General features: G+C 41.2%; 3 protein-coding genes across 4 annotated transcripts; 1 reads left to right on the top strand and 2 right to left on the bottom strand.

Annotated features, from left to right (window-relative positions):
• The first annotated feature begins 43,485 nt into the window (after positions 1 to 43,485).
• dnah9l (dynein, axonemal, heavy polypeptide 9 like) lies at positions 43,486 to 96,209 on the top strand. Its single transcript, XM_061693234.1, has 89 exons — positions 43,486 to 43,604; positions 43,710 to 43,908; positions 44,869 to 44,968; positions 45,094 to 45,305; positions 45,387 to 45,620; positions 45,957 to 46,124; positions 46,426 to 46,542; positions 46,732 to 46,869; positions 47,225 to 47,349; positions 47,470 to 47,665; positions 48,414 to 48,518; positions 48,610 to 48,801; positions 52,573 to 52,773; positions 53,119 to 53,454; positions 55,066 to 55,143; positions 55,225 to 55,280; positions 55,358 to 55,478; positions 55,541 to 55,710; positions 57,031 to 57,253; positions 58,995 to 59,111; positions 59,274 to 59,360; positions 59,757 to 59,915; positions 60,011 to 60,094; positions 60,172 to 60,330; positions 60,442 to 60,564; positions 61,027 to 61,149; positions 61,239 to 61,463; positions 61,548 to 61,766; positions 62,418 to 62,585; positions 62,745 to 62,870; positions 62,954 to 63,061; positions 63,135 to 63,266; positions 63,344 to 63,504; positions 64,050 to 64,206; positions 64,855 to 65,000; positions 65,071 to 65,187; positions 65,278 to 65,416; positions 65,498 to 65,590; positions 66,594 to 66,788; positions 68,777 to 68,854; positions 68,998 to 69,130; positions 69,525 to 69,652; positions 71,291 to 71,439; positions 71,526 to 71,676; positions 71,770 to 71,901; positions 71,977 to 72,150; positions 72,246 to 72,450; positions 73,255 to 73,420; positions 73,495 to 73,597; positions 73,671 to 73,808; positions 73,892 to 73,993; positions 74,076 to 74,237; positions 74,425 to 74,508; positions 74,819 to 74,928; positions 75,013 to 75,175; positions 75,756 to 75,879; positions 76,157 to 76,299; positions 77,329 to 77,490; positions 77,791 to 77,850; positions 77,932 to 78,105; positions 78,318 to 78,464; positions 78,705 to 78,818; positions 79,369 to 79,512; positions 80,609 to 80,791; positions 82,041 to 82,142; positions 82,234 to 82,368; positions 82,471 to 82,644; positions 83,720 to 83,852; positions 84,118 to 84,220; positions 84,350 to 84,472; positions 85,118 to 85,322; positions 85,480 to 85,644; positions 86,712 to 86,852; positions 86,923 to 87,093; positions 87,161 to 87,283; positions 88,410 to 88,600; positions 88,727 to 88,875; positions 88,964 to 89,091; positions 90,841 to 90,978; positions 91,772 to 91,861; positions 92,477 to 92,668; positions 92,774 to 92,893; positions 92,985 to 93,044; positions 93,986 to 94,168; positions 94,380 to 94,562; positions 94,626 to 94,741; positions 95,570 to 95,682; positions 95,756 to 95,896; positions 95,962 to 96,209. Exons 1-89 carry the CDS (start codon positions 43,501 to 43,503, stop codon positions 96,207 to 96,209), a joined length of 12,969 nt encoding a protein of 4,322 aa, XP_061549218.1. The 5' UTR covers positions 43,486 to 43,500.
• A 1,395-nt stretch (positions 96,210 to 97,604) lies between these two features.
• Positions 97,605 to 112,450, bottom strand: LOC133411730 (mitogen-activated protein kinase kinase kinase 20-like). The gene is made up of 11 exons (XM_061694392.1): positions 112,134 to 112,450; positions 110,091 to 110,178; positions 107,416 to 107,517; positions 106,507 to 106,572; positions 106,337 to 106,365; positions 106,106 to 106,243; positions 105,774 to 105,860; positions 102,018 to 102,092; positions 101,823 to 101,929; positions 99,661 to 99,841; positions 97,605 to 98,704 (listed from the first exon to the last, which is right to left on the bottom strand). Exons 1-11 carry the CDS (start codon positions 112,290 to 112,292, stop codon positions 97,880 to 97,882), a joined length of 1,857 nt encoding a protein of 618 aa, XP_061550376.1. The 5' UTR covers positions 112,293 to 112,450; the 3' UTR covers positions 97,605 to 97,879.
• Positions 112,451 to 114,946: 2,496 nt separating this feature from the next.
• Positions 114,947 to 143,884, bottom strand: LOC133411895 (rap guanine nucleotide exchange factor 4-like). Of its 2 annotated transcripts, XM_061694686.1 has the most exons (30): positions 143,752 to 143,884; positions 137,016 to 137,158; positions 136,131 to 136,219; positions 134,783 to 134,929; positions 131,184 to 131,256; positions 130,077 to 130,132; positions 128,585 to 128,691; positions 128,383 to 128,504; positions 127,289 to 127,472; positions 126,941 to 127,025; positions 125,868 to 125,928; positions 125,701 to 125,777; positions 125,263 to 125,409; positions 123,968 to 124,062; positions 123,776 to 123,861; positions 123,583 to 123,661; positions 121,698 to 121,848; positions 121,509 to 121,597; positions 121,389 to 121,416; positions 121,236 to 121,311; positions 120,400 to 120,546; positions 120,216 to 120,313; positions 119,808 to 119,933; positions 119,215 to 119,393; positions 119,030 to 119,120; positions 118,901 to 118,951; positions 118,735 to 118,822; positions 118,598 to 118,662; positions 117,460 to 117,514; positions 114,947 to 117,374 (listed from the first exon to the last, which is right to left on the bottom strand). In XM_061694686.1, the coding sequence occupies exons 1-30, from the start codon at positions 143,817 to 143,819 to the stop codon at positions 117,247 to 117,249; spliced, it is 2,991 nt and encodes a 996-aa protein (XP_061550670.1). In that variant the 5' UTR covers positions 143,820 to 143,884; the 3' UTR covers positions 114,947 to 117,246. The 2 variants fall into 2 exon arrangements, with proteins under 2 accessions (XP_061550670.1, XP_061550671.1); XM_061694687.1 differs by lacking the exons at positions 134,783 to 134,929; positions 136,131 to 136,219; positions 137,016 to 137,158; positions 143,752 to 143,884 and adding an exon at positions 131,943 to 132,086.
• Positions 143,885 to 144,179: the final 295 nt, after the last annotated feature.

Genomic DNA, 144,179 nt, shown 5'->3' with positions numbered 1-144,179 from the left:
AATACGCTCAAGACTGTAGAGATGATCGTGGACTTCAGGAGGAATCCTTCGCCACAGCTGCCCCTCACATTGTCCAGCTACCATCGAGACCTTCAAGTTCTTCAAGTTACAGTCTCTCAGGACCTGAAGTGGACGACCAACATCAACTCCGTCCTCAAAAAGGCCCAGAAGAGGATGTACTTGCTGCGGCTTCTGAGGAAGCACGGCCTGCCACAGGAGCTGCTGAGGCAGTTCTACACAGCGATCATCGAATCAGTCCTGTGTTCTTCCATTACAGTCTGGTTTGGTGCTGCTACAAAAAACGACAAACTCCGTCTCCAACGGACAATCAAAACTGCTGAAAAGATTGTCGGTACCCTTCTACCCACCCTTGAGGACTTGCACGCTGCCAGAACTAAGACAAGAGCGTGCAAAATCCTCTCAGACCCTCCACATCCTGGTCACCAGCTTTTCCAGCGCCTTCCCTCAGGTAGGCGCTACCGATCAATGCAAACTAGAACTAGCAGACATTCCAACAGCTTCTTCCCTCTTGGAATCAACTTCTTAAACACCTAACCTACAATTCCATTACAACATGCTGGCAATTTCTTTACTTGGGTTTGTTGTCACATTTCTGTGGGGCCAATTATACATTACTCGTGCACTCACTGTAGTAGTCTCGCCACACTGCACTATTTGCATATCTGTTGTTGACCAATACTGGCCACTCCTGCCAGAGTAGCATCTGCTCCATTTGCCCACCTATTGAGGAGTATCTGCAACATTTGCACAATCAACATTGTCCCAGATTATCGCACTCCTCGCTTGTCGTCGGCGTCCTTTGCACAATGGTCATTGCACCGGACTATTGCAATATCAGTCTTTTGAACTGCTTTTGAAGTGCTGGAGGACTCTGCATATTTTTGCACAATTGTCACAAAATAATAATAAATAAATAAAATCTACCAGCATTACCAGATAACAAGCAACCATTTATTGCTCAGTGACTGTTTTTTGTCAATGTCTTTATGTCTCAAAAGTGTTCTCTGTCAATTGATTGTTTGTTGTCGTACTAGAGCGGCTCCAACTACCGGAGACAAATTCTTTGTGTTTTTTGGACATACTTGGCAAATAAAGATGATTCTGATTCTGATTTGTGAAGGCACCATTAATGCTGAAAGGTACATACAGGTTTTGGAGAAACATATGCTGCCATCCAAGCAACGTCTTTTTCAAGGACGCCCCTGCTTATTTCAGCAAGCTTATTTCTAGTACCCGCATTTGGCGGTACTCTGTAAAAGAAGTACAGACTATAAGGGCCAAAGAAGAAATGAGACGATAAAGAACGTAGTGTGTGGTAGGATGCCATGTTACCTCTGTGTGTTAATTACAAAAAAAAGTCAGAAAAGAAGAAATACAAGACTGCTTCTTGAGAATAGAACTTAAAAAGAACATGACAGAACAACTCAAACCATCGCTTATTTCTCTTTACTTCACGTGCTGTGTGGATTGCCTGTCTCTCCTCCATTGCGGCTTCGTGACAGATGCACGGCTGGCTCGGCCGGAGCCAAGCCGCTCAGACTGGCGCAGGTAATGGTGCACTAAAAACTTGGTACTTGCCGAATGGTGTACCAATGCAACTCTCAGGGCGGCGGCCTCCGTAATTTGCAATTGCGGTATATCGGTGTCTTATATCGGAGCATTTTTTCAAGCATGTGTATCGACGTATACTATCGGCACCAATATCAGCGATGCAATTCTATTATTTTGTGTCCACATGTCCAGAAAAATTATTTATTATGCCATGTTTATAATGACTGTCTCAATGCACTTCCAGAACCATCCTTAAAAAAATAAAAAAATTACTTCCTCACCACACTCGCACAATTTCACTTAAAACAATTGACAAATTACATGACAAAAATACTACAAAATCTCTAAGCCTCTAGGCTACTAAGCAGATATCCGTGTTTTGTTTCTAAATACGATGTCACGGTGGGCGACTGATTAGCACATCTGCCTCACAGTTCTGAGGACCAGGGTTCAATCCCCGGCCCCGCCTGTGTGGAGTTTGCATGTTCTCCCCGTGTCTGCGTGGGTTTTCTCCGGGCACTCTGGTTTCCTCCCACATTCCAAAAACATGCATGAATTGGAGACTCTAAATTGCCCGTAGGTGTGAATGTGTGTGCGAACGGTTGTTTGTTTGTATGTGCCCTGCGATTGGCTGGCAACCAGTTTAAGGTGTACCCCGCCTTCTGCCCGATGATAGCTGGGATAGGCTCCAGCACGCCCGCGACCCTTATGAGGAGAAGCGGCTCAGAAAATGGATGGATGGATGAATGTAAATGAGAGTGCGAATGGTTGTTTGTTTATATGTGCCCTGTGATTGGCTGGCAGCCACTTCAGGGTGGACCCAAAGATAACTGGGATAGGCTCCAGCACGCCCGCAACCCAAGTGAGGATAAGCAGTATGGAAAATGGATGGATGGATGTTTCTAAATAAATTAAATATGTATGAAGATAAGTGCTGAAAACATGCAAAGACATTACAATATCGTGCTGAATTGTTGAGATATAGCTTACGCATCTTTTTCATTGTTTGAATTTTCCTGATTTTGTGGGCGGGGCTAAAACAGTCCCGGGGGCGTACACTTTCTTTCCCCCACTATATAAGGACAAAGTGACATAATTTCATTTGGCTGCTTAGCTGTGAGTTAGCTGTGCTTAGCATCCATAACAAGGCCCATTTACAAATCCAGCTAGCAGTTAGCAAGCTAACGATGGCTATACCCAGAAAGTGTGTCTTCGGTGGTTGCCTCAATATACAGAAAAGCTTGGTGACGTTTTTTTAAGCTACCAAAAATTGAGGAAATAAAAAAGCGATGAATTGACTTTTTAAAGACACGCAGATGGCGTGATTAAAATCAACACCACCAGCCGACTCTGCTGTGTGCATTTTACGAAGGATAGTTTTGTAAACCTTCACCAGAGACAACATGGCTTCGTGGATAACTTGATACTAGTGAAGGGGGCAGTGCTGAATGTCTAACTACCTGGGCTTCGTCCTACTGTCCCGCTGTCATGTTCGGCTGTGACATTATGTCACCAACAACGACGGTAAGATGACTTGTGTGCTTATTTTTATGAGCATAGTCCACAATAACCATTCAATTTTAAAGTTAAGCCTCCTAATATGATTTTACATCGTATAAGCTATCATCCCCTCAATATGTTTGATTAATTTTGGCACATCCAATCGACACACCCACAGCGTCTGAGATTATTATTATTCAAGTTTTGAAACCTGATTTTATATACTTAAAAGATTTTTTTTTTTAATTCATTCAAATTTGGCAAGCTTGTTAACATTACTCTTTTCTGTGGTGTGTCGAATTTACATGCCACTTTTTTGGGCCTGCTTAGTGCCGCTTTTTGCATGGGTTAAGTACATTGTAAACGCAGTTTATTCAATACAGCTCAGGTATTGCATCATGCATTGCATTGCGCAAGTGTCCCTAATGATGTGTCTGATGAGTTTATAACCTTATAAAGAAATACGTTTTGTAATTCATATTGTTTGTTGCTGTTCTCCAAATGTCCCTTTCCCTAATAGCATTTGAGAAACACAGTCGAAAATAAAATGAATGGCACTGGATCTCTCTGGAGCCTCTTCAGCAGGCATCTTTAGAGATTCCTCCTCTGGCATAGCACTCACAGAAGGAGGGGAAACTTACATTACCATAGCATTAATAAAACTAACGGTAATCAAGAACAATAGCAAAAACAAAAGGCTGCATCTGTGTTTCCCCCAGGAAGAGTGTGTGCATCTGCAAGTCAGAAACACACATGCACAGTGGAATTCAACCAAGCTTGTAATGGTATTGTTGGTGAGAAAAGGTTAAGTCATCCCAGTTCAGTCTGGTGTGGTGGGGAGAAGCCACAAAACAGAGGGGAGGTAAAAGAGAAATAAAAGGAGCCACAGAGTGTAAACCTTTGTTAGGGAAATCTTGGAAAAGGGCGCTTTTAAATAAAAAAAATAAAAAAGATCACAATGGAAGGTTATAGGATGTTCCTATACTGAGAAAACGACTGATTTGGACAAAATCAAGTTCCAATTTAAGCAAGCAATTCCCTTCATCCTTTTCATTAAAAACAGTAGCAAATACACCCAAGTATGCAATCACTCCAAATACAAACAAAATGAAAATGGTGTGGCATTTACTTCACTAACTTGGCTGGTATTTGCATTTATCACACAGGGGATTGTTGGATGGTGAGGCAGATGGTGCATCTAATTGTGGGAGCTGGCTTCCATTTCTCTGCCATGTCTGACTGACTTTGGCACATGTAACAGTCATAAGTAGGTTTTTCGACAAAATAGGCATTTGACAGGGAAGAAAAGCCATTGCAACAACATCCTTAGTCACATTGTAGCCAGCATCCATGCGTTTGTCTACTGCTTTCGAATGGAAATGTACGAAGGCAGTACAAACAAATGATCCCACAGCAATCAGCAGAGCTTCCAATTTTTCCTCTCTATTTAGCACCGCATAAGTGTGTCTGTTTGTGAGAAGTTCATCAGCGGTAACTGGCTCTCGATCAGTTAATTCCAACCTTTATGGAGTTAAGGCAAATATTTTACAATTGAAAAATCTCACGTCACACCAACAAACAAAAATGTCACAAAAAGTGGATACATTAATTACTGTATGTACTTCCTCCCATTCATTAGAAGAGCATTTATTTGTTGTGTCTGTCACTATGCCTCACTGACATAAATAGATGAACAAAGATACATTATTTCTTGTAAATACATAATTTTTTGAGCAATTACGTGAAATTTTATAATTTCCCACGGCATACCTGAAGAGCGCTCACGGCCGGCACACTAATGTGCCCTGGCACACTGGTTGAGAATTACTGCCCTCGATAAAGGCCCAATATGGTGTAGAAAGAAAAAAAACAGCTGAGAAGTAGACTACAAATTCAAACAAATGAGTGGAAAACTGGATTGTCCTTGTATTTTCACGCTAGTAACACAGAAGTGCAAATATTAGGGAAAAAAGTGGGAAAAAATGTGTTCCTCAGGTGGGTGATGGCAGAGGAGAGAGATCTGAGGTGGGGGGGCTGACACTTGGAATAAGGGGGAAATTAATTGAGCAGGGGAGTGAGCTGTTAGGAGGGGAGATAACAGCAGGAGGTCAGATAAATATACCCTTGATGTGGGAGTGCTTACTTGCCATGGACGCACCAAGGACCATTCAAGCACATGTAGATGTGTCGTAAACAGTCGGAAATGAAGATGATGAGGTTCTCTCTAGGAGTGACCAGGTTGGATAAAATTAGAAATTGAGCTCATCAGAGGTACGGGCAAGGTTAGATGTTTTGGAGACAAAGTTAGAGAGAGCAGACTTCGATGGTTTGGACATGTCCAGAGGAGAGAGAGTGAGCATATTGGTAGAAGGGTGATGAGGATGGAGCTGACAGGCAAGAGCACTCGAGGAAGCCAAAAGAGAAGGTTGATAGATGTAGTGAGGGAGGACATGAGGGCAGTTGGTGTTTGAGAGAAGGATGCGGGATGTAGGCTTACATGGAAAAGGATGACATGCTATGGCGACCCCTAACGGGACAAGCCCAAAGGAAAAGAAGAAGAAGCCAATTAAAGGATCAAAAAGCCCATAATTTGGATTTGTCTTAGTTAACAATTCGTCGCTTACGTTAACATTCGTCGCTTACGTGACAGAACAAAATGGCGGAGGGAGGCCAGACGCTAAAAGGTAAGGACGTTCAAAACTTTTTATAAGCGGACAACTTGATATATTTTTGATTTGAGGAACAAAAAGGGAAGCACAAACTGGACAAGTCACATGCAATATGTAAAACAAGTAGCACAAAAATTCTATTACACCACCAACTTTAGGAATCACGGTGGCAAATTCTACCCTGAGTTACTTGCCAACTACACCTGCCATGGAAAATGCAAAACCAGGTTAAACATGAGTCTTTCAGAGAAATGGAAGAAAAAAAAACGCCGGGTTTCAAAACTTGTTGAAAACGCTGAAGAGTCTGTCGTATAGTCACTTAGGTAATCCTTGGTCTTAACGATGAAACCAAAGCTAGTATAATGGCACAAATGAGCAAAGTCAAGTACCAATAACAGCAATAACTGAGTGATTGTTTTTAATTATTAATTATTATTAATTATTATGAATGAATTCATTAATTATTACAACAACAACAAAAATTGAAAACCTTGGCAAGATATGGTAGAACCAAGTAATACTGTAAATAAAATTACATAATAACCACTGTATGTTGTTGGGAGGACTGACTGGTCTTCACCCTGTTTTTCCCAGGATTCATTGGGCAACATATGACATGTGAAGAGATGCCATCTAGTTTTCCAACCATTAGCCCGTTGCATGGTGCAGTGTAATGTTCCGTCACTAATGCCTCCAACCAGTCATGTTTGCTAATGATACTGAATCGCCACAGTGGGGCGTCTGCTGCTCACTCTGGGGATGGTGGAGTTGGTGGTGATGATGGGTGCATTTAAGCAGAAATAATTTTATGGTAATGATTGCTCGGGCACAGCACTACTATTAAGGAGGTTCCACTGGTCATGGAGAACATGTTATCAAGGGTGAATACTCACAGAGAATGTACAACCTGAGAATGTACAGTGTATCTAAATCGGCCGGCCTGAACTCAAACCTGCTGAGTCTTGGCTGTAAGTGAGCACATATGCAAATATCACATGTTTGCTCCAACCTTAGAGCTAGACATAAACTAACCAAACTAAACTAAAATAAAATATGTATTGCTATAACATAACACAAGGTATAGAAACATACAACCACAATTCCAATGAAGTTGGGACGTTGTTATAAAAATAAAAACAGAATGCAATGATTTACAAATCATGTTCAACCTATATTTAATTGAATACACTACAAAGACAAGATATTTAATGTTCAAACTGATAAACTTTTATTGTTTTTAGCAAATAATCATTGAGTTAGAATTTTATGGCTGTAACACGTTCCTAAAAAGCTCTTTTACTACGAAGCACAACGTCCCAACTTCATTGGAATTGGGGTTGTACATATACAATGATAAGAACAGACAATGTATTACATTATTACAAAACCAAAATGAAATTTGACAATAAATTGTCTGTTCAATAAATAGTTTTACCTTTTTTTTTTCATTTGACAATTGGTACCCAAAACAAACTAGGTTTAAGAAACCATGATTTATTGTGTTTTACTGGTTGTATAAAACAGTTGCCTACATTGTGGGTGAATATGCCAGTAACAATGCCAGAGATTTGAATTGAGTTAAAAATGCTTAAATCATTAGATGTTCAAGAGTTTGTCAAAGACGATAGGGTATGTTACTACTGTATGATTTCAACCTGGGCTGTAGAATATTTATTTAAAGTATCCATCCATCCATCCATCCATTTTCTGTACCGCTTATCCTCACTAGGGTCGCGGGCATGCTGGAGCCTATCCCAGCTATCTTCGGGGGAGAGGCGGGGTACACCCTGAACTAGTCACCAACCAATCGCAGGGCGCCTATAAACAAACAACCATTTGCACTCACATTCACGCCAATGGGCAATTTAGAGTCTTTAATCAATGTGGGAGGAAACTGGAGTACAAGGAGAAACCCCACGCATGCACGGGGAGAACATGCAAACTCCAAAGAGGAGAGGCCGGATGTGAATCCCGGTCCTCAGGACTGTGAGGCAAATGTGCTCACTAGTCATCCACCATGCCACTTTATTTCAACTAAAGGTACTTAATTTGTCGCACGTACAATGTGCAGTAAAATTAGTCATCTGCATGTAACCCATCACTGAGGAGCAATGGGGTAACCTCCCTGCTTCCAGTCTCACATTTGTATTCCTCTTTTATAAGGAACTGTTTGGAAGGCTGGACACCCAAAGAAGAACTCAGGCAGCTTTGAAGCATTAGTGTAGGAAAGCAATCTATATTCCAAAATGCTACCACTCAAAGTCAAGACTTTCATGCTAGGTGAATGGAGGGCACCTATTAACTTGAAGGCAGTTTAACTGTCATAAAGTTATTTGTTCTTTAAATCCCCAATTCTCTTTCAAGCAGACAGAAGAAAATATATCAGGCTTTGAAGAAACTGACTTTTTAAGGGATTTCATCGGTTAAATTGTTTAAAAAAAAAATCTGCAAGCGCTACTATTGAAAGACGCACATTACTACATACAGGAGGGTGACTTTATTTGATTGGAATATTTACGACCGAAAGTTGAGGGCAGAAAGCCCTACGCAGTTTTTACTTAGATTTTTCTTATGTGGCGTTCCTCCATAACTTTCTCCATGTTTTATGGAGAAACATACATTTTTTGTTTGGAGGTTACTGTTTCTAGTAAAATGGGTTGGGCTTCCTTTCATAAGCTCAGAATCTTTATTAGTTTTTAAAAGTGGCAATTACCCTTTAAAGGTCAACCAGCCAATCAGGACAATTCCATTTACTAGCACTTTTAATGGCCTCGCTGTGACACGTTAATATCCTGGGTATCCATGAAAGGCCTGTGGGATATAACTCAATGCTGCATGCATGGAATGTTTTTGAATTCAGTGAATCCAGAATACATCATTACATTACATTATTATTCAGGATTATTTCCTGATGTAAATTGGAAAGGCATTTGTTTGCACATTCTGACACAAAATAAGGATTAAGAACTGTTGAGAACTCATAGTGAACCAGGAATAAAAACGGTAGGTGAAAACCACTCCACCACCTTTACCAAAGAGTGTTCAGTCTGGCTGCTGTTCTAAAAGACTGTCCATACAATCCTTGAAAGAATAACACCGTCTTTTGCCTCCTCTTGACCAGAGTTAGGGAAACGCATGTCTACCGCACACGGGTGCTGACCAGACCGGTAAACACACATGCAGAACCCTCAAGACTCATGTACACAGGAAGGCCATCACGCTTGAGCAAACATGGGAGGCACACAGTCAATCTAGTGCCAATCACTAGCTAGGACTGTCAAATGCAAGAAATGACAGCCCTGTAATCAGCAGGTAATGATCGGATCCATAGAGGAGAGAAGAGCAAGGCATTTAAGAGCCGAGGAGGGTTCACATGGCCCTTGAAAGCAGCTTGGGAGGTGGGGAACCTCAATTGTGAGCCTGTTGATGCCAGGTGCCAGCTGAATCCCACCCTGCGTCCTTTCGCCTCATCTCACACCACCTGGTCCATACCATTTAGCCACAGTGGGGTCTCTCCCTCTCCATTTTCCTCATCCGCCACCATGTGGAGGCTCTCCAATTTGCATGAAGTATGATGAAGACCTGTCATCGCTGAACTCACAGGGTGAATGGAGCGAGGGCCCACACTGAGCGCACTCACCGACCAATATGGATATGCAAAGCTGCCATCTACAATTATTGGCAGGAAATATCAGATGTGGCAATCATAGAACGTGAAGAGAGACGCTGCAGCTGCCTCACCACCTTCATATGAAAAAAAACATAATTGTAGGATGCTTCAATGTATGTGGATGCATCTTGTCATTTTGCAAACACTACATGAGTTTCAACATATTACCAAAACTAGTGTGGCAAACTAATGACACCAAGGTGTCATTTAATGTATTAAATGTGCTGATTAAATGAGGCCTTTTTAAAATGATGCATCTAATTCCAGTATTTCTTTTAAGAATGGGTTTGAGAAACAAACCTCTCCTTCAAAATAGTCTCGCATCAAACTATTTCTTGTTTCTTTGTGTCCTTCTGCATGTTTTTTTTTCTAATAATAACAACTGTAATTATTTGAGTGAAATGTACTTAATTTGCAGGTATAGTTGAAGAACACAAATCGTTATTTGTGCATGTGCTTGCACGTATCTGACATTGATTCCCCCTATATAGGAGGTGGGCAAGATGGCGTATGGTGGTGCCCAAGGGGCGTGACGGTGCTGAGTGAGCAATACTTCACCTCCACCAGAGACACACACAAACATCTTGCCACACACATTCACAAATACACACAACCTGACCATTAAGATTTACTCCAGTCATACAGGCCATTGATCCGAGCAGGAACAGAGAGAACCAGGCAAGAGGAAAATAAAACAACAGAGACAGACAGAGTCATTGACGTAAAGATTCACCTTGAAGCAAACAACATAAATATGGCATGGCCAAGGAGAAAGTCACCTCCAGCTTTGTCAAACTCTTTGTGTTTACCAACACAGCTTTTGTTCAGTTTTGATGGCATTACTACCAACATTCTTTGAACACTTTTTGCCTTAAAATCTATGAAGATTACCATTGCTTCAATTGTCTTATATGTACTTACGGTAACAAACAGGTTTTGAAACTCACAAAATGCACTGGTACTACTGCAAATGAGTCTTCTGAATGACAGCAGAAGGTAGAATGAACTTTAAGTCTGGAGACTTGAAGATGATCAGGCATGTACTGTATATGATAGTGTTTCCAAGTATTTTTACTTTAACTCATTTCTTTACCCAGGCTTTCCAGTCATATTGAATCAATGCTTCTTCTTTTGGTTCACCTTTTTAACAATGTTAATTTTGGAATTTAGAAGTGAAGCTGTGCCATCACAACAAGAGAAATCCTGTGAGGACAAAATATTTTTGGGGGAAAGGTCAAGCCCAGCAGCAAGTCAATGGAGACAGTTAATCCAACTCATCTTTTCACACACCATTTAGTTATTCCAGCCAAAATGCATTTAGGATTAATTTATAAACCATTAACACGCTTTGGAAGCACCGAGATGCTGGCAATATGCAGGATGCATGTGCACTTTTTGGGGCATACAAATACCAAGTATGATGTTGGACTGTAAAATTTCAGAAATTATGAAAATTTGAAATTTCCTCTGAAATTAGTCAATATTTATGGGAAATTAACAGGAATATATGGACAACCATAAGAATTAATGGGAACAAACAATGAAAAGTTTACCAGAAATGTTCCATCCCTTTGCAACCCTACTCTAGGATTTTATCACCAATATGCCAATGCTTCAAAATTTTCTCACTGATGATGGGTGTATGCTGCCTCTATCCCTGCTGCTGCCTCAGCAGGGATAGCCTCCACCTTACAGGAAAAGCAGTTGAAAATGAAGGGATGTTGTCGCTGAAGTTCTGTCCATTTGAGTGTTTAGCATTCATGCTGTTCGTTTATGAATGCCACGTCAAAATAATGCAATATATAAATCTGTTAATATTTCTGAGGTGTTCTGAGCATAATTCAATCTCTCAAACCACATCTTTGAAGCAAGCCGGGAATTGATTCTTTGGTCTGCAATGCACGTTTGATTTCTCGTTCCATTCAACTCCTCATTTGACCCAGCAAACTTAGTTTCTAGAAAACTTTTCTCAACACGACAATGTCAGGGGATTGTTTCAATGTCAGAATGATATCATGTTGCTGGAGGTGTCTCTTTCATAGAACACTTTCTAGTCAGGGAAACTGTAACTATATGGTCCCAAAAAGTACATATTTGCATTTTAGGGCATAATACTCATTTCATGAAACCTCAGGGGACCGGGTTATAAAGTGAGTGTGAAGAGAGAGTGAAAAGATTATTTCCCGCCTTATGGATTGCTTTAGAAAGCACGCACACTGACAAAAAAAAACACTCACTGCAATAATAATTACATGGAACAGAAGTATTGATAGTTATTTATGGAATGGGGCTCAGGCTTGTAAATTACTGTAATGACTAAATAGATCCCTGTTGATTGTGGCATTGAATCACTTTGGATTTGAGCTCAGCACAGCTTTTGAATATAAAATAAAGATTAGATGGTGAATCTTGACTTGTCAGATCTATTATAAGAGAGAGAAATGCCACATTGGAAGTCGAATGGCTTTTGGCACCTGACACTTGAACAGATTATGTATATGTATGATTTAAACAGAGTATTAAGTGTGTGTAGCAATGATGAGAAAAGATTGTGCAGTTGATGCAGTGAATGAGGTAAGCCACAATAATAATAATTCATTTTAGGCACATTTCAGGGCACTCAAGTTCACTATACAAACAGTTAAAAGAAATCAAGCAATACAATAAAAATAACAACATAAAACAATTAAAATGTCAAATAATATCGGAAATGTTAAAGTAAAAAGCCACCGACATTCAACTCGAGCCATGTGGTGAGTCAGAATCGCTCATGATGTGAAACCAACCCATGTTCTACTGCTAATTACTAAAGTACGGAAAAGAGTCACAAACAAACAGTCAATGCTTTCTTTTGAAAGGTTCAGTGCTTAAATTGTCACAGAACACAATATTCTTTGGGTTTTGAGAGATCAGTCAAAATGCTCTAAAGTGGCTGACAATATGGGGAACTCTGCTTTGAAAATGGCTGGCAGTGAATAACCAGCAGGGGTTAATGCTGAACACCTTAGCATGCATGCTTAAAAAAAACAAAAAAACAACCTAATTCACATCACTGTTCTCATCATTACTCATTCCACAGAAAGCAAATTCAATGCAAGTCTGTGTTGGAGGAAAAGACTCAAGTGTTGCTTTTCTTTGTTTCCCAGGAAGGCTTAACGAGCGAGCCCGATCCCCTCCAATTGTTCTCGCCAAACGCCACACAGCATGATGAACTTCAAAGCACTTAGCAACAGACAGTTATGCACGCTACAGCACGGCGGTACAAAATGCAGCTCCTCTTAGGAAACTGCTTGCATGTTGGAACGCACAGTAAATAAAAGGAGCCGACGCAGTGTGTGACGTTTCTACAAATGAATCAATATGCTGGCCATGCTTTCCAGTAAAGCTTGGGGGAAAGCATTTTAACGTGACACTCTTGATGCATATCCAAAATAAATAAAATCATTCTTCTTCTCGCAAAGGGAAATAACGAGAGAGAATGAAGCTGTGTTAATTAGGCAAATTGAAGCTCTGAGGTTGTTAATATAGGAAATTGAAAGCAAGAAAATAAAGTGAAATGACGCAACGATGAGGAAATTTCAAGGACACAAGGTCCCGGTGAACCTAGGCGAGGAGAGACAAATGGGCTAACAATGGATGCAGATGAGATGCAAAGAAGCATGACATCAGTGGCGGTAACACAGCCTGATGATGAGAAACACTAGATTTATTCATCTTTGCCAGATAGTCAATCAAACTTACTGCCATCAATCAGCAGCCATATTGACATACTTAAAATGCAAATGATCATTTTCAGTCATTGTCATTATCAAACAGAATTGTTTTAATATGTTCTCATTAACTATCATGGTTAACCTTACAGCTCATTATGTGCTTGCGATAATGTCTTCTGGTTTCTAATGGAGTGTGCAAAAAACTGTGCAGCCTTCTAATTTTCTTCCATAAACAGATTCTGTGCTTGATAACATCACATGACAAGTGTGAGACAATATGTCAGAAGATAAAGCACCACAAGAAAACGGAATAAAGACAGATATATTCCAACGTACGACCAGACTACCAACGTTTGATACTGCATGCTGTACACTTTACATAACATTTTGCCAAGCAGACCTGATGTAAAATATTATATACAACAGGTGCAAAATGTCCTGCGATTGGCTGGCAACCAGTTCAGGGTGTACCCCGCCTCCTGCCCGATGATAGCTGGGATAGGCTCCAGCACGCCCGCGACCCTAGTGAGGAGAAGCGGCTCAGAAAATGGATGGATGGATGCAAAATGTCAGTGATTACCCACACATTTCTGAACATTTATACATAATTTGCTTCAAAACCCCTCAATTTTACACGTTGTGAAGCAATAATTCACAACGAGTGTCACGTGAGAGATCACGGGGTAAAATGCAGGAAATTATCCGATTTCACTGTCCTAATTTGTCGCGAAAACATTATTTATAACAAATATATCTTTGTTCATCTATGCCAGCCACGTACAGTGAAAGGCAGAACCATTTTTAGTGCCCTTCCAGCTGTAGGTCCAATAAACCTGTGTATCCACCTGTTGCCATTCATACAACATGATAAATCCTGGCTTCCTCTGAGCATATCACATATTTTTGTTCAATCAAACACACCCAGATTCCACACTTAATCAGTACATTTGTGACTAAATTAAGATGAGATCATTATTTTGGTATTCATGCTTTTTGTTACATTTTTGTTTGGTGGTGGGTTTTTTTTTATGCAAAATGGGTGCCTTGGTGCAATAAAGGTAGGGAAACAGTTGTGAAGAGTAGAAAACTGCCTTTTTACTATAAACTATAAAGTTTATAAAGCCTTTATCTGAATAATTGCAATCTAGCATGAGTCAGTGCATTCTTCAGGTTAACCCGTGTTCGTTCCAAACCAGGAAAAGTGGAATAGAATTGCACTCAAAGTTGGAATTTCTACTTGTAAAGTCATGGCAAATCACACAAAATAAGCTGATGACCACTATATTAACATCTATTTCTCTGCACTCATTCGTTCCATTAAATATCACAATTCAACACAGAGTACTCTGTAAGCACCAAGCGTGACATTTCTGACTTTCCAGAAATCTTGAGTGTGACAATAGATGAGGCAAAGGTACAGAAAGACATCTCATTTTAAAGACAAAGAGAGAGATACTCCAACATTAAATCAGACCTAAGGTCACATTGTTTGCTGGGGGGAAAAAAGGGGACTGTCTGTCACTTATAAGGAAGATAGATGATGTTGGTGTGTGTGTCTGTGTGTGTCCGCGCGCTTGTGTGTGCGTGTGCCAAAATATCATTTTGATGTCAAACCAAGAATTGTGTGAGTTCCCTGTCCTTTCATGAAAAATATTGAGAATAAAATGGCTCTGAAAATAATTGTCATGTATTTTACTCTTTATACTTGAAGGACCCTTTTTTTCAAGGTACTAAACTACTAGGTATGGGCATTCCCATTTCCTTGATCAACTATGGGGGAAATTTTTTTATACTTTTAATAGGATGAGGAGGGCGGATATCTGTGACTGTTCTAAATGTCTGTTTTGATCCCAGTGTGGTATTGAGTTGAATAATGTTGGCTTTGTCGTACTATGGATTTACTTCAACTTTCCATCCAGCCATCCATTTTCTGTACCGCTTATCCATATCATTCTTTATTTCTTGCTTTAAAGGAGTAATATGTAAAATGTAATTTTTTATTGTTTGTATACAAATACTGTCTCTGGCGTGTCTGCGTGAAATTACACAACCAAGTAAATCTTTTAAAACCTGCATATTTCCGAAGAAGTGTCAGCGAGTGAGCCATTCAATACTTATAAAATAGTTGGGCTTATTTACTCATAATAATTCATAATAATCACCTCTACACCAAGTTTCTCAGCCAATGACTTGGCAGCTTGGTGGGGTGGAGTCTATCCCAGCTGATTTTAAGCAATAAGTATTAGGACTGATTGCAATCGTAAATGGAACATTGATCTGTACGGTAAACATGCACCAATTACATAACTCAGTTATGCAAACGTACCATTACATTTATCATTGGCTTAAAATTATTTCTGCTCGAAGTGTGATTCAACACTGCATCTTCGATACTGACTGACTGTAGAAAGTACAGTGTATTAGACTGATAGCTTTCATCATGTACTTCAAACCCATAGTACACAATCGTATTCACACTTTCACAATGCTTAGAGACGAAGACCAATTTACATCCCATGGTACGCCATCTGTCCTTGCCACTAAAACCTTATGTCCCTGGAATTGCATAATGGACTAGGCTAAAGTTAGCTTCCTGTCTCTCACAAACTTCAGCGACCCATGTTATTTGATGAGTTACTAATTTGGGCAGGCCATTATATTAAGAGGCAAGTCAGACACACGTGCGCACAACCACACACTTTTATTTAGCTCACATTAGCATTGCTGAATTACACTAATGTAGTTATTCATTGAGGGATCGTTAAGGAACTGAATGTATGAATTTGAGGAGAAAAAGAGGATGGGGAGAGGATTCAAGGTGACAGGTTGAACATTTTGCACGCATGTGTACACACCTATTTCTCGGGCAAACAAAGGAGAAATGAGCTATTTGAAGAGAAGCATGGCGACAATGTGTGGTGATTGACAGCAGGGCAAGGAGACTGGTGGGAGGATTCTCTCAGCGACTGATAACAGCTGTCTGCTTCACACACACTCAGAGAGAGAGAGAGAGAGAGAGAGAGAGAGAGAGAGAGAGAGAGAGAGAGAGAGAGAGAGAGAACCCAAATGGGAGTGACGCACACTTTAAATGGGAGGAATAAAAGACCCCTGGATAAACTTTCAAACAAACTAGCAGACCTTTTAAGATAGGAAAGGGAACCATACGAATGGCATTGTGTCCAAACAATCCATCTGATTTTAATACAGCGCAAGCCTTGGTGTGACACACAAACACACAGACAGTTGTGAGGAATTCCGCAGGGTGACTGTGGGGGATAATGAACGTGAGTCAACAATGAATTATGGATCATCTTCTAATGACTGATTTACCTTACTCATTACAAGCATGCTAATGTGATTGGGAAACACGGGATTATCAGCCTTATTGAAGGAGACGGGCCCAAGAGGGCAAGCTCTTGTCGTCCCCACTAAAACACCCCCGTGTATTTTACACAAGAGAAAACATGGAACAGTGAAAATGTGAAAGCTTTTTATATTCACTACTTTACTTCCAAAACTGTAGAAAAAACACCAGGCTATTTTCTATTCAGTTGCTAAAATACCAATGCCAGATATGGAGACACTTGCGCCAGGGCGCCGTTGTCCTTGCATCGTCCTGCGTCCTACCCTGCGGCGAAAGCCACGGAAACCAAGCACAGGATGATAAGGGCAAAAAAGGCTCCAACTCACCGCTTCCTTAACGAGGACAAATGCTCCAGAAAATTATGGAATTTGGTGATAACTTCCCTAAATCTGCAAAATCCTAATCCTCATTTAAAATGACACTTTTTTTCTGTTAGAAATTGAGAAATATTATCTAAGTATTATGAAGAAATGGAGGAAAATCGCAAAATCAAGGATTTTTTATATATTAAACACATTGATGTTTAAAAAGTTAATTATGTATTAAACAGAAGTCTCCTTCCTGCAACAGAGATTACAAAATGTATTTCTTAACACTATGTCAACAGTAATCTGCATAGGCCTACATCTCCCAACTGATGTAATACACAGGAGTGCATGTAAACACACTCTCTGGCATTCATCACAGTGAACGGTTAAGGTGGAGACATCTCATGCAATCCATCTCTCATCTCATTGGCACTGAAAGACTTTGCCTTTGTCCTAAGCCTACAGATTTATGAGCGACTAAAGGCGCATGTAGGTGCTTGTGTGTGCATGTCAATGAGCGCGGATACATACATTAGCAGCATATGCACGCCTGGCAGTGAGAGGGATCAGGCTGATGTGCTTATTGACACCTCTACTCCCGCTCACTTGTGGCATAGCCTCCACATGTCAGTCTCTCCCCCCATCCATCTAGCCCCCAATCCAACACATTTCTCTAAAAGCCTGTTAGGAAAGCCAATATCATTCATTAGCACAAAAAGATTAGCTTTTTAGCAGGGTGTGTGGTCAGGAGTGAGCAAGGGACAAATAATCAAAGAAGCCTGTACCAGATAGCCACTTAGTTAACCTCAGAAGTAAGAGCATGTTTGAATCTAGGAGATGTTATTCACTTTAAAACACTGATACCAGGGGACCAATAGCAATGTAAACACGTTAATCCCGAAACAAAAAATGTACCATTATTTTATGGATCACCACTTAGACCACCTTTAAGGATTCATACAATGGAAAACTGACTTTTCAATATTTTTTAATGTTACAAAGAGTTGGGTCTCTGGAGTGCCTGCTCGGCCATCAAGTGTGAAATTAAACAGCAAAGCAAATCTTTTGTTATCTGCCTATTTCTGAAAAAGTGAGCATGTGTGAGCATGTCACGCTGCGTTTCCACCCCATTGTTAAGAAACATGTTGGTTAAGTACCATGATAACCACACTGAGCTTTTCCACCAATGATATTATCAGTCAGGTGACGTTCCAGAGTGAGAGAACCACTTTGGATAAAGCGCTATCATGTCAAAGCCAAAAAGGTAAGCAGAGCTGCAGTGTTAGTATAGATCAGTGTTAGCTAACAGTGCTATCAGCATTAGCATCTGATAATAATGTTATAACATTATGCCTTCACTAGTGACAATGCACTGGAATCTCTATGGGCGCTTATTTCAAGTGCGTGTGAAGAGAGGATATAGTTAAATTAGCGTTACAGTGGACCCCCACATATTCGCGGTTCAACACCTGCAGATTCACCTATTCGCTGATGGGTTTTTTTTCTTTTCATTTTGTTTAAGGCGGGGAGGAACCACCTTGTGAAAATGCTTATTGGTGATATATACCCACATATGCAATAACATTTTGGGGCTATAATTCTTTTGTTATAATGCAAATACAATGGACAGCAATTATTTGCTTATTTTCGCTATTCACAGTCGGGCCTGCACCCGAGGGTCCATTGGCATTAAAAAATTCTTACTCGTTTACCACGCTCTGGGCTGTGCTCCTGCTGATACAGTGATTCTCAAAGTGTGGTACGGGTACTACTAGTGGTATTTGAAAGATCACTGTACCGGTACAAAAAATAATACCGGTACAAATGAAATAAAATACATTTAAAACATGAAATACAGTCAAACATAAAATAGTATGAATGAAAAGGGAAATGAAGTAAGATACAAATAAAAGATAAACGCTTTGCCGTGTTTTTGTTAAACACTTGGGCTTACCATGCCACTGCATTATAATGTTGGTCATTATGGTGCTATTTGAAGCGAGAAGTATTTTTGGTTTGAGAAACATTGTGCAAGTAGAAGCAAGCAGCCCCGTCGCCTTGAACCTTCGTCGCTGAGCAAGCTGTAAGAGGAGAGGGCCAAACACCGGCAGGAACGTGTTGATGAGATCTAGTGAACTGGTTGTCATTTACATTGGCCCAGCAGTCAGCTAAAACAAAACTGTAAATTTTTTTATATGAGGTATGTCAGAGATGTTTCAGGACCGGGGTCACAAAAGATACAGCTCAAATCCAAACTATAAACTATAGGTTTTCCCCTTCCAAGTAATCCCCCTGGAGTCTGGAATGTACTTTGCCAGCCTTTCCCAGTCATGGCTTCATGAATTCTTCCGGCATCCTCTGCAGTTCCGACGTCACGGCCATCTTGATGTCATCTACTTTTTCGGTGCATACCCTTCAAAAATAAAAGACTACGAGCTTAAAACAGGAAGTCAAGTTAAAACTTCCACATATAAACGTTGACGTGATAAAACAGTCGCAAATAACTATTTTAACAATGCTATATTTAACTTTTAGCTGAAACATTAATTCATGAATGTTAAGGAAATTGGGTTAGTTCCACACACATTGCCTTTTAGTTCATAGGTTTGATATTGATACTGGTTATAAAGATCCCAGAGTCAAATGTTCATTTTAGTTTATGCTATGGGCTGCTAAGAAAAGGGATGTTCATAATTTGAACACCCTTTATTTAAATCATGCAAACCTTTTTGACCCACCCCCCTAAAAGAATTGGAATCAAGAATTGTTTGGAACCGGAATATGGACCAGAATTGCTCAAATTCAAACAATGCCCAACCCTATTGTATATAATTGATCTCTTTTGACTAGAGCGTGCCACAGACATGGCATTAAAACAACTGGTAACTGTTTTAAATTGTGAAAAAACAAACCATATGTTTCCTTTAAAGCAACTGTAGTGGAAATAAAACCACATGCCACGTTTTATCCTACTGTGCAGTTGGGAAACTAATCACATTACCACAACCATAAAAAAAAAATATAAATAAATAAATAAATAAATATTTCCACCACCCTTAATAATTCACTATATCTGGCTGTCTATTATATACTACACTACACTACATTCATGAGTAAAGGTAAAAATGACTTCAGTGATGCATTGTCACTGGCAGTCAGCAGCTACATGAACACATCACATTTAAGAGTGATTAAAATTACTGCTCATCTGAATCTGCATACAGCATCATTTACAACATGACGCATTGAGAAGATTTAATTAAACTGCGTCACTGTCAACATCTTAAACTTTAGTAGTTACAGAAATACAACCAAAGCAGCTCATTTTCTCACTATTTATGGCCTGTAGGTGGCTAATAGTAATGGCAGTTTGTTAAGTAAACACAAACCTTCTCACTTATGTCATTTTTATACACCAGACAACCATCACCGCCGCAACAAAATTTAAATTGAACTTTCTCTTTGTGTAGTAAAATGAAATCCCCATTGGTTTTCTGCTGTTTTTTATTGTCTATCGTTGTTCAGTACATGTGGATGGTGGTGTGGCTTTCACCGACTCTTGGTAAGTCTGTTTGTTAGATAATTTTGACAATACGTATGTTATTGAACATGTATCATGCATATTTGTGACGTTTTTCCAAAGTACCAATTTCAAAAGCATGTAGCAGGACTTCAATCACTCACCATTTGTTTCTTCAGGTGCAGTAAGAATGGTTATACCTGGTAGATGAGTTGATGATATACAAACTATACTGATCGTTCAAAGTTCAAAATAATGCAACAAATGTCAAAATAATGCGCTGAAAAACCTTATCTTGCCAGTAGGCCTGCTTCCATGTTCTTTCTATTGTTTGCCCTCACACACACCTGATTTGAGGCAGCCACGTTACAGTAGCTATACCTGGTCAGTGGGTGGCATTCTAAAAATAAATAAATAAACATACTACGATATGGGCTTCAACAGTAGTTTTTACCTTTTTTGACCCTTAGAACTTTTTTGGGCCCTTTCACCACTGTTGGAGTAGAGAAAGATACTCCTTGAGCCATCCAAAACAGATCAACGATGTACTATACTTTCCTCCAACGGCGATTGACATACAAGTCATTTAGTTTTCATTTATTTTACCTAGTGCAAGTGGACCATTCCACCAAACCAGTGTTATTTACTTGTCTCAAGTCTCTCAAAATAAACTTAAATTTAAGTTTTTATTAAAACTTTAACTCTGATAATAGAGAAATAGAACTACTCAAAAAGTGTAGTGCCCCTTGTCAGGCAACTTTAATTTTTTTTTTTTATGTGATTGTTTTATTATCCTTGCGCAGTGCCAGTTTTTAATAAGGGCGACCCAGGGCAACCCACCCCAACCCTTTGACGAATGTATTTTGTACATAAAGATGTAACCCACCGTTGCTGTCCCACGGCACCGTTCAAGCCAGCACCTCTACTCACTGCACTGAAACTCCTTATTTGAGTAACAGGACTGGAAGTAACAGGAGTGAGTTTTTAGCATAGAATTAGCAAACACATGAACTATAGCCATATCCCATTCATGCTATTACCATGTTGACACTATACAGTGATTCAACAAAAAAATTACAAAATCAAACTAAAATTAAATTTTATCAGTACTGAGCTGAACTTTAAATCCCCCAGTCATGGTAGTTGAAATACCATCAAATAATTGGATGAACTTACTGTCAGCCTTTCCGTGGCCTACAGAGGATCTGAGTGATGCAACTGCTGTTGGACCATGTGACTTGTGGAATATTCATACATTTTCAGAGGGGGTGATATGTGTTAGGGTAACAAGTGTGAATTTTATTTATTTTTGTTTATTTAAGAACTATAATTCTCAAGTATTTAAATTTCAGGGTACAGGAAGTCCTCAATTTAAGAACGAGTTCCGTTCCTACGCTGGCGACGTAGCACGAATTTCCGCATAAGTCGGATTTCACCGTTAAAGTCGAAATTTACGGCGAAATACTTCTGTTACGGGTTTTGTCCCATGTGATTGTGACAGGAAGCTCAGTGTGTGTGGGCATCTGCGTCGATGAGTGAGTGAGACGGGACTGCGCAGGCGTCGTCCGGTGGGACTGTGAAGGAGGAAGGAGTGCGCGCAGGTGCGAGTGTGTACAGTGGCAAGTGTAGTGACGGCGACCGGGGAAGAGTAGCGATTAGCGGAGGACCCGTTGACGAATGCGCAGAGGAGCTAATAAAGCCAGCAAATTGGAGCTTTGTGCCTTTATTGTTGCCGCCACCCAGCTCAGCTGTGCAACGAGAGAAGGGAGTTAAACCCTGCGTCTCCCAACCACGGTCAGGTGACCGTAGCAGGAAAGGTTAACACTTCGTATAAAGAAACTAAAATACATTAAAATAAAACAACAAGATGCTGTACTTACCATTACTGCTGACAGTGTAAAAAAAAGAGGGCGAAAAAGGCAAAGATACTCCCGGCGCACAAACAAGACAAGCACTATGCACTAGCTAAGCAGAAACACTATGGTGCTGGGACAAAACGGTGGACGAGGTACAGACGTTATAAAGTCGAAACGTCGTAACTCGAGGACTTCCTGAAAAGTCAAAATTTAGGAGGCGGGTCAGGCATAAAGTGCCATCTTTCCAGTTTTCAACAGTTAAAAAAAATTATGTATTCATTAAATATGCAATCAGATCAATCTGCAGGACAGTCTGCTTTGTTAAAATTTTATTTTACAGTTAATTTTAGTGTGGATTGATGAAAAAAAAATTCTCAGGATGCAAATGGCACTGAAACAGAATGGCCCACCAGCTTTATGTTCTATCTTGACAATATATTTTGCCTACTTTTATTAACTAACTGTGCTTTGAATACATAAAAACAATTCCTGGTTAGATTCCTCATTACAGTTATAAATGTTTTGACAATAATGACTGCTAGTTAAACTGCACAAAAAAAGTGCCTTGCATGCACAATGCATTGTAACAAATAGGCCAATGCTTCTGGCAAATTCTCCAAGGGGCAAAAGATTTAATTAAGTCAAAATGAAGTATTGGGTGCTCAAACAAGCACATTCATATAGACACACCTCATTAGAGATATTTTGAGTAATTGGGAGAGACCTGTCATTAGCTAAAACAATAAGGAATTTCTCCTGGGACCTCAATTCTATTTGTCAGAACAAACGTACCATATTTTCACGACCATAGGGCGCACCGTATTAAAAGGCGCAGTCTCCGTTACGGGGTCTATTTTTGTGTTTAACACATACATAAGACGCACCGTATTATTGGGAGCAGGCATGGTAAAACATACGCTATCTTAAAACATACGGTATCATGCATGCACACTAAAACAATGTTTTTAAAAAGGCAGCGGGAGCAAAACTGAGTTCGGTTGTACTTTATTGAAGTATTTACCAGCGCTGCCTCCTAGTCTTAGTAAATCTGTGTTCGGCATCTGTCATCCATGGCTCCCACGCCGCTCATTTCACTTTGAACGCCCTGTTTACACGGATGTCCAGCGGTTCGTCAAGCTTCCCGGAATGACGGCAAGCCCCGAGTTATTGCACTCAGTCGAATGATGACTGTACAGATCCTTCTCCCGGCTGTTTTTTGCTCATTAATCCATTGCTCGAAAGTTGGTCTTCCAACTCGGGCCACCTCGCCTTGTTTCCGCGTTTTGCTTTCCTTTTTTTACTCGGAAACTCAGCTTCTTGACTTGGCGAAGCTCGTTTTTCTGCTTCCTCCACTTGCGAACCATGGATTCGTTGATCTTTATTTCTCTTGTGGCTGCTCGATTCCCATGTTCCTCCGCGTAACTGATAGCTTGCAGTTTAAACTGTGCTTCGTAAGAGTGTCTCTTTGTAGGTGACATTTTCGGGGTTCCTTAGCCAAACCGATGTTGTTTTGCACAATGCACACCCCGGAAATGCTTCCAGTCAGTCAAGCGGTTAAAAAAAAAAAAAAAAAACACCCCGGCGCTATATACCTACTGGGGGCATGGCTTTAGCGTCCTACTTCACGCACCCTTCCCCTGTCCTCAGCCACGTCCGCTTTTCTTCTGTGTAAGCAACGTGTCGGCAGGAAATGCTAAAAAAAATAATTTATAAATAAAAGTCAAGCGGAGCGCTCATCACACAACATTTATAGATGTTGGAACTCGGCACACACATAAGGCACGCTGCATTATAAGGCGCCCCGTCCATTTTGGAGAAAATGTAAGACTTTTAAGTGCGCCTTATGGTCGTGAAAAAAGAGACACATAAAAACAAACATGAGCAGTTATTTAACCGTATACATCCCCGGGGATTGGGTCTTTAACAGGAACAAAGCAGCGCCCAATCAGTTATATTCTATTCCCTAATGTCTGTTCCCGCCATAGAAAACAATCTGGAGAACAAGATTACACACACACACACACAAACACACACGTATGCCTTCACCTAATACCCATCATCTTTTTGGACAGAGGAAAATCTATATTTCATCTACGAACCTGAGGTTCTGGAGCACACGCTGAGTTTGTTTGTCATTAGGCCTAATCCCTGTGGCTCACCTAATCAGGTTGCTGTGTACGTGCGTGGTTCTCTTCTCCGTGTGTACGGTACATCAGGTGAGAGAGGCCATAGCCAGAATCGTGCAAACACACACTTGAGGCTGAATTAAAAGATTGGACATGGCGTGCTCTCACACATGGATCAAAGCTTACCTTCGATCAATGGCTAATCTATCTATTTGTGGGATTTTTATGCATCTCAATTTCAATCAGTCTAAAATGCTCATACTTTGGATGTTATGTAAAGAAGCTGTTCTAAAATACAGTAAGTAGTAGGGTTGCAATGATTCATTCGTATCACGATTTGTGTTGCCGATTTGATTCAAGAACGGTATGATCCAGCTTTTTAGCCAAAAATTCATCCAGTGACTGTGAAATCAATACTTGCATTACACCCGCACTTGGACAGTGCAGGAGAAATTTCTTAGATTATTGTACTGTAGTTTCTTGTAAGGGAATCAGGTAAAACCTAATTGTCATTAAATATAAAGATTTTCCTGATGTACCGGTACTTTCCTTATACATTGCCACTTCACTTTTTCCACATTTTTCTGTTACAGACTTACTCTAAAGCTGATTGGAGTATAGTTTTTTTTTTTTACACATAAAATATCCCATAATGACAAAGTAAAAACATATTTTCAGACAGTTGAAAATGTAAAGATAATAATAGGTACATAAGTACTCACACCCTTGACTTAATATTTTGTTGAAGCATCTTTGGCAGCAATCACAGCCTCAAGTCTTGGGTATGTTTCTATGAGCTTCGCACCTGCTTTGAGGCATTTTCTCCCATTCTTCTCTGCAGATCCTCAAGGTCAGTCAGGTTGGAGGGGCAGCATCGGTGGACAGCCATTTTTAGGTCTTTCCAGAGATGTTCGATTGGATTCAAATCCAGGATCTGGCTGGGCCACTGAAGGACATTCACAGGCTGCTCTTGAAGCCATTCTTTGCTCTCTTGGCTGTGTGCTTTGAGTCATTGTCATGTTAGAAGGCGAATCGACGCACTGGCCTGAGTTCCAGAGCACTCTTGAAGAATTTCTCTATGTTTGGCAGCTGTCATCTTACCCTCTATGAGGACTCGTCGCCCAGTTTCTGCAGCAGAAATACAGCCCCACAGCATGATGCTGCCACTTCCATGCTTTACAGTAGGGATTGTGTTACCCAATGTGATGAGCAGTGCCTCTTCTGCTCCAGATATGAGTCTTGCAATTCAGGTCAAATGGTTCTATTTTGGTTTCATCAAACCAGAGAATCCTTAAGGTGCCTTGTGGCAAACTCCAAGCAGGTTGCCATGTGCCTTTTTGTGAGAAGTGGCTTCCATCTGGCCACTCTACCATAAAGGCCTGATTGGTGGCGTGCGTTAGCAATGGTTGACCTTCTGGATGGTTCTCCTATCTCCGGAAGGGAACACTGGAGTTGCGCCTTAGTGACCATTGGGTTCTTGTTCACCTCTCTGAACAAGACCCTTCTTACTCAGCTTGGTTGGACAGCCCTAGGAAGGGTCCTGGTGTGTCCAAACGTCTTTCATTTCCGAGTAATCAAGACCACAGTGCTTTTCAGCACCATCAATGGTGCTGAAATTCTTTTGTATCCTTCCCCAGATTTGTGCCTTGACACAATCCGGTCTCAGAGGTCTGCAGACAATTCCTTAAACTTCATTGCTTGGTTTCTACTCTGACATGCACTGCCAACTATGGGACCTTATATAGACAGGTGTGTGCCATTCCAAATGATGTTCAATCAACTGAATTTACCACAGGTGGACTCCATTCAAGTTGAAGAAGCACCTTAAGTATGATCAGTGGAAATCAGATGCACCTGAGTTTAAGTTTGAGTGTCATAACAAAGGATGTGAATACTTATGTACCTATTATATTGGAATGTTTAAATTTTTTTACTAAATGTACATAAATGTCTGAAAATATGTTTTTACTTTGTCATTATGGGATATTTTATGTAGATTTTTTTTAAAGAAAGCTATACTCAAATCAGCTTTAGAATAAGTCTGTAACATAGCTAAATGTGGAAAACCTGAAGGGGTGTGAATACTTTCTGGTGGCACTGTATGTCTTATTGTGTACTATACTGTATGTGTCTGCTTAATAAAAGTTGATCGATCGACTGCATTGCTTTGCAATAAAACATCGGGGAAAACAGCAACTTATTATTTATATTATTTCAGCTATGATTTGTATTTGTTGGGCCACTTTCTTCCTTGAAAGGAGATGTTTAATTGGATTGTGGGGGGGTCCTTGGAAAAATTTCTCCACTGTAAGGAGTCCCTAGCTGGACCCAGTTTGAGAATCCCTGTTCAAAACAGTTAAATTCTAGTGGCTAAAACGAAAGGTTGACGTTTTCATGAGGAAAATATTTTAGGAACAGTGTTATTAATACATAGAGAGCTAAATAAATTAACAAACCTGTTCTTTGTAGCACAAACGTGAGGCTCAAACAGCGTCCTGTATTCCACATTGTCGCTGGTTCTTCTCTTCGCCCGACTCTTCCATCCTCGTACTCTGCTATAGTTGTTAGCGGCGAGGGCAAGCGAGCTAAACTAAGCTAACCAGCTTTAAAGGCTTCAAAAAAGTCAAATACACGCATTCTTAATGATAATTTCTCGCTAGCCTCCTTCATCTGTTATCCACCAGACAGACCGACATCTGAAAGGTCAATAAAAATGCTTAAAAAACAACACATTCATACTGTGATGTCTCGTCCAACCACTAGGGGCACTGCGCAATTGAGTGACAAAGTGTGCGGCGTAGATTAGGACACGAGGAAGAAAGTACTATCTGCGCTAACTGCCGTGTGCTAACTGAAAAATCAAGCCAAGTAAAAGAATTAGAAGCATTTTTCTTGGAAATACAACACATTGACGCCTCCATATAAAGTCTGCCGTTCTAAAATCTAGTGCGTTATTTCCTAGTTTCCACCTTTTTAAAGGATTTAAATCGATATATTTACACCTGGAAGGCTAACCTGCCTAGCACAGATCAATCCAGTTGGATGTGGGAGTATAGATCCGTACCTCAATATAATGAATGAATCGTTGCACTACTCACGAAGTAGTGTTTAAAACCATAACAGCAGTGGTCGAGGCCTGAATAGTCAACCTGATGCCAATCAAGTGACAACCAGAATTTGCCTTAAATACGAAGTTACGGACAGCTATGTCCCAAATCTGTCCATTGGCCTGACCAGAGGGTATGTTTTTGATCGACAGCTTTTAATTGTGGCCTACACAAAAGATTTAATAAAAGTCTATAAGTTTCTTGATGCATAGAAGTGTCAATCATTCAATTGTTTATTGGAAAATGTTCAGGCGGAGCAAACGTCTCCATACGTGATGTGCATTTGCATATTATAAGCCTTATAGCCATTTGTAATTTGTATACGACAGTAGGCCTACTTAAGTAGAATATCACCAGAAGTAACAGAGACATCAAGTATTTTAGAGTGAGATGCAAGTTATTAGCTAATGTAAGCTTTATATTTTGTTTGTTTGTGCAAAATATCATTAAATATGAACAATGTGATATCTAATATCGTAATATTATATTACAAAACAAGTTATTATAAAGTTAAAGTGTCTTACCATCACTATATAAAGTGCTGAAAGCAAACATGGTCGGTCAGTATGGTTCCTTGTGTCATGTAATGTGGCTGCACGTAAACTTTCAGTGAGCTTCATGTGTCTAGGATGCCGTAAAAGCTCTAAGAATCCTTTGTTGATAATCTGTACGTACAGCCCATAACGCAACACTGCTATTTATTAATTAGTGCTGAAAGCAAACATGGTCGGTCAGTATGGTTCCTTGTGTCATGTAATGTGGCTGCACGTAAGCTTTCAGTGAGTTTCATGTGTCTAGGATGCCGTAAAAGCTCTAAGAATCCTTTGTTGATAATCTGTACGTTTTTATTCATCAGAGTGAAACCTTATGCCTGTAGTCTATCTTTTCCCCTCTGTCTACCTTTATTGGCAACTCTTGTACATGTAATGAACAAGCTGTGTGACAGCCAATCAAAGCCAAACAAACGGGTGCTGTCCATTTCTTGTGATCATCCTTAAAATGGTTCTACACCTTCATTGGAGTCCAGCTGTGTTTGATTATACTGTTGGGACTTGATTAGGAAAGCCACGCACCTTTCTATATAAGACCTTACAGCTCACAGTGCAAGTCAGAGCAAATGAGAATCATGAGGTCAAAGGAACTGCCTGAAGAGCTCAGAGACAGAATTGTGGCAAGGCACAGATCTGGCCAATGTTACAAAAACATGTCTGCTGCACTTAAGGTCCCTAAGAACACAGTGGCCTCCATAATCCTGAAATGGAAGACGTTTGGGACGATCAGAACCCTTCCGAGAGCTGGCCGTTCGGCCAAACTGAGCAATTGGGGGAGAATAGCCTTGGTGAGAGAGGTAAAGAAGAACCCTAAGATCACTGTGGCTGAGCTCCAGAGATGCAGCCGGGAGAAGGAAGAAAGTTCTAGAAAGTCAACCATCATTGCAGCTCTCCACCAGTTGGGGCTTTATGGCAGAGTGGCCCAACGGAAGCCTCTCCACAGTGCAAGACACATGAAAGTCCACCTGAAGGACTCCAAAATGGTGAGAAATAAGATTCTCTGGTCTAATGAGACCAAGATATAACTTTTTGGCCTTAATTCTAAGCGGTATGTGTGGAGAAAAGCAGGCACTGCTCATCACCTGTCCAATACAGTACCAACAGTGAAGCATGGTGGTGGCAGCATCATGCTGTCGTGGTGTTTTTCAGCTGCAGGGACAGGACGTCCCGTTGCAATCGAAGGAAAGAATAATGTGGCCAAGTAGGGGGATATCCTCATATCATCCGAAAACCTTCTCCAGAGCGCTCAGGACCTCAGACTGGGCCGAAGGTTCACCTTCCAACAAGACAATGACCCTAAGCACACAGCTTAAATAATGAAGGAGTGGCTTCAGAACAGACCTGGAGAGGAATGGGGATGGTGGGTGGTGGTCTGGTACCCTTGTCCCTCAATTTGGGACTGGTTGGGGCGCTTCGGTTGGGCTGGGGAACGGCCCTTGGTCCTGAGGAGTGGGGCGCATCTCCCTGGCTGGGTCACCCGCAGGATGGGCTCAATGTGCCGGCTCAGCAACTCCTTACACCAGTTCCCTAACATGCATGTGATATGGGGTTCATTAACTAATAAGTTCCATAGATACGCTATAGGCTTTATTTGCTTGTGCTGAGACCACTATTAATAACACAGGTTGTATTAAGATATAAACTCACAGGTTCTTACAGGTGTTTAGAAACTATAAAAGCATCTCCCACCGCACCACTCATTCGTAGCACTGCCTTGCTCATTTCCAAAATCCTGCCCTGTCCTTCCCTTTTCTGTCCTCTTGCATCTTGTCCTATTGGTTAGTTGTTGCATGTACTCACTGGGTGTTCCCACCATCCACAAATAACAACACGATTTGACTTTTGTAACATTACTTGTGGTCAAATATCTAGACGAACTATTGTTCTGCTGTGGACCGCACCCCTATTCTCCTTGTCCATTCTGTCCCTCTGTCTGTCCCCTAAAACCTTTTTCTGTGCAGCTCCATTTTCAATAAACATCAGAATAATTAACAAATTCAAAAAAAGCAGAGGGAGTATTTCAAACTCCCCTGTTGCACAGTAAAATTGTTCCAGCACAAAAGTCATACAGATCCACCACTCTGCATGACCATGCAGCTGCACAGGACAGGTTACAAAATAAAACAAAATAATAATAATAATAATCTTTTTTTTAAATGAAATTCAAATATCTTGCCTCGCTTGGTTTGTGAGCACTAATAGAATGAATTCTATTGTGTTAACTCTATACCTGCAGTGCTGTTGTGCCAAATCCATCCCAGCCATAGAAGAGGAGACTGCATGATGCACAACTCCCCTGAGCTCATACCCACAATCAAAATCAGAGTGAGGCATCGGAGCAACTTTCTATTGGCTCAGCCAAACAGTATGTGTAGCTTGGTAGATAAATAGCGTCATCTACAGGATATAGTAAATCATGGCTGGATGGCGACCAGTTCAGGGTGTACCCCCTGGCTCTCGCCCGCAGTTCGCTAAAATAGGCTCCAGCACACCCGCGACCCTAGTGAGGAAAACCAGTACAGAAAATGGATGGATGGAAGTTTTTTGTTTGTTTGTTTGTTTGTTTTTGTCCTGCTCGGCTGTTAGGTCAAGCAAAATTGTGGCTCTGTATCCCTTTTATGCCGGAACAGTTTTACTTTGTCACAGTTTTTAAGCTGCCGCTGTGGTTTCTTAGTATTATAATGGATATTTATTGAGAATCAGAATCGATCAGTCGAACAGAACAAAGTTTATAGAGGGGAGTGAGGAAAGAAGACAAAAGACAAAGCACTAATTATAAACAAGATGAGAAAAGTAATATTGGGTCTAAATATCTTAGTTCAGCTTTAATAGGATAATAAAAGCACACACTCTGTCTGACTGCCATATTTCATATACAGTATAAAGAAATATGACTGAATTCAGTTAGTGGTCCCATGTGATTCTTAGATACAATAACCTTAAAAACAGACATTGCTTGGAATACACACAGGGAGTCAATTCCCAAGCCCACACATGGAGAGTGGTCACATCCTCTATCTACTTCCTGTAGATATCAGTGGGTCCAGCCAGTGGAAAGGGACTTTTGCAGTACAAAGGAGCAGTCTGATAAGGACCACCTTGCTTCGAGCCTTCACATGTGCTTGTCTCTGGTGGTTAGTCTGAATTGTGCCTATCTCTTGACTTGCTCTGTGTGTGGAGAAAGCCATTAAAGACACTGGAAAGGGGCATGTAATGGCACTTGCAGACAGATGAGTTGGCATGTGAAGACAGAGGGTGAGATTGAAAACTTAGTGGAATCACCCTGACAAGGAAGGTCCCAATTCAATACAATGATTTGCAAATCATGTTCAACCTATATTTAATTGAATACACTACAGAGACAAGATATTTAACGTACAAACTGATAAACTTTATTATTTTTAGCAAATAATCATTAACTTTGGCTGCAACACGTTCCAAAAAAAGCTGGGACAGGGTCATGTTTACCACTGTGTTACATCACCTTTTCTTTTAACACCATTCAATAAACGTTTGGTAACTGAGGACACTAATTGTTGAAGCTTTGTAGGTGGAATTCTTTCCCATTCTAGCTTGATGTACAGCCTCAGCTGTTCAACTGTCCGGGGTCTCCGTTGTCGTATTTTACGCTTCATAATGCGCCACAGATTTTCAATGGGAGACAAGTCTGGACTGCAGGCAGGCCAGTCTAGTACCCGCACTCTTTTACTACGAAGCCACGCTGTTGTAACACGTGCTATTGCAATATTAGTCATTTGAACTGCTCTAAGTGCTAGAGGACTCTACATCTTTTGCACAATTGTCAAAAAAATAATAATTTACCGGCATTACCAGACAACTAGCAACCCTTTATTGCTCAGTGACTGTTTTTTTTTTGTGTGTCAATGTCTTTATGTCTCAAAAGTATTCTCTGTCAATTGACTGTCTGTTGTCGTACTAGAGCGGCTCCAACTACTGGAGACAAATTCCTTGTGTGTTTTTTTGGACATACTTGGCAAATAAAGACGATTCTGATTCTGATTCTGAGAATGTGGTTTGGCATTGTCTTGCTGAAATAAGCAGGGGCGTCCATGAAAAAGACGTTGCTTGGATGCCAGCATATGTTTCTCCAAAACCTGTATGTACCTTTCAGAATTAATGGTGCCTTCACAGATGTGAAAGTTACTCATGCTATTGGCACTAACACAGCCCCATACCGTCACAGATGCCGGCTTTTGAACTTTGCGTCCATAAGAGTCCTGATGGTTCTTTTCCTCTTTGGCCCGGAGGACACGACGTCCAAAATTTCCAAAAACAATTTGAAATGCGGACCCGTCGGACCACGGAACACTTTTCCACTTTGCATCAGTCCAACTTAGATGAGCTCGGGCCCAGAGAAGCCGGCGGCGTTTCTGGGTGTTGTTGATAAATGGCTTTTCCTTTGCATAGTAGAGTTTCAAGTTGCACTTATGGATGTAGCGCCGAACTGTATTTATGTTGGATTTATCTTGCCCAACATTATAAAAAATAGACACAAAAGGAATGAAGACGCTGGTTTCTTTTTCTCATGAGGAGGGCGGATGGGAGATTGTTCAGATTACAGCCTCTCAACACGCTCTAAACAATCTCTCCTGTCGCTCCTGCATTTATTTGAAAATAGGGAGGTTTCTAAGTTTACAAGACACAACACACTAAGGGGAGGGTTTCAAGGTGAAAACATGGCACCAACACCTGCCACGTCCCGGCCACGTCCTTCTCTCTGATGATTCCTGCTGAGTCATCTTCTTGAAGGCGAGACATCTTTCTTTCTAAAAATTGTCCATAATACTAATGCAAGCTAAGCAAATAAATGATAACTTCTACAATATATCCAACAATTTACTGTATTATTTATTGGTTTTCTGAAGTGTTCCTGAGCCCATGTGGTGATATCCTTTACACATTGATCTATTTTCTCACGCACTTGTTCACAAAGAGGCGAACCTGGCCCCATCTTTGCTTGTGAATGACTGAGCAAGCTCCTTTTATACCCAATCATGGCACCCACCTGTTCCCAAATAGCCTGTTCACCTGTGGGATATTCCAAACAGGTGTTTGATGAGCATTCCTCAACTTTCTCAATCTTTTTTGCCACCAGTCCCAGCTTTTTTTGGAACGTGTTCAAGCCATAAAATTCTAAGTTAATGATTATTTGCTAAAAACAATAAAGTTTATCAGTTTGAACATTAAATACCTTGTCTTTATAGTGTATTCAATTAAATATAGGTTGAACATGATTTGCAAATCATTGCATTCTGTTTTTATTTATGTTTAACACAACGTCCCAACTTCATTGGAATTGGGGTTGTAATTAACACATACAATAAGACATTTGAGAAAAAAATCCAGCTCTTTATTTGCAGTTTCTGAACAGGTCCAGAATTATGTATTTTGTGCATGTATGTTTGTGTAAAAGTTGGCAGCCATGTTGACCCATGAGACAGACGTGTGCATTGGTCATTACTGTAATCGCTCCATTTACTTCATCTACCCTGGGAGAAATGGCTGGTCAACACCATCTGGACTCATGCACAAGCACATACATGGCAATCACCAGACATGGTCGTCTGCATGGCTTGCCTAACACTAACCTCCTATGAGACTGTGATGGTAAGAATTAGCCTGCTGGGCCACCAGTTCCTCTCCTTTTATTCTTTAGGAATTGGGTTCTTCTGTTTTTTTTTTTTTTTTTGGCTGTGTGCAAATCTTCCTGTCTACTTGCAGTATTATACAGTTGATATAGAAAGTCTACACACCCCTGTTCAAATGCCAGGTAGTTGTGAAATTTAAAAAATTAGATAATGATAAATCATTTAACAGCCTTTTCTACAATTAATGTGACCCTTAACCTGTACAACTCAATATTTTCTTTGTTTTTTTTAAAGCTTTATTTCAATCGACAATTGGACCATAACAAACTCTTCCAAACACATGTCGGCAAGTGTGTTATGGTCTGATTACACCAATGTTGAACTTTTTGGCAACAGTAGTTTGGAGCAATCACAACATTGCTCATCACTAAAAGAATACCATGCCTAAAGTGAAACATGGTTTTGGATGCGCCATGTTTTGGGGTAGTTTTTATTCAGCTGGAACTGGTGTCTTAGTGAATGTGGATGGAATTACAAACAGTTCGATATACAGTAGCAGTCAGTGTTAGCACAAAAACTTCAGACTTAAGCTAGCAGGCAAAAATGTCAGGAAAAGCCTACTAGAAATTAATTAGGGGTTAATAAAAGACACTTTAAATGGTCGCAGGTGTGTGCTGATTCCCATTTAATATTATATTGAAAGTGATTGGTTAATTCTGAACATAGCCACATCACTAGTTAAAAGATCGTATGCACATTATTTCAGTTTTTTTATTTTTACTTCAGCCCTCACAAAAAGATTTAAAAATAAATAAATAATACATTTTCCAGGTTACATAAATGGTGGAAAAAGTTTTTAAATGATTTATTTTGATCTCATTTTTTTTATATCATAAAAAATTGGCATTTGAACAGGGGTGTGTCGACTGTTTCTATCCACTGTATATCAAAAGCACCTGTATTTTTTTAAATTATGAATTATTCTCAATGTGTTCCACTTTTCACACTGTTTTGGTGAGAATCTGCACATTGATTACATAAAAAAACATGAAACAAGTTTAAAAATTAAGAATGGCCTCTCACTGTTTATCTAAAATTAAATACAAACAAAATGAAAGCCAAATTTAGACCGATTGGAAGCAGTTTACGTATGTATCTGTGGGGCCAAATGCTGTAATATCAAATTGACACTGAAAATGAACTTGAAAAATCCCATTTAACATGTTTAGATCCTTATATCACGATCAAATTCTATCATTTTTTTTCAGAACCATATACAACCAGAAGCTGTAGGGGTTTAGTTCTGTCTGGATCTCATCCAGATTGTGCATTTGGCAGCAATGTATGTTTAACTTGGAAAATCCCATGTATGTAATATACATGTGCATAAATTACTGTCAAATCTGTGATGTCTGTCAGATGCTTATATAGGCTCCTATTATATTGTGTTCCCTTTGAGCTGGATGAAAGGTTGCCTAATTTTAGCTTTAAAAAAAAAGAAGTATCGTATAGTGACTCACTCATTGACGTGACAAGTGACAAACGTTTAAACCTTGGGAGGTCTGCACTCCATCAATGCTCATATTTCCTTCTATCTGTCCTTCCCTGTGTCTTCTCTTCATCCATTTCTTATCAGACGTTTCAATCACACACAAATCTATTGTTTTCCCTGAAAGCTACAAGGTAAAAATGAAGAAAAGACAATGGTGGGAAGCACCTAAATGACGTTGAGATGGTCCTCACGATGCATGTGGGACTGTGAAGGGCTGCGTGATAGACACCTACATTTAAGAGAGGAAAAGGGTGATGACAAATCAGATGGGGAAAAGGGAAAAGAAGAGTGAACTGGGATCAAAGCAATAAGGACTCAAGAGCTGTGGTTGTCAAGCCATATACGTGTAGTCATGGCAACGGCAAAATGTACAGAGCAAAGAGGAGAAGAGAAGGAAAGAAATAGGACGCTTCAGGTTTAAGGGGAAAAAATTACACCGCTGAAAGAGTCAAAAGAGTTTAGCATATGCTTTGCTATGCCACACTGGAGCACAATATTACATTCTCGTTTGGGTGATATTTCAGTTACAGTCAAGTGCTGCAAGTTTAAACATCACCTGAAGACACACTTTTCACATTTGCGCTCTTCCCGTTTACATTACTCAGCAATGACCCTGTGGACAAAGTATCTACATTTATTCTACTAGTGCCCATGCTGCACCTTCATCACCCTTCACTCATTTGTATTCTCGTGTGCTCGCAGCCCCTCCTCTCTTCCATCTCAGCTTACAGCCGGTCTTTTTTTCCTCTTTTGTCTCACCATTGGCTTCCTTTCATGCTTCTCTTGTCCTCCATGTTCTTCAACAATCTCTTTTCTGGCCCCCATTCCTCCATCCCCACGGAGCAGAGCTGACATTGGACTTGAGGTCAAAGAGATGGGCAGTCATGCTCCTACTGTCACTTGGCTCAAACGGGCTTAGATACAGACTAGAGACTCCCAAGGGATGCCCCCCCCCCACCCCCCCCACCACCACCACTGGCCTTGGGCTCGACACAGATATACATTCAGCCATACACTTTTAATAGAAATGTACTTAAATTTATAGAAACTGAACAAAACAAGGACATAGATGCATGCCATAAAAAGGCATTTACTAGCCAGCTTTACGTTACCCATGCAAGAGTATAGAAGCATGGAACTACAGATTTTTGTAATCAAATTCTCTCGAGAACTGCTGCCGATTATAGCTTGTACAGTATTGTGCACAATTTAATTATTCACGATGGAGGAATACTGAACACTCGCGTTTAAATATAAGCCTACAAAGGTCATATACACCCATTAACATAGCCACATTTGTCAAGAAAGATAAACGCTTTTAGCAATTGTGTCCAATATGTTTTGGGGAGAAACAAAACCACTGATATAGGATATTTCTGTTGGTGTGGATGCAATATATCTGTGACTTTTAACGTGAAATCAATCAATGTTTATGGACATTAATTTAAAGAACATAAAGGCAAAATTATATCAACATGCAGGGCTTTAGTATAACATAATGCTCACAATAGTGTATCCTCAAATGCCAAAAGATCTTATCTATCTTATGCATTTAGCTCATTTTATATTATATTAGTATTTATTTCTTCCATAAATTAGGCTTAAACTAAAAAGGGTAATCATTTATGTTGTTTGTACTGTAAAATGGCAGGACACGTGCAGTAATGGGATGTCATGGCTGGAGTCACGATAGTTTCAGACATGGTTTTTGGTACATTGTGCCACACTGTCACCATGTGGTCACTATATGTGCTGCAGAGTTTAATGAAGAAAAACTGCATTTGTTATAATATTTTAAAAAATAATATCTATTCCAATAATAAATTATATTTATTGTATGTATTTATTTTAATTTTATATTTATGCCCTGTGATTGACTGCTGGTACCCTGAACAGTAGAAACAGTGTACAAAATTGATGTATTGATGAATTTAATACTCTACAATTTTTACAGTGTCCATCAAAGACATACTGTACATCAATTATTTTGTCACCGTTGTTAAGAATGTGCTTGTAACATACATATACAGCCATATGTACTGTAATATATTTCCTGTCCTGGTGTGTTGTGCTTTTGGTGTGGACCTATTGAAGGCTCTGGTTACAGGATAGGGTTACATAGAAAGACACCAGTCTTTATGCAGTTGCATCACTTTAGTTGCAGATTCCCTAGCTACACACCATAATAAGAACAAATGAATAGTGTATTTGAGGAAATTTGATTACGTTTTTTTGCATTACCATCTTCTTTTTCACTTTGAGATATTGTTAGTCTTCCTTCATGGCTGAAGCTTTAAGCAACATCAGCATGGGTAACCCTTCACCAAGTGGAAGGGCTTCAGGCCTGTGGGGCCCCCAGGAGACAGCTCTCAAAGGTGGGGTGGCGCTGTCAGATGAGAGGGTGGACTTCCTCAGAGAACAGGTCATTTGTGTGCTCTGTGTTAAGATGGATAAATGGAACCGCTTCATCAGCGCAGAGGAGAATCAGCATATCATTTTGGACTTCCTGGACCATATTTGGACCCACAGACTGCTGTTCTTCACCGGACCTGGAGGGACACTGCTTGCAGGGGATGCTCAAGTAAGATAGACACAATAATTGTTACACCCTTAAAACAACAATTTTATTATTACTTGAAGTATCCATCTAAAAATGTACATTTTAGTACAACAATGTCAAGACTTGTTCTAATTAAACTGGAGAACATAGAACAGAACAATTTTTTTGTGGGCCAACAGAATTATTACAATGAATAGTTTTTACAGTTTTCTTTGTATGCTTTATTTTTGTTTTGTTTGTAAACATAGACCTAATCCATCCATCCATCCATCCATTTTCTGAGCCGCTTCTCCTCACTAGGGTCGTGGGGGTGCTGGAGCCTATCCCAGCTGTCATCGGGCAGGAGGCAGGGTACACCCTGAACTGGTTGCCAGCCAATCGCAGCATAGACCTAATGTTTCAAGTAATTTCAGTGACCATGGTGGGATTTTCTTTCCCCTTTACGGAAGGGTACCAGCGATTTTGTCTGTGATGTGTACAAAGAAAATAACACTGTACCGACTGTGAAACATGGAGGCTGCTCGCTTATATTTTGGGTCTGCTTAGCCACATCTGGCACCGGGTGTCTCGAATATGTGCAGGGTACAATGAAATCTCAAAACTAGCAGTGAAAATGTATTGGCCATTGTCTGCAATCTTGCTGTCTGCCACACTGGTCAGGAATCCTCCAACAGGATCTTTTTATTTTCCCTTCAGCTTGTCCTGTTAGGGGTCGCCACAACATGTCATCCTTTTCCATGTAAGTCTACCTCCTGTATCCTCCTCTCTAACACCAACTGCCCTCATGTCTTCCCCCACTACATCCATCAATCTTCTCTTTGGTCTTCCTCTAGCTCTCTTGCCTGACAGCTCCAACCTCATCATCCTTCTACCAATATTATTCACTATCTCTCCTCTGGATGTGTCCATACCATTGAAGTCTGCTCTGTCTAACTTTGTCTCCAAAACATCTAACCTTAGCTGTCCCTCTGATGAGCTCATTTCTAATCCTATCCAACCTGGTCACTCCGAGAGAGAACCTCACCATCTTCATTTCCGCCACCTCCAGCTCTGCTTCCTGTTGTCTCTTCAGTGCCACTGTCTCTAATCCGTACATCATTGTTGGCCTCACCACTGTTTTATAAACTTTGCCCTTCATTCAAGCAGACTCCTCTGTCACACAACACAACTGACACCTTCCGGCACCCGTTCCAACCTGCTTGGACCCGTTTCTTCACTTCCTTACCACACTCACCATTGCTCTGGATTGTTGACCACAAATATTTAAAGTCCTCCACCCTTGCTATCTCTTCTCACCATAGCCTCACTTGTCCCCCTTCACCCCTCTCATTCATGCACATATATTCTTTCTTACTTCGGATAATATTCATTATTCCTTTCTAGTGCATGCCTCCATCTTTCTAACTGTTCCCCCACCTGCTCCCTGCTTTCACTGCAGATTACAATGTCATCTGCAAACATCATAGTCCACAGAGATTCCAGTCCAACCTAATCTGTCAGCCTATCCATCACCACTGTAAACAGGAAGGGGCTCAGGGCTTTTCCCTGATGCAGTCCTACCTTAAATTCCTCTGTCACACCTACAGCACACCTCACCACCGTTCTGATGCCCTCATACATCTCCTTTATTATTGTAACATACTTCTCTGCCAGTCCATAATTCCACATGCAGTAGCACAGTTCCTCTCTGGGAACTCTGTCATAGGCTTTCTCTAGATCTACAAAGACACAATGTAGCTCCTTCTGACCTTCTCTGTACCTTTCCGTCAACATCCTCATAGCAAATAATGCATCTGTGGTACTCTTTCTTGGCATGAAACCATACTGTACTAACATCTATCCTGAGTCTAGCCTCCACTACTCTTTCCCATAACTTCATTTTGTGGCTCATCAACTTTATTCCACTATAGTTCCAATAGCTCTGCACATCACCCTTGTTCTTAAAAATGTGCACCAGCACACTTGTCCTCCCTTCCTCAGGCATCTACTCACCCGCTAGAATTCTGTTGAACAAGCAGGTCTAAAACTCCACAGCCACTTCTCCTAGATGGTTCCATACCACCACAGGTATGTCATCAGGACCAACTGCCTTTCCAGTTTTCATCCTCTTTAATGCCTTTCTAACTTCCCCCTTACTAATCATTGCCACTTCCTGGTCCACCACACTTGCCTCTTCTACTCTTCCTTCTGTCTCATTTTCCTCATTTATCAACTCCTTCAAAGTATTCTTTTCATCTATCCAGCACAATACTGGCACCAGTCAACACATTTCCATCTCTATTCTTAATTACCTTAACTTGCTGCACATCCTTCCCATCTCTATCCTTCGGTCTGGCCTGGCTGTATAGATCTTTTTTCCTTCTTTAGTGTCCAACCTGGCAGACGTCATCATATGCCTCGTTTGGCCTTTTACACCTCTACCTTTGCCCTATGTCGCATCTCATTGTATTCCTTTCGCCTCTCCTCAGTCCTCTCAGTGTTCCATTTCTTCTTAGCTAACTTCTTGTATGATTTCCTGTACTTTGAGGTTCCACCACCAAGTCTCCTTTCCTACCAGAATATACACCAAGTACTCTCCTTCCTGTCTCTCTGATCACCTTGGCTGTAGTGGTCCAGTCTTCTGGAAGCTCCTCCTGTCCACGGAGAGCCTGTCTCACCTCTTCCTGAAAAGCTGCACAACACTCGTCCTGTCTCAGCTTCCACCACATGGTTCTCTGCTCTGCCAGTGTCTTCTTAAGCTCCTCCCCACCACCAGTCAGCTTACACACCCCCATCCTATGCTGTCTAGCTACATTATCCCCTACCACTACCTTACAGTTGGTAACCTCCTTAAGATTACATTGGCTACACAACATGTAATCCATCTGTGTGCTTCTACCGCTGCTCTTGTAGGTCACCCTATGTTCCTACCTCTTCTGGAAAAAAAGTGTTCACAACAGCCATTTCCATCCTTTTGGCAAAGTCTACCACCATCTGTCCCTCCAAGTTCCTTGACTGGATGCCAAACTTACCCATCACTTCTTCATCAGACCTGTTTCCTTTACCATCATGTCCTTTACAATCTGCATCTATCACGACGCTCTCTCTGTCTGGGATGCTCGGAACTACTTCATCTAGCTCCTGCCAGAATTTCTCTTGCACCTCTAGGTCACATCATACCTGTGGGGCATAGCCACTAATTACATTATAAATTAACACCCTCAATTTCAAGTTTCAGCCTCATCACTCAATTCGATACTCTTTTCGCTTCCAAGACATCATTAGCTAACTCTTTCTTTAAAATAACCACAACTCAATTTCTTTTCCCATCTACACCATGGTAAAATAATTTGAACCCTGCCCCTAGACTTCTAACCTTACTGCCTTTCCACCTGCTCTCCTGGACACACAATATATCAACCTTTTTCCTAATCATCATGTCAACCAACTTCCAAGATTTTCCTGTCATAGTCCAAACATTCAAAGTCCCCTAAGAACCCTCTTTCCACCAATCCTTCATCTTTGACCTACAGTAGCTGAATTTCCACCTCTTTCCGCCAATTTTCCAACCCTGCAGGTTGACGGCGCCAGTGGCGGATGTTGTTAACCCGGTCCAGGCCTGATCCGGTATGGAATTCTTTGGATGAACGCTCATATTTGTTTGACAAAGTTTTAAGCCGGATGCCCTTCCAGACGCAACCCTCTACATTTATCCAGGCTTCAGACCAACCTAGAGTTTGCACTAGCTTGTGCCCCCCATAGGGGTGCATTGGAATTCCCCTGACAGGATAAAGACCCAAAATTGAGAGCATACCGAGAATTATTCTGAGGCCACAAGTGGTATCCGGGATCCCTCTAGTGGTACATGAATGAATGCCTGCCTGAGTACAGTCGTGTTGTTTTGAACTTTTAAGTTCAATACCCTTGCATTAAATCTTTAGGAACGGTTTGTTTTTTAACACTTATTTTGGCACAATCTTTATTTAACTTTTATGTGCAAAACATTTTAATTGAATCATTGTTTTAAGTGGCAGCACGATGGACGACTGGTTATCACATCTGCCTCACAGTTCTGAGGACTGGGGTTCAAATCCCGGTTCCGTCTGTGTGGAGTTTGCATGTTCTCCCCGTGTCTGCGTGGGTTTTCTCCAGGCACTCCGGTTTCCTCCCACATCCCAAAAACATGCATGATAGGTTGATTGGAGACTCTAAATTGCCCATAGGTGTGAATGTGTGCGCGAATGGTTGTTTGTTTCTATGTGCCCTGCGATTGGCTGGCGACCAGTTCAGGGTGTACCCTGCCTCTCGCCCGAAGATAGGCTACAGCACGCCCGCGACCCTTGTGAGGATAAAGAGGTACGGAAAATGGATGGATTGTTTTAAGTACTATGTTCCTTTATTCATGTTAATGTTCAAACTGCACCAAATGTTACACTGGCTCACAATAATATTAACAATGCTTTTTAGGCATAAGATCACAGTCTCATTTGTCATGAACACTCAGGCCTATTAGTATAGAATAGACTAGAATATAAATTGTGTTGTCATTCTTCCAAATAAAGAGCGAAAAACAGTTTGGCAACTCCAGTGTTGCCGCAGCAACTATGCTACTGTATTTTATTGTTGGTCATGATGGGGGTACTTGGGGAACTAAGTACTTTTTTTAGGTGGTACTTATTGTAAAATGTGTGAGAACCACTGCTTTAGAAATTCCATTACAGTACTCAATTTTACTTTTGAACACCGATACTTTCAATATGTGTTCAAGGTATGTAATCAACTTGTAAAGAAGAAGAATATAGAAATGTTGTGACACAATGACCTTTTTGTCCACTACATCGAACATATATCTAACATACCCATTTTTTGAAATAAGTCCCAACTTATTTCTGGTGCTTTCAATGCTTTTGAAAGCATTTCTACTGTTTTTGCATCTATGAAGACATCACCGCCGTGGAAGACCAAAATATTGTGTTTACTGAAGAAGGGTGTAAAGAGAATCACTCGCCAAGGATTCCGATTGCAACTGAGGCTGGGGGAAGTACCAGGATACCCGATGGAGCACTTACCAATTGTCATCTCAGAGGTTGGCTTGCCGACATACGCTGTATGATTTCCAAATCTTCGTTTACACTTTACCAGAGGTGGCAAAAGTACTCACTTAAGTAGAAGTACAGATATTTGTGATTAAAAAGACTGGTAAAAGTAGAATTAATGATTCAACTCCTTTACTTGAGAAAAAAACTATGAAATGTACTTAAAATACAAAAGTAAAATAAATAAATAAATAACTTTTTATTAACTCAATACACTTCAATTAGGCCGTGGATAAGGAATGTCTTACCTCTCTGAATCTGTTGCCTCACCATCATCAATGAACACAGGCTCACGTTCCTCCATGTTTGTGCTGTTTCTATTTTTTTGCCCTATATGTCCCCAATATCACAAACAATTTATCAATTTATCGGTTGACTTTACCTCTCTCTGCTTATGTCATCTGCACAGGTTCAATAACATAACCTAGCTTATTTTGACAAAGTGAGGAGTAGAAACAGACACAGATATAGGCTATAGATATCTTGTTTCAAATGTAGGAGCTAAAAGTAAAAAGTAATCAGAAAAATAAATACTCAAGTACAGATAGCTGAAAAGTAATTCAGTACAATAATATTTGTATACTACTTTCCACCACTTCAGCGTGTAGTAATGTCTTCAGTTGTCCTCAAGGCAAAATGTGTGCGTCCACTGTGTGTGTAGGTGCTGGTGTGTGTGCTGTCCAACAGTCTGAACCATAAGGAGTGGCCTCAGGTGGTGTCAGAGGACATTCACCGACACCTGGAGAAAATGAGAAGCGTCATGGTCACTCTGAAAGGACGCGCTGAGGGACGAACGCTGCTGCCCCTTCCCCTTTGTGTGGAGATGGCACGACCTCACGACATTGAACTCGGGTTAGCGGGTCACAGCCCCAAAAAATAAAATGTGTTTTAGGAATAAGGATGCTATTCCAGTCTAAAGTGTCGAGGCTGATCTGGTTATTGTCGTTCTTTTTCCAGGAGCCCCAGATGTTGGCCTCTGGACAGAGGTTTGTTATACTCTATAGAAACTCTGATTGTCCAGTGGTCTGGACAAATATGGAATGTCCTGAAGAAGGACTCTGGAGCCCTGCTGCTCCAGGGAGATCACCCGGGCCCTAACGTGGAGCTCCAGTTCTGGACCTCGCAGAGAGAGAATCTTGTGGGAATCCAGTCACAGGTACAGGCCTCTACCAAGGCTTTAACATATTTTACCTAGGAGATGAGCTAGGATTTTAATAACTAAATGGCGGTACCATTTTATCTGGATCCAGATGGGTTTTTTTTCTGGATTGCAACCCATCATGAGACTTGACAGCTAGTATCGGCATCTATCCAGTCATCCATTTGCTTTACCACTTATCCTCACTAGGTTCGCGGGCTGCTTGAGCCTATACCAGCTATCTTTGGACGGGAGGCGGGGTATACCCTGCACCGGTCGCCAGCCAATTGCAGGGCACATAGAAACAATTCCAAACCATTCGCACTCACATTCACTCCTACGGGCAATTTAGTTTTCAATCAACCGACCACTCATGTTTTTGGGATGTGGGAGGAAACCGGAGTGCCCGGAGAAAACCCACCCAGGCACTGGGAGAACATGCAAACTCCACACAGGCGGGGCCGGGATTTGAACTGTGAGGCATATGTGCTAACCAGTCTTCCACCATGCCGGCAGTATTGGCATCTGGACATGGTAAATGTGATTTCCCACATGAAATTCAAAGATTGTATTGTATTTAGGTGTAACTTGGTTTGACTCTAAATCCTTTGAATGTGCATAAAATTCTGAACATTAGTTAAAATCAGATTTGACAGAGGTAGTCTTTGCAAATGATTTATTCATTGTACTAAGCTACTAGTAGTATGAATTTTTCAAAGTTTTGACATATTTTAAACATAATGTGTGAATTGGCACTAGGATTTAACTGGAAACACCTTGAAAGAATTCCTTCCAATCAAAAACATCCTTGATGGAAGCTTTTGGACTTAAAACAGCAATTTCCAACATTACCAGTTGATTTCATGATAATGACCTAATAAATGGCAGCAACTTTTATTTCTGCATGGTATGATAATTTTGACCCAAAGTCTTTCTTTAGAGCCCAGTTAATGGGACAATCATGATTGATGTTTTCAGATTCAGAGTCCCAAAGTGAAGCAGATCATGGAGATCTTGAGAAGAGTCAAAAGCAGTTACTATTCCTCCTTCCAGGACGTCTCTGTTAAAGTCAATGAAGGTTACTATGCACATCACAGCTTGAAATATAGATCATTTGGATTCTGCATTTGCCATTGCTTCTGGTTAGATTAAAGCTTTGTTAGACTCTAATTACAGTCGTACTCGTGTATATGGCTGTCACAGCGGTGGTGGAAGCCGAGGACATCGATTTGTATCTGCGCCCTTTGAGGAGGCTCATCAGCAGCCTGGTAGAGAGAAGTTTTCCTCAGGTGGACACTCTGCTACCTCCTCTCTTCCACACTCTCTCTCTCATCTGGAGTCGATCACAGTACTACTGCACTCCACAGCGCATGGCCGTTCTCCTGCAGGAGTTCTGCAACCTGATCCTGGAAAAGGTACACCGATGAATCCCGTAGAATGGAAAGTATGAAGATAGACAGGAGATGTATTATAATGACAAAGTGTTTGCTTCATAGGCCTTTGCCTACCTGATCCCTGAAGAACTGTTTAAGATGGAGCTTGAGGAAGGACAGGAGCGAGTCCAAAAAACCATCTACATCCTGCGCACCTACAAGCAGCTGTTTCACACTCACTGCCAGAAGATTATGAAGTACTTCCAACACGGCCAGACTGTCAAGCTGTGGGACTTTCCCACCTCAATTGTGTTTCGGCGCTCAAACAGCATAATGGAGAGACTGCTTATGATTGAGGTAGGATGGGAAATTGACCTTTAATCTAATCATAAAATTTCATAAACAATAACATATTTTAATAATGCTTTGTTTGTCTAACACAGTGTATTGCTAACATTATAATACTGTACTTCTCTGTTGTTTGGTGACCATTGAGCCTTTATAAGGTTCTTCTTTAAATAATAGGCCACTGCATGTTGCCTAAAAACCTTTGAACAGGGGTTTGTAGACTTTTTATATCCTTTGTATTTCATCTTGTTAGACATTGTTCCCAACATTTTCATATGATAGTGTCTCAAACCAATTTACACAGTGACTTGAGCTGAAATAGTAGATTCTCCCTTTCATGCATAGGAGCTATTTGCCTTAGCGCTGGACTTTTTGAAGCTAGAGAAGGTGGAACTCGGTGGATCCAGAGGCAAGATCCTCAGTGAAATGGTCTTCACCATGAGTGAGGAGTTTCAAGACCGCTGGCGAGCCCTCAGAGAGACCAAATATGACCCATTGGACTACACTAATAATGTAAGGCATAGTAAGATTGCTGACCTTGGCTTTGTTAGGACAACCTTTACATGCGTTAACAAGGTTTTCACAAAGGCTCTCATAAGGTACAGCCAACTAATTTTGTGAATTACAATTGTATGTTATTGTCTTTCCAAAGCACTGAAAAACAGCCACAGCAAATATTAATAATCAGTTGATCCATATTCAATTAACTACTCTCATCTGGGAAAACGTAGCGCAAAGAAAATGTGCCAAAACAGAAGAATCTAAAATATGTATTATCTATATTTTAATATAAATATGTATGTCTCATCTGCAGGATTTTATTCATCAACACAAGTGTTTTATGGAACAAAACAAAGACTTTGACCAGAGGCTTGGAACTGTCCTCAATCTTGCCTTTCAGGACTCAAGAAACCTCAAATCTACATTTAAAGTGTGTCTCTTTTGGCTTGACTCATTTGTGTGAATTGATTGAATATTTTATATTAATCTTAGGAACTTTGACTTTAATGAAACAAGGCACAACCTTGAATCACACTTTCACATGATCCAAGGCTGTATTTTAATAATGCTGTCCAAAAAAAAGACCAGTAATGAAAAGTTATTACTGCGTCCTATTCAGCTGTTGAAGATTTTTGGGAACCTGCTTGAGAGACCTGGAATCCATCAGCTCTTCAGTCCTAACTACATTGTGATATTAGACATGTTCAACAAGGAAATAAACCACTACCAGTTTCTACTTAATCAACACAGAGATGGGGTGAGAGAATGATACATTTGTTATAGACATTACAACTTTAAAATATATATTCTGATGACCAAGATAGAGTTTCATATTAAATTGGGAACTTTTACGTGCCAGTGTTCCCCCACATAGTCACAATGATTTTTCGGGGATGACAAACCTATTGTCCATTACTCACTGAAGCTCAGACCAATTTGATGTTTTTGCGCTGATTTTTGCTATCGCAGCCAGGCTCACTTGGGATCACTGTATATTTTCATATGTCCTTATTATAATTATTTTCTTCCATCATCATCTTGAGCACTGTATTTGGATTGGTGATTCATTTAATTGGATAATTAATTATGCAAATTACGCTTGTATGTTTCAGCATGCGTCAGGAAATATGTTTCTGGGAAAAAATATGCCCCCGGTGGCCGGGAGGCTGAAATGGTCTCAGCAGCTTCAATGTCGCATCTTGATCAACAGAGGCAACTTGTGCCAGCTTGCTAATACGTATGGACCACACACACACCTTTAGCTTGTAACAGCCTTGGAGCAGATCTATCATTCAATATTGAAGGAACGGCTTTTTTTGTATTGCTATCTAAAGTCTCTTCTGTCGTTTCATCCCAGGCCTCTGGTTGACACAGAGGCCGACTCTGCTCTCCTCAAGTGTGAACGTCTTCTGGAAGCTTTGGAGCAGCAGGACCAGTGGGTTTTTTCACAGTGGACTGAAGGTCTGGAGGAAATCTGTCAAACACACCTGGACGACCCCCTATTGACTCTTGACCCCAATACCGGATTGTTTCACATCAACTTCAGCCTTGCTGTAAGCACAATACTACCAGACACCCTGCACAATCATGCAAAAAAAATTTTATGGCTGCTCCTCAGGACCCAATCTTGCCAAAACATATCCTGGATTGTGATTAACAACATCAACACATACAGTACTGTGCATAGACGAGTGATAAAGAAGACATAAATTGACTACAACAAACATGAATCAAAAGGTCATGTGGCTTTTCGATAATCAATGAAACAGCATAAAGCCGCAACCTACTTTCGACTCAAAGTTTAGGAAACCCCAATTAAATGAAATCCATTACTAAAGTTGTACAAATAAATGTCTTGTACAAGGAAAATTACACACTTTATTAATTTGAACTTCAACCTCAACAATTAACGTTCAATTTAAACCTCTAATAGTCTAGTCACAACTGAGCTTTACAGTGTAGCCCTGTATATTCACAGTTTGGCATTGAACTGTGGGGAGGGGCTTTATTTAGTGAGGCCATAGCATTGTCTAATAGAAAAAAAGTGATTTTCCACCATTTAGTTGCATCTCGAGGCAAATACAAACCTTTTTGGTGGGCATCAATTAGTAATTATTTTTCTCAAGTGTTGGCAGTCCCTGCCCTCTGCGAATAGTAAAAGCAAGATATCATACTAGTGCACCCCTAGTCCCCAAATTTACCAGAACTACGGTGTCTGCGAAAGTATGCAAGAAAAGGTACATAAAATCCTACGAGAATTATTTCTATTATATTGTAAACAATACCTCACTTTACACCCAGTTGAGATTCATGCTAAAGGAGGTGAAGTATCTGGGAATGCTGAAGAGCCAGAATATTCCCAAAGCAGCTCTTCAGCTCTACTCTAAATGTGACCGACTCTGCGTGGTGAGTTTTAATCTCCACGTGACATATACTGTATTTAAAGAAACTGTAAACTGTACTGCCTGTACTCAAAATCCTGCATTCTGTTCTTCAGCAAACTCAGACACTGATCTTGGTGACCCAGTGGTACAACCAGCTGAAGAGCACCATCCTAGATGTGGAGCTGGGACTGGTAAAAGATGAAATGGACAGGACCAGGCGGCAGTTGGATCCGGCCCTGCTAGAGCTGACCTGGGCCCAGGATGATGTGTGGGACTACATTAAGAACACAAGAGACCTTGTCCAGGTTTCCATTGCTTTACTTCTTCTTTAGTTTCCTGATCAGGACTACTTTGTGGTCACGGGTGAGCTGGAACCTATCCCAGCTGACAGTGGGCAAGAGGCGAGGTACACCCTTGGCTGGTTGCCAGCCAGTCGTAAACAGTGTTGCCACAGTTACCTTGAAAAAGTAACTTAGTTGCTTTCCTGATTACTTGACCTTAAAAGTAATTTAGTTACTTTACTGATTACTTGATTTAAAAAGTAACTAAGTTAGAAAAAAGTTACTTTTTAGTTACTTTCAGTAGCTGCCAAGTGGCAGGAATATCACTTATCCACAGTACAAAAAAAGCATTGGCTTAACCGTACCCATTACTTGGTAATATACGCCACACAAATTACAGAATGATAGCATCAACATGCACCTCCTTGAGCTGTCACCTTATCGTGGTGCTGAAAAAAAGGAGTCTGATCTGGCCTTTTTGGCCTGTGGGACTCCTGAGCCAGCTGATGGGTACCGTCTGGCCAAGCGGAATGCAGCTCTGGTGGTCTCTGAGGCAATAACTTGGGCGTGGGAGGAGTTCGGTGGGGCCATGGAGAACGACTTCCAGACGGCTTCGAGGAAAATTCTGGTACACCATCCAGCGTCTCGGGAGGGGGGAGCAGTGCACCATCAACACTGTGTATTTTGGGCATGGGGTGCTACTGACCTCAACTCAGGATGCTGTGAGTCGGTGAGGAGAATACTTCAAAGACCTCCTCAATTCCACCGACACGACTTCCCGTGAGGAACCAGAGTCTGGGGTCTCTGAGGCGGGCTCTCCTAGCTCTGCGGTTGAGGTCACTGAGGTGGTTAAAAAGCTACTCGATGGCAAGGCCCCGGGGGTGGATGAGATTCGCCCGGAGTTCCCCAAGACTTTGGATGTTGTAGGGCTGTCGTGGTTGACATGCCTCTGCAACATCGCGTGGACATTGGGAACAGTGCCTCTGGACTGGCAGACTGTGGTGGTGGTCCCTCTTTTTAAGAAGGGAGACCGGAGGGTGTGTTCCAACTACAGGGGGATCACACCCCTCAGCCTCCCTGGTAAGGTCTATTCAGGCGTGCTGGAGAGGAGGGTCCGTCGGGAAGTCAAATCTCAGATTCAGGAGGAGCAATGTGGTTTTCGTCCCGGCCGTGGAACAGTGGACTAGCTCTTCACCCTGAGCAGGGTCCTCGAGGTTGCATGGGAGTTCGCCCAATCAGTCTACATGTGTTTTGTGGACTTGGAGAAGGCATTCGACCGTGTCCCTCATGTGGGGGGTGCTTTGGGAGTATGGGGTACTGAACCCCCTGATACAGGCTGTTCGGTCCCTGTATGACCAGTGTCAGAGTTTGGTCCGCATTGGCGGCAGTAAGTCGGACTTGTTTCCGGTGAGGGTTGGAAGGCTGCACTGATTCCGTTCATAACTTTTATGGACAGAATTTCTAGGCACAGCAGGGGCACAGAGGGGGTCCGGTTTGGTGGCCTCAGTATTGCATCTCCGCTTTTTGCAGATGATGAGGTTCTGTTGGCTTCATCAAGTCGTGATTTCCAACTCTCACTGGAGCGGTTTGCAGCCAAGTGTGAAGCAGCTGGGATGAAAATGACCACCTCCAAATTTGAGACCATGGTCCTCAGTCGGAAAAGGGTGGAGTGCCCTCTCCATGTCGGGGATGAGATCCTGCCCCTAGTGGAGAGGTTCAAATATCTTGGGGTCTTTTTGTTCATGAGTGAGGGAAGAATGGAACAGGAGATCGACAGGGGGATTGGTGCAACGTCTGTAGTGATACGGACTTTGTATCGGTCCGTTGTGGTGAAGAAGGAGCTAAGCCGAAAGGCGACGCTCTCTCGATCAATGTTCCTACCCTCACCTATGGTCACGAGCTGTGGGTCGTGACCAAAAGAACAAGATCCCGGATACAAGCAGCCGAAATGAGTTTCCTCCGCAGGGTGTCCGGGCTCTCTCTTAGAGATAGGGTGAGAAGCTCCACCTGGGGGGGGGTCTCAGAGTAGAGCCGCTGCTCCTCCGCATTGAGAGGAGACAGATGAGGTGGCTCGGGCATTTATTTAGGATGCCTCCTGGACGCCTTCCTGATGAGGTGTTCCGGGCACGTCCCACCGGGAGAACACCCCGGGGACGTCCCAGGACTACGTCTCTCGGCTTGCCTGGGAATGCCTCGGGATCCCCTCGCAAGAGCTGGAGGAAATGGCCGGGAAGAGGGAAGTCTGGGCTTCCCTGCTAATGCTACTACCCCCGTGACCCAACCTCAAATAAGCGGAAGAAAATGGATGGATGGCTGGCATCAACATGAAGCATCCATCCATCCATCCATCCATTTTGTGAGCCGCTCCTCACTAGGGTCGTGGCCGAGCTGGAGCCTATCCCAGCTATCATCGGGCAGGAGGCGGGGTACACCCTGAACTGGTTGCCAGCCAATCACTGGGCACGTACAAACAAACAACCATTCACACTCACATTCACACCCACGGGCAATTTAGAGTTTTCAATTATCGTGCATGTTTTTGGGATGTGGGAGGAAATCGGCGTGCCCGGAGAAAACCCACGCAGGCACGGGGAGAACATGCAAACTCCATACAGGCGGGGCCGGGGATTTAACCCCGCTCTTCAGAACTGTGAGGCTGACGCTCTAACCAGTCGGTCACCGTGCCCAACATGAAGCAATAACTTAAAATATTAGTGTAGTTGAAGCCACATTACATGAGTAACTTAGTGCAGACTTGACATGCCCAATACAGTAAGTACATAAACATGTGAACATGCACACCATTCTCAGTACACTTCTCTCAAGACTCTTAACTGATAGATAGATAGATAGATAGATAGATAGATAGATAGATAGATAGATAGATAGATAGATAGATAGATAGATAGATAGATAGATAGATAGATAGATAGATAGATAGATAGATAGATAGATAGATAGATAGATAGATAGATAGATAGATCGTTCGATAGATAGATAGAGCCATGAAGCCATAAATTAGTACTTGGCAATAACTCAAATGTAACTATTGTCGTTTTGAAGAAGTAACTGTAGTCTAACTACTTACCCGGGAAAAGTAACGCGTTACTTTGCTCGTTACTAAAAATGCCGACATTTTGGAGTGTCAGCATCACTGGTCTCAAGTCACATAAACAAACAATCGAGATAGTCAGGTCAGCTGTAGGGATGGAGCAGCTCAGAGAGGTAATGCGGTGTGAGACCATTTAGAGATTTGAAAACTAATAGCAGAATCTTACAATGAACTTTAAAGTGCACAGGTAAGTGGAGGGAGACGTTATGTGCTCCCTCTTACATGTTCCAGTAAAGAGGTGAGGGACAATTGAGGGAGGATTTGCTGACTCCAAAGTAAAGTGCATTACAGTAATCCAGCCAAAATGCGATGAAGGTATGAATTACTGTTTCAAAGTGCTGCTGTGTAAGAAAAGGCTTCACCATTGACAGCTGCCTGTGGTGAAAAAGGCTGGACTTAACTACTTTACCAATTTACCGATACAAATTAAAATCATTGTCCAACCTAAAACCAAAGTTTGATACTGTTGGCTTGATCAAGTGTGACAAGGGACAAAAGACAACAGGGGAAGGGTTGGCGGTTGTTAAAAGGGCCAATGGTTCCAAAGACCAACACTTCTAGTTTCTTTTCATTAAAATTGAAGTTCGAGCTTTGACATAATATATTCCTCAAATAGGAGCTTGCAATTGTCAACTTCAGTGCAATTGTATGGCTAACTGTCTGTCATATTTTGTCATCACTAGAGCATTTGGAGACGCGTTAAGAAGAGCAAAGTAAATGTGGAGGCCATTCAGACTCTCATGGGGAAATTCAGCCAGTGTGCATTTGTTTCAAGAAAGAGTCGTGACTCTACTCTTCTGTTGTTCTCTGACATTGACGAAAGTGTTGCCAAACAGCACGCTCTCATCAGCAGCATGGGCGAGCAGATACACACGCTTCTGCGGGTAGGTATTGTATAGTTCAAGTGATATTTAATGTTAGAGGAGCACACCTAAAATACAATTCTCACATTTTAGGATGCAATTAAAATGCACTGCTACTATAACTTTACAGGTGAACTTAATTTGACCTTCTCTAAACTTTTAAATGCACGTCCAACTGATCAATGTTTCACTGCTTTTTATTTTTTTTTTACTTTAAGTTTCTGTTCTCCCACATGAAGCTGAACGGCAAAATTCACTACAAGTGTTTAATCAATGTAATTTTAGGTGCATCCTGAAATTTCACCCGAAAGCCCAATATTCTTAACGTTCTGTGAGTAGTAATGTCTGATTTTGCTTTTCTTCAAGGAGAACCAGTCACTCTTGGATGTGTCCGACTTGAACAGCAGCGAATGGCAGGCCTACTCTGAGTACGTGGACCACATGATCCTGGCAGGCTTCTCAAGCGCCATCCGATGCTCTCTGCAGTACCTGCTAGACAACACTGATCCAGCCCATCGTGTCAGTCCGCTGTTTGAGGTCCAGTTGGTGCTGAACGGCAGTGAGATGTGTTTTGACCCCCCACTAGATTTCACCAACAGAGGCAACTTCTTCGATATTGTAGACAACATGGTTGCCAACATTCTAAACATGGCTTCGTTCATCCCCAGAGTTGCAAAGTACAAGCATCTGGATGATTACCAGGTTGATCCACACATAATAATTCATGCATTACATTCCACTTCCGGGTGGCAAGAGAACTCAGAAACAAACCCTTCCATACCATTTGGCCATGGCAGAGTGATGGTGAAAACAGGGTAAATGGCTTGAATGAAAATTTTAACCTTCTTCTCTACTGCCGTAGTTTAAATGTGATGTGTCAATAGAAAGAAATATACTATATGAGGTAAATTGCTTTAAATTCACCTGTTATTGTTTACATTTGAACAGGTGAATTGATTAAAAAATAGACATGCTGGAAATTCGGACATAGTTAACATGATCATTGAGGGCCTCACTAATTAAATGACTTCTGTTCCTCGGATTAGTGTCATAGATGTGATCTTTTGACAGTGAAATGGATGGCATTCTGTAGAGCTGAGATTAGCCAGCAGGCTAGCCTTTATGTTTTGCTAGATTACTTAAAGAAAGACAACGGTGGTGGATTTGATCAGGTCCCCTCTACACCGCAAAAAAGAAGACAGCTGGATGTTGAGAATGGTGAAGGAAGACTCCGTTAAGGCTTGCTGAATAAGAAGGACTTTATTTCTATCCACCATGTATCAAAATACTGCGGCATGAGAGCCCCCTTCCCAATTTGGTAACTGGCATGTCATGCCCCAACCATATGTTTATAAGGCCTACCCTCAGTTCCCTGTGGAACCTTACTATTGATTGATCTTTGTTATAGCCCTTTCAAGTACTGTCTCCCCTTAATGGTCCCCTCATATATGATAGTATCCATCCATTTTCTGAGCCGCTTATCCTCACAAGGGTCGCAGGAGTGCTGGAGCCTATCCCAGCCATCATCGGGCAGGAGGCGGGGTACACCCTGAACTGGTTGCCAGGCAATCGCAGGGCACATTGAAACAAACAACAATTCGCACTCACATTCACACCTACGGGCAATTTAGAGTTGACAATTAACCTAGATATGGTAGTATATATATGTATGTATTACATCAGTCCAAAAGCAGCCTCAAATGGCCTTAAAGCTATCTACTATACTGTTTGGAGGTGGTATCCTAATAACCAGAGCATACACGTATAATCCCCCTTCTCAGCTGGTAGGATAAACAAATGATGGTTTACGACCCAAAGAACGTGCCCCCCCCCCACACACTCATTCTGCCGACAGAGTGGTGTGCATATTTACAATATATGACTTACAATATTAATAAATATCATATCAACAGATACCCTACCACCCAACCAAACATTTTATACATACCTATGAGAAAATGTTTTCCACAAACACAATGATGGAGGTTTGGTTCCCAGGCTGTCCCTTTAGAAAAGGCTACTACGCTACCAAGCATTCTTGCGATCTTCTGTGTACAACTGTTTATATTCTCTTGATTTATCCTCCTCCCACAGGTTCTGCTGAATTAATTTAGAAGGAAATTGAAAAATACTTAAACTCTTTGTGGTATATCTCTGGCAAACACAACAAGTTGTCATCATTTCAGTTCTGGTCAGGGCTCGTCAACCACTTCATTGCCACCCGGAAGCATTCTGGCATCTCTTCTTGACAAACATTAAGAAGTGGTTTTTACTCATAAATCCAACTTTTCCTGTCTTTTCCTGTTCATGCAGAGTGACATAAATGGAATGAAAGATTTGTCAGAAATGTGTTATGCTTTACGCTCTCGAGCACGTGCAGTTATCGCCAAGGTATGTAGATACTTACTTGTCCAAACATGAAAGTCCATTTATGGTGCAGCTGAAGGTAACAACTCGTAAAATGTTTTTCAGCTCAGAGAATATCAAGGATCATTCAACAGCTACCACTACCTCTGGACTGATGACAGGTCAGAATGTGGTAGACATGTTAACTTTTTCTCAAGGAGATGATTTGCAGACTCTTTTTTGCTTTCGACATTCATAGGTCAGAATTTATGAGACAGTTTCTGCTCTATGGTCATGTATTAAGTTCTGAGGAAGATGAGCTGTATGCTGACTATGAACTGCAGAAGAACCCACCGACCCTGGAAAACTTCAAAGAGCAGGTTACATTATTTTTTGGGGTTATTCCTTCATGGGCAATGTGTAAAATTCCTTTTTCCGGTAGATCAGTCTGTTTGAGTCTCTGCATGAGAGAGTGAGCAAGATGGAGGATGGGAGGGTGTTCTTTGGCTGGTTACAGCTGGACATCAGACCTTTCAAACACATGCTGATGAACATCATCAAGAGATGGAGCTGGATGTTCAAGGAGCACCTGCTCAACCACGTTACCCAAAGGTCAGACACGTTTCTCAGTTTTGAAGACTTATCCGAAAATACATCAAACTTGTGCAAAAATGTTCAATGTTGACCCTTCTTTAAAACCTTTGGGATTCCCTCATGCATACCAACATTTTTCGAAAAAAATGACATTTCACCAATATAGAAACAATGTGACTCCCAAACATGAGAATTGAAGCAGAAAAGTTAGTGAAACACAAAAAGTGAGTCACTTCCAACTTTTGGCCACAACTGTATTTAATAGAAATGAACAATTCATTTTAGGATAGTTTCCATCATTATTGACATACAACCTGCTCAATTTTTTAATGTGAGCAATTACATTACCAATACAAATTAGAGTATTTTTGTTTTGTTAAAATATATGACTGTTTTAGATACACTTTAACATTTTTAAATTTTTGTAATTATTTTAAAAAGATATTGTTAAATTATTTATAATTAAATCATATGTATGAAGTAGAGTAAATTATTATTTTATTATTAAAATAAATGATATTGTTAGCCTAATATCATAATTGCCTCAGTCATTTTTAACTTTCAATAAAATAATACCAATGTGCTTTCTTAAAATTTAGTTTTCTCTTTATGTCTATGTAGATTCTCAGTCACAAAGGTCATGGTAATCCGCAAAGGTTGAATCGAGGAAAATTGACTCTTCTTGTTTGTTGAATTTGTTCTTTCTTTCTAAAATTGTTCAAAATCGACTTAGTCAATTACGTTATTAGGCTAATGATTTTACGTACAGGCGGCACCGTGGGTGAATGATTAGCGCGTCAGCCTCACAGTTCTGTGGACCTGGGTTCAATCCCCGGCCCCGCCTGTGTGGAGTTTGCATATGTTCTCCCCGTGCCTGCGTGGGTTTTCTCCGGGCACTCCGGTTTCCTCCCACATCCCAAAAACATGCATTATTTGGAGACTCTAAATTGCCCGTAGGCATGACTGTGAGTGCGAATGGTTCTTTGTTTCTATGTGCTCTGCGATTGGCTGGCAACCAGTTCAGGATGTACCCCGCCTCCTGCCCGATGACAGCTGGGATAGGCTCCAGCACGCCCGTGACCCTAGTGAGGAGAAGCGGCTCAGAAAATGGATGGATGGATGGATTTTACGTACAAATTGGAACTTTTTTTTTTGCCTTACCTACGAATGACCTGGTCCACCTGTCTGTTTCTAAAATCAAATGTGGCTTGAGCACAAAAGTTTGCCCAGCCCTGATTTAGCACAGTCAACTGGTACATTGTAATGTTGTTCTCGAGCTTGTCAATACTGAGAGACAAGCATGGCGTTAATAAAACCCCATCCTTCTCTGTTCTACAGCGTGAGGGAACTGTCCACTTTTGTCCACGACACGGCACATGGTCTTTCTAACAAGGTGTGCGCTGGAGACTACGCCGGTCTAGTGGACATTATGGGACACCTAATGGCCATGAGAGACAGACAGATCAACAACGAGCAGCACTTTAAACCTCTCAAATCTACAGCAGAGCTCCTTAAGACCTACGACCAACAACTCCCAGATAGTGTTTACATACAGCTAGAAGTGGGTGCACACATGCACACACATGGCATGAACAGTAATACAGGGTGTCCAAAAAGACACTGGACACTTTTAATAACCATTCCTAAAAATTGGATTGAATGGAAACTAACTCAACTAAAGGAGTCATTGCACTTTTACTTTCTAGACTTGCCAACACCTTTCAATTGACTGAGTCTTCCAAAAGTTAAGCTGTATACCTGAACATAAGCGCCTCCAGTTTTGACAACCTTTTGCCACCATCAGATGCAGGTTTTGATGCATCTCTTCCCTAACCTCACTGCAGGTTTCCTCTTTCCTCAACCCCCACTGAAAAAAGTCACCAGGTGTGAGGTTAGAGGTTCGTGAAGTACATTTGAGGGGACCAGTCAAGCTTTTATTGAGTTTCCGTGCAACCCTCCAGTTCCAGTGCAACTTTTCCTGACTTTGCGTGAACGCGTGATTGAATAAGAGTTCGGTGTTTTCATCTGTCGTGTTAGTCACAGGCCGTAATTCCCCTGTGTGGTTCGAAAATAACTGATCCTGTTTCAAAAAATTCGCCTTGGCTTGCATGAATTCTACTATGTGTTGGAGCAGCATGACGGCCGTAACACTTCTTAAACTAGTGCTGAACTGCAGTCTGGGACAAAAAAATGTTTTGCTAGGCAATATGTTCCATTCTTCAATGTCAGTTGGCGAGTCATGGGCAAGGGATTGATACTGCTTGATGAAACTGCAAAGCCTAAGCTGTCAAAGCTAAAGGCCTCATGTTTAGTTGAAGCCACATTAAATGAGTAACATATTGCAGACTTGACATGCCAAATACAGTAAGTACATAAACATGTTAAACAAGCACACCATTCTCAGTACCCTTCTCTTAACTGATAGATCGATAGATAGATAGATAGATAGATAGATAGATAGATAGATAGATAGATAGATAGATAGATAGATAGATAGATGGATGGATGGATGGATGGATGGATGGATGGATGGATGGGTGGATGGATGGATGGATGGATGGATGGATGGATGGATGGATGGATGGATAGATAGATAGATAGATAGATAGATAGATAGATAGATAGATAGATAGACAGATAGACAGACAGACAGACAGACAGACAGACAGACAGACAGACAGACAGACAGATAGACAGATAGATAGATAGATAGATAGATAGATAGATAGATAGATAGATAGATAGATAGATAGATAGATAGATAGATGCTGATTGTGGTCCATGAAGCCATAAATTAGTACTTGGCAATAACTCAAATGTAACTATTGTCATTTTGAAGAAGTAACTGTAGTCTAACTACTGACCTGGCAAAAGTAACGCAATACTTTGCTCGTTACTCAAAATTGCGGCATTTTGGAGTGTCTGCATCACTGGTCTCAAGTCACATAGAAACAAACAGTTGAGATAGTCAGGTCAGTTGTAGGGATGGACCAGCTCAGAGAGGTAATGCGGTGCGAGACTATTTCGAGATTTGAAAACTAATAGCGGAGCATGAAGTACATTCGAGGGGACCAGTCAAACTTTTGTTGATGCTGAGTTCCCGTGCAACCCTGGATGAAACTGCAAAGCCTAAGCTGTCAAATGCTGAAGGCCTTATGTCTGTCCAAATTATATATATAATATATATATATTATATATATATATATTATATATATATAAAGATGTGTACAGTGACTTTTGGGCCACCCTGTGTATTGATGCATCAGCATGTTTAATGTACATTCTTTAAAACCAAATAACAGGAGCTGCCAGAGAGGTGGAATAGTTTGAGGAAAATCGCTTTCACAGTCAAACATGAAGTGGCGCCCCTGCAGTCTAACGAAGTTTCAGTCATCCGCAGGAAATGTGTCCGGTTTGAGGTGAGTTTAATGTGTGAGCAGCTCCAACAGCCTCCCAGCAGTGAAACCGTCTCATGTTTTTCCAAGCATTATAAATGACTGACACCACGGTATGCACAGTTTTCATTGTAGAGCTAGTGTAATTGCTGAGAATTCCGCCTATTTGTGTTTTTACATATTTAGGTCAAGCAGTATGAGTTCAGAGAGCGGTTCCGTACTGAAGTAATTTTTAAGATTGGTGTGGAAGAGCCCTACAAGCAAATTGATAAGGTGAGCAGTTGCTAACTTGCTACTGTTTGGAGAACTCAGCAAATTCATGTGTTTTGCCGATATTCTCAAAATGTTATAATGTCTGGACGAATAATAAGAGCCATAATATTTGACCAATCATGCTCAACTTTTAAGAAATTACAGCGTAACAAATTTTATGCTGATTATGTGACAATCAAAAAATAGAGAAATAGAGGGAAAGTTGCAAAAAAGAAAATCCATTATGGCTGACATTTGTAAAGTCTTACAACACTACAAACTACAACCACATTGTTAAATAAATACCTCTCTGGCAGTGGCAAACAAAATTCTGCATTATTATACATATTATATGTTACAGCAGAATTTTTGATACAGTATTGGAGCTCAATAAACTAAACAAGCACGTGTCTCTAGTCTAATCGAGCAGTAGCTGCAATGGAGGCAGAAATGAAGGCGCTGCAGGACACTGCCGACCTGTTCGAGGTCAGCTTCCCAGACTACAAGCAACTGCGCCAGTGTCGCAGTGACATCATTCTCATTAAAGCAGTGTGGGATATGGTCATTTTTGTCAAGGTAGGAAACTTCTACATTCGAGGTCCACAGCACAAGACTGCAGGCCTTGCAGAGCTCTGGATGCAATGCAACCTTTCAATTTTTCTCTCTTACAGAGCAGCATAGAGGATTGGACCAAGACTCCATGGAAAGAAATCAACATTGAGCAGATGGACATGGAGCTCAGACGTTTGGCAAAAGTACAACTTTTGTAGATAAAGATGATGAGCAGTTGAGAAAGCATCTCTCATCTCCCCTTGTTTGTCATACTTTCAAGGAGATGAAGATGCTGGATAAGGATGTGCGTTTGTGGGATGTATACGTGGGACTGGAGTCAACAGTGAAGAACTTGCTGACCTCTCTGAGAGCCATCAATGAGCTGCAGAACTCTGCTGTCAGGGGAAGACACTGGCAGCAGCTAATGAACACCACCAAGGTATCCACCTGCCTTCAAAATGTCTGATTCCTTTTGTTGAGCCACTATTAGAAGCTAATGAACTGACTTGAAATCTGATATTGGACGTCTTGGAAACCCTTTGTTCCACAGGTAACGTTTGTGATGGGAGAGGACACTAGCCTCGGGAACCTGTTGGAATTGCAGCTTCACCGTGTGGAGGATGAGGTTAAGAATATAGTGGACAAGGCTGTGAAAGAAATGGCGATAGAGAAGGTCAGTATTACCACTCACCACTTATACAATAAATAGTTGAATGTCAATTAAAGTAATGAGAAGTTCAGAGATGATATTAAAAGTACATAAAAGTGTTTGCAGAGCTCATCCCCTTGCTAACTCATCCCCTTGCTAATTATAAAAATTCAAATAACAAACCTGCTTCTGGAGTGACACAAATGGGAACACAATAGAACACATGTCAAATCAGTTAAACCAGTTATCAGTTATCATCAGTTACCGCACTTCTGATTTTGGAAAGGTCCACAAAGGCATGGTTAGATGAGATTAGTGTGGAAGAACCTCAGGAAACATCCTTGGGATAAACTAGAACGGATATTGCATACCAGGCATCTCTCAATATCCCAACATCAGAAAGGGACCAACTCTTATACAGTTAACTATAGCCACTTTTTTATTTGAGATATATCCTAAAGAAATAAAAACATCTATTTTTGTCAGGTTTTGTCAGAGATAAAACAGACATGGAGTGTTTTGTCATTGTGCTATGACACTCACTCCAGTACTGGAATCCCTCTCCTCCAAGCAGATGAGAACCTGATAGAAACTCTGGAAGACAACCAAGTAAGCCTACATCATGTTGGTTGAGTTGCGATAGTTGCGCTTTGACAACCATGACAAAAATTAGAAAGGCATGATGAATTTCTCTTCAGGTGCAGCTGCAAAACATCCTCATGAGCAAGTACGTGGAATATTTTCAGCCAGAAGTGAGTGTATGGCAGCGGAAGCTGATGGTGGCTGACCTGGTCATCTCCTTGTGGATGTCAGTGCAGAGGACCTGGGCCCACCTCAACAGCATCTTCACCAACAGCCATGACATCCGCAGCAAGCTGGCCAGTGATGCTGAGCGCTTCCAGGGAATTCACTATGACTTTCAGGTAGTTGATGCACATAACTGATCACTAGCCTACATTCATCTTGTTGTTGATACATCATCCTTTATTGCAATCTCTTTTGCCCAGAGTTTGATGAGTGAGGTGGTGGAGAACAGTAACGTGTTAGAGGTGACCAACCAGCCTGGCTTGCTGGAGAATCTGGAGACACTGCAACAGAGGCTGTCTGTGTGTGAGAAGGCCCTTGCAGAGTATCTGGAGACCAAGAGGCTCACATTTCCCAGGTTTTACTTTGTGTCTGCTTCCGACCTGCTGGAGATTGTCTCCAAGGGAACACAACCCATACAGGTAAGAGATCAAATAAAATGAAAGTGTCTTCAAAGGTGTTGGAGGATGAAACTTTGTCAGTGGTTTACACTAAACTCAACTTTGACCCACTGGGCATTTAGATTTTCAAAAGCAACATAAAATCATTGCACATAAAACATACAATTAATACAAATTCAACAATTAATGTTGCTAAACATTACACATAACACCAGCCTTCAATCAAGAGAGACCAGTAAAAAAAATTTAAAAAACAAACAAAACTAAATTAATCAATAAATAACTCATAAGAATGTTTTTCATGAATAAAAGGTTCGATTCCACATTCATACCACCTGATTGCATTTGTTTGCAGTGGTGCAGAGAACCTAATATTTTTAGTTATGCAACAGCCAAAATATGGGACAGCAAAGGATGTGTATAGAAAACATGAGGCCTGTAACAGAAGGGCCAAAAGTTCATTTCCCTCCAACGATACAACCAATGCTGGGATGCCCTTGAGCAATGCATCTCTCTCTCTCAAGCATTTCCTTGTAAAGACATAGATTGATACAGCTGTTATTTTTTATCTCATTAGATTGTGCAGCTGTACCTAATGTTGAGTGAGCGTATCAAAGAAATTGCCATTTCAGACAGCAATGAAGCCAAAGAATATGTGTGGTGTTTTTTCAGGTGACCAGACACTTGCTAAAGCTGTTCGACAACATAGCAGATCTTCGCTTCAAGGAGTCACACAGAGGTGAAGGAGCAGTGGCGGAGGGGGAAGCAGTTGCCATAGGAATGTGCAGCCGGGAGGGAGAATATGTTCCATTCTCCGAGCCATGTGTTTGTGCAGGACAGGTATTAAATGCTACATTTGTTTTAATACAACTATCATTAAACCCACTTATGGATATGTTGAACGAACATTTACTGTTGCTTTAAATTACTCTTGCTTGTCCATGTTTCACCTCATATTTTATATACAAACCATCTTGTAAATTGTGTTTGTTCCCCCAGGCTGAGTGCTGGTTGGGTGCCTTGGAAAGCACAATGTGCAGCACCATTCAGAAGGAGATTCAGGAGGCGGTAGCTGCCTATGAGGACAAACCACGTGACCAGTGGCTCTTTGATTACCCTGCACAGGTTTCACAGTCAAATGTGTAGAATCGTCCCATTCATTGTACATAACAAAGTCACTGTTTGTGTTTTTTTTCTCCATACTTTAGGTCGGGTTAACTGGCAGTCAGGTGTGGTGGGCCACGGATGTGGGCATTGCACTTGCAAGGGTGGAGGAAGGATTTGACACAGCGCTCAAAGATTATAATAAAAAACAGGTTTGACTAAAGATGAGAAGAGACAAAGATGTTTTTCCCAAATGACAAATACTTCATGTTGTTGGTTTGCCAGATAGCACAGCTCAACTCACTAATCCACATGCTGCTTGGGGATTTGACGCCTGGAGACAGACAGAAAATTATGACTGTCTGCACCATTGACGTCCACGCCCGAGATGTAGTGGCCAGTCTCATAACTCAAAAGGTTAAATGTTTAAATGAGATCTAAAATACAAAATTATTATGGAATGATATTTTGATTGGTTTTTGTTTCAAGTACAGGTGACAACAGGACAATCATTTGCTTGGCTCTCACAGTTGCGCCATCGTTGGGACGATAAAACAAGACACTGTTACGTTGATATCTGTGATGCCCAGTTCCGCTTCAGTTATGAATACCTCGGCAACACCAATAGGCTGGTCATCACTCCTCTCACTGACAGGTACCGATACACAGACATGAGATCCATGACAACCAAGTTAGTAATATGCAATTTTGATTGACAGAGTCAAAGAGATACTAATTCAACAGTATGATTATTATTTTTGGCTGTAGTTTTCACCGATTTAGAACTTCATACTGCATTACACTTTGAAGTGGTTCTGATATTTTTTTTCCCTTTGGGAAAATATTAAGAACACCTTTCAATTTCAAATTCTGGTTACCCATAATACATGCAATAACAAAAGACCTTAATAAGTATTACATATTTTATCAAGTTGATTGGCAAAGCAAGCAGTATGCTTGTGCAATCCCTTAAAATTAGGTCGATTATTATTGTTGAAATGTGCCCTTTACCACTCAGTATGATGCTGTGTCATCCACACCTCTCCAAACTACATCCACAATGACAGCTCTTGTTGTTCTGGATCGTATTTATGTATCTATAATCTAGAAAATCCTCATTAGATTACAGTTGTTTTATGTCTAGTTCATATCTTTGATATGTATATGTATTTTTTATTAAATTAACCCTCCTTCTGTCAGGTGTTATGTAACGCTGACCCAGTCCCTCCATCTGACTATGAGTGGTGCCCCCTCTGGCCCAGCCAGTACTGGTAAAACAGAGACTACCAAGGATCTGGGACGCTCCCTGGGCATTATGGTGTATGTGTTCAACTGCTCAGAACAAATGGACTACAAGGTTGCGCTGACTTCAGAAGTTCTATCCAATTTATATTCTATCAACATACAATATCTTACAAAACTGAGTACATCACTCACATTTTTGTAAATATTTTGTTATATCTTTTTATGGAACACTGAAGAAATGACACTTTTCTAAAATGTAAAATAGTCAGTGTCCAGCTTGTTAAACAGTATAAATTTACTGTCCCCTTAAAATAACTCAACAGACAGCCAATAATGTCTGTACCGCTGGCAACAAAAGTGAGTAGAGTGAGAGAGTGTGAGAAAGATAAAACCAAATTTAACATACCTGCTCCCTTTTCACACCTGAGACCTTGTAACACAAACAGACCACATGACATTGGGGGGGTTAATTGGACCCAATTCGGACATTTTCATGTTGGGCTGTACTCACTTTTGTTGCCAGTGGTTTAGACATTTAGACATGGCTGCGTGTTGAGTTATTCTGAAGGGACAGTACATTTATAAAGTCATATGAGCCGTATATTGACTATATGACATTGTAGCAAAGTGCCATGTCTTCAGTATAGTTCCATTAATGGATATAATAAAATATTTACAAAAACGTGAGGGGTGTGCACATTGTTGTGAGATACTGTAACGAACATTCGTATTTGCTATTTGCTTTGTTCTCCTTCTCCAGTCTATTGGAAACATTTATAAGGGTCTGGCTCAGACTGGCGTGTGGGGCTGTTTTGATGAATTCAACAGGATCTCAGTGGAAGTGCTCTCTGTGGTCGCTGTACAGGTCAAAACCATACAGGATGCAATACGCAACAAAAAACATAGGTAAATACTGATATAACAGTGTAGTGTTAGAAGGAAATTGTGTTTATTTGATGTAATGCTGCATATGTAGGTTCCATTTCCTTGGAGAGGAGATCGAGCTGAAGCAAACAGTGGGAATCTTCATCACATTGAACCCAGGTTATGCAGGCAGGGCTGAGCTCCCAGAGAACCTTAAAGCTCTCTTCAGGTCTGACAGTTAGACAATATTATTATTATTACAATATTATTATTATTATTATTATTATTATTATTATTATTATTATTGCTAACCGTCCAGGCCTTGTGCTATGGTGATCCCGGACTTCGAGCTCATCTGTGAAATCATGCTGGTGGCAGAGGGGTTCATAGATGCTCGTCTGCTGGCGCACAAGTTCATCAGCCTCTACACACTCTGCAAAGAATTGCTGTCCAAACAGGTACGTAATTGTAACGTCAGTCATCATAAAAACAAGGGCCAGCATCTAGCAATAATCCCAACTGTATTTGTTGTGTACCAGGATCATTATGATTGGGGTTTAAGAGCCATCAAATCAGTTCTGGTGGTGGCTGGCTCACTGAAGCGAAAGGAGCGCAGCAGACCTGAGGAACAGGTAGGCATCAATGTGGCCACTGACTGTTGCAGTCGATTAAAGAAGAAGAAACGTACTTCAGTATTTTAATGTCCACAATGTATTGTTCTGGTTAGAGCTTGTTTGTCATATCCCTCTTAAAGGTCCCATATTTTGGCTATTTAGACCTCCATAGTGGCACGGTGGACGACTGGTCAGAGCGTCAGCCTCACAGTTCTGAGGACTGGGGTTCAATCCTCGGCCCCGCCTGTGTGGAGTTTGCATGTTCTCCCCGTGCCTGCGTGGGTTTTCTCCGGGCACTCCAGTTTCCTCCCACATCCCAAAAAGCATGCATTAATTGGAGACTCTAAATTGCCCGTAGGTGTGTATGTGCCCTGCGATTGGCTGGCAACCAGTTCAGGGTGTACCCCGCCTCCTGCCCGATGATATCTGGGATAGGCTCCAGCACGCCCGCGACCCGACTGAAAGGCTCTGAAAATGGATGGATGGAAAGACCTCCATGGAGTGACTATCTAATATCTCACTTAATGTTTTTTTTTAAATAAAAAAAAAAACACCTTGATTTTGTTACTTGAGTGTCCAGAAAAGGCCCCTCTGACAGCTAATTCTGTTTGCCCCCGTTTTGAATCCGCTTTGTCCTTATTTGGTGAAGAACGCCCTCTTTCCTCTGATTGGTTGCCATTGTGTAAAAGACCGACTTGTGAGAGCGCACATTTGTTGTGTTGACAGCGCTGGCTCGGGAGCGGAAAGGGAAGGTGGAGATCTTTGTTAGCGACGTTGACCTGATTTCAGGCCTCTCAGAAGAACGTCTGTAACTCAAGAATGTGTGGACAATTTTAATTCATATTTCCCATTTTTACAGAGGCACCATACAGCCAATATTACAACCCAAATGCTAGAAAAAGTTGATTTGGTAAAATATGGCACCTTTATGCTCCTAACTAATTTTAGCAGCAGAAAGATTCCACCCCAAAATCAGGTTACAATGTTAAGATGACATCCAAACTGTCATTTTTCTCCACAGGTGCTAATGCGGGCCTTAAGGGACTTCAACCTGCCAAAGATAGTGACCAATGATGTGCCCATATTTCTGGGTCTCATTAGTGACCTCTTCCCTCAGTTGGAGGTTCCCCAGAAAAGAGACACTGAACTGGAAAATGCTGTCCGCCAATCAGTTAATGAGCTGCGCCTTCAGCCGGAAGAAAACTTCATACTGAAGGTACTACTTCATCTGTTAATTATCTATACCGTGTCCTGATTAAGTGACCAGGGGCCTCATCTACAAAGACTTGCATGGATTTCCTACTGAAACATGGCGTACGCTCAAATCCAGAAAACACCTGACGCACAAAAATATCCAGATGTAGGAATTTGTGCATACGCATAAATCCAAGCACATTTCCTTCATACATCACAATCAACGTGGAATTGAGCGCACATGTTGGAGTGGCCGACCCCTCCCCTCCGCTACATTTACATATCCAAACCATATCCTGCACCTGAGATCCCGATCGGTGCATGATCAGGAAAAAGGGAAAATAAGCAAGGTAATGAAGAAAAATAATTTGTTGCTCAATGAAGTGGAGGTGCGCAAGAAAATCGTCTTTTGGCACACTATCTTCCGGCGTTAACAACAAGCGAAAGAGGAGTGAATGGGACAGGGTTGAAGTCAGAAATGGCACAGACGCTGAACTAAAATAGAAGTGGTCAGACATTAAGCTGGATGTAAAGCGGAGGACAGCTGCCCACCGCCAAAGAGTGGCCAAAACAGGCGGAAGAACCAGCGCGGAGGGCCTCGCCCCGTTTGAGGAGAGAATCGCTGCAATCATGGGTGACACTACTCTCACATGCGGCTGAGTCTGATTACCTCCAAGGTGAATACCATGTATTTTTATAACTCACAATAAATGTGTTCATACAGGAACCTACACTCAGCCCTATGAGAGAAAGGTTCATGTGTAAATGTATGTATGGTATTTGTAATAAATCTTTTGAATTCAAATAGAAGCACATCAGCATATCAAAGAGGATATCAAAAATGTTGACTCCTGTTTGATTACTCAATTAATTATTTGAATACACAGGAGAGGACATGCAGTCGCAGCCACGTGCTACATGTTCGGGGGATTGTCTTTAGTGTCCCAGACGCGGAGGATTCCTCCAGCGTCCCTCACTGAGAAAAAGAGTCTTTTGAATTTACTCAATTTGAACATGTACATCGGTTGCACATGATAAGATGTGTTAAAATTACATAATTTGCCCCTTTTCTCCTAAAAAAAAAATATGTCATTTAAACAGATTTGAATCATGTGCAACTGATGTACATGTTCAAATTAAATTCAAAGGATTCTTTTTTTCAGTGCTGGCATCACTGGTGTCACAGGCACAGAGGATTCAACCCCTGTTCCTGGCGTCTTCTCCGGAATCCCCAGTGTCTCCGACACAATTACACACCGACTGGCCGTGTCCTCACCTGTGCTGTGCTGGAGTCACAAGAGGAGATTGTGAGGGCAATAGGCAGCATAAATGATCGCCTTGATCGATTTATAGGCGTCCTCACAAATATCAGTGATTCATTTGATAAACGGGTTAACAAGTGAATTCTGAGTCCTTGCTTCTTTTAAATTGTTGAAATCAAATGTTGTCGGGCATTAATTGTTCATCAGTGCTAATTGTTCATGTGTCTCTAATGTGCAGATTTATTATAAGTTATTATAACAGTTTCCCAGCATCACCTCTTGTCGCCAAAGCACCAACAGCTGTAGAAACGTACATACGCCAGCCATGAATTTGATGTGAGGCACCGCACATTTCCACAGTCATTTCACTCTTGATACGTCTGAACTTTGCAGTGAAAAAGAACGTATAACACGTTTTTGTGCGTACGCATCTTTTGTACATGAGGCCCCTGGAGTCTATCAAAGCTGACTTTGGGCGAGAGGCGAGGTACACTCTGGTCTGGTCGACAGCCAGTTGGCGAGCATATATAAACAAGCAACCATTCACACTCATATTCACACCTATGAACAATTCAATCTTCATTTAACCTTCCTTGTATGATTTAGGAATGTGAAAGAAGGGAGAAGAACATGCAAACCCCAGTACTACTTGATCTCATCTTGAATAGATACAAATCTATATAATTTGTCTTTTATTAAGCAAGGGTCAGATTCATACAATATGCAAATGTAATTTGTGTGATTGTAGGTCACTCAGTTGGAGGAGCTGCTTGCTGTCAGACATTCTGTATTTGTCATAGGTGGACCAGGAACTGGAAAGAGCCAGGTTAACGTTCATACAGTACATACTGCTCTATTAATACTTTTTTTTATACCAAATATTCATGTATTTATTTTTATACTAGGCATTAGCATTTCCATTTGTTCAGATGGAATTTACACTTGATATTTTCGTTATTTACTCACCAGATCTTGAAGACCCTCCATAGAACCTACGCAAACATGAAGATGAAACCAGTGTGGATTGACATCAACCCTAAAGCTGTGACCACAGATGAGTTATTTGGATATCTGCACTCTGTGACCAGAGAGTGGAAGGATGGTGAGGGCTATCACACCTGGTACTCTCAGGGTTAACAGAATTAATTTAAGAACCATGTCTAGAACTCAATAAGTAAGAGCGTTAAATCACTGTCGATTAACGTATGCCAGTGGCTTACTGTGGGTGGGGGTGAAGAGCGCAAAATTCATTCAGTTATACATTATATTCAATATTTATTTCTGTTTGCAAGCTTGTGTCATTAGTATGCAATATATTGATATGAAATATAATGGTACAAGAGGTTTGAGCATACTTAACTTGAAAACTAACCACTAGTTGTACACTAAGGGTCTCTGTCTCTTCAACCTATCCAGCTAAGTTGTGTAACACATTTCGATACTTGTACAACATTGGGAGTGGAGTTTTTCCTAAGTTGCTGCTTGATCTGCTTCAGGCGTGTTCTCCACTACCATGAGAGAACTGACTTCAGTTACCCATGATGGTCCCAAATGGATCGTTCTAGACGGGGACATTGACCCCATGTGGATCGAATCACTCAACACAGTTATGGACGACAATAAGGTCAGTATCTCTTGTTTACCAGAGCAGCATAGTGACATATCATCTCATAACATCTAAGAACCTCCTTTGTTAGATTATCCTTTCACCCAAGGGGGGAAATTTTATCATAGCCTAATTTGATTTCAACAGGCTCTGCTTTCTATCAGGGACCATATGTGCTGACGTTTTTGTGCTGCTTGGCTTTTTGATGACATCAGAAATTCTTTGAAACCCCAGCTATTATAATAGCACCGCCTTGACAGTATTATGTATGTGCTTGTAAGAATGGACAGGCAGATGTGCAATGACAAACAAATGTGATGCGGTTTTACCCAATTCAGTTTTTTCAGCCTGTATCAATGTGGCCATGACTCCCCCTGTTTTTCAAGCACAAGTCAGAAGTATGTTGGCCTTAAACGTTTAAAAAAAAAATAATAATAATAAATTTTGGCAAAGCGCTCCTTTAAAAAAGAGGAAGTTGGGGTGACAATGCGATTAAGACATGCAGTAATATGGTGTATGGGTGGCAGTAGGTTGGTGACAGACAGACAAATGAACTATAATAACAATGTAATTCTATATAGGAAATCTATCCATCCATTTTCCGCACTGCTTAGCCTCACTAGGGTCCCTCACGAGGGCAAGTGGCGGCATACACCCTGACCTGGTTGACAGCCAATCGCAGGCCACATATAAACAAACAACCATTCGCACTCACGATTTAAAGATTTTAATTAACCTACCATGCATGTCTTGGGGATGTGGGAGGAAATCGGAGTACCAGTAGAAAACCCACCTCTGTATGGGGAGAACATGCAAACTCCACACAGAAGAGGCCGGTTTTGGAACTGGGTCCTCAGAACTGTGAGGCAGATGTGCTAACCAGTTGTCCACCATGTATATAGGTCATACGTCAATAAAAATACATAAGATTAGTTGCTAGAATATCCCATTCTTGTTTGCTATGGTGATGGACAGATTGAAATCTAAGGTCAGACAGAAGTCTCCCTGGACTATGATATTTGCAGATGACATTGTGATTGCGGTGGATGGAGGTATGCACTGAATGAGGAATGAATATATGACTCAGCAAGAAAGAGTACATCTGTGTAAATCAAAGGGAGGCCAGTGGAATGCTAAGGTTACAAGCAGTAGAGGTCCAGAAGGTGCAGAAGTTCAATTACTTGGTATCAACTGCTCAGAGCAATGGGGAGTGTGGAAGAGAGGTAAAGAAGAGTGTTCTGGAAGGATGGATCTGGTGGAAGAAAATGCCAGGGGTGATCTGTGACAGAAGAGTACCACCAAAAGGGAAAGGAAAGGTTTATTTGACAGTCATAAGATCAGCCATATTATATGATTTAGAAACAGTAGCAATGACCAGGAGACAGAGGTGACAGAGTTGAAGATGCATGTGTAAAGAAGGGACAGTGACTCTATCGTTGAAGGATGCAGGAAATGAAGCCACAAGGTAGGAGGCGGAGAGGAAGACCAAAGAGAAGCTTTATGGATGTGGTGAGAGAAGATAAATAGCTGGACTTTAGACAGAAGCTGCAGAGGAACGACAGAGATGGAAGAGAACGAATCACTGTGCCAACACCTGAAAAGGGTTAGGATGGAAGGGAAAGAAGAAGTTTCTAAAAGATCCCTTTGTTTCTGAAGGTATTGACTTTGGCCAGTAATGAGAGGATTAGTTTGTCCTCCTCCATGCGTCTCCTCTTTGAGATATCTCATCTGAAAGCTGCTACCCCAGCGACTGTGTCCAGAGCAGGAATCCTCTACATCAGCCCCCAGGACCTTGGCTGGACTTCGTAAGACTCGAGCACACCCCGATGTACACAATCAAACTTAAGTCACTGTGATTTTGTCCATACCTCAGTGTTTACTTTGTTCTCAGTTTCGTGACAAGCTGGATAGAGACCCGGCAGGCACAATCAGAACGAGCTAACCTCACTATTCTGTTTGACAAGTATGTTCCCTACTGTCTGGAACAAGTCCGCTGCAACGTGAAAACTATCACTCCCATTCCGGAAAACAGCATGGTGCAAGTAAGGACACATGGTGCTCCTTAAATCATGACAGTAAATATAGCAAAAGGTTTGAGATGTCCTTGTTGTTTTCTTGTGTAACCAATCAATCAGACTTTGTGTTCCTTGTTGGACTGCCTACTGATTGATGACAACACGCCTCCTGACTCCCCCAGAGAAGTTTACGAGATTTACTTTGTCTTCGCCTGTGTCTGGGCCTTTGGAGGATCCCTTTTCCAGGATCATGTATGTTCTGACTCAATAACCTATTGTATCAAGATTCATATGGCACTGACTTTCTGCCAACAATTCCCGGTGCAGCTACGTGACTATCGTGCTGAATTCAGCCGCTGGTGGGCAAAAGAAATGAGAGCTGTGAAGTTCCCCTCCCAAGGAACCATCTTTGACTACTTTATCGACCCTGAGACCAAAAAATTTATCCCCTGGAGCGAAAAGAAGGTTCCTTTTGAGCTGGAGCTTGACGTGCCTTTGCAGGTATAGTTTGTACCAGTGATGTCTCTCAAAGAATGCAATTCCTGTAAATGTGCTGAAGAAGCCCCTTTCTGTAATGTCATGTAATGTATTTTCAGACAGTGCTTGTCCACACCCCAGAAACCATCTGTCTGACATATTTCATGGACCTGCTCCTCCAGAGAGGCAAACCTATGATGTTAGTGGGTAACGCAGGAGTGGGGAAGACCATTCTCGTGCGTGATAAAGTCTCCAAACTGAAGGAGGAGTACATTGTGGCTAAAGTCCCCTTCAACTACTATACCACCTCAGCTATGCTGCAACGTAAGATTCGGTGATAATTTCTTAATCCTTCTGTCTCTGTTACCAGTGTTCTTCCGTGTATTCACCTATTAATTTTTTTAACCTCTCTTATGTACGTTATACGCAGGAAAACTGGCCTATTAGTGTATTATATTAGTATATAAGTAATGCTTTGATGCCATCTTGGTGCTGAGGAACTATGTTGAAGTGATTTAAGTCTGTTGGCCCGTCTGTCTATCGCTGGGTCGGTGGGTGGTCTATTTGGTCTGTCTCTCTGTCTGTTTGTCTGACTGTCTGTCATTCATTCGGTCTTCTCTGCATTGGATTTAACCATCTGTTTGTGCTGTGGAACCCATGCCCAGAGGCAATATTGTTATTCAATCTAAGACTTGGCTTGAATAAGAATACTGTGTAAGCATTTATTTGTTTTATAATCAGCAACTTTATGACTTACACAATACAATACAGTGCAAGATATAAATCATAAATTCTGCCTTTACCAAGATAACTTGAATGACATCCAGTACAGAGCAGACCTCCCTAGACTGAAACTACATCACTATGCATCATGATGGTGATGTAATTTGGACTGGAGAAGTATTCGTTTAACAGTTCGCAGTGGTATAGAACTGCACTGAATAAAATGGAGAGGGACATTTCAAACTGCAGCTACAATAATACACAAATTGTTAAATTAATCCCTCACTGACAGTGTTAATTAAATATCTTTAGAAAGGTTGAGTTTGTGATGCTTGTATTTGATTTGAGGTCATCCTACATACAATTAAAATTTTTCCACAAATCCAACCCATACATAACATTTAGGTGTGCTAGAGAAACCACTGGAGAAGAAAGCAGGTTGTAAATTTGGACCTCCTACTACAAAGAGACTCGTCTACTTCATAGATGACCTCAACATGCCAGAGGTGGACGTATACGGGACCGTCCAGCCTCACACGCTCATACGTCAGCACCTAGACTATAATCACTGGTGAGACACATTTTTAAAAGCTGTCTCCTTAATATACAGTAGAACACCAACTGACGCAGTTTGATTCTTTGCAGGTATGACAGACAAAAACTGGTACTGAAAGAGATCCATAACTGCCAGTACATCACCTGTATGAACCCAACTGCTGGAAGCTTCTCCATTAACCCTCGACTACAGGTGCAGTAATAAATGAGTTGTGATCTGCCGTTTATGATCTGCCAGCTTCTAACTGCTCTGTTTTGTCATACAGAGACATTTCTCTGTGTTTTCAGTACATTTCCCTGGTGCTGATGCATTGGCCACCATCTTCTCCAGCATCTTGTCATCTCACTTCCTACAGGGTGGATTCAGCTACGGGGTCTCACGCTCCGTCAGTCCTCTCGTACAGGTGCAGTGTCAGACTCAGTGACATATTTGTGTGAATGACCATGTCACATTTGCCCGGACTACAAATGATATCAATCCCTCTAGGCTGCCATCTCTTTGCACCAGAAAATTACTCAGAACTTCTTGCCCACTGCAATTCGCTTCCATTACATTTTCAACTTGCGAGACCTTGCCAACATCTTCCAGGTTATATAAACACATGAAAATAATTGTTGTAAATGAATTACATTTTATGATAATTGCTGCATCTGTGCATTTATGAGCACAGGGAATCTTGTTTGCCCAGCCTGAGTGTATCCGATACCCCATGGATCTTGTTCACCTGTGGCTCCATGAGAGCTCCAGGGTGTACTCAGACAAACTGATGGAAGAGAAAGATGTGGAGCTCTTCAACAAAATCCTGCTGGACACTGGCAAGAGATACTTTGAGGTCAAAGATAAGAAATGGAAAATTAATAATAGTGACTGAAACCAAACTGAATACGGTTTGCTGTTAATCTGCTTTTTGGCAATGCTAAAATTCATAATTTATAATCACAAACAACCCTTAGTATGATCTCATCTCTCATGATAGTTGTTTGCTCAAACAAACACTGTTTCTGCTGCATCTTCTTTAGGGAATTGAAGAGTCAATTTTTATCCACCAGCCTCTGGTGTACTGTCACTTTGCTCAAGGGGTGGGAGAGCCTCGCTATCACCTGGTAAGACACTCAGATGTATTCAGGTCAGGAGATATTTTTCAATCTGCCATTTATCTGTCAAGCATGATGCGATTAATTGATTTAGACTTCAATTAATTTATTTTGGACATGATTTCAAGCTCTATATTCACGAAGCCAAGGCTTCTGTCATATCCAATCTGGCTGAATCACTGAGGAAGAATGTGTGTTTATTAGCAAACTAATTACCTTTGATTTTATTTTAATGGACTCTTCAGAAGAAGTAAAATCATTCTCCTATCTGGAAGTGATTACAAAAGTGATGCACTTAGCAAGCTTGTTTATTGGTCAGGCATCAGACTGGGAGAAACTGCAGAAGATCCTTATTGAAGCTCTGGAGCATTATAATGAGGTGCATGCTGTGATGGACCTTGTGCTGTTTGAAGAAGCTATCCAGCATCTGTAAGACAAGAACACATACATACAAACATACGGTATAGAATCCACAGAGCATACACACTGTTGTAAATGTTACTTTTTGCGCAGATGTCGAATCAGCCGCATCCTGGAAGCTCCCTACGGTAACGCCCTTCTGGTTGGGGTTGGCGGCAGTGGGAAACAGAGTCTCTGTCGGCTGGCTGCCTTCCTCAGCACGCTGGAAGTCTTCCAGGTCACGCTGCGTAAAGGCTATGGCTTTAATGACCTCAAAGTAACACACACACACACACACACACACACACACGCATTCCATGGACAAAAGTATTGAAAGAAACCCCTTCAGGAATTAATTAATCAATCAGATCTTAGTTGCTTGGTATCTTTCTATGCTTCTAACTTTGTCAACATTTGATGGAACACAATTTTCTGTTCCCACTGCTCAAAAGAAGGGCCATAATATAGTCATCTTTGGATGAGTTCGGTATGCATCAACCGGGGAGCCCTGACCTCAAGCAAATCAAACTCATGAACAAACATTCCCACAGACATCTTGTAGAAAGTTTCTCAGATGAGCAGAAGCTGCGTGGGACTCAGGCATTCAGGATGTGTGGCCTAAATAGCTAGTAATGTGCCTTGTGAATGGGATTAAGGAAGGAAATGTGCAGTGTTGACATTCAAGTGAATTTTGTATTCTATATGGAACATTTTCTGGAATTTTGCACCCCTATGTGGGTGTAATGAGCATGTGTCCCAATACTTTCATCCATGAATGTCATCACACTGTAACAACATTATAGGCAATGATACTCATAGATGTTCAAACAACAACATTCTTTTCTCCACATGTCCAGAGTGACATAGCAGCATTGTATATGAAGGTCGGAGTGAAGAACATTGGCACAGTGTTCCTTCATGCGGATGCCCAGATTCCTGATGAAAGCTTCTTGGTGCTCATCAATGACATGCTGGCTTCAGGTTAGTCTTTCACTTTGGTCAAAGGTTAGAGAATGAGGATAACATATCAACAAACAGATTTTTAAATACATTTACGGAGAGATTGGATATAACTATTTGATACAGCTCTTGTATTGGATTCGATTGTACTGATGTCCCTAATGAAGTATCCAGTGGTTGTAACTGTTTTCCTATCCAGCATTACCACAAAGAGAAACTTAAAGAATGCTATCAAATTTCCATTTACATTATTTACAGAAAAAAAAGACCTGTGACTTTGAATATGCATGTATTTCAGGGGACATCCCAGACCTGTTTAGTGATGAAGAAGGGGACACAATCATGACATCAATGAGAATGGAGCTGCGAGGTTTAGGACTCATCGATTCCAGAGAAAACTGCTGGAGCTTCTTTATAGAGAGAATACGCAGGCAACTCAAGGTCTGCAGTATTTCATATTTATAGTACACTGTTCCCTCACTCATGGATTCACCTATCCACTGTTTTATTTTTGTTATTTATACCTATCTGTTATTTGCTTTAAAAAAATCCCCTTTTCACTGTTGTTGTGCTCAGTCCAAAGCATTGTTGAATATAAAAGTATTGCTTCGGCTCCATCTTGTCTCATTTTGGTTCCAATGAACTATTTTGAAGTGAGTTGAGGAACTTCCTGCACCATTTTGTGGAGTGTGGGGTGGGGTTTGTAGGGTGGTAGCGTCATGTGACACAGGCGGACTTTGATGTGCTTGGCTGACTGGCGCTGTGTTTGTACCATTTTAATTGATGACACTCTCATAATTTAACGATTTTTCTGCATATTAAATTAGCGATTTAACATAATTTTGGGGTGCTGTTGTGTTCATGGGATAGTGCAATGGTATACGATAGCAATATAAGGTATTATACCAACTTGAACAAAGTGGTGCTTGGAAAGTCAAGCAAGATGATGTTTTTGTTTTTTAATTTCCTGAAAAGTTGTCATTTTGCAGATGGGAGGATTCCGCCCTCCAGCGAAAATACAGTATATAAAATATGACCCACTTTATAATATAGTACACTCCTTTTACGACACCAGCAATGCAGTGAATTTCGTCTCCACTGCTGCCTCTGAAGTTATACGAAGACAAGGGGGCGTGTTAATTTTGGCGATGAAATGGGGGGGGGGGGGGGGGGGGGGTCCAAAGGAAATTACCCTTTTACCAGTTGATCCAAAATGAATTCATTTTATTGGAATTGCTTTTTGTTCATTTTCTTAAGCCCAGAAAATACATAAAGACAACTTGTTATTGAACTATGGACCATCTACACCCCAGAGGTCCTTTAAGGCAATTATAAAGCTTTTGTTGGGTCGTCAATTACCTGCGGATTTTCAGTATTTGTGGGGGAACACTGTATTAACAGACCACATCCGATCTTTAGCATTGTTTTCGATTACTGTGCTTCGTTTTCTGTTACACCTCCATCATCCAGGTGGTGTTGTGTTTTTCCCCTGTGGGGTTCACACTGCGGACACGGGCACGGAAGTTTCCAGCTCTGGTGAACAGCACGGCCATCGATTGGTTCCACCCTTGGCCTCAGCGCGCCTTGCAGTCTGTCAGCACCACTTTCATTCAGAAGATACCTGGACTGGAGGTCTTTATGTTGTCAACATCCCCTTTTGATGTGATAATTTTAACAACATATTTAGAATAGTAAAAGCTACAGTGGAACCTCACAGGTCAAACACAATTTAAAAAAATAATAATTTCGCCTTAATGTAATGTTTATTGACTGTACAGGAAATGCTTTAAGTAGCATTTTAACTGTCATACAAGTGGGAATAAAATATTAACCAGTCTTAGCAATGAATGACAAAGGTGTAATGTGAGTGTCACTATTAACTTAATTGTAATTAGCCTACGGGAAATTGAATACAACATTTAACCTCTGCAGCCAAATGTGAGGACGTCCATCAGTGAGTTTATCTCCCATGCCCACACCAGTGTCAATGAGGTAAGTTATTGCAAAGCACCATGGGAGATCTTCACTCCTGACACCACTTTTGTCATCTCCTCTTGTCTCGCCGCATCACAGCTGAGTGTCAAGTACCAGCAGAGTGAGAAGCACTTCAACTACACCACGCCAAAGAGTTTCCTGGAGTTCATGAAGCTATACGGCAACCTGTTGGGGAAGAAACGAACTGAGCTCAGTCAGAAGATGGAAAGATTAGAGAACGGCCTCCAGAAGCTGCAGAGCACCGCCTCCCAGGTCAGCAATTGTGTTTGTGAGATATTGTGTTTGTGAGATAAGGATTGTCATCTATTACCAGAGGTGGGGAACTCGAATCAAATGACCTGACTTGAGTCAGACTTTGCCAATTTTAAGGACTTGCTTTGCTTTAGACTTGAGACTTGTGTGACTTATTCCCACCTCTGTCTATTTAATCCCTTTCATTAGTCATTGTTTTATTTCTCTTCCAGGTGGAAGATCTTAAAGCCAAGCTAGCGGCGCAAAAAGTGGAGCTACGTCAGCGGAACACGGACATTGAGGCTCTCATCTCTAAAATAGGGCAACAGACAGACAATCTCAACCAAGAGAGAGCTGTGGCTGATGCTGAGGAGCGAAAGGTAAAGAGGTGTGTGATATTTGTTTCCCGTCCTAATAACTGCTACGCATTTCCTGTATTATTTTAGGCATTTTTAAACAGTGGGTAGCACGTCTGCCTCACAGTTCTTAGGTTCAGTGTTTTTCAGCTGGGATAAGCTTCGGCTCACTCATGACCCTAATGAGGATAAGCGCTATAGAAAATGGATTGATGGATTTATTTTATTTTTTTAAGGCTGGAAAAATCCAATGTGTCTTTTTAGGTGGAAGCAATTCAAGCAGAGGTGAGCAAACAGCAGCGAGAGACAGAAAATGACCTGGCCAAAGCTGAACCTGCACTCCAGGCCGCCAATGCAGCCCTCAATACACTCAATAGGGTAAAATAAAGCAAAAAATACTTTATCTCCTTGATGCCCTTTGTGTAAACATACAGGATTTGACCCCAAAAAATAATGTTTCACTGACCATTACTCATATTAAATTTTGGGATTTGGGTTTATTGACATAGATTAATACATTTGAGGTAATTTAATACTGTATCTTAAGAGAAATGGTTAGTGTGGGCTCTCTCTTCAACAAGCAATGAATGTTCGATTTTGAGATTCCTATCTCACGACCCAATTGCCGCATAGATTGTTTTGAGGATTGTTGGAGCATTTCCACCAATTGTTCTTTTGTGGCGCTGATGGATGGCCAAGGTCTTCCAGAAGGTTGCTTACGAATGCCTTGAACAGTTCTGCTTCTAAATTATCTGATACGAGCAATGGTCGCATTGGTGGTTCACTGTAAAACTGTCTTCTAAATTGTATTTACAAGTTAATCGTATTTTGAAATTACTTAGGTTTATTTGCACCTTAAACTAAATTTATGTGAGTTATTTTTTTGCGACAACATGTACAAAGCGTTGCATTTGTGTACGCGTTCCAGTTGAATCTAACCGAGCTGAGGACGTTCCCAAACCCTCCGGCGATCGTCACCAACGTCACAGCAGCGGTTGTAGTGCTGCTCGCTCCTCAGGGCAAGATCCCCAAAGATCGGAGCTGGAAGGCTTCCAAGGTGGTCATGAGCAAGGTGATCCTTTTTAACAGACACCCACATAGGAGACCCTCTGAAATAAATTAGATTCTGGCCATTCGTTGCTAGGCAGAATATACTGTATGAGGCAAAGTATTGTGCCCGATTAGATTCTGGCCATTCGTTGCTAGGCAGAATATACTGTATGAGGCAAAGTATTGTGCCCGATACCGTAGACCAGTAAGTGTGGGGCATGCCTCCTACGGGGGTCACAAGAGGAATTCATTTGAGGTGCAGCGATTTTTCAACCTGTGATGCTAACTTTATCTATTTTTAATTCCTGTTATGAGAGCAGAAAGAGACGACGAGTCCGTATATCGATTCCTCTGACATCTCGAATGAGTGATTTCGTAACACGCAAGAAGTGTTTTGTGATTCTGAACATTTATAACAAGGCGTCAAGACAGAAGCACTCTAAAGTTTGGCTATATTTCATGCGAAAAGATTATACTTGCTACTTCCAACTCTTCCAAAGCTTTAATTTCCAATGTAAACGTCTTTTGTACTATCCTACAATCAAAATCAATCAATAAAAATATTTTTATAAATATGATGACATCATATATCATTTGCAGCATTACATTCCCTCACACAATGAGAATTTATAAGAGAATCGATAAGAAATCGGACTAATAAGTAGTATCGATAATGGAATCGGAACAGCTAAATGCTTATCAATTCCCATCCCAAACTGAGACAGTAGTATCAAAAGCAACACTGTTGTAGTATTAGGCTCACTCTTAAAAAAATAATTCAAATGAGCTTTTTATTTTAGTTAAAGTTTTATTATGTTAGTGGATCTATGAATTTTAACACTTTGAACTCCACTGCTATAGGTCTATTAAAAAATTTGTCAGCCAGACAGACACATAAAAAGGAAGTTACAGTCGTCCAAAACCATTTTGAGACATGTCTATGTATTTACATTAATTTCACAAGTGAATCACTGTATTAAATACACCACAGTGTATTTCATATGAATTGAAGAAAGTCCACTATAAAACTATCTTTTACATTTCAAATTTAATTAGATGGAATCCACACAAGGATTGAAATTATTCAAGTGTCCTTGTGCTGTTCCTTGTTTGTCAAGGTGGATGATTTCCTGCAGGCTCTGGTGAATTTTGACAAGGAGGACATCCCAGAGGCCACGGTGAAGGTTGTGAGGGACGACTACCTTAGTGACCCCGAGTTCAACCCTGAGTTCGTGCATCACAAATCTTCTGCTGCTGCTGGGCTCTGTGCTTGGGTGATCAATATGATCCACTTCCATGATGTAGGTTTAATGTCATCAGAACTGAGCCCCAATTACACTTCATGAACAATAGGCCATCGGAGACACTTTGTAGTCATTTAAATACTCCGGAAGGGTTTCGGCCAGAATCGTTTGGTCTCTACTCTATGCTTGGACTTTTTAAACAGGGTGGGCCAAAATCCAGTTGTTTTTTTTCACGAAAAGTATTCGTCGACTGCCGAGTGTGGGTGTATGTCTGTATTATACTGTTTAACACATGCACATCACAGTTCAGAGGTCGTTGGTTTAAATCCAGGCTGCGGCTTTCCTGTATCGAATTTAAATGTTCTCCCTGTGTCTGCGTGGGTTTTTTCCAGGTACTCCGATTTTCTCCAACATTCCACAAAAATGCATGGTAGGCTAATTGAAGACTCTAAATTGTCCATATCTGTGAATGGTTGTTTGTCTATGCGTGAGCTGCGATTGGCTGATGACCTGTTCGCGGTGTATCCCGCCTCTCACCCAAAGGGTACGTTCAGAAATTTAATCTGATGCTCTCAATGCGCTCTGAGAGTGCAGTATTCAAGGAGGCAGAGGGCGTTCCATTTTCCATGAATTTACGAATGAGCGTGTTGGCCATTGGCAGGGATACGTCAGTGCATCTGCCATGTTGAATGTTGTCATTTCTGCCTGTAAACATCTCGTCCTGCCTGACGCTTCGGCCACTCTGTCTCCTCAGTCAGAGGGGCGGGAGTGTGCTGCGGCACTCCCGGAGTGTGGCGCTCTAAATAAACGAATGGCACACTCCAACAACGCTCTGAGTTTCCAAACGTTCCGGAGTGTAGAGTCCGTGCTTGGAGTGAATTCCCGAAAAAAGTCAGCTAGGATGGACTCCAACACACCTGTGATCCACCCGTGAGGGAAAGCGGTTAAGAGAATGGATGGAGAATGAATGGATGTATTATACTGCCCCAAGGTGGCCAAGCCACACAGACAAGGAGCTGCACAATGTCCACTGAATTTAAGCAAACATTTTTGCTTTTTTTAATCATGATATCATTAATGTATGTCTTTATAAAGCAAAATAATAACAAGAGCTATTTTTCTTACAAAAACAAAAAAACAAAACATTGCATCCTGCACTGTGGAGTTTTTGTGTGTAAATGTTTTCCCCTTCCCAATCCTTGTGCTGCCATGGGTAGATTTTTGTGAGTACATCTCAAATCTTTATTCAATGAAACAGATGTTTTATTTACATGCCAGGAAGCAATTAAGAGTATTCAATCCACAGGTATTCTGTGAGGTGGCGATAAAGAGGATGTGCCTGTCACAAGCCAATACTGACCTTGTCGAGGCCGCGGATAAGCTCCAGGTCATTAGGAAGAAACTAGCTGTGAGTCCTCACAGAACATTTGAATAATGTAATGCATGGATGAGCTTGAAAAACCTTTCATTGCCATCTCTATTTCATAAATTGTTTTCAGGATTTAGACAGCAGCCTGGAATCTCTGACCAGCAATTATGAGAAAGCCACGTCAGAGAAACTGCGTTTTCAGGAAGAAGTTAACCGAACAAACAAGACTATTAAACTAGCCAATCGGCTAGTCAAAGGGCTGCAGGTGGCATCCAATGATAATTTATGAGTTTGATTATGTTAAAATGTTAAAATAGCCACTGTGCCTTGCTGTGTATTCCATTGTGTGCTGTGCATTTTCTCTCAGGGTGAAAATGTGCGTTGGGCCCAATCAGTGGCTCAGTACCATCAACAGGAGGCCACTCTTTGTGGAGATGTCCTCCTAACCGCAGCCTTCATCTCTTACGCCGGCTCCTTCTCCATAAGGTACCGCAGGGAGCTGGTGGACAACCTCTGGAGGCCTTTTCTCCGTAGCCAGAAGGTGAAGAATGTTCAAAACACTAATCACAAATATCATTATCATTCTTCTTAAAGTAGCCATATGGAATAATTGCTTGCTTTGCTCCTGGGCTCCCATGAGAGTTATTGAATTTGTCAAACAGTCTTCTATATATATATATATATATATATATATATATATATATATATATATATATATATATATATATATATGGCGGCACGGTGGACGACTGGTTCGAGCGTCAGCCTCACAGTTCTGAGGACACGGGTTCAATCCCCGGCCCCGCCTGTGTGGAGTTTGCATGTTCTCCCCATGCCTCCATGGGTTTTCTCCGGGCACTCCGGTTTCCTCCCACATCCCAAAAACATGCATTAATTGGAGACTCTCAATTGCCCATAGGCATGACTGTGAGTGCAAATGGTTGTTTGTTTCAATGTGCCCTGCGATTGGCTGGCAACCAGTTCAGGGTGTACCCCGCCTCCTGCCCGATGACAGCTAGGATAGGCTCCAGCACGCCCACGACCCTAGTGAGGAGAAGCGGCTCAGAAAATGGATGGATGGATGGATGGATATATATATATAGACACAAGATAGAGATGATCTTAGAATAAATGTCGTTTTTATAAAATGTCCCCCCATCCATTTTCAACACCGCTTATCCTGGTTAGGGTCGCGGGGCACTGGAGCCTATCCCAGCTGACTTCGGGCAAAAGGCAGGCTACACCCTGAACTGGTCACCAGTCAGTCGCAGGGCACATATAGACACGGACAACCATTCGCACTCACATTCATAGCGTCACTGAGTGGGAACTGAACCCACGCTGCCTGCACCAAAGTCAGGGGAGTGTACCACTACATCATCAGTGACCTTAATTGAAAATGTATCTTTTAAAAAAAAAAAATGTTTTTCACATTTTTCTCTAAACATTGATCTCGTATTATTCCTTAGACTCTTATATTAGTGTTAGTTTACTACATATTGTGGCTGAAAATAATTTTTCCTCTTTTTAACCTTAATTGAGGTGTCTTTACCTTCAGTATAAAGATAGTCTTCCAACTACCAAGCATTCATTTGTGTCGCTTCTTCCTCCAAAAGATACCCATTCCCACGACAACAGACTTGGATCCTGTGTGCCTGCTGACTGACGATGCCATGGTCGCCCAGTGGAACAACGAAGGCTTGCCAGGAGACAAAATGTCCACCCAGAATGCCACCATCCACACTAATTGTGAGTGGTGCCTAAATATTCACTGCTTGGTCACCAGTGCAACTGTAGCACCCTACTACTTTGCTTACTCCATCCATTTTCTATGGTGCTTGTCCTCAGGGTCATGGTTGAGCTTGAGCCTATCGCAGTATAAAGTGGAAAAGCAGCAACACACACACAAAAGAAAATCTTGAATAACAATTTACCAACTTTTCACTTTACCCGGTACAAACAAACAAAAACAATACTGTTGCTAATAATGGGTGTGGCGTGTGTTTTGCTGAAGGTGAACGCTGGCCTCTCCTCATTGACCCTCAGCTACAGGGCATCAAGTGGGTAAAGAGTCGCTATGGCAGCAGCCTCAAAGTCGTCAGTCTGAGTCAAAAAGGGTACTTTTGGTTAATCACGTTTCTTCTCAGGACATACAGTAAATCCTGCAATGCTTTCACATTAAAACACACAGTTGGAATGAATGTTTTTGAACTAAGATTGCTCAATCTTCCATTATGTTGCCTCAGTTACGTGGATGTGATCGAGCAAGCTGTCGTGGCTGGAAGCATTGTGCTCATCGAGAACATTGAAGAGACAATTGACCCGGTTCTTGACCCGCTCTTGGGTCGACACACAATCAAGAAGGGCAGGTAACAACTCACATGACTGTGACTTTATGCTTTATCCATTTCTTTGAGATTAAGAAAATCAACTGGTCCAGAATGCTCCTGCTCCAATTCTTACTTGTATCAGAAAACTGGAAAATATCACATTGGTCTTCAAATCTTTACACTGGCTTCCTAGAAGTAAAATAATATATTTTACAATCTTACTGATGCTCCACAAAGCTTGGACTTACAATCATTGTAAATATATTGAATACCTTTTAGTTCCCTACGAGGCCTACTGAGTGCTTCAAGAACCAAAACCAAACAAAGTGAAGCAGCATTCTGTTTCTTTGCTTCTCAACAGAGGAACAAACTTAATGAACACCTGAGATCTGTTCAAACTGTTGGCCTCGTAAAAGCCTTATTGTTCATGGCTGCCTTTTCACAAATCAAAAATATTATTTATTTTGCTTCCATGTGTTTTGTCATTTCACTGTTTTGTTTTATCTTTTCATTGATCCTGCTTTTACGTTGGAATTGTATCTTGAATTTAATCTTTTCATTTAATCTTGTTTTTAATCAGTATTTCTTTGCCTCTGTTAATCAGTATGGATTTGCCCTGGCATTGCACAAAAAAAAACCTTGCTTTGCCGAGCCCATGTTCAGCCTTCTAAACTTGTATTGCAGTTGTGTCAAGGTGGGCGACAAGGAGTGCTTCTTCCATCCTTGCTTCAGACTCATCCTTCACACCAAACTGGCCAACCCTCACTATAAGCCAGAGATTCAGGCTCAGACCACTCTTATTAATTTCGCTGTGACCAGGGATGGGCTGGAAGATCAGCTCCTTGCTCAGGTTGTCAACCAGGATAGGCCTGACCTTGAACATCTTAAGGTACAATAGCAATACTACAGTATTTTATTAATAGAGTCTACACTTTAGTTCAGTTTTTTCCCCTCTGTCTTGAATCATTTACAACATGAGCCATAAAGCTGCCATCTGTGCAGCTACAAAAAGGTTTTTTTTGTTTGTTTTTTAAAATCTCCCGCAGAGCGAAATAACTCAACAGCAGAACACATTTAAGATTGAGTTGAAACTTCTGGAGGACGAGCTGCTGACCAGGTTGTCTGCAGCAGAGAGCAACTTTCTGGGTGACAATTTGCTGGTGGAAAAGCTTGAGAGCACCAAGCAGACTGCTGCTGAGATTGAGATGAAGGTAAATTTTGGGACATATCTGTCCATCCATTAACTGTATACTGTACGGCGGTACTATGGTCATTGGGGTTACGGGTGATCTGGAGCCTATCCCTGATTTTGGGCGAGAGGCGGGGTACACCCTGGACTGGTCACTAGTCAATCACAAGGCACATATAGACAAACAACCATTCATGTAAATGGGAAATTTTGACTCAATAAACCTAATACCTGCAAACACCCACACACGCATGAGGAGAACATGCAAACTCCACACAGGATGGCTGGAGCCCAGATTCAAATCTGAAAACAGTGAGGCTGACGTGCTGACCACTGTGACACCATGCTGAAATGCCCATCCATCCAGAAATGACCAAATTAATATTATTGTTCTAATCACATTTCATCTTTTTTGTCAATTTCCATTTTTTCTTTGTAGGGAATCATAATGTGATGTGAGTTTTTGTCACAAATATACTTCAATTTGTTTATTCACTGTGTGCTTGTCAGAAGTAACACCACATCATTCTAATATTGCACAAGATTGTCAATTTTGTTATGGATGTTCTGAATACTTCTGATTGGCCTTAAAGGTTATAGTGCCACCTGTTGCTTTGGCATGCACTTAAAAGTCAGTGGATGCATTCTTTACATGTACGGTGGACCTCGCTATTTATCACCGCGGGGGGATAGGGACGAGCCGTACCATGAATAGCGAAAATCCACGAATAATTGACACTCACTTATAATAGCCACGAAAATAATTTTTATAAAATGTTAAAAAATAATTAAAAGATGCAAATAAGAGTAGATCAGTTTAAAATCAGTAAATAGGTGAATTTGCGAATGCCAAACCGTGAAAATGCAGGGGTCCACCTTATTGAAGTAGATTTGTGACAAAAAAACACCCTTGTGCTATGTTTGGACATGTCGTAAAAAATACTCAAACAAATGCCCTCTGACAATGTTAACAATAGTGGGGAAAAAGTAAAGACCCAAAGTTCCGGATCAACACCAAAATGGATCAACACCAAAATTCTGATAATTCACAAACAAGTGGTGATAAAAACAACATAAGCTCCTTCCCAGGTCCTGGAAGCTAAAGTCAACGAGGAGAAGATAAATGAAGCCAGAGAACATTATCGTCCTGTGGCTGTCAGAGCTTCCCTGCTCTACTTTATCATGAATGACCTCAACAAGATCAACTCCATGTACCAGTTCAGCCTCAAGGTAACCACACACCAGAGAGGGGAGCGCCGACACAGCTGCATCACACAGAGAATCCTTCCTACGTCCTCAGGCATTCAACATGGTCTTCCACAAAGCGGTGGAAATGGTCGAGCCCTGCGAGGATGTGACCAGTAGAGTGAAAACGCTTATAGATTGTGTTACATACTCCACCTTCAACTACATCAGCAGGGGGCTCTTTGAGAGAGACAAGCTTACCTTCACTGCACAACTGGCCTTCCAGGTGTGTTTGTGTGCATTTGTGTCTGAATGTGTATCATCGCTGACAATAATCTCCAATCTTTCTCCAGTTGCTCCTAATGGGTAAGGAGATAGATGTGCACGAGCTGGACTTCCTGTTACGCTTCAACATCGACCACTCTTTTGTCAGCCCGCTGGACTTTCTCTCCAACGCTGCATGGAGCGCAATCAAGGTACAGAGATGACCTCACATTCCTAACCCAAAAAATTATTAACATATATTTCATAGAGTGCAGATAAAGTGGAAAGGTTTCTACTATTAATGTTCTCTACAGTAGAGATTTACTTGATTGAATATTCTACTTTTTTGTGGATCATAGTAAATATACATACAGTACAAGTACACTCTAATTTTTGGAGTACAAAAATATAGAAATTCCCCTTATATTCATGGTTCACTAGGCGCAAATTCACCTATTCGAGTTTTTCGATTTTTGTAAAACACCCTAAAATAGCACAAGGTTCCGCCAAAGCCCTGTTTAAATAAGAATTGGTCTCAAGGAAGTGTGTTGTAGTGATACAGCTTGACTGATAGACAAGCTTTGTATGTCAGGGAGGAGATATGCTTGTACATGTACATGCACACTTCTAGTGCATTGTTGTTGTTTTTTAACCACAACAAAAAACAATTATCTCGAAGGAATTTGTTTTTGTAAGGGGAATGTAAGATTTGTTTTGGGATCATAGTTTGTCATATATTTATGGTTTAAACTATTACTATAGGCAATTATAAACTTTTTTTTTTTTTTTAGCTTGGGGGGTGAATTACTCACATCTAAGAGTACAAAATTCTTCTTAAGCCCCAATGAGAGTGAGGGGTCAATGTAGCAGTTTTATGCCCTCAGCACCATTTGGGAAAGTCCCGAATTCCATATTTTCATCAACATCAGGTCGACCTCTGACTCTGCAATGTCCCTGAATAAAATCCAATGAGTTTTCTTGATATTGTATACCAAAGCTGATGTGTTACTACAGTATATACATTTAAGTCCGTAGCCAGCCATGACCAAGTGGCTGTTTGAATGACAAACTAGGGCAAGACAAAAGTTCTGTGAAAATTGGCCAACTGGAAGATGAGATGCCAAAAACACATGATTAGCGACTAATCGACTCGCAAGCTTTAAACGGCAATGCGAAGAAGGTTCAACCCCGACTGGATACTTGACAGTAAAAGTACTATGTCATTTATTTTTTTAATACTTGCTATGTATTTTTTACCAACAGTACACCTGAAAAAAAAACTTTTGATCATAGCTTTATAAACTTGGTCTGTCAGTGTTCTACCTCCATCTTCCAAAGGTGATGAGTTTCACTGATGAGTTTCGAGGTCTGGACCGGGACATTGAAGGCTCTCCTAAGCGCTGGAAGAAAATGGTGGAGTCCGAGTCTCCGGAGAAGAAGTTTCCTCAGGACTGGAAAGGGAAAAGCTCCCTGCAAAAACTCATCATCATGAGAGCTCTGAGACCTGACCGCATGACATATGCTGTCAGGTGAGAAGCATTTCCATCAAACACAAAATATCAATTCTGCTTCCTCCCAGATACTCCCTGGTCTTATCACTTGAACTGGACAAGAGGTAAAATTTTCTCATTACTATTGGATTGTTTCCATTGTAGGAACTTTGTGGATGAGAAGCTTGGGGTGAAATATACCGAAGGTCGTAAAACAGAATTTTCAAAGTCCTTCAGAGAAAGCGGTCCAGCCTCTCCTATGTTCTTCATTCTCTCTCCTGGAGTGGACCCACTTAAAGATGTGGAGTCGCTTGGTACATAAAACACAAACAAATAGCATGTACATATTGCATCCAAGTGTGAAACATATTAACTTAGTTCAGTACTTCTTATCGTCGTCAGGGAGAAAGCTGGGCTTCACCATCGACCTTGGCAAGCTTCACAACGTGTCGTTGGGTCAGGGCCAAGAGGCTGTGGCTGCGGTTGCTATGGAAACCGCTGCAAAGGAGGGTCACTGGGTTATATTGCAGGTTCACTTCTCATATTTCCATCAGGATGACCATATGACTTAAAACATACTGTATAAACACAGCACTTTTGTTTTGACTCCCACTTTTTTTTATTCTAATCTAATTTAAGATACATTAAAGTAGTTAAGTTAAATTATTTTACCATAACAATGTACTGTCACATATGTATATAGCTTAGTTCATCTTAACTTAATGTAACCCAGTTTTATATTGTGTTGTTCAGCTTATCATAATGTAACATATCGTGGCTTAATTTAGACTATCCTAACCTAATGAAACAAAAGAGTAATCAGAATCAGAATCAGAATCAGAAGCAGAATCATCTTTATTTCAACAAGTATGTCAAAAACAAGGAATTTGTCTCCGGTAGTTGGAGCCGCTCGAGTACAACAACAGACACTCAATTGACAGAGAATACTTTTGAGAAATAAAGACATTGAGACAAAACAGTCACTGAGCAATAAAAGGTTGCCAGTAATGTACAATTTTTTATATATATTTTTTGACAATTGTGCAAAAAGATGCAGAGTTCTCTAGCAATGAGAGCAGTTTGAATGACTAATAGAGCAATAGTCCGATGCAATGACCATTGTGCAAAGGGCGCAGAGACTTCAAGAAATGTATGCAGTTTAGTGACTAGTAGTGCAATAATCTGGGACAATGTCGATTGTGCAAATGTTGCAGATACTATTCAGTCGATTGTGCGAATGGTGCAGATGCTACTCAGGCACATGAGTGCCCAGTATTGGTCAACAACAGATATGCAAATAGTGCACAGTGGCGAGACTACTACAGTGAGTGCACGAGTAATGCATAATTGGCCCGGCAGAAATGTGACAACAAACTCAAGGCAAAAAAATTGACAGCATGTTGCAATGGAATTGTAAGTTAACTGTTTAAGAAGTTAATGGGAAGAGGGAAGAAGCTGTTGGAATGTCTGCTAGTTTTAGTATGCATTGTTCCGTAGCGCCTACCTGAGGGAAGGAGCTGGAAGAGTTGGTGACCAGGATGTGGAGCGTCCAAGAGGATTTTGCATGCTCTTGTCTTAGTTCTGGCAGCATGTATCTGCTAACAAAAGGCTTATTTCTTTAAAGGTTGCTTCATAATGTGAATTTATGTGTTACTCTGAATCACTAAATATATTTGATGAAACATGTTTAAAATATATAACCATTTGTGTTATGGGATGCAGGTTTCTGTGGTGAAATTGGCAAAATGGTGGTGGACCCAAGGGAACCAGTGCATGGGAATCCAGGAGTCTCAAAAAAGGATTTATTTCTAAAATCAAAAAAGGCAACCAAGGCACATGGTGGAAAAATCGAAATACTAACTTCACAAAGTTGCCAAAACAGCAAGATTTAATCATCAACAGCATCAATGAACAGTCACAGACTGAAAGAAACCAGGGAACTAAATACAAGCTAACTAACGAGACAACGAGGCACGCCTGGACAAGACACGAGTGGCTGTAGGGAGCTGATTGGTAGACACAAGGAACAGGGTTAACGAGAACAGGTAGAAGCAAAAACCTAACGACCGAAACAAGCCATGAACATGGGACACAAGAAAACATGAAACAAAACTAAATATAATCTAAACAAAAACACAGACCGTGACAATTTGTTTCCATAAAAGACATCTTACTAGCTTTCATTGAAAATGGGAGTAATTGTGTTGTTGTTGTTTTGTTTTGTTTTGTTTTTTTGTGGATAAATGTTATTATTATTATGCAGTACCATTTTTTTACAGAACATCCACCTGGCTGCTCGCTGGCTGGGCTCCCTGGAGAAGCTTCTGGAGCGCTACTGTGAAGGCAGTCATCCTGACTACAGAGTGTTTATGAGTGCTGAGCCTGCACCAAGCACCCAGGAACACATCATTCCACAGGTTCTGTACATGCAGCAAGCGTCATAATATAATATAGTTGACATGTACACTCTCAACATATGTACACAATAGAATTGCATAGTTGCCTAACTCATTTTTAAACTACTGTCACAATATATGCTTGCTAAAGATTTTTTTTTCTTCATATCTGTGTGGATTCTCAGTCATCCAGGTTATGGTAATGTGACGTTCCGTCAGATCTTCCGCTGGATCTTTTTATTTTATGTCTGCTGTACTAACATTATCATTAACTACCAGAAGACTGTATTTTCTCAGTTAAGGATGTTTAATGCTAGAGGTTGACACGCAGTGCTGGGAGACAGACTCTGCAGGGCGGCTGGAGAGTGTCTGTCTCCCCCTTGCTTACTCCTTCTCTTTACCCTGTCTTGGTCTACACCCTCGTAGGGGTGGGACACAGCCTAACAATGTCTCAGCACTTTTCCTATGTGTGACTTCTGTCGGTTGAGAAAGCTTCGGGTGCCTAGATAGAGAAATTCAAGGCCGTAGAAGTGAAATGTCTACAGCAGTAAACAACTAAGACTCAGGCCTAAAATATGTGAATATGTGTAATTGAAAGAGGCCTATCCTAACAATAATCTGCAAAGGTTGAATGGAGGCAACTGGACTCTTGTTTGATGAATCTTGTGTTTTTTCCTGTTTTCCGAAACGTTTACACATTACTTGAGAAATTGCGCTGTTAGGCTAATGATTTATGCAACGATAACTAAACTCAGCTTCAATTGACATTGTCTGAGAGCTGGTTATCAATTTAATTGCATTTTTTTATTTTTAGGGCATTCTGGAAAATGCTGTTAAGGTCACCAATGAGCCTCCAACAGGGATGCATGCTAACTTGCATGCAGCGCTGGATAACTTTGACCAGGTCAGTGTCTACCATGTTTTAGTACAAATACAGTTGTACCTTGACTTCCTAGTGCCCACGTGTTTTTTGAGTGAACAGCCGTCACTTGATCGCTTTTTTTTTTTCCTGTAAAAATTAGGCCACTGTAATACCCTCAGATGGGACAAACAGTCAAACACAAAAATACAAAATGATAACATTTGCAAGGATCTGCTGTAGGCCACAACTCACACCCAGGCGCTCATATGCAGACTAAGCGGCCAACCGGACTCCAGCTGCTGATGTCACTCACTGGGTCACGCCCCTTAAAGGCACACATCCAATTCACAAATACTACAGTACGTACAGTAATTACACTTTATAAAACCAATGTATTTTGCTTACATTCTCTTTTATAATGTTTCATTATGTTATTAAAATTCAGTGCTGTTTTTCTTTCTTAAAATGTAACAAAAAACGTTTTGTTTTGGGGGGCTGGAACAGGTTAATGGCATTGCAATTCATTTCAATGAGGAAAAGTGATTTGATATATAACTGCGTTACAAGCTTGATCACAGAACGAATTCAACTCGGAAGTCAAAGTACCACTGTGCCAAATGATGTCATTTATTTAGTTCTCTGCTCTTTCTCGGGCAGGGCATTCTTGACCAGTGTAGCCGCGAGCAGGAGTTCAAGACCATCCTGTTCTCTCTGTGTTACTTCCATGCCTGCGTGGCTGAGAGGAGGAAGTTTGGAGCCCAGGGATGGAACAGGAAGTACCCTTTCAACACTGGAGACCTGACCATATCAGTGAATGTCCTCTACAACTACCTGGAGGCTAATGCACAGGTGGGTTCCTGCATGATGATGAGAGGTGGAGAGCGGTGTATATCTCAGAGATAACAATGAGACATTAGCACTTACTGTTACATGTGAGGATTGTGTTAATGATAGGTACCATGGGAGGACCTGCGATATCTTTTTGGTGAGATTATGTATGGAGGACATATCACTGATGACTGGGACAGAAGACTGTGCAGAACATACCTGGAAGAATACATGCAGCCCAACCAGGTTTATACATGTGCATTAGAAAGAACCCGAGCAGAGCAACAACTTTGACATCAAAGCATGTGCATGTTTTTTGTTTGGTTTTTTTTGACAGTTTGACCGTAAACTTGCATTGGCTCCAGGATTTGTGGTTCCGTCCAATGTGGATTATCAGGTAAACTGTTTTGCAAAACCTTTCCTTCTTTATGTTTAGAAATGATAGTTGGAAAGCAATACTGATGAATAATGTTGGCCTTAATGTCAGTTGACACACCACCACACAGACATATTATATAATATAGTAGTAGTAGTAGTAGTAGTAGTAGTGATTTTTATTGTGACCATGCAAATGATAACGTATGGAAAACAAAATAACAGTACAAAATGGACAAAGAAAACAATTGTGTCTGACTGACTAGCAAGTGGAGACTTGAGATTGAGATTGTACCACATTGTATTGTGGCAGTGACTCAACTCACTTCACAAAAAGCAGCAATTTGGCAGAGAAGCTTCAAGATGTTTATTGCCACTCCCAGTTAAAATTTACTGTCAACATAACACAACCTTGTGTATTTAAAACAACCACCTAGCTTAGCCTTTCAGTCTGCAAGCTTAATGATAACGCTATATAGCATCTACGTTGCGGTGGTTTAACCTTTGATGCAACGGCTTGAACACGAATGGTACAGCAACACGTGCTTTTATTTGAGGTGAGGCATGTATTTCTTCAAGTGGAAGAATTCAGGAATGCAGTCTACCAGGGAGTCACTCTTTGAGGAAATACAGAAAACCAAAGAACCGACACTTCGTTGGGTGACTTGGTTGATGTCATCAGAGAAGTGTTAATTTAGTTATGTTTTATTATTACGGTTGTAGTTTTCAATTGTTTACCAACTGCCCTGCATCATACTGCGAACTGTTTCAAATTTTTTCATCTCATTCAGAAAAACTGAGAATTATAATCTTTTTTTGTTTTTGTTTTGTTTTTTTGTTTTTTTAACATTAGATCTCATTGGCTTTTGCAGTTGTGGCTAAAGTTGTGACCAGTGAGTGTATGTTATTTTGGCATTCCTTGTAACGGTCCCCCATCAAACATTATGTTGGTTGTCTCCAAAGGGTTACCATGACTTCATAGATGAGATGCTGCCCCACGAAAGTCCTGTGCATTACGGCCTGCACCCCAACGCGGAAATTGACTTTCTGACTGTGACGTCCGAAAATCTTTTCCACACTCTACTGGAGCTCCAGTCTCCTGATGCTGTGATGGGGGAAGGGGCCTCGGGGACACTGGAAGAGAAGGTACAGCGGCACCTGCATGTCACTTCGGACCAAGAATGAAACACACCTACTGTTTTATAAGTCTTTTTGCAGGAAAAGTCCAATATTTTGACTATTTGGGCTACACTGTCTCAAACAAACCACAGATTTTGTTCTCTGGTGAATTTGGACCTTTGACAATCAGATTGTAATGGCCTCATTTTGGTATCCTCATTATTTAACCCAACTATAGGTCAAAATAGTATTGGATGAGGTACTGGAGACGCTTCCGGAGCAATACAACTTGACTGACATCACCGCCAAGACAGGAGAACGGTCGCCTTACATCCTGGTCTGTTTCCAGGAGTGTGAGCGCATGAACATGCTCATCTCAGAGATAGGGCGCTCGCTCAAAGAGCTGGACCTGGGACTCAGAGTATGCTAAAACTTGGGTGTGGGTGTGCGTCATTCTATGTAATCACCATCTTCTTCTGTCAAGGGTGAGCTTGCAATCTCCCCTGAGATGGAGAAGCTCCAGGCAGCTTTATTCCTTGACAACGTTCCTGACGTTTGGACCAAGCTGGCCTTTCCGTCCACATACAGCCTGGCGATATGGTATTGTTTGGAATGAATAACATTTGAGTGCGATTATACGTATATTACACAGTACACAATAACAATGAGCTGTCATTTGGTTTTAGTAAAATTATCATGTGAAAATATGATCAAATTGTGTATTCTTGTACGTATTGGCAAGAAGATAATTGCCCTCCACTTTATTGTTGTTGTATCAATAAATAATAATGAAACATAGCATATGCACGATACATTTCATAAGAAACATAACATTGTATTGTAGCGTATATTGACAATTGGATAAAAGGTAATTTATTTAAGAAATACATTCGTCGAAGCAGCAATGCCTGCGTTGCTTCCGGTTTAGCGTGATTTGACGCTTATAAATCGAGCTATTTTTTCTCATTGAGGGCACCACGCCACTTTTTATATGTATAAAATTTAGGAAACAGTGACGACTAACCTTTTATCAGTCTTATAATCAAAAGGTTGCTACATTTTATGAAATACGAGTCCGAGATGACAGAGGTTTTCTTATTAAACTCAAAACACACACGCCGATAGTGACAATATGAAATGTACACTCACTGGTCAAAACATTAGGTAAAATAAGATCCAAAGTGGGCACATATACATAAATACAATACATATAAAATAGAGTAATGCTAAAATTTAAAAATACAATTTATTGTGTCAGAATTTTTCATTTCTCATATTATATAGGATCTCATTAGATTGTGCCGGTATTGAAGTGGGTGTGTATGTATAGTATGTACTCACTCAGAGATTGCATTGCCATGGATGTTCTGATTGTGTGTGTGTGTGTGTGTGCGTGCGTGCGTGCGTGCGTGTGTATGTATGTACCAGGTACAATAACGTGTTACAGCGTTGTAAAGAGTTGGACAGCTGGACTCAAGATCTGTCACTGCCCACTGTTGTGTGGCTGAGTGGACTCTTCAACCCACAGTCCTTCCTCACCGGTAACAGACATTCATCCCATGAGCACACCTGTATTGGAGAATTTTAAGATTGTATCTTGTTTCTCATCTTCAGCCGTGATGCAGAGTCTGGCCCGTAAGAACGAGTGGCCCCTTGATAAAGTGAACCTGACTGTGGACGTGACCAAGAAGTTTAAGGAAGAGTTCAACCAGCCTGCAAGAGAGGGGGCTTATGTATATGGACTTTACATGGAAGGTAGTTTCCAACAATAGGGATTTTTACATAGTCTTCCTCTTATCATTTTCTGATCATTTTCTTAGGGGCTAGGTGGGATGCTCAAGCCGGGGTGATCACAGAAGCGCGTTTAAAGGAGCTGACACCGGCCATGCCCGTCATGTCTGTCCGAGCTGTGCCCAACGACCGCCAGGAGACCAGGAACATCTACGAGTGTCCTCTCTATAAGACCAAGATCAGAGGCCCCACGTATGTTTGGACTCTGAGCCTGAAAACAAGGGAGCGGCCTGCCAAATGGGTCCTGGCTGGAGTGGCTCTGCTCCTTAGCGTGTGACTCAACTTGGTTAATTTTATGGCCGTATACTCTTTGTTCAAGTTTGCTGAAGTGGAGAAGATCAAACTTTAAGATCAAACACAATTCATTCCAGCAAGTTGACGTTCATTTTACTCAGACTTTTAAACTCCATCCATCCATCCATTTTCTGAGCCGCTTCTCCTCACTAGGGTCGCGGGCGTGTTGGAGCCTATCCCAGCTGTCATCGGGCAGGAGGCGGGGTACACCCTGAACTGGTTGCCAGCCAATCGCAGGGCAAATACAAACAGACAACTATTCGCACTCACATGCACACCTATGGGCAATTTAGAGTCTCCAATTTATGCATGTTTTTTGGGATGTGGGAGGAAACCTTAGTGCCCGGAGAAAACCCACGCAGGCACGGGGAGAACATGCAAACTCCACACAGGCGGGGCCGGGGATTGAACCTGGGTCCTAAGAACTGTGAGGCAGACGCTCTAACCAGTCGTCCACCGTGCCGCCACTTTTAAACTCATTAGAGATAATGTAAAAATATTCCTTTGATGCCATCTTGTGGCATCTTTAGGCTAAGAACAATGTTGAAGTGAGTTGAGGAGCTTCATTTAGTCGAGCCATAGCCTTGTCTAATAGAAAAAATGCTTTGGCTCTAGCTTGTGGCATCTATATGTGATTACAAACCTTTTGGGGGTTGGGGGGGGGTGTCAACCAGTACCGCATTCTGGCATGCGCATTATGCCCCGAAATTAAAAAGAAAATGCTTTTAAATTGTATTTTTTTATTATTATGTCATGTGTAGTGACATGTCAATCATTGGCGTTTGAAGAGGGAATTTGCTATAATTTAATTCAGTTCAAATAAAATATGAGGGTGGCACAGTGACCCGACTGGTTAGAGCATCTGCCTCACAGTTCTGAGGACCGCGGTTCAATCCCCGGCCCCGCCTGTGTGGAGTTTGCATGTTCTCCCCGTGCCTGCGTGGGTTTTCTGCGGGCACTCCGGTTTCCTCCCACATCCAAAAACATGCATGGTAGGTTAATTGACAACTCTAAATTGCCCGTAGGTGTGAATGTGAGTGCGAATGGTTATTTGTTTGTATGTGCCCTGCGATTGGCTGGCGACCAGTTCAGGGTGTACCCCGCCTCCTGCCCGCTGATAGCTGGGATAGGCTCCAGCACGCCTGCGACCCTAGTGAGGAGAAGCGGCTCAGAAAATGGATGGATGGATGGATGGATAAAATATGAGGTTCACTGCAGTGAGTCTGTGTGTGCGTGTGTGTGTGTGTGTTTGTGTGTCTGAATTGCCCATTTGCCCCTTTTCCACACATTTATAACGTTGGAAAAAAAATAACTATATACTGTCAGTCTTTTTTTTATTGAAAAATGAAAATGGCAAAAATGCACACTGGATCACAGAGCTCTTCAAAATCTACTATAATCTACATACAAAGCAGAAAATCAATACAGACACTTCTTACAGTATGTTATGTGGTAGTAAATTACACAGGTGAAGCCTTCATCATTAACAGTAATTGTTTCTTCTCTCTTCACAGTACATAGACGATGGTTTAGTTTATTGTTTTGATAAAAAAAAAAAAAAAAACGAACATTTAAACAAATAAAATGTGTGTTTGCTCAGTTTTGTAACTGAATGCACATACAGATGTCGTTCATGCCGTCATCACGTCTCTTCTAATCACTATCGGACCAGTCGAGCTCCATCATGTCCATGGCGGCGGTGGCCATGTTGACTTTGGATCCGTGTCGCACGCTGCAGCTCTTCACAGAGTTCTGATTGGAGGAGGCCCGCATGCTCACCTGCACCCCCGAGTGACCCCTCACCCCCATCTCACTCCTGACCTTCACCACGCCCAAGTCCCCCATGTTCATGTCCATGTCGCCTAGCCTGTCCATCTCCCCCATGCCGTCCAAGGACAGCATATCCCCCAAGCCGCCTAAAGTGCCAGTGAGACCTTTAAACATAGCGGGAAGCCTCCCTCCTTCAAGCCCTCCCTCATCCACTTTTTCCGCCTCCCATCCTCCGTCTGTCTCCCCTTCCGCTTCTCCGAAGCCACCCGAGAAGCCTCGGACGAAGGTGGTCACCCTGCTTCTCTGCATCCCCCCTCTTTCCGTGTCCCCCTCCTCCCACGTCCTCTCCTCCCGCTCCAGTCTCCCCCCCGGGTAGCTCCGGAGCGTCACCTGCACTCTTCCTCCCTCCATACTCCCGCCTTCATCCCTCTGGCCCCATCCCTTCTCCTCCAAGGTGCCCTCCTCTTCCTTGTCCTCCTCTCCGAACCTCCCCTGCAAGCCTCGTAGCATGACGTGCAGCCGCCCGCTGTCCAGAGAGCCCACCCCCCGCTCCAGAACCGCGCTGCCGCCACCCCTCTCGCTGTCGCCGTTGCTGAGGGTGCGGAGGAGGCAGCTAACGCCGGCACTGCTGACCCCCACACTGTTGGAGTCTTGAGAGTGCGAGCGGAAGAAAGAATCAGAGGAACCGATGGACATTGGTGTGAAGAACTGATAGGGAGGCAGAGAAACAGAGGAGTGTCAAAATTAGAAAAAAGCTATAATAAAGAGTAAGTATATTTTATCTACTTCATACAGTGGTGCCTTGAGATACGAGTGAGCCAAGGTACGAGTTTCTCAAGATACGAGTTGTCCTTCAGCCAATATTTTGCCGAAATTGGCCGAATGCTAACAAACAATGCAAAGAGCAGTAAACAAGCTAACGAATAGCATCAGTTTTGCAATGTTGTAACCCTGTAAGCAACGGATATTTGAACACGAACGATGGAGCAATCACATGTAGTCAGATAATATAAGAATACTTAGGCATATATTCCTTATTCTCTGCCAAGAACAATATTTCTACGGGTTACTGAGAAACTCAATATATCTGTATTTCTATATTATACTGCCCCTAGGTGGCCTGGCACACACACAAACCAGAAGGATCAGTACAATGTCCATTGAATTCATACAAAAAATGTGGTAAAAAATGTTTAATTCTTTAGACTCTATTAAATTATGTCAACACTGTATTTTTTATATAAAGTACAATATTATAGAGTGCTGTTTTAATAATTAAAAAAACATTACAAAAATTGTTTAGTTTTTTGTGGGGAGGCTGAAACAGATGAATTTCATTTCAATAGGCAAAGATGATTAGAGATACGATGGTGGTCATGTAATGAATTACTCGTATCGTGAGAGACGACTGCATAGAACTCTTCAAAGAGAGGACTCACAAAGCGTTTTAAATACTGTAGTTAAAATAAAATATATAAACTATATAAAAGCCTGGCAGTGGAATTTTGAGCTAATTGAAGACAAATCTAATCAAGGTTTATTGTAAAATGTGAAGGGAGAATTGCAATCGGACACAAACGCATAAATGATCATTTCTAGTTCAGGATGAGATAACATGGACCTAAGTTTAGAAAGAGCAGCGACGACTTCACCACATGACTCACCGGTGACATGTTGGAGCGATCCATGAGTAAGGAGGTGGGGCTGGGAGTCATGTTGGACCTCTCCATCAGCCTCTCCTCCCACAGCCGGAGCCGCCTCTCCCGCTCCTCCAGCTCCTTCTCCTTGGAGTAGAGCTCCCTCTCCAGCTTCCGAAGGCGCTCCAGGGTCGACTCGATTTCGCACCTGGAATATTTGCACAACACATTTCATTGACACTGTCAGAGACGTATTCATTTAAATTCCCTGCAAAGTGAAAATCTGTGTTTTGTAAATTTGACGGACCACTGACAAGAAAAACCCTGCCAAATTTGAATGATTAAAAAATTGGCCAGGCATAAAGAAAAACTCAAACTCGTGAAAAATCAAACCATTCTCTGTGCTCTCAAGTACTGGGGGAGTGTCTGCAAAAGGCACTGAAATCACACCCCACTCAACTGTCAATCAAATACCACAACTACTACCTGGAGAAGTGGACGCTACTTCATCTAGCATCTTTATGTCTAAACAATAACTACACATTACTACACATACTTCTTGTTCCCCTGGCTTTTCCGCCTTCTCTTCGTGGTGTGTGCGCACTCATTGTTGACAATGAGGCGCTCTAAAGCGGCCACGCGAGCCCGAACAGCTGGTCCACATGCTGGCAGTCAAGTTGGACCTTTTAAATTTACCTTTAAAATTTTAACTTGAATATAGCTGGGGAAAATATGTATATATATTTTTTTTTTTAACAACCAGATTTCATGCAAGTACAGTGGTACCTTGAGCTACAAGTGCCCCAATTTACAAGTTACGAGCAGTCACTTGGTCGATTTGTTTGATGTACGAGCAAGCTACTGATACTTTGCCACTCAAGTGAAGTGAAATAAGATGGAGCAATGAAGCTACAGTAATGCCCTTACATGTGGGCAAGGACAGCTATCTATTTCACATGAATGGCAGTTTATGACCCAAAAAAAAGTTTAATTTATGCTTGATGTAGCCATTAAATTACCCTCAATTCCCATTCTATTTCACATGGAAAGTTTCCAATTTGGAATATTCCCAAAGTTAAAATTTAGTGGAATCTTTCTGAAAATTTACCAGAAATGTTCCATCCATTTGCAACCCTAATTTAGTCCATATTGTGCAAAATCATGAGAACTTGTCTTAACTGCAGTATAGTCTACTACCAGAAGAGGCCAGTGATAAACCCCTTGATTCCAAAACACGAATCCTGTACTCTCAGACAGAAATCAATAATGTTGCCATTTCACTCATCCCACACCAAAACACAGAATTGATGGCCTCAATGTATTTGTGTAAATATGCACAGAATGTCACACTTTGCTTCTTCTGCCATGGGCCACCTCAACCTCGCTGTTCCTCACCCCTTATCTATCACAATTGCTGCCAACTGCCCTCACACTTTTTCCCTCATGCTGACATACGGCGTCCACTTTCTCGTCGCCACTGTTTCCTGTCACGCCTCTGTCTTCCTCCCCAATGGAGCGACGACAGCGAGGGAGCAGAGGAATCTTTACTGTGAACACTTAGCAAAGGGCTAATTATAGACTAAAGCAGGGTACAGGGTCAGACATCTTGAGTTCAAGAGCCCTTAGACTTCTATATGAGCGGGTGTGTGATACGCATTTGAGCAGTTCATGAATTAAACGCATTTTTTCACCTAGAACCAAGACAATTGTGTGCTTAGGACAGGGATCCATGCATGTTTAATGTACCGTATGAAGTTTATATACAGTATTTATGAGGCAGGTTATCATGAGGTGCAGAAAAGGCCAAAAATAAATTTTACCTCATACACATTAAAAAAAATAATTAAAAAATCATACACAACAACAAAAATCTCACACAGAGGGAAGAACGTATTTCATGGCAGAGCCAATCAGCATTCAATGTTTGAGATAGCGTCTGTTTTCATTCGTGAGCTTTCTTTCGCACAAAATTTTTCAATCTCCGCGAAGCCAATTTTGACCAAAAAAGGGTTCACGTGGAAAAAAGGTTGCTTTTCTTCTTCCTGTGTGAGGGTTTTTCTTTGTTCAGGTGAGAGGGTTTTTGGTGAACAAGAACTTTTTGGGTGTGTGTGACAGTATTTCTGGCGAGTGTGAAAGTTTATTGAGAGCGAGAGATATAGAGGTATGTGTGTGTGTGAGTGAGTGTGTACCTCCACTGGTCCTTGTTATGCAGAAAGGAGTTGCACTGGTCAGGTAGCCTACTATCGTTTGCCATCGTCTCCAAGGTTACCAGCACCTGTTTGAACTGCGGACGCTCCTGTGAACATGCACGTGTACGATGAAATAAATATGTCTTGTATTAATTATCACATTTTGTTCAAATAAATGGCGTGTTACGCATTTACCTTTGACTCGGCTTGCCAGCACTTCCTCATCAGCTCTGCAAAACTTGCTGGACAGCTAGTGGGGATGGTAAGCCTCTACACATGTCGGCGTTAAAAAAGAGTTGATTTGTGATGCACATTTGAACCTTTTTTTTTTAAACTGAATAGCCTTGTATAGCTGGGTATTATTCAAACTTCTTGCTCTGACTAAAGGTATATATTTGAATTAAACGTTAAAAGTTAATCACAATACATCCCACATGTTCTGGATTTTTCTCATGTTTCCGAATTTTCCTCAAACCTTTTGGCTATGGCACATTTACAGCAATGTTTAAGGATGTGAATTGTCCCTTTTCAATGAATCAATAAATGAAATAAGATAGTTTAGCTTGTTGTGTAAACATTTTTTTTTTTTTGCATAAACAGGTACAGTGGAGCCTTGAGATACGAGTTTTATTTGATCCATGACCACGCTCTAAATTTAAAACCCAATCTCAAATCCATCCATCGATTTTCTGAGCCGCTTATCCTCACTAGGGTCGCGGGAGTGCTGGAGCCCATCCCAGCTATCTTCGGGCAGGAAGCGGGGTACACCCTGAACTGGTTGCCAGCCAATGGCAGGGCACATACAAACAAACAAACATCCTCACTCACATTCACACCTACGGGCAATTTATAGACTTCAATTAGCCTACCATGCATCTTTTTTGGGATGTGGGAGGAAATTGGAGAAAACCCACGCAGGCACGGGGAGAACATGCAAAACTCCACACGGGCGGGGGCGGGGATTGAACCCCGGTCCTCAGAACTGTGAGGCAGACGCTCTCAAATCATCTTTCCTAATTGAAATGAACTGATCTAGCCTCACCACACACAAAAAAAAAATTCTAAAGTGGCACTAAGCAGAAATCCGTGTTTTGTTTCTAAATACATTAAATATGTTTGAAGTGCTGAAAACATCTGCAAAGACTTATAACGATATAGTGCTGAATTGTTGAGGTATAGCTTCAGCATGTTTTTCACCGTTTGAAGTTTCCTGATTTTGTGGGAGTGGCTGCTAAAACTACCCCGTGATGTCACAGGGCTGTGGTATATACTTTTCTTGCGTATACATATATAGCGTTTTCCCCCACTGTATAAGGACAAAGTGACATCATTTCGTTTGGCTATGCTGCTCAGTTGAGTGCTAGCTGTGCTTAGCTTCCATAACAAGGCCCGTTTACTCCTCCAGCATGCAGTTAGCAAGCTAACGATGGCTACACCCCGAAAGTGCGTCTTCGCTGGCTGCTTCAATTTACAGGACAGCTCAGTCACGTTATTTAAGCTCCCAAAAAAATGAGGAAATAAAAAAGTGATGGATTAACTTTTTAAAGACACACGCAGAAGGCGAGCTGAACATCAACACCACCACCAGACTCTGCAGGGCACATTTAAAGACGGATAGTTCAGTAAACTTTCACCAGAGACAACATGGCTTCGTGGGTAACTTGATACTAGTGAAGGGGGCAGTGCCGACTGTCTAACTACCTGGGCTTCCTCTTACTGTCTCGCTGTCGTCAGGTGCCGTGTTCAGCTGTGACTTTATGTCACCAACAATGAGGGTGAATTGACTTGTAAGCTTATTTTTACGATTGTAGTCCACAATACGTATTCAATTTTGAAGTTGAGCCTCCTAACGTGATTTTACATCGTATAAGCTATCACCCCCTCAGTATGTTTGATTCCTTTTGGCGCATCCATTCAACACGGCCACAGTGTCTGAGAGCTGGCCCTTATTATTCAAGTTTTGAAGCATGATTTTATATACTTAGCAGTTTTGTATTGTTATTCATTCAAATTTGGCAGGCTTGTTAACATTGCTCTTCTCTGTGGTGTGTTGAATTTACATGACATTTTTGGACCTGTTTAGTTCCACTTTAATAAGAAAAATAGCACTGTATAATATTGAACTTTACCAAAGGATACTGTAAGAAACAAATAGAATGTAAAGATTTAAACCGTTTTTGCCACAGTCTTCGCTTCAACTTAATGGATGTTGTACTGCTCCTTATGGTGTGTGCACCTTGGCCAGCTGGGGGCAGTACAATACATACAAACGGATCTTTACATGGGAATGGTCCTCAATAAGCTGCAGACATTTTTGTCGTTTTTGGAGAGGATAAAGAAAAAATGCCTGTGAGTATTGTTATATTGTCTGTCTACATGGGTTGCTGCAGTATTTGTGTTCAAACATCCATTGCTTAAAAGGGTTACAACTACTGCAACATCGATGCTAGTTTTGTTAGCCAAGTCTTTGGCATTTTGCCTTCTGTGTTAAAATCAAGCTCAACGGACTTAACTGTTTAGTTTGACAGCAAACTTTAACTGGAACTGGCAATAAACAGCTTGAAGCCCTTTTTTCAAGAATATTTCACGATGTGCCAAACTGCTGCTTGTCGCGAAGTGAGTTGAGTTCATTGACAACGTACAGCACTCTTACCTTAATTTTTTGCTCACGAGTCAAAAGGAAAAATGAGCTGAATGACAGCTCATACCTCTAAAAATTCATAAGTTGGGTCACTCGTATCTTAAGGCAACACTGTACATTATATATACACTGCTAAATCTTAACTAGTGAATTTATTTTATTTCAAGTGAAAACATCTTAATGGAGTTATTTTGGATTGTTTACTTGTTTCTAATTTTTCAGCAAGACAAAAAGACATGTTAAATGATCTTATTATAAGTCTCATTATGTCATTTTATTCGAGTTCCATTGGCAGATTTTGTTTTTCACTTAAACAAAACATTTTATTCCTAAAATAAATTTGTTTCAATCTGACAATGGGACTAGTATGAATTGACTTAAGACTCTTAAAATAACATCTTGTATTCTAAAACAAGTCTTCTTGACCTGCTGAAAATTTAGAAAAACAAGTCCAAACTGTCTTAAAATGAGTACAGTAAGATGTTTTTTTTCACTAGAAATGTGATAAATTCACCAGGTAAGATTCAGTATGTTTTCATGACAAAATAAAGTGCATGTTTACATTGCTTTTGTAGGTAACAATAGAAGCACCCAGACATTAAAAAGTAATGTCTCTCCTTTTTAATAAAAGTATTGCTGCCAGGTCTGAATGAGTCCAGACAGCTCCATAGTACCATGCAGTAAATGGAAACTGTTTCCTCTGGGGATTAATCCTAAAATATCAGCCACTCGGCGCGAAGAGAGAGATCAAGTAGGAGGGTCAGGAGGGGAGAGCGGTGGAGCAATGGAGGGGGAAATCAGAGAGACACTGGGAAAAAGGAGGGCGGGGGGTTATTTAGGGAGAGAATTTGGAGATTAGCCAACAGCTACAACGGAATCATGTTCTCTGGGTTGTTTGTTAGCCTCCACCGTGTGTGTGTGTGTGTGTGTGCGTGTGTGTGTGTCTTAGTGCTTGCATGGTAGTCAACTAAAACACGGATAAACATCAGCGTCAATAAACATCTCGAGTCGGCCCTCTTATTGGCAACATCCTTTCTTCTTCTTTTCTCCTCAAGCTGTAAAAGTTAGCAAAAAAGTGGAGCGACTGGCCGAGCTCCGCTCCACTGCTTGTGTATCCAGCGGACCTTACAAGAGCACACGACTGACATCAAGACTAAAAATACATGGCCGGCTCCACCAGCTCATAGTGGAAACCATGAGAGCATCGCATTGTTCCTCCGTCCTCCTCAAACACTTTCTAGATACTGTACAGTAGGTTACGTGTTTATAGTGTGTCCGTAAAAGTGCGCTTTGTGTGTGTGTGTGTGTACCTCCTGTTTCTCCACCACCAGCCATGCAACCTGCAGCCCCTCAAAGCCCTTGAAAGGTACTTCACGAGTCAGCATCTCCCACAGCACCTGGCCACAGCACACGCACTGTGTTTTCAAATGGAACTCTTCGATTAGTAGTTATGCGCAGACCTCAGTCACTCAAAAGGATTTGGATGTGTTACCCCAAACAATGCTCAACTGACTAACTAAAGATGTTCTCAATGTCAATTTTGGTGCAGATGTGGACAAAGTAATACAAAAATACAAGTAATCATAAATAACAAAGTGCCTCAGAAACTGTATTGGCACTTTGTATAATATACGTAGCTCACCACGCCATATGAATATGTGTCACAGGTCTCAGAAACGGGCAGGCTCTGAATGACCTCGGGAGCCATCCAAGGAAAAGTGCCCACCACAGTCATGTGGGTGGTGTGGGACAAGAACTTTGAGGCACCAAAGTCACAAATCTACAATGCCAGTAAAATAAATAAATCAACAAACATTATTTCAAAACAAGCATGAACAGGTTCAATATGTCAGTAAGACTTCTTAACACTCACCTTAAGCACTTTCTCTGCTGTCATGACCACTGGAAGGAAAGAAAAACTTTAGGAAGCAATAGAAAAACAAAATAAATACCTACATACCTGTACATACATACATACATACATATGTACACACACACATACATAAAGAGGCTTAAGAAATAATAGCACAAACGTTGCATTACCGTTCCGTGACTTGAGGTCCCTGTGGATAACTTTGATGGGAGCCTCTGCATGGAGGTAGTGCATTCCTTATGGAGGAGAATAAACAGTATCATCAACACATTGCTGCACTTTTACACAAGTTTAAGGGTTTGACGGTGAAAGAGGCAATGTTTCCTTTTTAAAGCTACTAATTTGTGAGCGAGTTAATGCTGAGAGATGGCTGTACTAAAATGTCAAAGAACTCAGTGAAGTGTCATGAGCTTTCAGGGATGCAAAATTTATGCTTCTTTGATAAAGTCCAGTACTTCAGCACAGAGAAGTAATACAAGTAAAAACACATTCACCAAAGAAGCCAGAAATGTTTGGTTCCCCTAAAAAATATCAGTTATTATTACGCACTTATAATTTGAGATGGAGACATTAGTTGTTGCAGCAGAACAGTGTACACATTGACTAAATCATTCACCTAGCCCACCATGATTTCAACTTTCTATTGAGAGTAGAAGGTTGAATACAAATTGAATGCATTTGATTTCCCTTAGATAATAACGGAAATGGAAAAGATAAATTCACTTTAACTTAGTGATACTCAACTGGTGGGTCAGGAACCAAAAGTAGATCATGGACCCATTTTGGTGAAATTGCAGACAGCAAAAAGATGTATTTTTCTTGACTTGATCTCATTATATATCTTGACTTGATCTCATTATTTCAACATTCTTGCCTCGCCGCACATCGAGCGACGTGGCCAAAGGAGACTAAACTAAACTTCGTACCAGGAAACGTAATTTTTGTTGTGAAAGCTATCGTGCATTTTGACGAAAAGACACTTTCCGCGATTCGCTTTTTAGCCACAGGTACAAATTCTAAACGTTTACTCCTATTGTGAGATTAAATCTTTTATATTGTCACATGCGTGAGTCAAGTACCCTTCGCCATCTGTATGGCCCACGTCATAATCTGCTCCATGTCCATCTCCTCGCTCTGCTCACTGGACAGGTACTCATACAGAGACCCTCCACTGGCATATTCTGCACACAGAACACACACACAGTCATTGGCGCATTTATTAACCTCCCCATCCACCTCCACAACGTGACGTAAGGTCGAACTGCTTTAGGTAACAGTGGATCTGACTTGATGTTGACTAATGCAGCAGCTCTGACCAATGCAACACTTATTATTATTACAACATGATGGTATCAGTTTCAAATGTCCTGCCAGAAAAAGCAGCAAGAATCGCAACAGCCAGAACGTTCGTTCGCGTAGTAGTCGACAATTATCAAGAGTGTATGCTAGCATGACTTGATTATTTTCATGGGGGGAAACACTTACTAGGTCGATGTGTAAACTTAAATTCATACAAACACAATATAAGGCTTGTGAGATTGGATTTGGAAGATGATCTCTTAACTAATACACATTTAGGAGTACTGTTTCTCACACAACCCGACTATGGATGAAAATCCAACTTTAACAGGTCATTAACACAGACTCTATGCACCTTGTTTTGCGACTGAACCTGAACTACTTTTAATTGTTTCTGCAACAATGACAATAAAGATGTACAGTATGCTACTCTATTCTATAAAGAGCCCTACCACAAAACATTGTACAAACATGCCACAATCATGAAGTACTGAAAACGCTGTGTATTAAGTAAAATGCAATATCTTGCAAAACAAATTGCCTTTTTTGTGTGTGACACGGTGGCATATTGTTCTTAAAAAGTACAGTCACTTATAAAGCTGAGCCAGTATTCAGAGGAAATCCTCTGCATTATACTACTGTTGATTTCTGTTTTAGGCATAAACATTACAATATTTATGGTTTGACCTAACTACTAATTGTCCTTTGTTCCTCACAGTTACACTCAGTGTGTTGTTACACTGTCTGAAATGGAGTCCTGCATCCGCTCAGCATTAATTGAAACATTATGACATGTATTGGGCAAGGACTCACATTTCGTAACTTTAATTAATCATCATTGATGAACTTTAAGGTAATCATTGTGAAAAGTTTAGAGTTAAATAAAATGAAAGATAATTAAATAAAATGAAAGATAAAAACTATATTAAAATGGTACCGTAATAGCAGTATTATAGATATTAAAATGTTTAAAATGTTTCTTAAAAAGCATTGTAATGTACTAATGTACTAGAATCATCTGATTTTTACCATTAAGAAATTCCAAATATTTCAATGGGAGCGCATTTATCTTAGAGAGAAAGAAAAAAAGGTGATAATAGCAAAAGCCCATGTGTTTACTGTGTGCATCAAATATTCATATAAAAGCAAACTTTACTGACTTAATTGTTTTGGAGTAGTTAGCGTGAATTACCGACCACAATTTCTTTTTTTCAGGATGAACCTATCATGACAAAAAAAATAGCAGAAGTCCAGAGAGGTGGGTAGTAAAGCACGACATTTACTTCCTCACATTTACTCAAGTTGCATTTGGCATAAATTGTACTTGTCAGAGTAGTTTTAATGTAGCATACCTTTGACTTTTACTCGAGGTACTCGAAAAACGGTACTTTTACTCCGTTACAATGATCTACATGCCACTCGTTACTTTTATTTTTCAATTATTGCTTATTTATCAAATAGTCATGCGCGATCTTTTTGCTCCGACTACGACTTCGACTTCCGCATTGGGCGCTGTTTGCTCCCATCCAACGTGAGCGCTAGTGACGTTGGACTCCACTTCACCAATCAATTCAAATGGCACAAGACAGTCACATGACAGTATACAATGTCTTCTATTGGGCTTTGCGGGCCTACCAAAATCACTCGTATTGGAAAAAAAAAAAAGAAGAAAAAAAAAATCACCTTTGCGTGACTCGTGTTGTTAACATTTCCGATGATGGAAAACAACAGATTTAATGCATTGCAGTATTTATCTGGCACTGTCTTCCCCAAGGTGGATATTCCATCCCACTTGTATCTTGAGAAAACACTTTGTGGTAAATTGCGGTAAATTGTGGTAAATTGTTGTTGTTGTTTTGTTTTGGCTCTGTGCATATGGAAACATTAGCCCTATTTTATGGTCATAAGTAACTGTAAAACCTGCATCTTTTGGCGTACGTCCTAATCTCTCTCTCCCTCCCTCTCCCGCCCTCTCCCTCTCTCTCTCTCTCTCTCTCTCTCTCTCTCTCTCACTCTCTCTCACTCTCTCTCTCACACACACACACGTCCGCACACATGCAGTAATATCACAATTTGCACATTTTATTGAGTTTTTTTATTTGAGTAGTTTTTGCCACTAAGTACCTTTTTGGAGGACTACTTTTTACTTTTACTTGAGGCATATTATTTTAAAGTAATAGTACTCTTACTTGAGTACAATATTTGGCTACTCTACGCACTTCGAGTGATATAGCTCCAAAGTTTTGTGATCCTAAAAACATAACCTTCCTAAGTCAGGTCACTTGCATCTCAAGGCACCACTGTACAATATGTCTCTTTTCTACTAATGATGGTGCATCCGAATAATTTCTTGTGAAACCTGGCTCTGAGGTTTCATGTTCTTATGAGGTCATTTTAGTAGAAGACGGCAAATGACAGGACAAACACGTGCACACACGAACACACAGGCTCAGACCTGTGACGATGCCATAGTTGGGAGATTCCAGCACGGCTCCATAAAACTGAATGATGTTCTTATGACTCAGGACACTGAGAATCTCAGCCTGCAAGAGAAGACGAGCCAAGAGAGAGACATTATTAACCTCCTCCTCTCCCGTGACTACAGCAAAGAAACTTGATCTTTGAGATAATAAAGTGTAAATAAATTATTTGTGGTGCCGTGCGAGCGTACAAGTTAGAATCTCAATCTTTAACTGTTGTGTCATTTGTGTCATGTCTAAGTCACAGTGGCAAAATGCCCTTAACACACTGACGCCCAAACAGTGTGCTGTGAGAGATTATCCAATTTCACTCAATTGGTCCAAATGTACTGTATTTACAACAAAGGATGTAATTTTTGTTCGTCTACAGTATCTGTCAGTGACAATGCCAAGTTGAAAAAGGTTACAGATTAAGAGTCAATATCACAATAAGGTGAATTTGAGACTCCCCCATTTCGCCCAAAACAGTTACATTTACATTGAACATCATATTCATTGCATTAAGTAGATTTTATGCTGTTAGAAATGCTCATTGGTCAAGCTCCCATACTTTCCATATAAATGAACTGTAAGCAGACAATGCACATGCAAATTGCAAAATATGTAAGCTTGCTGACAGGGTGGCCATTTTTGGCTAATGTTACTATTTAATGAGCACATGGCGGACTTTCACTTAGCAACATGATTCAGTTCACATACTGACTGTGTACAGTTTCACAAATAGAATTTCTGAGAGGTTTTTATATCAATTGATATTTCACTATGACAGAGTGGACATTATAAGCGGGACAACAACTACCTGTAACTACCTGGTACGTAAATAAAATGATAAAAATTACAAAACATAAGTGTAAATATATATTCTGCAACTATCCACTGTTTTTGCCCGTTATAATGTCACTGAACTCATCCGAGGGCTTCTTAAAGGGCCAGTTACCCCATAATGACAGGGTGGACAGCAATTTCAGGGATGCATGCAAAATGTTCCATATGATCATGAAAGAATACACATGACCAAAATGTGAGACATATACCAAGATGTACGGTGACATTGCTGACAGTTTGTGCTGTTAAGACAAAAAGGAATTTCAGATTTTTCAAATGACAGGTTCAGCCTAATTTTTTTCCATCTCCAGTTTGTATTGGTGGCTCAAAAAAGGTTGGGAAACTCGCCCTCAATCGAAACGGTCTCTCTGCAAATGTCAAATAAGTGTCTGTTGCCAGGCAACCTAACATCTACGCATCCATCCTGCTAAATTGCACCAAAAAATCCATCTAACGCCTGCACATTTGTCATTAAATTCTTCACTTTTTTTTTGTTTGTCTCACAGTTTCACCATTTTTAATCCCATCCTTTTCCGCTCTGCACTTTGTCTACCAGCAGTTATTAAGCACTTTGAAGGTACATTGAGTTGCAGGAATGTGCGTGAAGGATTCCTTCCATTAGTCTGTACTGAGGGATGACTTCAATGCACACGATTTTCCATATCTGCCCGCCCGCCCTGCGTCTGTTTATGCGAGGGTGAGAAAGAAATAAGTCTTGACAATTAATCAGCCTGTGCGAACTCTTATGTTTTATCTCCATCATCTGACATACATTACATGACATTGTTTTCTGGTGCTGCCATATAACAATACCAACCAGCGTTTTCACCCACTGGTCAGCCAACTTCCTGACACGGAGGTTAGAAACCTCTGTACTATTTAGATATTAATAGCACGGCTGGAAATTGTGTGACACCCAAGTCTGACGTCAGCACATCCCAAATGACCAAACATTCTACCCTAATGTACAATAGGAGGAACCTGGCATAACTACTTTCTTCATCCATAAAGTGTCGAGAGGGCGGGAAGGGGGGGAGGGGGTCCCAAAGGTATGTTTTAGATAAACACGGCTGACAATTGCTCCACTTATGCCCTCAGAGGAGGTTTTTTGATTATTTTATAGTTTTAATTATCCGCAAATTTTGCTATTATCAATAAAAGCCTGTTACTGTATGTGTAAATGTATGTCCTACCTCTTTGTCAATCTTGAGAAGCTTCTTTACTGCCACTTCCTTGTCCTGGGATATCCAGAGGGCCCTGTAGACACTCCCGAAGCTGCCTCCTCCACAGTTCTCATAGTAGAGCAGGTCCTCATGCTTTATCTGCACAAACGACGAGCCGGGGGACGACATGGCATACTGGCTCTCACACACACACACGCACGCACGCGCACACACTTTCCCCCAAAGTGTGCACGCTCGACCCGCACCGTGACCTTCGGACGCAGAAGATGAGGACTGAAGATGAGGGTGGATGTTGTCAGTTGGTAAGTCAGCAGAGGTGATAGTCACTGAGAAGAAACTAGAAAGTGCTGGAAAGAGAGAGAGGGTGGTGGTGGTGGTGGAGGGTGGGGGGGCTTTACAGTCTGCAGGAGGCATGGCCTGGCTGTTTAGTGCAAAGTGTTACATTGCCTAATAGTGGAGAGTAGTGGAAGTACAACCCTGATCCCACATGGTAAATGCACTTATCATTAGCTGTGGGATCACGATTGATGTTTTTGATGCATCAAAGTCAAGCCAACGTTAGCTAACCCTTGGTTTAAAAACACAATAATAATAACATGTGACATGCAGAGGTGGGTAGAGTAGCAAACAATTGCACTCAAGTAAGAGGACTGTTCCTTTCCAATAATATGAGTAAAAGTAAAAAGTAGTCCTCCAAAGAATTATGAGTTCAGTGATAAAAACGATTGAGTAAAAGGTAAGTAATTTATTTTTAAATAGCGCATAGACAAATAGACACAAAAAAATGGGAAGCATTCAAATATTGCCCAACAATATCACTTTAAAATAATACACAGTATATATATATATATATATATATATATATATATATATATATATATATATATATATATATATATGGACGACTGGTTAGCACATCTGCCTCACAGTTCTGAGGACCGGGGTTCAAATCCAGGCCCCCGCCTGTGTGGAGTTTGCGTGTTCTCCCCGTGCCTGCGTGGGGTTTTCTCCGGGTACTCCAGTTTCCTCCCACATCCCAAAAACGTGCGTGGTAGGTTGATTGAGGACTCTAAATTGCCCTTTGGTGTGAATGTGAGCGCAAATGGTTTTTTGTTTCTCTGTGCCCTGCAATTGGCTGGCGACCAGTTCAGGGTGTACCCCGCCTCTCGCCCGATGATAGCTGGGATAGGCTCCAGCACGCCTGTGACCCTAGTGAGTATAAGCGGTACAGAAAATGAATGGAGATACACACAAATTCAGCCACAAGAAATGGTCTTGATGTTTTGTCATCTTGAGGCTGACAATAGGCTACTTTGATGATAATGAACTTCCACAGGTAGATTCACCCACATTTGTCAGTATTGTGATTTTAATACTCAAAACATATTTGCGTTCTGCCAACTTACATCTTTATCTTCAGTGCTGTGCATACTTTGCCGATTGCTTATCTCCCTGCGTCTTTTGAATGCATAAAACGGGTCTTATTGGATTGGAAGAAGTGCAATTTGCATTTTATGCGAGTACCCGTAGGCTGAAACGGCAAAGTTTTAAGACACAAATGTCAGCGCATGACATAGCTTTTCTGTTACCGAAGTAAAAGTAACAAAGTAAACTTAAGCAAAAATAATCATGTGATTGTACCTCGTTACTTCCCACCTCTGGCAACGTGCAACGTGATTTATTTATTTATTTTTTTAAACACTAGAATCTGCACTTCTATGAAAGTACAAAGAGTGAGTACTTTTGCCCCCTCTGTGTCTCAGTTACGGTGTGCTGCGTGCGGTCTCCTGCAGACTCGCTGTTCAAATATGGTCAGTGGCATCCAGGGCATTCCTTCTTCCTGGATGACTGTGGCTATATAAAGCTCTCTCTACACTGCGTGAGTACACACTCAAACACACACGTACAGACACACACACATACTCCCAGACCATAACGTGACAGAGAGTAAATCAGCTAGCAACAAGCATGGCTTGCACAAATACTGAACTCTATCTCACAAAGAGTGCACATCCACACAGCAGACATGCATTCCTCATCCTCACAGGAATGACCCTGTGACATCGGCAGGCAGGAAAGCCGTTCGACATCACTGAGCGGGGGACAGGTGAGATCGGCTGTGGAGACTTCTCAGTGGTAAACGGTAATCCAGCACAACAAGGAGGCCTCTCAACCTCAAAGATTGAACCAGAACACAAATTCTCAGAGGCTTCAGAGAAGAGAGAAATGTGCTGAATTGTGGTCAAAATATATATATATATATATATATATATATATATATATATACACACAGTATAGTAAATCTTAAAGCAAAGATAACAGGATTCTTAATCTGAACACCACCCTCTGTAATGAGCACTGTAAATAAAGTGACATATCTATTTCATGACATAGTGAGGTATTCTTATTAAAGGACATACTGTAGAATGGAAAACGGACCGGGTTTACTGGAAGAGAAGTCCCACAGTATATAATTACATTTGCATCATATAGAGAGAGATGATTCACACCAAGCACTTCATAAAACTCAAAACTGATTTTCTTATCAAATCTAATGAAGTAAGACATATACATTAGTATATATGTTTTGGATTGTGGTTGTAGTTTGCCGTGGTGTAGAAATTCATGGCATCGTATTGAAAAATGTTTTCTATTTTGGGCATCATAACAGAAATTAAGTATTATTTTTGTAAAGGCAGAAATGCTTATACGGCTCTGGATCTAATTAGTACCCACTTGCGCCAAGTGATTGCTTGAAATAATGTCACTAAGTCACAGTATCTCTTAAATTAACTATTTTTATTAACATGTACAGCACAGATATCAGCTGCTCATGACGGAAGCAAGCCACGGTGCAGTTCTTGATACACACCACCACATTTTAAAGCTCCTGAGATCAAATGAAAATGAACAACATTTGTCAAATTTACACACACATAAGAAAAAACACAGCTGGACAGAACAGACCCACAATAGTTGGCGAGATTTATCCTGCAATGATAAGATTCTTTTTAACTTTACACAGCCAAATAGACAACTGACCTCAGAACAGATACTAACAAGCAACATTACCAAGGGGTTTCAAGAGTTTTACTCCAAGGCAAAAATGAAATAGTCGTACGACCGTGACAGATTCAGTCACTCTTTGCACACCATTAGGGCTCTAACTAATACTTGGTTAGGTTGTTGTGAGTTGTGTTCACCAGACATTGATACTCATCTAAAAGAGACAAAAATCCTAGAGATCCTTCGCCATGATTAGCCTTGGATTAACATGTAAATAGGCTACCGGTAATTGTGTTTTATAAATGGCATCTTTAGCTGGAATACAGTCTTCCCACACTATATCATCGTTCGTTCTTCGTACTTCAATGGATTTTTAAGTGAGCATTTTTTTCTGGGTTTTTACAGTATAAGGTAGTGCCTCGAGATACGAGTTTAATTCGTACTGTGACCACGCTTGTATCTCAAATACTTTCCCCTTTTGAAATGAATAGATATGCCATTAATTTTGTCCAGCCCCACATTGTGCTCCTTGGCCACCAGGGAGCAGTGTAATACAGACATACACGAAAGAGAGTTTCAGTAATGCCGTAACATTATAGTCATTTTTTATTATATGTGAGTATTGTTGTGTTGTCTGTCTATATGCGTTGATGCAACATTTGTGTTCAAATATCTGTTGGTTAAAGGGTTACAACTACCACAACATCGATGTTAGTTTCGTTCGCCTGTCCATGGGGTTTTGCATTGTGTGTTAGCATTAAGGTAGTTGACTTTCTGAAGTTTGTAGTTTGAATAAGTGCACAATTTGTAACTGTCTTTGTTTTATGTTAAACTTCAACTGCCCATTTAACAGCTTGAAGCAATAAATTGGCCTATTGTTTAAAAAATTGTTGCTTGTTGTGAAGTTCACTGCCACCATCTATTGCTTGTAATGAGAGGGACAAAAATAAAAAAATAAGCCTAGCGACAGTTCTTATCTCGAAAAACATTCAAGTTCAGTCACTCGGAAGTCGAGGTACGACTGTAAAAGTAAGTGAATTTACAGTTGCTCACCTTCAGACAAGTACCACGTCGTGCTGGAACTTGGTGGGCAGCACTGAGCTCTACTGGAAGAGATGCAGCATAATTAAGAGCCAGAAGAAGAGGCAGAGAAGGTCCCCAATCAAGCGCCAGCAATAGTTGTTGTTCTCACAGTGTAGAGAGAAAATGCCTGTGAGTATTGTATTCTCCGTTTGTATTTGTTGTTGCTCCATGTGTTAATATAGCAAAAAAAAGTTGTGTGAGGATTTATCCATCCATCCATTTTCAGTACTGCTTATCTTCACTAGGGTCGCGGGCGTGCTGGAGCCTATCGCAGCTAACTTTTGGGCAAGAGCCGGGGTACACCCTGAACCGGTCGCCGGCCAATCGCAGGGCTTGAGGGTTTATATTTACTGTAAATCTATGCTCATTTCCATAGTCCGTCTATTGGGTTTCGCATTATGTGTTAGCATTAACATAGCAGACTTAGATTAGTCAGATTTTCTTTTCTTTTTTGTGTAAATGTCACAGTAAACTTCAACGAAGAGTGACAAAATCCGTGAGAGAGAGTCAGCTCAGGCATTAAGGAATACTTTAAAAAGTATATTTTAATAAGTCGAAGTGTGTTTTAATCAATTAAAATGTGTTTCAAGTGTATGGAATGGGTAAAACTATATGGTACCTCTGTAGCAGGATAAATGGGGGTTCGCTATACTTAGCATGGGGATTATGAAGTATAGATTATACAACAGTTTGGAGCATTTGGAGACTAAAAGAGCTTGTTGGGTAACACAACATTGCAGGACACTCTGATCGAAATCCACTGTATAGAACACCAAGCCTATGAAGTTCAGTCATGCAGGATATTGATCGGTTCTTTACATGACAGTTCTATCTAACAGGTCCCAAAAGAGTAACAACTAGTACAGTATTCAGCCTCATTCTTGGGGCTAAGACACAGCGATAGGAAGAGGTCTTTAATGGCACAGTATTTGTCCTTAGAGTTTTCAAAGTCATTGACTGTTGTGTTTTGCTACTTAACGCTCAGCTTTGTATGTAGTCACAAGGAAGGCGACGCGGTGAAAAGATTTGAATCTCATGTCCGCCGAGGCTCCAGCCTGTAGGAGAGCTGCGTCAGCGCCCTCTGGTTGTCGATCACGCAGAGCTTCCTGACGTAACCTCTGACCTCCGCTTGATTCTTGTTGGGTTGGCAGATGTCAGGATCTAACACAAAGACCGGGATACATAGTTATTTGCTGTATAGAACCTGCTTGTAAAGCAAAAAAATAATCATCATCGGAAGACTTACTGAAAGGCTGGCTTCTACAGTGCCTCACTTGTCGAATTGTGTTCGCTATAATACGCTGATAAAGAGAGAGCACAAAATGTTATGAGTTTTACACCACTGATTAGTTCAACTTAATATTCCCTAAATACACTACTCACAAATAGTTAATGATACAGTGGTTCCCTGACATACTAGTGATCTTTCGGATACGGGCTGTCGTTCGGATGATTTTTTTTGCTTTGAATTGCCAACAAAAATATGAGGTACGAGCGCTGTATGTTGGCAGTACTTCGCAACAAGCAACATTTTGAGCAGAAAGTGAACGATTCTTCCAAAAAGAGGCTTCAATCTGTTTCATGCCACTCCCAGTTGAAGTTTAAGGGCAAATTAAACATAAAACAAAGAGAATTACACATTGTGTATTAAAAACAGCTACATAGCTTTGTCTTAAAGTCCACTAGCTTAATGCTAACACATAATGTGAAACGCCATAGATAACACATAATGTGAAACACCATAAATGGGCAAACGTATAGCATCTATGTGCCAGCGTGGATTAAAAAACACCTACTTTTTTTGGCTGGAACGGATAAATTGCATTTCCATTCATTTCAATGGGGAATGATGATTTGAAACAACAGTATTTTGAGTTACGAGCGTGGTCACAGAACGAAATAAAGACGTATCTCAAGAAACCACTGTATTTGGCATTCAGGTGAAATTTCAGGATGACGCTAAAATGCACTATAACCTTTACAGGTGACCTTCTTTAAAACTCTAAAGATACTGTAACTTCTTTTGGCCAGGGGCTTCGAACAGGGGGCTGGGGGGAATGTGACAGCTGTCCTGGGGCCCTAAGCACTTGGGGTGCCCTCGCTGTCCAACTCCATGTCCTAACCATTTACAAATCATTTCTGCCATGAAATACGTGATTGCACAACCCTCCCCCCTGTTGATAACTACTTTCGGGAAGGAAATAACTAATGAAATTGTGCTACGCCCCTGGGTTTGGCACTATATGAATCAAACTTAATTGAATTGTTTCATTGTTCCAGGACTTTTTGCACAACTTGCTGTTCTGTAACAAGAAGCTGAACATCAGCACCCCTAACGTTTCCTAACTACAAGATACAGTATGTCAATATGCACTTTGCCTTACCATTTTCTCAAAATTGACCAAGCTGTCAATGAATGTCTTGTTGCCTTCATGTGTAAAAGTCATATCTGTAATGCAATTGAACATTATGAGTGTCACAAATACAAACCAGTGACAGGTGTGCTCTCCAAGAATGTTACCTTTTAGTAGGAGGGGCATAAATGGGATTATTGGCGGCTCGATCTTCGTAACAGTTAGTCGGTAGGATCGATGGTTTCTGGACGGGTCCTGAACATTAAAATATAACGTCAAATGCTAATATTAGCGTGTAGATTCTCATGTACTCACTTGCAGTCTGCAACTCACCATCATGCTCTCAAACTCAGCGTAGAACTTCTTAAACTTGGTAGGCAACTTCTGTTAAAGGACAACATCATAATTTACCAGTGGTTGTGTGGTGTCAATTGTCAGTTGAAAGTATGAATTGATGTTTACCTCCCATGTCTGACTCAGTCGGTTTACAGCAGGGTTGGTCATACCCATTATGATGGCAAAGAATGCATTCAGGTTCTTAAACTCCCGACAACTACGGACAAACAGAAATCCACAATAAATTGAAAACAACTCTTTACTGCCATTATTTCTTTCACGCATCATATGAAGGAGGTCGTCCCACTCACTGTGCAGCTATCTTGATGAACTTCTTGAGGAGCTGAACCCTCTTGCTGAGCTGTGCACAGAGGCACACCTCAGTGACCACCCACAGCTGAACCTGGTTGAACCTTCGCAGGAAGAGGTCCAGGTTGGCTGTGGTTCTTCTGAAGCTCTGGCGGCCGAACGTGTGATAGAGCAGTTCGTGCTGTGGGTTGTGTGGACATGGTGTTACAAAGCGTTTGAGCAGCAATAAAACAAACGTTTATCCCAAAATATGTATGTATCATGTCAAACTCTATGTTACATTTCCCTCAAAAATAAATGGCTTACAAAAAAAATTGGATTTTGGAAAAAAACACTCCTACGCGTGGTGTACATGCACACTTGGTGAAGACTATCCATAAGAACCAAGACTAAACTTAGCTCCTTCCCAACTTTTCTCTAAGTCGAGATGTAGAACGTCAACATACTTCCTTGGACAAGCCACACTACTCTCCTATTTAGACAACGCTCTTGTGCCATCTTGTGGAATTTTAGGACATTTCAGAAAGAGCGCAAAAACGCGTATAGTAGTGTAAGGGATTGCTGTATATTTATTTGAGTGTGTGTTGTGTGGTACCTCGTGCACACAGCTGAAGAGCTCCCAATCAAACATTGTCATTTGATAGGCGAGATCCTTCGAACTCATCAGCTCAAAAGTGGACATAGAACCTGCAGAAGGTCCCTCTTGGTCTGTGAGAGGAGTCTGAGACACAGAGCGCAGAATCACCAAAAATCCATCCATCCATTTTCTGTACATTTTCTGTACCAGGTCACGGGTGTGCTGCCCAGCTTACTTTGGGCGAGAGGCGGGGTACACCCAGAATTGGATGCCAGTCAATCGCAGTGCACATAGGCAAATATAGAATAAATCCAAGAATCGTGAATATGCAGGGGAAGACTAAATACATTGTGCAGGTGATTACCTAATGTTCTGGTCATTGAGTTAAACTATTCATACACAGCAAACAAGAGAGTCGTTACTTACCAGACTACTGAGTTGCTCTCGTGCACAAGCAAATAATCGCCCGTTGATGCTCAGAGTGGAAAACACGGACACATCATTAGGTTTCAGGATTTGTTTCTCTGCAACACAAATTGGCAGTTCACCAAGTCATCAAATCACTTCTTAGATAAACGTGGTTGTGTTGTGTCTCAGTCTTTCCTCTTACCGCCGGCAGAGCTGAGGTGAACCAGCACGAGCTCGTCAGTGGAACCAAGTTTGTCAGCCACGGCGCATATCAGTTCTCTGCCCGTCGCTGCCACGGCAACTCGAATCGTGGTGTATGTGTGATCACTGCAGTACACCTTCAAAAGGACTAACACATAAGACAACATTTGAATCATCTTAGTCTGTACTCACTCCCTGTTAGGTACACCTGTACAATCTAAGCGATTTAATGGGAGGAACTATGTTGAAATTAGTTCAGGAGTTTCAGTTAAACAAAAATAGTGCTTTGCTGCCATCTTGTGGAATCTTGGGTTCAAGAAACTATGGTGAAGTGAGTTGAGGACTGATTTAGACTGAGGTATTTGCTGCCATTTTGTGGCATCTTGGTGTCAACAAACCATGTTGAATTGAGTTGGGGAGTTTCATTTAGATTGTGGCATCTAAAGCAATTATAAACCTTTTTGGAGGGCGTCTGTTCCTCACAGATTTTTACTATTCGCAACAAGGCTCCGTCCCTTGCCGCGGTGAATATCAGGGGTTCAGTGTAGTTTGCATCTCTCCAGAATTGTGATGTAGAACAGCGAGCGCTGTTTTTAATATTTCAACACTGTGACAGGAAATGGGCATTATTTGTAGAGGCAGCTTTTGTGATTGTGCAGCGATACCTAGCAATACAGAAAACACAAGACACACGCAAAAGGGAACTTACTGCACATTAATAAAGCTTCAATATTTTTTTTTTTTTCATTTTTTAAGAGACAGGGCATCAACACTATAGTTTCATGACAGTCAGGGCAATAGTCACATTTCTCTAAGTCCCATCTCACAGTAACTTACTGTCATCTTGATTTCTAATGGGCTGTTTCTTCTGCAGCCTCTCTTCCCCATTGCTGAACTGCCGTATTAAAGTCTTCTGTAGGATTAAAAGACACAGTCAGCATCAACAACACAATGATTGCGCCGACCACAAAATGTCAAATATAGACTTGCCTTTTTTGTGGACTTGGCTTCCTCTGAGCTACAAAAAAGGGTAGTAATGCGGTGTTAACAGCTGTGGAATACAACATAAGGCATGTGCGATCAGTTGAAGATGTATGAGTGAAAACATACTGTAGTTTGACAACTTTGTCCAGGTCAGGAAGCAGGTCTTTCAATGCTCTGAGCATCCGTGAATCATTTGATACACTTCCAAACAACTCCTACCGGGAAAATAAGGAAAACCAAGCATTATCGGATCAATATGTATCAACTCAAACACAATCTCAGTGTGGTTTGATTTAGTAACCGTGCGGAGGCTACCTCGAGGAACAAAATTGAAGCAGGCTCCTCCAGTAGGAGGAATGTGTGTGTGTTCGCCCAGCGCAGAGCCAGAATGAGAGCCCTCCTCTTACAGTTGAGCGCATGCTCCAACCTCTCCTGTTCTGAGCCGGGCGGTGAGGCAGCATGGTAGGTGCACACCAGGTTAAAGATAAATAAAGACATCTCGGGATGTACTGATACTATGTTTTTCCCAGACCGAGTATATGTACTTAAATTTGAGTGCTCGTCGATACAGAGTGCCGAAACGTGATAATGCTGTTACGTCTTGCAAGTATGATAAAAATGTCTTATTTTAAACACACATTTTCTTGAACATGACATGTAAGTTTCACTCAGATTGAACACTTTTTAGAGTAACAACCTGTCATTACTGTTACTTTAATATTCAACTGCATGTTTTTCTTCGTCTTGGCATACATTTCACTTAAATGTAGCCTGTCACACAAGGTATTTCAGTTACAGTATGAAGTGTCTCAGTCTGAGTACTTGGGGGCATTATGTAAAAGGAGGATAAAAATAAAGGACAGAGAAGAAATGAAAGAAAGAAAAACAGTCTGGTGGATATATACAAGTATAGTCCTAGATATACATTGAATAATGTTTATTTGTTTTAAATAATTGACCGAATTCAATTAATAATATGTAATACAATAAAAGAAATATACTGAATGACTTTATTAATAAAATATTTTACAAAGTTTAAAACTTTTAGAATTGTTCGATTTTACTCAAATAAAAAATAAATACAATTACAAATCAGAATGAATTATTTTATCATTAAAATCAACAATTTTACAGAGTTACATTTTTTTTAACCTTATCTACAAATGACCAGGTCCATCTGTCTGCAGGGCTCTACACTAACTTTTGCACTAGTAGCACTGCTGCAATCAACTGAAATATCTTTTGAGGAGGTACAGCATCACCATGGAATACCATAGTTTCGATTGACAGTGACTCGAGATATATTTGCAAAATATGTTACTGTGAACAAGTATTTTGTCTGCAACAAGCAGTAGCAGACCAAACAGGTCAATAAAATAAATAATAATAATTATTATTTTAAAAAGGCTTTAGTTTTAGTTGATCATTTGTTCGACTGAGAGAGGCCAGTTCTTATGAGGGTTCCTAACCCTCTTCCCCTGAGAAGGTCACTTCATTTTGATCATTACCACAACAATATGATTGACATACATTAAAATACGATTACATAAGTGAACCGCCACCATATAAAAGTATCGTTTATGATTATTCACACTATTTTCCAAAACAAACAAAACAAAACATTTTATCCATTTAAAATCAAAGGCCCAAATAGAACATGGATAAATCTTACTTTATTTGAATGATAGTTTTTTTTCCCTTTACAATCCTCTTGAAAGGAGTCTGAGCTATTTAACTTTGCACATACTGTATCTTCACATGTCTGTGCTATAAACAGGTTTTAAATGAATTAGATTGATTAGATAGATAGCAGACAATCTTTACACCCCACACGCCAACCACACACACACACACACTCTCTGTCTCTCGCTCTCTGGCGCAGGGGTGTAGGAGGATGAGATTGCAGTGGGGAAAAAAAGGTGACTTTCAACCATTAAAACATGCACTGGTACAAATGTGACAAGATCAAATTTTAATTGCACAAGCTGAAAAAAAGGTTGCATTGGCGACCAATTTGGTCACAGTCTTGAGCCCTGTGTCTGTTTTAAAAATTATTATTACCGTAATCCTATTCAATTGGCGAGTAATTCAGCCACTCTTAAGAATTTTCATGTCTACTGACATCAGACAGGATGATGAAAGGACATGAGCATGAACAGACTAGGACCAAAGGCAGAGAGGTGAAAGACAAAAAGGATATTGTGCCATGAGTAGCGAGCACAGCTGGCTGTTGGGCATGAAGACACAGTGCATGAGGACAAAATCGTCCACTGCTGGGTCTGAGAGAAGAAATGCAAAGCAAAAAAGAAAAAGAATCAGAGGGCATTAAAAGACAAAAAAGAATCAATAGATTCACAATTGTCAGTCCATTTGTTTGTGTTTTGTTCGGCAACCTGGTTCACTGTGATGTATGTCCATTCTCATGGTCTCCAAAAAGTGCTCAAGAATCTTCTCTGGAGTGCCTGAGATCACAGTGTACCTGCAGTAATATGATGAGATGAGGAAATCCAATAGATTAGATTTTTTTTTTTTTAAGAAAAGGGAAGGGTTATGAGACTTTTTTTTTATTATTTAAACATGTGTACTTGATGCTTCCAAGGGTGGAGGCTCGAGGACTCTTCTCTAAGACCAGCACAGCTTGTTCGTGCTCTTTCAAACGGACTGTATTGGCCTCCACATCCTGCAAATAAGACAAAAACGAAATTAGGTACCATATTTAAAATGTACGACAACAAGTCTGCCAGAAGAGGGAGACAAACATCATATGCTGACATGATCAGAGGAACATGATGCTTCAGTCCAGACCATTGAGGTCAGGGAAGGAGGTTGCAAGTGAGCAGTCTAGTGACCTTGAGCAAGAAACAGAAACCCTCCCTGTGACCCCACCCCACGCCACTCGCACCCACTCAAGCCTACTATGACACATTTCCAAAGAATCCTGCAGGTGTGTATTTCTCTGGGTGTCTAAGATCTCTAAAACCAAAATTAATTTTTTGAAAAAATTAGGCAGATGTTTTATTTTTTTTAAAAAGTACATTTAGTATGCACAGTTTGAACACCGACACTACTTAAATATGGGGACATTCACAAAAAAAAAAACTGAAAAAAAAGATGATTCAATTAAAACATTCTCCCAAAAGTTCAATACAAATTGTACCGAAAAAAATATTTGTAAACAAACCATTTTAAAAGATGAAATGCAAATGTCTTGAATATTGTACTAAAAGGTAAATACAATTTAACTGTACTTAGCAAATGTATTCACTAGATTAAAAAAGGGTTAAAACAATTGCTTTATGCACAGTTTGAAGATTAACCCTGCTTAAACATGGGAAAATAAAGATTTTAAAACTCTACTTAAACAATGATTCAACTAATATGTCTTGGACATAAAAAGTAAATTTACATTTTTTTTACCTAAATAAATGTAAACAAACTATTCTAAGAGATTAAAGGCAAATGTATTGTTCTTAAAGGTTAAATACAACTGAATCGGATTTAACAAATGTAGAGTGCTGGATTAGAACAAAAAAATTGTAAAGACTGTAACATTATGCACATTTTGGTTAGTGTTAGGGTTCATTCAGTGATTCTCACATAGCACGAGTGGTGCTCGTACCACACTTGTAGAATCCCTGCCCAAGCACAAGGAATTTACATTGCTTTGTGCGCACTCTCCTAACGCTGACATCTCTCCACTTTCTATGTGCGGTATGTTCAACATGCAAATCATGTAAATTCCAGTACTTCAGATGGTGCTAATAAAGTATTCCCTTGAATGGGACATGCTTTCTTAATATAGATAATAAAAGTACTGTATTCCTAATTATCTTCTGCATTTATTTACCAGTCAATCTTGATCCTGTTATGATCCACGTACCCTGAGAATCCTGTTGAAATCCTCCTTGTCTACACGAAGGAAGTGGCAGTTGTCCTCTCTCAGGACAATGGAGGCAGCACGAGGTGAATCTGTAACCAGGGCCAACTTTCCAAAGTCGTCACCCTCATGGAGTGTACACACCACCCCCTGACACACACACAGAATTTTTAAATATTCCCAAGGCCTGAAGAAAGGTGCTGGAACACACACAAATGGAATGAATCATCACAACATGCGTGCGTCTCGCTACACGGTGGTTGCAAAGTGGTGTGTTGTGTGAATTTGCCTTAACCCATTTCACAGTGACGTCACGATTGAACTAAGAAGAACTCTGCTGGTGTTCTTCAGCCTCCTCGTGCCAACTACTGCTTGTCTACTGTATGTTGATGCGCTAATAAAATGTTGATGGGTGTGTGTTTTTACTTTTTTGCAACTTACCTTGCCATAGATAACCACATTGACGGAGCCCTTCTGGATGATGTACCACGATGTGCCTTCTTCTCCTTGGTTGAACACTTGAAGATGCATAGCACAAACACACACTGCTGTAATACATGCAACAAAAAGAAGCCTAAATTTTAGACTACAACAAAGCAAAGACCTACACACAGTCCCGGCTTTAGCGTGTGACTCGAAGATGACAACACTCGCCAGTTCTCTCTTCACCTACAAGTGAAAACATATCGGGTTTGTTGAGGAGGTGCACATCAGAGGAAAACAGTAAAGGGGGGCTCAACTTAGCAGGGAGCCAAGCACCCACTAAGCGCACCCGAGCTCCCGTACAGACAGTTAATTCATTGATCTGTGGGGGGTGTTAATTTTTTATTTTATCAACGTACTCAATGTAAACTCCGCTGTAAGCTATATATTTTTGTTGCACACCACACAGGGAAGTAAAACCACATATTCAGGCAGGCAAGGCAAGATGTGAGTGTGTCAGAGCTAAGGGTTTGGTGCCTTACTTAATGGCACATCAACAGGAACTATGAAGCAGAATAGCATATTTCCAACAACTAGTTGTTATGGTTTTTGTTTGTTTTTAAAAGACTTCAACATTATGAGCACTTCAACTGAAGCCTGACCGCTTTATCTGCAGTAAAATGAAATCTTGAATTATGTTGTGTGCCCTGCCCAGTCATATTTTTTTCATGGGTGGGCACGCGGCGAAATTTGTAAAACCCGCCATAAAGCTCAAGTTAAAATTTGAACGCTGAGTAAGTTATCATTTAAAGTGAGTCGGTTTCACTCTTTAATCGCTTATACTGTATAGTACTAACTTCAATCTCAAAATTTCAACTCTACGAAATGTTAAAGAACAATATGAGGGACACCTTTTCGACTCACCTCACACACAACCAGAATGGATTTAAGAAATAAAGCAATTTATTGCAGATCCAAATTCTAATTGTACCATGTTAATGCCACTTTGCCGGCCACTAGTCATTACAGTGCATGTAAATATGTTCACATGCAAGTTAAATGCTGACTCGCGAGGAAATGGAATTGGGACTAAAATATATATTTTCTAAAATATGGTGAATATTTGCCAAAATACTAAAATAGGTCTTAAACTATGGCATGCGTAAGAGGGATGTCGCCTCAACTGAAAACGCATACCATCTCTTTAAAAGCAATCATTCATGCATTTTCAATTCAAATTAAACACAGTTTGACTCACAGTGTTGGAGAGGTGATCTAAGGCCTTGATGTGAAGCAGCTCATCATAGATGATCTCGAGGTCATCGCCTGTCCTCTGACCAGGCCTGCACACACAGTCAGAGAGTAGTCACAATTAAGTCACCAGAAAGATGGCATGCATGTCGACGCCTCTTATACAGCTGTGAAGGAAGCACATATTCATCAACTCGAGTCATTTTTATGTATTGCTCAGTATCAAAGAAAGGTTAATGCTTGATTGACATTTGTAAAACTAGCCTATTACATACACAGGCCTTTCTTTCGACAGTGCAACCAGTTGCAAATACGTAGCATTCGTATCTAAATGCAACAATGGACTGTTACTTACGACTTCCTGAGGATCATGCGCAGCAGTGCATCTGGTCCAATCTGAGCGAGGAAGAGAATGGTCTCTGGCAGTTCCTCTTCACTCTCCCGCTTCTCCTCCTCACTTGGCAACGGCGTGTCCTCTTCTTCGTCATCGAGAAAGCGGTAGAACAGGTACTTGTCCTGGAAACCCAGCTCCTGGTCCACTGGAGAGAGAACGAGATCACAAAAGCAATCTTCTACAAAAAAAAAAAAAAAGCAAGCCTCATAATAATTATTACCAACTCTTCATTTTACTTATCGTAAGTGTTGATCATGTGAATCAAGTGCATGCCACTGACTTAGATTAAGTCTATAATTTATATGAATGATTCGAAACATCTAATTAATTTCCATCTCTATCAATATTGTCTTCTTACGGTGGCACTTCAAAACATAATGAGTCACATATTTGCCTTTAGACTCCCAGGTAAGCTGAAACTGAAACTGCATAAAACGACTAATGATTTTTTTGTAGCCCAATATAATGTGATGAAAGTCGAGTCGAAGTTGACTTTTTTTCAGCACAGTACAGCTGTCTGCTCTCAACCTTTCTTTTTTTTTTAAACATGGACCAGTTCGACGTAAAAACACAGTATTTCGACAGATAGGCATAGAAATACATTAACCGTCGATTCAAAATAGTATAGTCGACTAGTCGACTAATCGTACAAAGCCCCACGTACAGTACACTATCTTTCCTCAGTTAGTTGAAAAACAAACAACATATATTCGGTACAATGTAATGAGAGCCAGTGCAAGAACTCACAAATCACATTCTGCCATTACAAAATTAATAAATGATCAGTTTTGATTGACTACGCATCACAAGGAGAGGCATTTGTCATATTTTCAATTTACATTTATTTTTTTTATTAGCGAGAGCTCTTGGGATGATGCAGTACAGTTATAAAACACTGCAAACTACAACCACAATAATAAACAAAAAGGTTCATGTGAGCATCTCCCTGACAATGTAAATCCAAATTGTCTAACACTGGATGTCATTTGATCCTTTCTTATGTTTTGGCCAGTAAGGACAAAGAAAGTAATAGCGAATGAGAAAATGTTGAATACCGTGACTCAGCACCTGATCTTCAAGCAGTGCCTGCCACATGCCAACAGCATGGGAACGAGTGAGAACACATGCACTCTGCAGCACAAGCCAGTCCACCAGCTCTGTGCCCACACAGCATTGTCTGCAAGACACGTTGACACTCCGTGAGCCTCCAACAAGGAGAGCGAGAGAATAACACTTTTTTTTTAAAAATATCATCACCTGTACGTCTTGAGGTGATATTTCCTGTCACGTATCATGTGAGGGGCTCTGGACAGGATGGCGTTGCGGAGAACCTTACCCGCTCTCTGTAGCTTCTCAGTGGGAATCTATAAAACACCAGAGAGGCACAGCAGATGAAGTGATACAACTGAAATCCAGCATTTAACTGTCAGTTATAAAACTAAAAATAAAAAATCAATTAAAAACTAGCTTGAATATGCATGAATTAATGAAATGTATTCAGCGTGGATACAGTTTCTCTGTATCAAAACCTAAAGTTTTCATATTTATGTTATTTATTTCCAATTAATTTTGCTACGAATATATCACAATCTCATGGAGTGTGGAAAAAAATAATCCCTATTGATCAACAAAATGTGTTTTATTGAACAAAGCTGAATAAAGCTGAATAAACAGATTTCATTCAGATTGCAATCCGCTATACTGTATGCAAAACATCACATGACCAAACCCGGAAAATAGGATAGAAGACTTCCTGTGTATGCTATGCTAACAAGCATGACTATGGTTTGATGACAAATTGTTTGAAGCCTAACTTGCTAAAATGTTGTTTACTTTATGGCTGGTGTCTTTGTACAAAAGTTAGATACATATATATAATTTATTTAAATACAAATACGATATCTGAAAACACGAACAAAGCAAAAATTATTGTCATCTTTGGTGGCTCTGTGGTGACATTTTCTGTTCAAGAAAAGACACTGTCGACATTTAAAGTTCCTACGGGGTTTTGTCCCGGTCGAGTTCGCCAATAACCCGAGCCGGGAGGAAGTACTTCGACGTGTTTTGCCGAATGCGGAAGTAGGTTCCGCATATACCGGATAGGCAGCAATTTTAATTTAAAAGCTAAAATCGTGACGATTGTTTTATTTCTATTGTGAATGAAAATTTCCTTGCTTTTAACTGTATTCAGATCTTGAGGGATTGCAGCTGTTCATTCATGACTTTCACATGTTTTGAAGCCTCGGTGGAGCTTTGTGCTACACATGCATGATAGATGCAAGAAAAAAGTGCACAAGTTCACACCTGCATCTAACGGAGTAGATGTGCGGACGCTCACACTGGCCACGCATCAAAACAACAAAGGAAGGTGCACTAATTAGGCCGGTAGGATCTTTCTCCCATCTGCATGCATTAACTAGTATTAGCATAACCAGAGAGGATCAAAGTGATGAATCATCACTCGTTTCTGCGGAGAGAACCCACACACACACACACACACACACACACACACACACACACACTACTATTCTGGCATTGTATTTCATTCACAGACATGCAGTATGCAGTGGTGCACAATGTTGCTATTTTTACTACCCTCTCAAAACTCCATCTGTATTACCTTTGACACAAACAAATGTGTAGGCTAAATGGGGAAACAGCATATTTGCCCTTGGGGAAGTAAACATTTCTATAAAACAGTTTACTTATGGATCATGCAGATTTTCAGCTTGAAACATTGAGTAGTTACCTTATTGTGAGTTTTGTTTGCAGAGTCTGAGTTCATGTGGTCTTTGTCTGCAAGTCCTAAAAAAAAAAAAAAAAAAAAAAAAAAAAAAGCCTTAGAAACTTAGATGGGTTTTACAAGATGCAGACATTTCTCACAAACAAGGAAAGTGGGTGCATACATGCACATTAACTACAGTGGTGCTGTGCCTTGCCATACAAGTGTCCTGACTTACAAGCTTTTCGAGATATGAACCATTGTTCGGCTGATTTCTCTCTTTTTTTTTGCTTTGACTTACAAGCAAAAACTTGAGATATGAGCGCTGGATGATGGCAGTGAATTCAACTCAGTTCACAGATAGCAGCAGTTTGGCAGATTGTAAGCAACTATCAAAAAAGAAGCTTCAAGGTGTTGAGTTTAATTGAACAGAGAATTAAACGTGTATTAAAAACAACCACATACTGTAGCTTTGCCTTCAAAGTCCGCTAGCCTGATGCTAACACACAATAGGAAATGCCATAAACAGGCCGGTGTTATAAACCTTTAAGCAACAGCTTTTTGAACACAAACAGTGGAGGAACACATGTAGACGGGTAACATATCAATACTTACAGGCATATATTCTTGATCCTCCGTTAAGAACGATTGATATTATTGCCTTACTTCGGAGCTGAGAGCATCTCGTGGTACAGTATAGACGCATGTCTGTATTATACTGCCACCAGGTGGGCAACGTGCACACACCAGAAGGAGTAGCACAATGTCCACTGACTTGAAGCAAAAAATATCCCAAAAACTGTTTCATTTGTATTTAATTTTGTCATTACAGAATGATGTGATAAAGTACAATGTTATAGAGTGCTATTGTTCTTATTTAAAAACACTAACAATATTTTGGATTTTTTTTTTGAGGAGGCTGGAATGGATCAATGGCATTTGCATTCATTACGCTGGGAAAAGATAATTTGCTGTACGTGTGTTTTGATTTACAAGCATGGTCACGGAACGAATTAAACTAGTATCTCAAGACACCACTGTAATTTGGGTAGTACTACATCACCAGACTATCAGGTTCAGTAAGGAAGCGCATCCGTAACATCTATAATCAGTCACATCTGCGTGCTTACTCACTGTCATTGTTGGCTCCACTCTCCATTGCACCATAAGGAGGGGCCAACAGTCCAGCCAGGCTCTGACGATGCTTCTACACAACCAAACACACGCAAGTACGCATCATCACATTTGGTTTACCCACACAAAACCAATTTAATTCCTCTTTTGGACCCAGATTTACAAACACGTGTTTCCATAACATAGATCCACATTTAGATATACAGTAAAATCAATGTTGACCACAAGAGACCACCCAATGAAAACTGGCACGCAACATGTTTTGGCTCCTGACAAGTTTGCGAATGTATCCTCTGCTATGCATCATCATCCATTCAATCTGTCTCATTCACACACACTTGTCAAAACAGACACACACAGACACCACTATGTCAAAACAAAGCCCTTTGTATAGCAGAGCTCATTCAGATGCCAAACTCCTAGCATACAGTGTAATTCAGATTGAATGGGTAGATGTTTTATTTTAAGGCCACAAATTGTGTTGGCGCGTCTAGTTCTGGAAAAAAAAAAAAAAAACACATCAGGTAAGTGAGCCTGAACGTGTCGCTGCTTCTTTCACAAGGTCCTTACCAAGAACCCATGTATTCTGTGCACACAACCCCACACAGACACACACTTCGAAACAAAAACAGGCAGCGTCAAATACACACACACAGCCAAATAGAAATAGCATAATAATCCAAAAGTGTAAAACACAATTTTGCGGAATAGAACAAACATAAACAAAACAGACAGCTACAGGCGATAATTCAGACTCACCTGACTAAGCACCCAAATTTTGTCTAATAGTGGAAGAATTAAAACCCCTGAGACCTGCCCTCTGCTCCTTTACGACTCTCGCACGCCGCTCGATTACGTCGTACGCTACACAAGCTGCTCGCCTCCTTGCTTTCTCTCGCTCGTTCTTTCGCTCTCTCTCCCTCCCTCCCTCTCTCTACCACTCTCCTGCTGTGACCGAGCCAAGAACCCGACCGCTTTTCTCTCCCAGGTTACCAGAGTGATCCGAGTCTTTCTCTTACGGAGCTACTCTAGAGGGTGAAGGGGAAAGAAAAGGGGTAATGAGGGTGAGGAGGATGGAGCCAGAGGCAGGGAGAAAGGACACAACACAAGAGAAAGGAAGTGAGTAAGATAAATGTAAAGGAATAAAAGGACGAAATGGGTCCATATAGAAACAATGAATTTAAGTCATTTTTTTATTTAAGTGTGATATAAACAGCAAATTGTTCAACATTTACACATCTTGTTCGTTCGTATCGTTTCGGCTCGGTAAGAATGATGCATCAGTGTTGGGTTCTTTTAATCTGTCTTCAAACAAACACATGACTGCCTTCATCCTATTTGTGTAACACACAAACACACACACACACACACATAAGACAAAGAGCCTTTTGCAACGACGTGAATAAGATGGAAACGAGCACAACCTCGGGCTACGATTCCTGCTTTACGTCCTTAAAATACGTGGCCACAGGAGAGAGCTGAGTGAGTGCACTTAACTCCCGAAGCAAGCTATGTGATAACAGAATAAACGTTCTCAGAACCAACTTTGGGCTTATATCACAAAGTGATAACAGCAGGATCCAGTCGAGCTTCCTTTTACGACAGTGATAATTATACCAAAGCACTTTTGTTACATATGTCTACTATTTTCATTTGTTAAGTACAGTTTAGTTGTATTTAACATTCAAGAGCAATACATTTGAATGTAATCTTTTTGAAATGTATTTAGGTCCAATTAACTTTTACGTGTACTACATTTTAATTGAATCATCATTTACGTACATAAGCACAGCGTTAACGTTCAATATGTACATAGGTTTTCACTGGCTTACAATAATGTTACACTTTTTTTATTAGGAACAAGATCTCTGCCTAGTTATTCATGAACACTTGGGCCTACCCGCTACTATAATTTAATTTTGGTCATTTTGTTAGTACTTGGAGAACCAAGTATAGTTTCAGCTGATATTTGGTGTAAAAAGTTTGAGAACCACGCATTTACAGTATATTACAGGTGTCAAACTTAAGGCCCAGGGGCCAGATCCAGTCAACCACATCATTTTCTGTGCCCCACTAAAGCAAATCATATCTTTCTAAAATCTGTATGAGAATTGTAAATAGTCTTCACTTTTTGTTAATAACTTGAGATATTGCACGCCCTTATTAAAATAAAATGAACAATAGCTGAACAAATTATGTTGCTTGACTTCTGATTTCAAAACTAGTTATGCATCAATTTGTTGTGTGTATGTAATAATATGATGAGGCATTTACATGTTTTGACAGTCATAACAGCCCTCCGGGGGAAACCAGAACTACAATGTGGCCCGTGACAAAAATTTGTTTGACAGCCCTAATTTTAGATGGTGCAAAATAATAAAATGAACAGCAGGATGGCCACTCACAGCGTCTTGAATAGTGACAATGAATTTATAGTGCAGAGCAGTTGCTCTGCCCAGGACAAGCAACCTTGTGAATGGAGAAGCCTTAGGGAGGCCAAAACTCAACAAGGAGTCCCACAGAGAGCCTGCTACTACTGCATGGAGCCTACATGGAGGGGGCCGGCCGAGAAAGAATAGGATAAATGTTCGGTTTTACACGTTTGTTTCACAGTTAGTGCCCCGCGACCCTTAACAGGATAAGCGGTGTTGAGAATGGATGGAAGGATGTTTTACAGTTAAAACTGAAACATTTCAACAGAATCAAAAGAGAAAACAACAACAGAATTTATCCATCCATCCATCCATTCATTTTCTGAGCCACTTCTCCTCACTAGGGTTGCGGGCGTGCTGGAGCCTATCCCAGCTATCATCGGGCAGGAGGTGGGGTACACCCTGAACTGGTTGCCAGCCAATCGCAGGGCACATATAGACAAACAACCATTCGCACTCACATTCACACCTACGGGCAATTTAGAGTTGTCAATCAACCTACCATGCATGTTTTTGGGATGTGGGAGGAAACCGGAGTGCCCAGAGAAAACCCACACAGGCACGGGGAGAACATGCAAACTCCACACAGGCGGGGCCGGGGATTGAACCCCGATCCTCAGAACTGTGAGGCAGACGCTCTAACCACTCGTCCACCGTGCCGCCCAACAGACCCACCGTGCCGCCCAACAGAATTTAATTAGATAAAATTCAATGGAAAAAACAACAGAAAATTGAAGGAAAAACTACAACAGAATCAACAACAGAAAGGGACATGAAATAGGCGCCTGTGAGTTGGCAGCATCTTTACAACAGCTCTGTTACTTATTTATTTTACGCTTTCCACCACTTTTAAATGATATTTCTTGCATTGTATGCTCTATTAATTGTATTTTTATTTTATTTTAAAAACAATTTCTCTTTGTTTTAAATGTTTGTAAGCGTTTTTTTCTTTGTTTTTAAATGCTTTTAATCATATAAAGCACATTAAGTTACCTTGTGTATGAAATGCGCTATATAAATAAATTTGCTTTGCTTTGCTGTTGATGGACAGCCCTCTTGTGGTTAAAAAGCAGTACAAGCTTGTCTGAACATCTCTCGTCTAAAGAAATGCTTCCACAAGCATTTTGGAAACATCCGGTCTTGTATCTCTCACACACAGCATCTCACCTCCCAGAGGGTCTTAAATTCCCTCTGTTCAATTCGAAGTAGCTCGCTGGTCTCTCTGCTGATGATGGTCGCGTGACGCGGCGTGTTGTCCAGGATGGACTCTCCAAAGGCCGTCCCGATCCCCAGTGTACAGATGGTGACTGCATCCTACGCACAAGAAAACACAATACTGTTTTATTATTTTTTTATTTGTAGATTATTAAAGACAAGGTATCTACATGATGTGAACATTGTGATGCGACACAACAGCAAAGTGGTGTTTTCATCAACAAATTGAAAAGTGCCAACTAATGTAAATGCATTCACAAATGAAGGACAGAAAATTTGATTTTCCTGTAAATATCTCTCAGCGCTGGACATAATTGAAAAGGCTAGAGGCCTGCAGTCTACACGTTGTGTCCTGAAATTATTCTGAATGCTATAGACACTGAATCTAGGCCACCAAGTGGGCTGCATTCGTGAAAACGACCATTCAAAATGGATGGGCTTTGTTATCTTAGCCTTTTACTGAACAAATCCCCTAATTCCTTTCTCATGTGTCAGTCATCTACCCATACAGTGCATCCGGAAATTATTCACAGCGCATCACTTTTTATATTTCACATTTTCCTATGTAAGAGCCTTATTCCAAAATTTATTAAATTAATTTTTTGCCTCAAGATTCCACACATGAAACCCATAATGACAATATGAAATAATGTATATATTAAAAATAAAACTCACGTGTAGATACAGTAACTAATCACAGCCTTTGCCATGAAACGCACAATTGAGCTCAGGTTCATACGGTTTCCAGAACGCTCTTGACCTCAGACTGGGACGCCGTTTCAGCAGGAAAATGACCCTGAGCGTGCAGCCAAGATATCCAAGGAGGACAACTGTGTGAATGTTCTTGAGTAGCCCAGCCAGAGCCCAGACTTGAATCTGATTGGAGATCTCTGATAACATTTGAAAATTGCTGTGTACAGTCACTCCCCATGGAGCTTGAGAGGTGTGCCAAAGAGGGATGGGCAAAACTGCACAAAGATACTGTAGGGGTGCCAAGCTTGTCGTATCATATACTTGAGGTTGTAATTGCTGCCATCAACTACGTAATTATTGAGCAGTATTTGTGTACATTCTTACATTTTAATTTTTAATAAATGTGCAAAAAATATATATGTTGTCATTATGGCGTATTATATGTAGAATTTAGAAGGGGAAAAAACAAACACATTTTGTAAGAAAGATCTTAATCTCTAACAAAATGTGAAAAGAGCTTTGAAAAGCGAGTGAAAAGAGAGTGAAAAGAGCTTTCAATGAACACCTCGTAAAATCAGTCACCAATGAGCGCCTTTCTGGATCTTACCTGGTGGTTGGCCGTTTCCGACACTTTGACATCCAGAGAGCCAGACAGAACGGCATACCAGCTGGTGCCGATGTCTCCTTGTCGAAACACTGTAACGACATATAACTTGTTCAGGGTAAAACTAGAACGGCATGGTTGTAGTGACCACAATGTGAACTTTCGAATAAAAGGCTAGACAGATTACTGTAGCTGCAGGTCGGTCATTAACACTGCAAACGTATTGCTTCAATTTGGCCACTGTAGGCTACACATAGACAGGCTTACCCCAGCCTGCGGGCTTCTCTACCGATCGATTGCGAGGGACTCGTCGTGGCTGCTCGGCTGTCAAAGCCCGAGAGCCTATCTCCCGAGCTCGCGGCGAGCGGCAACTCTTTCCTGCTCGCTGAACTACCCCTCAGTAGCAGCGAGAGAGAAATCTAACCATACAATTACAAACCTGATACAGTATAACCTTGTATAGTACCTTATGTATAGTAGACGTTTTAACAGCGCATGCATATCTACCTTTCTCGCTTAAATGTCACGTTAACATTTATTTATTTATTTTAATCACAGCCTTTGCGATTTGAAAATTGCACTCTATTACATTGCGTTGTTGGTTTGAATTCGATTAATCGTTCATCCCTACTACATTTCCCATCATTCCCCAAGAACATCACGCTTCATACCTACCCAGCATCTCTTCTACAGAGGACGACACCACAGGGGGGCAAAAAAATCCCCAAACACCAATGATTGACATCATGATCAATAGAAAAATATTTCATGTAGATTTTTTTTTTTTTTTGTGGTGTTTTGTTGCCTGTGTGCCCCCACATATTGCACATGACAGTGTTCACACAATGTATGGTTGCATTTATTTGTGAGGTGTGACTGTTTACATACATGTGATGCCCTTCTCCAGACATTCATAGAAGGCACAGGTGCAGATCTGCACCAAGAGTGGAGGTGGAAACTTGGTAAAGGCTTTAACTTCTTTCAGTCTGGTCAAAATAATATCCACATCCTCTCCTGAGCGCTCCGAGGGCCTAAAAAAGAAAAAAAAGAAATCAGCATGCTCGAGAGTCTAGACTCTAGAAAAGAATTATCTTGAATCTGGAGCACAGGTCTCAAACTCAAGGAGGCCCCGGGGCCAGATCCGGCCCGCCACGTGATTTTATGTGGCCCGCAAAGGCAAAATCATGTGTGTCAACTTCCAGGATTCTTGTTAAAATCTGTACCAAAATTTCAAATTGTCATATATCATGAATGATAGCGTTGCGATATTGTAAGCATTTTTGTGTTACCAAACATTAATAATAGTTGAAAAACCCATTACCCTTGATTTCTGATTCCAAAACTAGTTCATACATTCCGTGTGTAAATATGATGAGGCGATTAAAGATTTTTATGGTTTCACAGTCATAACGGCCCTCTGAGGGAAACCGGAACTACAATGTGGCCCGTGACAAAAATGAGTTTGACACCCCTGAGCTAGAGCATTCTTTATTAAAGCTGTACAACTTTGGAATGCCCTGCCCAGGGAAATTAGAGCAGCTACCTCTGTAAATGTTTAAATCTGCATTTAAGTATTATTTCTACACTCGCGTTAGGGTAAACCACATCCTCAACCTCTGACATCTGGATTTTGTTTTGTTTTACTGCCGCTTCTCCTCTTTTCTCACACAGTGACATGCCATTGAATTTTCTGAACTCTGCGCCTGTGAAACCTTTAGAGATTTTTGGGAGATTATGGGCTACATACATAAACTTGACTTGATAAACACATGGCTGTGCGCAGAGATGAGCAACAATGCTGAATAATAGCAAAACAACTCGAATGTGAAACACTGGTGCTTTGGCTTTAAAGGTTTCAGCATTAGCTTTATGGCTTTAGTCTTACTCTGTCTCCATTGTCTGAGCTCAAACAGTAGGGAGTTGCAGGCGTTCCTTCTCATCGCAGACCTCCCACAGGGCGTTGATGTAGGATCTCATTTAGTACTGCTTCTATTTCTAATGCTCTTAATTCAGAGCGCAACACATCTCGTGGAGACCTGAGAGCACACTCAAGTTTGATCAGAGAGTGCCAACATTCTGTTCAACAATGTGGTGTAAAAAATACAACACAAAGCCAAAGCCACTGCGAGAAATACGCACGCTACGTCACCCATTCAATTGTTTTTTTTTTCTTGCTAGTGACTCATCCATGCATGTGTGCCGCTCAAAAAGGAAGCACTGAGAGCTTTCTTTTTCCTCTCCTCCAACCTCTTCTTCCACTAAATATCGCTCTAATCTCCACTTTTCTCGTACCACAAACCAATCAAGATGAAAACGGAACCAGTGACTTTTCCTCTCCATTGCTGCCATATTCACCTTTGCCTCCATCCTTTTACTACCCACCTCGAACACAACCTCACGTGCTCTCCTTCCATTAATGTCTGCTATGCAAGCTCTCAGGCACACTGATGATTCTCCCATTTCACACAAATAACACGTTTGTGTTCCTAAGCAGTTGTTTGTCCTCTGTCCTCAAGGGAGCTACCCGGAGATGAACACAGACCCCGCCAAAAGGGGCTAAGGTGCACAACGGGCCCTCTAGTCCTGCAACATTTTCCATGAGCTCAGGGACATTACAGCAGTGTCTTTTTTAGTCTGTGACTCACCCTCCCACCATCATCCTGATGCCTGCGGCTTGTGTCCTCAGGGCACAGACAGAGCAATGCATTTCAGTGAAAACTGGGGTTAATGGTTTAGACCGGTGGAGATAGTGAGGAGACGGACCGCTTGACTTCTCAGGGTCAAAGGGCTCGCAGCGGCAACACCCTTCACCTATCTATCGGGAGTCAAAGTGTCATAATCCGTCAGCGATTATTGTCTAGTTAACAGCACGTCGTGTCCTTTTGAGGTCATCGTCCTGTTCTTCTCTGCTCCCTGTGCCTGTCCAAAGCAATCTGCTGCACCCTTCATGTTGTGAAGCGGATGCGACCTGAGAACTCGGCGCTTCATCTCCGGCAAGCCCTCCTCCTTGACCCGCCCAACCTCCTACATCTCAAGACAGCAGAGATTCCCATTTTCAACCACACACATGCACACAGTCAACACATGATTGACAGTAGCAATCCACCACCTTGGTGAACTCAGGAGCAAAGAGAGAAATCAGAAAGCGCTGCAAGTTATTTTGCTCTTAAAGGAAACATCGAATAGAAAGATTTGTTCCTTACAGACAACTAAAACACAGTGTCACCTTTGTCTGATGACAGCCGTGCATAGTCTACCTCTCTCCTGCTGCATGTACTTGTAGCAATGAACCAATGAAAAATGTTTTATAATTGCATATTTTGAAGGACTATCTCCAATCACGGCCAGAACTGTTCTTCAAACACTTACTCCCACTACAGACCATACCTCCCCTATTGACTTTGTTTTGAAAACGGGCAGAGGAGAGCGAATATGACACGTTTTAATTAATCTATTGCCAACAACCTTGGATAGGGAACGTATTTTCTTTACGCAGATGACTGACAATTACCGACATTTTCTCTGAACCGGGATTTATACAGGTCAAAATCCGATCACTAAAATAGCAATTAAACTCTGAATTCAATATAAAACATCAATGCAATGGCATGACATGAACATATTTGCAACTCCAGCATCCATATTCATTCATTCATGTTCGTACATGCTTTTAAGTCCACTATTCAAAAAGTACACGTAAAACACACAGTCATGTGTGTGGAATGTTTTCTTCAAATCATTCACTGTTAAAAAAAAAATTCCCCTTGCATACATTGTTAATGGACCCTCAGAAAGGTCCATTAACATAAGAGTCTGCCAAGTAGAAAGCCAAACAATCACAGCCTGATACGCTACTGTAGTAGGGACTCTCAACAACCGTCTGTGCCTTCACAAACCTGTGAAACTGTAAACAACAGTGAATATGAATCAGTATAAACACAGTTGTAAAAAAGTCAAAATATTTGAATGACATTTTTGTTCCAGTTTGTTACACTGAACTTAATGCAACCTCAAATTTCGTGTGCATGCATGCATGTTCATGACAATAAAAGATGATTCTTCTTCTTCTTCTTCTTCTTCTAAAGAGTCATACGCCGTGCCTTCATTTTACCGCAGAAACATGAACTTAAAGCTCAATTAGCATTAGGGCACAGTACTGTGTGTGTTGACAGGACCAACTACGACCCCCCTGAGGCTTGACGGCAAAAAAATAATCAGACCGTTTCTCATAGTTCACAATCAAGTGCAATGAATGTCCAAGGACAGATACAGTATATGGGAGAAGGTCATGTTTTAACCTCTGGAGTCTTGTCACTGTCGTCCTCCATCATTATTGTTCACAGGAACACATCAACAGTCAGCGTAGATGAAATGCTCCCACTTGCACACTGCCGGATTGTGATTGAATAAGAGGTCCAGGAGTGAGGAGCACTGAGTGACGCACAATGAGATCCCATCCGATCTAATCTCACGACTGAGTCTGGCCTCACTGGCGCCTATCTGTTACCGGCAGCAAGACTGCTTCTGCTGCTGGAAATATGATTCCATATTCAAAACCAGGATGAAATACAGCACTTTGGCATCCTATGAAATGTACAAACAGTTCAAGACCAAGTCAACCTGGCAATTTACCATCTATGGAGGTAGTGTTTGAAGCGTAATGTAATAGTCATTGTAAACACATTTGTATAAAGAAGCTGTCTTTAGTATTACTGCTGAGTTCTATGTAAAAGCTAAAATGCAGATAAACACTTCTATTATTCTCTGATGCTAAAATTTTGCAGGCATCTCTGTAAAAGAGACTAGTGTGTGTATACTGCAGCTCATCCATCCTGAACAAGATTCTGTCTTGTTCGTTGACCGAATCCGTAAAGGAACCATCCATCCATCCATCCATTTTCTGAGCCGCTTCTCCTCACTAGGGTCATCGGGCAGGAGGCGGGGTACACCCTGAACTGGTTGCCAGCCAATCGCAGGGCACATAGAAACAAACAACCATGCATACTCACATTCACGTCTATTGGCAATTTAGAGTTGTCAATTAACCTACCATGCATGTTTTTGGGATGTGGGAGGAAACCGGAGTGCCCAGAGAAAACCCGCGCAGGCACGGGGAGAACATGCAAACTCCACACAAGCGGGGCCGGGGATTGAACCCGGGTCCCCAGAACTGTGAGCCAGACGCTCTAACCAGTCGAACACCGTGCCGCCTGAAGAAACCGACATCGCCTAAATATGTTCAAACTGGCAATCGGTAGTATGGCGGTTCAGATAGATTTGTTTCGTGCGTCTCAAGCGGGATCAGCCTGTGACTGACTGGTGACCAGAACAGGGTGTATTGGACGGGTGGGAAAACTACAGCCCGCGGGCCACATCAGGCCCGTTGATCCTTTCAATCCGGCCCGCCAAAGGTTGGTACAGAATCGCCCAAATCATATTAAAATCATGACTACATTCATTTGACCTTGTCCTGTAATACCGAGTGGTTCCACCAGGTTGTGCTGTAATGCCCAGTGGTTCCACCAGGTAGCGCAGTAGGTACAGTGATACATTGACTTGACTTTGTGCCGTTCTGTTTTTACTCTGCTTCTGCTCTGAACACTTCTTCAACCATGAGTGGGCCAAAGAAATGAAAAGTCAACAGTGAGTGCCGAGTGTTTAATATAGAATGGACTACTAAATACCTTATCACTGAAGTCCGGTCAAAGGCTGTATCTCTAATTTGTTAAGAAACCATTGCGGTTTTAGAGGAATATAACGTCAGCCGTCACTTTTCTACCAAGCATGCTGATTATGCTAACAGCCAATCAACGCAGGAACTGATGGCTATGGCTCAGCGGTTAAAATCAAGCTTGCAGGCTCAGCAAAACGCCTTCATCTGACAAACTGCCATCCAAGATTCAGTCACACAAGACCCTGAATCAGCGCCAGAGGAGCTGCAGATGGAACTGATTGACCGCCAATGTGATACTGTCTTAAAAGAGAAGTTCAACTCTCAAACTGGATGAGTTTTATGCTTCATTAAGCGCAGACAAATTTCCAAAAATCTGGAAGATGGCACAGAGGATGCTGGGGGTGTTTGGCACTACATATGTGTGTGAACAAACTTTTAGTGTGGTGAACACCAACAAAACATCCTACAGATCCCAGCTGAGTGATGAACACTTCAGATGTGTTCTGAGAATTGCCACAACAAAACTAACACCAGACTTTGATGCACTGGCAAAAAAAAAGGTGATCAACAAAACAACACTGTTCCCATTAAAAGTAAATCTAAGTATTAACACTACAGTGACTTTTTAATATATGTAATCATCCGGTCCCGGCTTGGTCCACCTGTCAAATTTTAAAAGTCAATGTGGCCCCTGAGCCAAAAAGTTTGCCCACCCCTAGCGTAGTCTGTCTTTTTCCTTATGTCAGGTGGGATGCGCACCTACCCCTACAATGACCACAACAGAACAAGACGTATGGGAATTTAATGAATTGATAAAAATGCTATTAAAATGTAAAAATTTTTGGTGCACAATAGCATTCAGTTTAATGCTCAATTCTCAGCACAGTGGTTTGGTGGTTTGCACGTCTGCCTCACAGTTCTGAGTTTTGTGGTTCAAACCTCTGCTCCGGAGTTTTGGGTACTCGGGCTTCCTCCCACTTTGCAAAAACGTCCATGTTAGGTTCACGGAAGTCTCTAAATTGTCCTTAGGTGTGAGTGTGAATACTTGAATTCGTCTGTCTGTATGTGCCCTGCGATTGACTGGTGACCAGTCCACGGTGTACCCTGCCTCTCGCCCAAAGTCACCTGGGATATGCTCCGGCTGCTCCACCACGACAATGAGTGCACGTTAAAGTGTCACACTGTAGAACATGAATGGCTCAATGAATGCTCAATTCCCATACTATCTGTTAGTTGTTGCTGAGTCGTGTCTTCTGCAGAGGTAACGATGACAAGATGGGTGGCTGACGTTGCTCACGGTGACATGGGGATGTGTCATCACGGGGTGTGTAGAATATGAGTGGGTGTGAGAGCTGTGGGGTGCACGCCTTTCTTTCTTTGTTCCAGGTATGGAGAGCCTCCAGTGAGTAGGACTCAGCAGTCCTTGCTACCTGCATTTGTTTATGCCTAATAAGCAGCTTAAATTGGAAACCGTAGCTGCTGGGTGGTCATGATTTAAGAGTCTCAAATGAGACGTGCAAAGTAGAATGCTGACAGACCGTTAGAAACGTGCATACGTGCCAAAATGCTCTTAAACTTGCATCTATCGCTCTTCGATTAAAGCTCAGACATCAGAGCATGTGCATCGTGCAACAACGTGTGCAGTGCAGTATATGCTCCTCGAAGCCACCGCTGCCTCAGACGCTTTACTAAAACAGAATCTCTAGACAGTTGTTACCATGTGAAGTGTGCACCCGGCTTTACTGTGACTGACAATTCGCTATACATGGACTGAAATAGCAATTAATTGCAGACCCACACTACACACGCGCGCGCAGCGATCGCCGGTTCTGATCAATCACGCCAAATCGGTTCAATGAGTCAGGCCCCCAGGGGTGGAGGGGGAGGTAGCGGGGGAGACCACCGTCCCAGCCTTGGTGACTGACGCGCGGTGTAGGACGGGGCGCCCACCTCTTGTCCAGACAGCAGATCCACTCGGCCGATGGAGACAGGTTGGGTGACGCTTGCAACGCGACCATCCTTCCTTCCTTCCTTCCGATGTGATTCTCGGCGGAGGCTGAGATGCTTCCCGGTCGTCGGTTAATATATGCGAGCTCTGGTTGCGGCCCCTCCCGCTCTGCTGGCGTGGAGCCGCCTCACACAGCTGCACAATGCTACACAATGCTGCACGATGCTGCACAATACTGCTTGCTGCCTTCAGAGCCGCGGCGTCATGCACTTGACTTGTGTCAGTCTGAGTGGGCAGCAGGAGGGCATTAAAGCCACAACAATAACATATGCACTAAAGACAAATGCAGTCAAAACAAAAAGCTATCGGATGAAACAAACCAGGCATAATGTGAGCTACACCCGCACTGGCTGCCCAGCTCATGAGATCC

This window comes from Phycodurus eques, chromosome 13, assembly GCF_024500275.1.
Source record: "Phycodurus eques isolate BA_2022a chromosome 13, UOR_Pequ_1.1, whole genome shotgun sequence".
NCBI lineage: Eukaryota > Metazoa > Chordata > Actinopteri > Syngnathiformes > Syngnathidae > Phycodurus > Phycodurus eques.
This window is presented reverse-complemented; position numbering and strand designations above follow the sequence as displayed.

Coding starts and splice junctions, on each gene's coding strand:
- LOC133411895 (XM_061694686.1), bottom strand. CDS start 143,819: ATGGTCGCGTTGCAAGCGTCACCCAACCTGTCTCCATCGGCCGAGTGG. Junction 124,063..125,262: donor ATTTCAACAGGATTCTCAGG/GTACGTGGATCA, acceptor TCTTATTTGCAG/GATGTGGAGGCCAATACAGT. Junction 119,934..120,215: donor GAGAGCAACTCAGTAGTCTG/GTAAGTAACGAC, acceptor TCTGTGTCTCAG/ACTCCTCTCACAGACCAAGA.
- dnah9l (XM_061693234.1), top strand. CDS start 43,501: ATGAGAAGCGTCATGGTCACTCTGAAAGGACGCGCTGAGGGACGAACG. Junction 73,598..73,670: donor CCATTAACCCTCGACTACAG/GTGCAGTAATAA, acceptor TTTGTCATACAG/AGACATTTCTCTGTGTTTTC. Junction 94,563..94,625: donor AGCTGGACCTGGGACTCAGA/GTATGCTAAAAC, acceptor TCTTCTGTCAAG/GGTGAGCTTGCAATCTCCCC.
- LOC133411730 (XM_061694392.1), bottom strand. CDS start 112,292: ATGTCGTCCCCCGGCTCGTCGTTTGTGCAGATAAAGCATGAGGACCTG. Junction 107,518..110,090: donor CAACTATGGCATCGTCACAG/GTCTGAGCCTGT, acceptor TTCTGTGTGCAG/AATATGCCAGTGGAGGGTCT. Junction 105,861..106,105: donor ACACATATTCATATGGCGTG/GTGAGCTACGTA, acceptor TGCTGTGGCCAG/GTGCTGTGGGAGATGCTGAC.